Raw genomic sequence first — 106,922 nt, forward strand, 5'->3', positions numbered from 1 at the left:
TAGACACCATAATGCTTCATGGACGGGTAAGTCAATTTCTGGAAAATTTTAGATGATTTTTAAAACGCTTCAGGGCAATTTTTCCCCAAAAAGTAACTAAACTTATTGTTTGTGCTTAACGAGTTTCATTATCACTTAAAATTATTGTACCTATCTCTGATACACCTGCCATGTATTAATGACGTAAAAAGCAGAAAATATAATATGTATCAAGTTTCTTATTTAAAGTTCTACAAGCTAGTGTTATACCGAGCGATCATTTAAAAAATAAATCGAGTTTGCTTTGGAGTCTATGCTATAGCATGGGTTGCCATAGGTAACACGCCGACTCGATTTATTTTTTAATTGATCGCACCGTACATGTGTCATCGCACTCATTTAAATTTCAAATAACGCAATTTGTTATGATATATCTATTTACTATAATGAACAATCGTGGGTGTTTTTTTCTTGTCAATTAATGCTCCTCAGTACATTTTGAAACACTGAACTTCTCATTATTAAATTTAATATCAAAATTTAATTGTCTTCAGAAAATTTGTCCACACTTGTTATGGTACTATGGCGGACAATAAATTTAGGCCGGCAAATTTCTGACATTTCAAAAAAGTCAATGCAAGCGACCATTTATTGTCATTATGACTGATGTGTCAGTTTGTCAAACTGAAGGTTTTCAAGCTGTTTGGCGTTTCCTTCGCCTTTTTCGTAACTTACAGATCATGACGCACTAGCATAACTGATTTGTAGTAGCACTTCTCTCTGGTACACGCTTCTTTTCCCAATTTTAATTTTGATTATCGCTGTCACGATGACAAGAATGACAAAAATCGAAAATGGGGTTAGTTGAACATAATGCCAGCTTCACATTTTGATGTCAACTCAATGGCAGGCCGGCCTAAATTTATTGTCCGCCATAGTACATGATGTTTATCCAATGCATTAAGCAATAAGTAATATATTTTTTAATTTAAAAAGTTGTCTTTATATCATAAAAAAACGCTTAGTAAAAATATATTTTTCTTGGGTTTAAATTGACCCTGAACAGTGATGTAATTAATGTATGTATAGGCTTTGCCATTTCTATTGAAACACCACCTGTTGATTGACAGTTTGGCAACGCTGCAAATATGTTTAGTAATTTTTTGACTATTATTGCCAATCTTGATTTTTGTTGAATGTCATGTCATATTTGACTCAACGCGTCTTTCATTCAATTATAACCCAATAATTATCAAGAATTTATTGTTTTTTCGCGAAAATAGAGCAAAATAGAAAAAAAAAACGAGTCCTTATGGGTGCTGACATGAAGAGAACTCTTATTAAATTATATGATAAACTGCATTTCAGTCAGCCAATGTGGTCAGTCAGAAAAATTTGTGTTGAAATTTCAGAAATCTTTTCCGTAAGTTAAAAAAGGTGTTTTTCTATCATTCTAAAAAGCGTCAGCGTCTTCAGCTTAGAACGTATTTAACATATTTGCTAACAATGTTAACATTTAGGTAGGTATAACATCAAAATTAAATCCCGCACTTTTTATCACACGCCACTTGGCACATGCGCCTTGAGGGGACACCTTAAATTATTGTTCTAAATTGGTTAATTGTAACTTTGATGTATTTTCTAAAATTACGACGTAATCATCCGATAGACGCAAAGAGCAATGTTCTATAATTCAATCAATAAAGTATACTGTGCTCAAACAGAATTATTATTGAGATACTGAGATAACAATGGAAGTTTCCTGGCGTACATAGTTTGCACTCGGTTAACATTTAATTCAACACCAAAAAAACAACATTTTTTGATGTGTTTTTCTCACGAGGAAGTTTATCAATTCTTATGTTGTAACATTCCGCGTGCGTTGAAGACGCGGGGGCGAGTAATGAAATATTTCTCGAAACACTCCCACAAGTCTGTAACTCACCAGGTACAGACAGACATCTTTTGTTTCACTGGAAATTGCAGCACTTGCAACAAGATTTCTCTGCTGACTCTGACACTCTCGTATTTTATTAATATAAATATTGTTCCAATGAAATCAAACGTCACAGACAAGAATTCTATAGATTTTTGATTAGTTGTGAAACGTCGACAATTAATTTTGTTTTAAAATTTAAATTTGGAAATCTTCCCATCTGATGTTAATTTTGTCAATTCTTCAAGTACACCTGCAATTTTCAAAAAATGTTTTTCACAACAGAAAAATTTTCCAGTTATTACAAAGGTCGCGTACAAAAATGTATATCCGATGAACAGCTCAGAACAGTTTGCAAAATAGTCAGGAATTTGTGTTATCTACGTTGCCGATTTAAATAAGACTTTCCGCCTCTTAGACAGATTGCTGTTGTGATTATTTAATTTTTATTCACAAGTCGAAACTACAGTTAACATATTTTTAATACAATAATTCTTTTTGTAAAAAAATCATGAATTTTAATGTACACTCAAATTAACTTAACTATTATTGTGATAATTAAAAATCTGCTATGTAAAAAAGTTCCGTCTACATTAGGAAAATTGTGTAGATGCTGATATACGAATTTATTCAGCTATTTAGTTACACTGAAAAACGGAATTTTTTTCGCTAATCATTCGTCAAAAATTGGCACGTCATTATTATGTTTACGGTCGGCTGGTAATGACTGGCTGACTGGTCCACTGTGAAATCGTAACATTGCGATTTAACTTTCATCTCAAATGTAAAATTACATAAAAATGTCAATATGAACCCGATTTCTGTACCAACATTATCAAGAACGCGTTTTTGAAATTAAGAACCCAACGGAAAAGAAACAAAATACACGATGCAAATATTAAATCGGCCAAGAGCCAATTAAACTCGAACAGGAGAAAAACATAATTTTCCATTTATTTAATGATGCAAGAAACTTTTTGCACATTTCCTATTCCTGTATTTAATTGGCGGTTGAACCGTTAACGCTTAAAAATGGGGGACCTCATCTTCTGCTTTTCAGACATTCGTGCAATTTTCCATCAATGACGGCGCCTCAGCTTCAGTGCCGTGGCAATAAATTATGTGTTTTCAACTGCCTGTCAAACCGCCCGTTCCTCATCCTCTCATTGTTTCTAACGCTCTTAGTCAGGAAGATGCAGTTTCACCACACGCCAACAGTTGTAATGTTGTAAAGGCGAAGAACCAGCAACGGTCGGTAAAGAATGTGGTGGGACAGCCTTGAACATGCGTCTGTGTTGCACGTTGTTATTTGGAAGACCCTTTTGTGCAGAGACCCCAAAACAGCGGTACCCTTAACAGGCGGAATAAATTTACATAATATGTGGACCAATAATGTCTACACACGGGCACGATAAGTTGTAGAGAGTTGTTGCGATGTTAATTGTAACATTGTTGCAATATGTCTTGATTGAAGTGTGCAAAGACATTTTTAACGATAAATCGTCGAATTAATCCCGACCGATGACCAAATGTATCGTACCGAATCCACCTGTCGAATTTTAAACATTTTGGGGGTTCCTGTTTTTAAACATGACTTGTTCAGGTGGAACAAAATAGAACAGCATGAAGGGGGTTTCTGAATCACTGCTTGAAAACCGTTGATAATTAGATTTTATTTGTCAATCCGCTTCACCATTATTATTTGTGGCAACGTATTGGTAAAAAATTTGAGCTTACGAAATTTACAAAAATGTAATATGTAAATCTATTTTCTTTCAAGATTTTTTCTTTATAAAAATAATCTTTTATTTTTAATACCGTAAATAAGAAATTAAAAGGCTAAAGTGTATCTGCTATTCTGCTCTAAAAAACTAACATGGTTTTTATATTATAGTTATTTTATAACTATTGTAATTCACTTGATAATAAATGATAATACATAATAATCGTACAAGGTGGTTGCTGGTATTTTGGGTTGCATATGTTTAGATTATTTGTAGGTTGGTCCGATTTGTTTTGCTGTTTTCCTTGCCCAATAATTAGAATTATCTTGTAACCACCATTTTAACGACTATGAAAAGATCCGTTTCAATTAACAAAAGAAAATGTATGCTCCCTGCGCCTTTATTCATGTAAGTATTTCCTTATAGTAAAAATTAATTACAATTTCACACGGCATTTGTAAACTGTGTTGTCTTTTGTCATGCGGGTCTTCAATATGATATGATTAATAAAACAAGTCTTTTTTTCATTTATGTAAATCATAATTCATAATTCACAGTCAATACTGTGATATGAAAAAATTAATGTGTATCACATACATTTTAAACATTATTTGTGTATTGAAAAACAATATTAATTGTGCAGTAAATACTAATATTAATGTATAAAACTGCAATGATATCGCAACATCAAGGTAGATACACACAAAAAGGAACAATTTCATCAATGTAATTAACTTAATGTAAGTTTATTACTCCCAACCTTACATTTCACGTAGTTATGGCGAACAAATTTCAAATTATACTAAAATAATTAGTTTGAAATGTAGTTTCTTTACTCAAATGGGAAAAGAAATATAAGATTGAAAGTAGTTTGTGCACTGAACTAATCAATATTTGTACATTGTAAAACTAAAAGTGCAATTTATACTGATGATTACATTATAAAAAATATAATTATGAAGGGTTATTCAATGTCATTGTGCTTTATAGGTATACTTAAAAAAATATATGATACATTCAGTTGGTGAATTGGCTAACTGCTTTGACAAATCTTCATAAACATCATTTATTAGAAAATTGGAATTATGTCATGGAACACCGTTGCTACTTATTAACTACTTAATAGGCCTAGTTCTTATTAATAGTCTTATAAAATATAACTTAATAGTGACTAGATAATTTATTATTTATTTCGAAAACAAAGTTGCTAACTGCTGTCTGAATCTGGGTTATTATTTTCCCCCGTTTCAACCTGCAATTTTTCGTATTCTTTCTGGAGATCCATTAATTCCTTTCTCAGTTTAAGCACTTTGCTTTTTAAATTTTTATCATAATCAATAATGTTTTGTATCTTGATCAGGCTTTTCTTAGCATCATTTTGATTGATGACCCACCTTAGATACATCCCTGACCACAAAACTATACTTACGGGCGCAACACTCGGCCAAATAGCCGTTCTGTTTGGTTCATACATTGGATTTAACAAAGATGTCAAAATGTCGGGCCTATTCAGGTAAGACCACAAACTCGTCGTCTTCTTAGAAAGCTTCATTACTTCTCTTTCTGCTTCGTTGTTGCCGAGAAACGTACCGAACTGACTAAAATACGAGTGTTCATACAACAAAATTAACATTTGGGTGGTGAACTCAAAACTACACGGAAATTGGTAATACAATTGTTGAATACAGTCAATGAACAAAAGGAATGTAGGTTGTTGGCTTTTGGTTCTGAAATTTGCGTAACAACTTTTAGCGTGTCTCAGCTGAAATGGGTGACCAGCCTGCAACCATTCCCGCTCAACAAGAGCCTGCAATCCTGAAATATATTTGAAAAATGTATAGTTTTATGTGTTTGATGTGTCAACAAATCTTACCTCTGACCGTTCTACAGTCCGGATTGAGTATGACTTGTGCAACTGACGTTACTAAAAGAGTGGAATCGAGACCACTCGTACCATGCACTAAAACTGAAGCTCCATCTTGGTCCAAGCATTGGGCTACAAGACAGGCCGCGTTGAGGGCATTCTGTACATATGTTAGCCAATTGCTGTTTTCAAGGCGAGACAACCATTTATCAGACGAACAGTTTGAATCATTACATGCTAAAAACATATTACATTGTGACAAATCTACCTATAATGTCCACAAAAAGTTAACAAAAACACCGAGGATCCCTTTCAAAAGAAGAGATCAGCAACTACGGTAATTAAGTTTAAATTCCCATGATTTAAGTGTAAGAATTCTTAAAATGTCTTTTCTGATTTCAATAGCAAGTAATGATATTTATGGTCGCGATTATGTTGTTATGTACTACGGTTCTATTCAAGTACATAAATAAATACATCTGTTTTAGATACATTTTCTCAAGTTATCGTGTTTTTGTATAAACAGAAATTATTACGTGTACCTACATGTTAAAGAAAACATAGTTCGTGTCTTAGATAATGGCCACACTTGCACATGGTAGTTTTCTTTATCTGAATTAATATTATGTAAAAATTTTGTTTGAACAAATTAAGTGAACATTCTAAAAAAATTAAATACGTCTGAGTATGAGAATGTACATTATGAAATTGTGCAGGCAAACATGCAATGCTATTTATGGACTCTACCTGTTATTCTATTTTCAATGCCGCAGTGCTCCACACTAACAAAAATGAAAAATGTATTCAACACACAAAACAAAAAATCTTATCTAAGATTTCTTATACAGGCTTATGATAAAGTAACGCACAAAATTCAGAAAACGTACAGTATTAATTTTTGAAAAAAATGCAAAAGCACGTCAAATAGTTTTTAGAGTATGTATATTCTTGCTTTAGGGCCGATTTCACCAACGCCAGTTAACGTTAACTGTAGGTTAAAATGCTACTTTAGTTACTTATTGTTGTAACAATGTTTTCGTCTATTTTAATCTGTAGTTAAATTTAACTCACGTTTATGAAATCGACCCTTAAAGAATTGTTTTATTTATTTATTAGTTATTATTAAAATCAAGTTTAATTCGTTCCTTATTAATTTGCTTATTTATAGATTTTTATAATCCAGAAAAATAAGCTCTATCAAATAATCTAATCGGAATCGTAGCTTCCTTTGGAAAAAATATTATGCAATGACGTCATAACTTTGACAAATTTGACCAATTTTTTTTCTATATACGTTAAAAGACGCAGAATTTAAAAAACTGTTTGACGGTTTTTACTTTTTTTTCAAAAATTAATACTGTTTTATAAATTTTGTGCGTTACTTTATTATAAGCCCGTATTAATATTCAGTTTCCAAAATCGCTGAAAATATAGATTTTCTATGAAAAACTTGACAGGGTAAAAGGAAGAAAACCAGATAAAGTGTAAAACTTAATTTGTATTGCGTTGTTAATGCGAAATTAAATTAAAGTTTATAAACGAGATTAACATACCATCTATTAGCTTAGACAAACTTTCCAAGAGAGATCCGTCACACTTGGCAATTTTATCTAGAGGTTTATGTACCCTTTTCCATTGAGTATAGTGGGCGTCAGGCTCAGTGCCGCCTCCTTTACCTTTGCAGTGACTAGCATAATTAGTAGTCCTAGTATCAATAATATATCCTTTTTTCCCGCTTCCTAGAACCGCGTTTAAAATTTTTTCATCAGCTCTGCTTCTTCTGTTGTTATTATTCAGCAGTGGCTGACTACTGCGTAATAAAATTGCCCCATTGTCGTGGCGGTAACTTAGTACAGGAAAACGACCTCCATCTCGAAAACTTGCAGAGGCGACGATAACGTCATCATCTATTGATTTTGGTACAATTATGCTTGAACTATAACTGGGACAAACTGTATAATTTTTATTGATATGAGAAATTCTCCATTCTTCACTGGCCAACAATTTTGCATATTCGATTTCTAACTTAAATAAAGTGTATCCATCTTCAAGGATATTATACATAGGGCGATAAAAAAATGGATAGAGGGATTCAGGTCTTTCCAAATTAGATAACTTTTCGATAGAGGTGTAAATATTTAAAAGCTCTTCTGTGTTTAAAATGTCCAATTGAATTATTCTAAAGTCTTTACATTTAAGTATTATAGAGCCTCCATTTTGATTAGAATTACTGTTACTATATTTTTTCTCAACTGAATCAATACACTGGTGTAAAAGCTATAATTATACATATTGAACAATGTTTTTACATAAAAGTATAAAACTTACCCATAATTCTTGAACATCTTCTTTTCTCGAAGACAAGATCAAATGATGACCTGTCACACAGAGCGTTCCATCTATGGGATCATGAAAGGGGCTGTGAAGGACCACTCCATCTAATTTAGGGGTGGTTATATGTTCCGCAAACTCCATCTCTGTTAAATATTGAGTTTAAATTAATAATAATAACATTTTTAATGACAACAGACATGTTGGTGGACTCATGTAAACCACAAATTCAATTCGGTGAAAGTTTGAGGTTATGTTCTTTTTAAATTAGATATAAATCATAAATTATCGTCTTACCCTCATATGGAATTTTTTGTAGTTTTCCAATAGCATGTAATAACTTATTTCTAATTCGTCATCTTTTGTAAGTTTTAAAAATTTTAGATAATCCTAACAAAATCTTGAAACAGATGATTTGCACCGTGAATCGTGACGTATTCGTTTATACGCAGAGGCAGAATAATGCGCTTTTATTATGACATTCCATTTGCGTACACTTTAGATTCTTACCGTTTTTGATCGGTTTCCCGTCTGACCAAGTATTATAGCATCGTACATTTTTTACAAATAATCAATTTCATATTTATTTGAAATATTCGATAGAGGAAAATCATTTGCCGTACATAAAATTACTATTTAATTTAAATAATTCTAAAGTAATAAAATGTTTACTCGAATTGAACTTAAATATTCACCACACGAGTATTTTCTTTTTAATTAATTTAATTAGGTACTACAATCAAGTTACCTACATTAATAAATTAATTGTAACCAGTTTTATCAAATTCTTTTAATTCCAAATGAAAAAGTACAAATTGTTATCAAAACCTCTTTCAAAATCTCTATATTATCTTGAAGATATTGGTAAAACTGGTTTCTTATACGATAATTTAGATTAAATGACACATCAACCATTGATCCACTACAAAAATCTTGTGGCAGTTATTTAGGTACATACAGATTTGGTCTTTTTTTACTTTTATAATACATCTTGACTTTGGTAATATTACTGTATTTTGTTTTCACTGAGATTGTGCAAACGTTTTATTAAAAAAAAAAAAAATCAAAATCAAGAAGTATTAACAGTAAAATTATTTCCTTTGATTTCCTATTCCATTTAACAACCCGTTTCAACTAAATACTTTCAGTCAAATATTAAAAAAAACTATAAATTTACTTGAAAAAAGTCCTTAATACTATGATTGATCACAGTACGTCACTTCAGTTCCTATGTAGCAGTTTCATAATTAAAAATTACAGAAAATTGTTGTGCTCCTAAACTTTTTGCTAACCAGTCATTCTTTAAAACTGCTAATTTTATACTATCAACGTTAAATTTGGCATACAAATTCGTGTGAACCGCTCTTCCCATTCCTTCTAAGATAATTAAGTCTGCTTTAGTCATAAGTTTGCACAATTCTGAAACAAATGCTTTAATTAAATATTCAACAGTACACTAATAAAAATGTACCAGGTGACAAATTTGTCAGATCCAAACAAGGACCTTTCTGACCATTTTCCACTGTTAAAAGCTGACTTGTACTCAATGACTTTGCAAGAACTGGGCAATCTCCAGCTGCATGATCTGTATATGACTTAAGTTCCTGACAAGTAACATCATTTAATGCAGGAGAGGTATTTGCAGTTAAGATCACTTTTGTGTCTTGCTTTAAGAATTCTCTAACCAATGGCAAAATTCCAAGGATAAAATCTACACCAGCATTATCCACAAAAATCACCACCAGTTTATAAGGCTCATTCTGAAAAGAAATTTTTTGTTAAGTAATGTAAAGAATATCTGATGTAGAGTAAGATATAATTTATGCTTTTATTGCATAATTAATTTTGATAATGTCAGTTTTAATCACATGCTTAGTTCAATATTTATTCAGCAATACCTTGAGTCTCTGAATCCAACTGTCTAAATTGTCCTGAAACCAGGGTCTTTTTTCAATTGTACCCATCGCCTGAGACAATCCAAAATTGGTGGATGTTTCTAAAATGTCAGCCACCACAGTGGAACCCCAATCAAAAACATTTCCTGCCAACACCCCTGTCACAATTTCTAGCCACCTTGCTTCAAATTCAGGTATTGAATCAATAAAGTCTATTCTCTCCTTAAATTCTTTAAGGGCCACAGCACTTTCAGATTCTTTCTGTTTATACCAAGCATCTTTAAAATTATTATCTTGCAAATTATCTTCATTAAACTCTAATAAAGTTCGTACGCTTAGTGGTATTAAAACACTACAATATGAACATTATGAACTGCAACACTAACAGAAATAATAAACCTACTTGGGATCCTCAGTGGCTTTACCAACTAAGTCGTGGAATTTTTGAAAACAAACCTCAGCTTTTTCAGTAGCTTCCGGATAGTCTGGATTCAAAAAACCAGCTTTGGAAACAAACTTCTTCACCATGTTTTCAAGACAGGGTAACCAATAATTCCGCTCTTTCACATTATTGACCAAATCGATCGTGTCTGGATTGTAGGAGTCTGGGTTTTTCAGCAAAGGGCACACGTTCTCAGATTGATTCATTTTAACCTCACTTCATTTGTTCTTCTAAGCGGTTAATTTTATATTAAATACGATTATCAGCACTTATTGTTTAAATGATAACAAATGTTTTTTTTTTGTTAACTAAGTCCAAAGTTATTGTCTGAGTACTGTCACTTTTTTTGTCAATAAACAACTCATGCTCTTGTAACCTGAACCGTAAAATTCTCTGGTAACTGTTGTAAATTTTAGATTTTACGGTGATGCGTTGATCTACACGCAGTCACTCGCGAAAATTTACAGTCACTTTTCCATTTTGCAATATTTAAAATCGTTTTCGGTGCCAGAAAAATTGCAGTTTATGATAATTTCTTGTCGTTTGTTTGACGTTAATGACAGACGGACATCAATAAATCACAGATCCGTATTCACAATTTCACATTATTTGGATTACATTTGTCTTTTTACGTCACTTTAAGTTTTGTTTAATTTTTTTCAACAGATGACGTCAGGAATCTTGCGGTTATTGAGTTTTAATAATAAATAAGTTAGAAAAGTAAAAAAAGAAAAATTTATTATAAATTAAGTGATAGATACATCATAAGTCATAACGTTACAATATAATATAAAAACAATCAAATGAGATTGGATGGGAAACTATAAAGCACAGCGTAACACCTACATAATAAAAAATATCTACATAATTTGTACTAAAACGTACAGCCTTGATAAAATTGAATTTTTACGGCATTTTAATTTGGTAGAGTATCATACAGTATATCTCGAGCTGACGGTGAAAGTTTGTCGGGAAATTTAATGTCAAAGTTAACAATCAAATCTCCTCTTCTGGACGGTTCTTTAGGGAGGGGCAAACCATACCCCTGGAGCCGCCGCACTGTTGTCGGTTTCACAACTTCATTTGTGAAATGGATAGGTATACTAGGGCCATTCATCGTAGGAACTTCTATTGAACACCCACACAAAGCTTGCTTCAAGGAAATCTTGGCTGCATATTTAATATCGCTGCCTTCGCGTTTGAACAATGGATGAGGTTTATCTCTAATTATAAATACAATATCTGCAGGAATTTTGTTTATGCCTTGATCTCCCTCGCGCGGGAACGTGATCTTGGTGCCCGCTTTCCACCCTGGTTTGATGTTGATGGTCAAGACTTTGTCTTCACTCCTTGTGTAACCATCTGGTTGGAGAACTTTCCTGCTAATTTTCATTTTCTTAATGCAGCCTTTGTAGATGTCTTCTAGTGAGACATAAAGATCATGTTCGATGGGAGGGTCTTGCCTGTCTTTGCCTCCTCTGTTGGGACTGCCTCCTTGGAAGTTGAACGATTGACTTCGAAAGGCGCCCCCCGGGCCTCGACCGCTCGTCATGTTGATAAACGGATCTGCGTCCATGTCGTCGTCTTGGAAGGCAAACATGGTCTGGTTGCCCCTGAAGAACGCTTCGAATGGACTTGCGTTGCCAAAGAACTGTGCAAAAGTGGCTCTGGGGTCTCCATGGTAGGTGTAAGTGAAACCTCCAGGTGCTGACGTACCAGAATCTCCAGGTATTCCACCTTTCAGGCCTTCTTCGCCGTAAGCGTCGTAAATATCACGTTTCTTCTTGTCTGATAGAACTTCGTACGCTTCAGCTACTTCCTTGAACCGCGCTTCTGCTTCCTTAGCCTTGTTCTTGTCCGGATGGTATTTGAGGGCGAGCTTCCTGTACGCCTTTTTGATGTCGTCATCGCTGGCGCCCTTCGAAATTCCGAGAATCTTGTAGTAGTCCTTTCCCATTTTTGGTCACTTGCGTCACTAAATATGCACTATTTTACAACTCAACACGTAAAACTAGCACAACTTATGCTTAAATCTGACACAATCTGGGGATAAATGCTTTTAGATTATTATGTACGTGTTGCTTTTTGCAATTAACTGAACGCGCCCGCGCTGCGATCGCTGCTTTATATAAGGTTAGAATTTTCTAGAACATCCATGTGGATTCGAGAAAGGCGTCACGGCGCTTCTGGAATAAACTGGAAAATTTCGTAAAAGAAAAGAAAATTTGAGGCTGGAAAACAAATAGCGATCGCTACTAATTGTTAAATAACTTAATTAATCAGCTGATAGCATTTGTTTGTTATTTATTTGTTGGTAAATAATTGATACGTCAACAGCATCTTATACTTATTTTCTGTTTTCCCAATGTGATCATTGTTTTTTCATTGTTCATTCGCTTTATTTTTTTTTTTGTCTCCGAAAATTCGCGTAGGTGGAAACGTCGTCTTCATAAAATAGGTAGGTATGTAATTGTTGGGTCCTGGCGTTGAATTCTAGGTTTTTTGTTAACGATTAACTTATAAATATTAGATTATATACGATAAACATATGCGTAACATGTTTAGTGATCATGTTTGTTTTTTATCCTAAATGAAAATTTTCCTTGACATTGGAAGATTATTTCATATTACACATTGCTGGTAAATATGAGCATTGCTCATGCCTGTAATTTTATTAATTGGGCACGTACAAAGTACTACATATTTTGAACATATGAAATTTAATTTTCGTGGTAATTACCTATACCTACCATGTAATTAAAGAGTAATTTGATATAATTAATTTGTATTTATAGTCCTTCGAGAATCCTAACGTAAAGAGATGTTTATTACGCCTCCTATTTACTAACAAAGTGACAAAAGGACCGCTTGCTCCAACATAGACTATCTCATCTCAGTCCTGTTTTTAAATGCAAATTCTGTTTACAAAATTTTCAGTTTTTTCAAAACTATCGTTAGTATACCTACTTTATTTTTAAGCCTACACCCAATTAATTAGGTACTCCAAGCTAAGGAACAACCCTTAAAGATCTGCTTCTTTACGTCTATGATGATTGACTTTTTTGTTAAGCCATTATTCAACCTTTTAACAATAGAGCCTGTAATACTCATATTTTATAATATCAGAGTTTTTGGAGAATTATATGCAATACCACGTATATTGTTGGTTGCATAAACTTTGAATTACACTCTACGGAATTACCAGAAATTTTCAAGGAAGTTATAGGTCGCTTTACACGATGCCATTAACTCGTACGAGTTACTAAAACCGAGTACCTACTGGATTTTAGTACTCGCCTCATGTAAATAGGTGTTTTAGTGTTCCAGTACAGTATTTTTACACATAACACTGTCAGTTTAAAAGTTTCCGAAAATACAATTTTGTAAGTTCTAAATCTACGTCTAAAAATTCCATTATAATATGTAGAGCCAATTTCCGCCTCATATTTTTTTATCGTGTTTGGTAAAATCTTAAATTCTGACTTTAGTAAATCAATGTCACTTCCATAAAAATAAAAACCTGTTTTTTGGGTATAACACCATTGTTCCATTACTTACTACTTTATCTATTTCTTCTATAGTTATGTCCTCTACTTCATCAATAGAATCGTCCCGTTGTAACCTTTTTTTCTACACTCATCTCTTTGTTCGTTTCATATTTTTTAGAAATACTTTTTCCAGTCGTTACGGCGTATAAGGGATAGGTCAGTTTTCTTTTGTATGTTTTTTTCAGGCTTGAAATAATAACCTTACAATCTGATTTTATTTACACCTTATCCACGCTTTCACACGTAAATTTAACCACATGACGTCTTTTCCTTTACCCATTTCCTTTTTCAGTTGACTCTCAGTCTAGAATATGTTTTCTCAACAGAATTTGAATTTGTAACCATTATTTCTTGAGGTGGATGAACATGCGAATTTTTGAGGATGTGTAAACGTATTTCTTTCTAATTTAAAATATAAAGGAACAAAAGATTTAAAGTCAATAATTTATTTGTAGTTAGCAATAAATATTACAAATGTGCAAAGTGAAAATTTATCTTTGAAGGTGAAATAATTTTATCTAAAAATACAATTCTAAAAATGGTCTAAAAAATGTTTCACTTACCTGCCATAAATTGCGTGAAAAATGTTTGTTAGCTTTTATTCAACAAAATTTTATATAATTTGAATATACATACATAGTTCATAAACTATATCTTGAAACATCTTACACTACAGAACTACATATGTATGTACATATAAGGTATAATATTTATTTAGTCTTTTTCCGGAAGTAAAATTTTTCCAATAAATAAAATCCCATTTTTGTACTGCAACATAAATTGAAAAGCGTGGTCCACGAGTACATCTGCCGGTGGAATATCACAGATATCCAACATGATTTCCATTTCTAAAATAAACATTTATTAATGTTTTTTAAAACAGTTGATTTTAACGTGTTATGTATTTCTAATAATTTTGTGTTTTGTGTATCGTTTTCTTTTTGGCAGGACTTCTAATTGGGCGTCTAGCCTGTTAGCCGTCAACAATAAAAAAAAGATAAACATTCCAAATGTACGAGTAGGTATTTAGTAATTATAATGAGTGTTAAATTCATGTTTTTTATTTAATTTATTTTATTTATGAACCTTATAAGTTTACAACAGGAAATTAAAATGAATTACATAATGTACAATATTTTCGTATCTAGTTATAAAGAACAACATAGAGCTTACAGGAACAATAGAAACAAATCAATCGTAGAGGCTGCTGGATAATGTCTTATAACGATGCTATTCTTCCCATGAATACAGTTTCTTTCTTTGATTTTACCTAATAACATAACAAAAGGATAATATGCCTCAAAATAAATTTGCGTAAATTGCCATTTCGGGAAACAGAAAAATATGAATATAATTGTTTTGCTGAATTGGTATTTACTTATCATCGATTAACTTTGACTACAACCTTAACACACACTTTGTATTTGTTGTTTTTCTTTCCGTCACAGCAAATAATGTTAAAAACAGTTAGCGAGGCATTGCTGTAGGTAGGTACATGAAAGCTACCTATTTTTACTAATTTTTCGTTAAACATCGTCAACCCTTTTCATACTGAGAGTAGGCATTTCTATTATCACTGCAGGAGTGGATTACGAATCTCCAGTCAGGTTTGTTAACTTTGCCGTAAAATAACGTTGTAAAGTAGGTATTTCTCGATTCGCCGAGTAATATCATGAATGGATGATTTGCTATGACATTGATTGGCAGACGTCTGCATTTTTTCGTTATGCCAATAAATCCTAGAAAATCAAAATTTCTGGTATGTACCTAACTGATGAAGTGATGATAAACAAAACAACATTAATGTAAAATTTTCTCAACAGTAAAAATAATTGAAAACAATAAACCAAAGTTCTACTACCTACCATCTTAATAAAAGTATAATCTACCTTAAAACTGGTTGGTGGTATGTTTTGCTTCGCAGAGAGAAGTTAGTATTGTTTAATATAGAGAAGACAGAGTTTTATTTTTCCAAAGAATAGAATTGTTTTTGTTGTTGATTTCCGGTTAAAAAAAAAATAAACGGGATGATTGGCAATGACAAATTCCTCTATTTTTCCTGCATCGAAGAGCGTAAGACTACAGCTCACAGAGAACATATTTACAGTTATTTAGCTACCTCGTTTTTACAAAAAAAAAACAAGAAATTATTTAGTTCTTAGAAAATTCTCAACTTTTTGTTGTTAAAATGTGAAAACCTCAATAGTGAAAGAAATTGTTTAGTTATTTAAATAAAATTGAGATTGTTCTGATTGATTTAGACCTAGAAATTGACACATAAATTATACTTTTTTTAACTTAAACTTTTGGTTAAATACTTTAGATATAATTGATTTCAATATTACTACTGCCTTATAAATTATGGTAAGTTGCAGTAGCATTAAGATTAGCACTGAAAATCATGCTACGTTGTGTCTATTCGTTTATTTTAAATAAATTATATTGTTTGCATTTAATGAAAAATAATACTCAAGTTTTAAAAATACGACACACATACAATACCTACTAAAATTAGAATGACATGTTTTACGATACATTTTTATGCAGTATTAGGTTTTGAAAGACGACCGGTGAAAAGTTGAGTGTCCCTTTTGTCAGCCAGGATATAGATAAAGGGATGGTCGGCCTTAAAAACAGGTTGTGGGCGAAAACTACATTGCATCATCATCACCATGCCTATATTTAAAAATTAGCAATTAGGTAGTAAGCCACTAAGCCAGTAGAAAAAAAGTAATAATAAGTATACGCATTGAGTTTATAAATTATTAAATTGTACTTTAAAAACTTTTGAAAAAATACATCTACAGTAATTTGCCGTTTGGTTAGAAGGTGTGTATAAATAAGAATCTAATAAATTGTTAAGTTTCTATTGTTCCACAAGAGTCAAGTCTCCTGTTGTCGAACAATTTTTAAAAAAGTAATATTTACAGTTTACATGATACACTTAATAACATTCTGATTGAAGATAGAAATATAACGTTTCTATGTCGGTGATCTTCTATTTTACTCCTTTAATAACCACACTTAATACGATCCGATGCTCTATTTTGATTCTAATACAATAATAATTTTAAATACAATGCATATTCACAGACAGGATTAAAAAACATAAACATACAAATTTGGCTAAAATTAGTAGCAGCCGAGGGCGAACATAGCACAGCAGGTAAAATATGAGGATGGTCCTCTTTGACTGATCCAGGACCAATTACTAAATGTTCAAGTTAGGTACCTTTATGTTTATTGTCCAGACTATGATTTAGGCAATACCGAACAGGTGCCACTTTATTGCACATAATAGCGTATACATGAAGAAATTAGGACTGGATTTTGGTGTAGATATTTCTTTCTTTTCAATAATAATAATTTCTTCAGCACATATCACACCATCAAAAATACTGTTTTACATTAGGACTTAACGATAAAGTCATTGAAGTGAATTTATATTAGAAATTCGTCCAGCGAAGAGAATATGGTCTAATTTCTGTGCAAGAATGAAAATAAATGGATGATTTGCAATTACTTCAATTTCAGGACCCCATGATAATGAACACTCGACGGCTACAAGTAATGCTGCAAAAAAAAACCAATACTTCTAAATTAAGATTTAACAAGATATTGACTAAAAGTAATTTTCTTGGTTATTTGGCATTACATGTAAATTTAGTTAAGCTATATGTTGTGTATACAATGCTATCATAAAATAAACATTTCTGATTTTAGTTTTTAATGGCCTTATTTCTGTACACAACAAAGCAATAAATATAAATTTCGTATGTCACATTTTTAATTTCCAAAATTTGCTCAAAATGATATACTTCTCCCACTAAAAAAAAATTACCAAAAAAACAAACAAAAGCAAAAATAAAAACTCTCAAGAACCATCGCAGAGAAAAAATAAAATATAGTGCACAATTAATAATTAATCGTGACGCCATTTTAAGAATTATGTGGTTAGCAATTCATATAAATTTACTTTATTAAATTTACCACAAAAAAAATCACCTCACTTACAAACATACTTAACTACCTACTTATGTAAAATTCTGAATGCCAAAATAAAATGTTTATTAACAGTATATTCAGTTTTCCTAGTTTTGTTGGTTAATTTCAACGGATAGGACATTCGACCCATGAAAATCGAATTAGGTATATGAACGCACTATACAGGTTATTATGGATCACGGATCAGCTGTTTAAATCTAACGTTTTATACGAGTAACAAGTGGTGCGTTCACAATCGACTCTTCAACGCCTACTACGAGGTGAAATTAAAAAAAAACACCCAATATAAACTGATCGAAAAAAGTTAGGGATATTGATATTATTATATTATCCCAAGAAGAGTCAAAGTTTGACATAAGTCAAAACGCATTATATGTGTGAAAATGTTTATTAAAAAAACATTTCAATAATTCTTCTTAAAAAAACTTACTGATGCATTTTGATAAAGTTAACTTAAATATTTAGCAATATCCCTAACTTTTTCGATCAGTTTATTTGTCGCGTGATATATAAAAATAATATAAAAATTAATGGACCCATACCGCATCGTGTTAATTACATCTCTCACAGTTCATTGTGCTCATAATTCGCCACTGACGATGGAGAATTTACTTTTCCATAAAATAATATATCACCGATTTTGTGGTTTGATGTAAGTTTTGAATTTTTTAGAAAAAGGCAATGTACAAAAGGGTGATCAGCGTAAAATTCCAAGGGGATACTTAGTGATCTTGTCATCCGAACATGGAGACCTGTGGAAGTTGAACAAAATTCAAGATAAGCGCCCATTACGAGATATTTCTAAAGTTGGTCCAATTATTACAACATTAAGCATGTCCTTCACTGATGAGCATAAGGCCGAATAGTGAGAGAATAAAGTGCGTTTGTTAAAGTTTAAGTGGCGCAAAAAAGGTGTACAATAATAAATTGATTATGAATTTTAATTTACAAACTTAAAACCTGAAAATGAATTGAAAATAAACATCTTTAGACATTTCTATACGTATAATTTGCATTAAATTAAACTTTTGTTTAAAATTTATAACTCCTTGTATCCCGGTTTGTATATAAACAAACAGCATATTATGTAAAATGCTGTCTTAAGAGTAAAATATATTTTTTTCTAAGTAGACTCCAGTCGCCCGTGAAGGGACATTAAGTGGGGATGTGCAGCAACGCTATTTCGTTCGACCGTACTGTGGTTCGACCAGGTCCATTTATTAGTAAATAAGAGAGCTGGCTACTTGGATATTTGGACCGCCCAAGTTTCCCCCACCAAATGTCTCTTCAGCCGCGAACAGAACTCTACAATATTTATTTTAAGAAACTGACGGGTTAAAAGTAAAGAAAATCTCATGACTCTAGAGAACAGAGTTAGGCGTCTTCATTAAAAAATTTAAAAACAATAAATGTAAAAAGCTGAACTCCGAATATTCTGTTTTAAAATTTTTGCCTTCATTAAAATTCCTACCACATAACCATTCATTAACGAGAACACGTTCTTTTTAATTTATTTTCAAATATAGTGAGACATCATTGTAAAATAATTTAATCTACACCTTTTTTGAACTTACTTGTTATAGTGAAAGATTTCTAATTAAACGGTGGAAATATATCGAGCGATCAAATTAATTTGTAATCGAGTCATCCCTTGATTTGAATCCGTATGTCTTTGCGATTGATATGTCGAAATCTAACCTGTGTTTCGCGCTGTGATTATTGTAGAATGGAGTTCAAGTAACGACATACGGTTTCAGATTCATAGATAACTCGATTAAAAATTAATTTGATCGCTCTTTAGATAATCGATGACTGTTAAGGTACAGTTGTTAGGGCTAATTTAAAAATACTGTATTTGTAGAGGACTTAATATGTTTCTTTGACAACAGTAATAATTAAATGAGGGCTCCTAACTGAACCCTGATAGTCATTATTTATTTATGTATTACCGACTTATTTCTTTCGATCCCACGGTGCTATCATGATTAAGACATTATTTAAATAAATTATAATTAAAAAATAGACTATGTGGTCAACATGAACACCCGTAACAACAAGAGAAAAAGCACATAAAACCCAGCATGCAAGAGTAGGTACATAAATAATAAACTTACCAGTAGATGCAGCAGCTTCAGCACCTTCTTCGTTTACTTCGATGAAAGCTTTTTGTATAACTTTACTGACGTATAAATTTTCGTTAGAGCCTATTTGAATCATGCCTCTAAAATTAGCTTTACTTTCATCAAATATTTCACCAAGACCCAGCTACAACAATATGCAATTTAGGATATAGTTAATTTAATCTTTAACATATTAGTAATGAATGTTGATCAATTCTATTTTTGAAACGATTTCATAAAATTAAGATCAAATTCTATTTTTGAAAAAAATTACATACCTTAGTTAAAGCATCTTCTAAATCTATAGTTTCTTCAATTTTGAATTTAGGCAAAGCAAGGTTGACTTCAGTAGACCACATATTCTTAGAGATATCAGTAAGATTCATTGTAGCCAATTTCTTTTCCAAGTTACCAATTCCATTCTTTTCATTGGGCAAAATAATGAACATACTCAAATCTTCATTGATATAAGGTAGTTCAATGACTTGCGCCTGCAACTCGCTGTCCTTTTTATAATTAAACTTCTCATTATTAATATGCATCATTTGAACATCAATTGTATCTTTATCGTTCAAATAAAAGGGTTCTTTCTTAGTTGTTTCTTTATCAAATTTGTGCTTCCAATCGCCTTTGAAGTAGATGGCGTTTACAAGAACTATGCGGGTCAAACTGTCTAGAGCTTCTTTCTGGATCAAATTTTTTATTTTCTCGCGTGTTTGTACTTCAACCCAACCGTTGATCGTTTTAGCTGCTTCTTCATTTTTTTCAAAATTGACCAGCTGCACTTCAGACAAAAAGTATTTGGTGACTGCACTTTCAAAATCACTCAATAATTGGAAGCCTTCCATCAAAAAAACTTTATTAGCCATCAGTAAAGTTACATTTGTAACAGAATTAAGGCGCTTCATTATTTCATTGTAACCCTCTGCAGCTGCCTTTGCTTTGGGTATTTGCAGTGTGTTGGCAAATTTTTCAGCAGTTGTGTCCAGAGCTCCCTGATAGGCCATAGAAAGAACAGCATGGACGCTAATTGGAGAAAAGAACACATTTCCCTCTTTCTCGGCCAGAACCTTGTACAAGTTGTTGGTGAAGGCATTGTTTCCTTGTAGGACCTGCAGTTCTGCCGTGTTTTCTGCCATCGTTGATGCAGTCAGTGATGCAGCCAGGATTACACAAAATATAACTGTAAAAACAAATATAAAAAAGGGAACATTAAGAGAAATTCACAAAAAACAAAAAAATTCAAAAAAACTCATATTTTTGGCTCCCACACCAACAAATCGGGTCTATGACCGGAACTTTCCCTATGCCTGAATTCCACTCATCGTGAACAATAACTCACCGCAATTTCGTTCGAATCGGCGACAAAATTTTTTTTCCAAAAAACCACGTACCCCCCTCTTCTATCGAATTGCACCCCGAAAAAACATTTAAACGGCCATAGCTCCCTTATTAAACATACTATAACAATGAATTCTACACCGCTGGATTCCTTTTTTCAATGCGCTTCTTTTGGGCCGAAAAAATTTTACTTCGCTTTTTTCGTTTAAGAGAAATTCACAAAAAACAAAAAAACTCATATTTTTGGCTCCCACACCAACAAATCGGGTCTATGACCGGAACTTTCCCTATGCCTGAATTCCACTCATCGTAAACAATAACTCACCGCAATTTCGTTCGAATCGGCGAGAAATTTTTTTTTCCAAAAAACCACGTACCCCCCTCTTCTATCGAATTGCACCCCGAAAAAACATTTAAACGGCCATTGCTCCCTTATTAAACATACTATAACAATGAATTCTACACCGCTGGATTCCTTTTTTCAATGCGCTTCTTTTGGGCCGAAAAAATTTTACTTCGCTTTTTTCGTTTAAGAGAAATTCACAAAAAACAAAAAAACTCATATTTTTGGCTCCCACACCAACAAATCGGGTCTATGACCGGAACTTTCCCTATGCCTGAATTCCACTCATCGTAAACAATAACTCACCGCAATTTCGTTCGAATCGGCGACAAAATTCTTTTTCCAAAAAACCACGTACCCCCCTCTTCTATCGAATTTGCACCCCGAAAAAACATTTAAACGGCCATAGCTCCCTTATTAAACATACTATAACAATGAATTCTACACCGCTGGATTCCTTTTTTCAATGCGCTTCTTTTGGGCCGAAAAAATTTTACCTCGCTTTTTTCGTTTAAGAGAAATTCACAAAAAACAAAAAAACTCATATTTTTGGCTCCCACACCAACAAATCGGGTCTATGACCGGAACTTTCCCTATGCCTGAATTCCACTCATCGTAAACAATAACTCACCGCAATTTCGTTCGAATCGGCGAGAAAATTTTTTTTCCAAAAAACCACGTCTATCGAATTTGCACCCCAAAAAAACATTTAAACGGCCATAGCTCCCTTATTAAACATACTATGACAATGAATTCTACACGGCTGGATTCCTTTTTTCAATGCCCTTCATTTGAGCCGAAAAAATTTTACCTCGCTTTTTTCGTTTAAGAGAAATTCACAAAAAACAAAAAAACTCATATTTTTGGCTCCCACACCAACAAATCGGGTCTATGACCGAAACTTTCCCAATGCGTGAATTCCACTCATCGTAAACAATAACTCACCGCAATTTCGTTCGAATCGGCGACAAAAATTTTTTTCGAAAAAACCACGTACCCCCCCTTCTATCGAATTTGCACCCAGAAAAAACAATTTAAACGGCCATAGCTCCCTTATTAAACATACTATGACAATGAATTCTACACGGATGGATTCCTTTTTTCAATGCCCTTCATTTGAGCCGAAAAAATTTTACCTCGCTTTTTTCGTTTAAGAGAAATTCACAAAAAACAAAAAAACTCATATTTTTGGCTCCCACACCAACAAATCGGGTCTATGACCGGAACTTTCCCTATGCCTGAATTCCACTCATCCTAAACAATAACTCACCGCAATTTCGTTCGAATCGGCGACAAAAATTTTTCTCGAAAAAACCACGTACCCTACCTTCTATCGAAATTGCACCTCGAAAAAACATGTAAACGGCCATAGCTCCCTTATTAAACATACTATAACAATGAATTCTACACCGCTGGATTCCTTTTTTCAATGCGCTTCTTTTGGGCCGAAAAAATTTTACTTCGCTTTTTTCGTTTAAGAGAAACTCACAAAAAACAAAAAAACTCATATTTTTGGCTCCCACACCAACAAATCGGGTCTATGACCGAAACTTTCCCAATGCGTGAATTCCACTCATCGTAAACAATAACTCACCGCAATTTCGTTCGAATCGGCGACAAAATTTTTTTTCGAAAAAACCACGTACCCCCCCTTCTATCGAATTTGCACCCAGAAAAAACATTTAAACGGCCATAGCTCCCTTATTAAACATACTATAACAATGAATTCTACACCGCTGGATTCCTTTTTTCAATGCGCTTCTTTTGGGCCGAAAAAATTTTACCTCGCTTTTTTCGTTTAAGAGAAATTCACAAAAAACAAAAAAACTCATATTTTTGGCTCCCACACCAACAAATCGGGTCTATGACCGGAACTTTCCCTATGCCTGAATTCCACTCATCGTGAACAATAACTCACCGCAATTTCGTTCGAATCGGCGACAAAATTTTTTTTCCAAAAAACCACGTACCCCCCTCTTCTATCGAATTGCACCCCGAAAAAACATTTAAACGGCCATAGCTCCCTTATTAAACATACTATGACAATGAATTCTACACGGATGGATTCTTTTTTTCAATGCCCTTCATTTGAGCCGAAAAAATTTTACTTCGCTTTTTTCGTTTAAGAGAAATTCACAAAAAACAAAAAAAACTCATATTTTTGGCTCCCACACCAACAAATCGGGTCTATGACCGGAACTTTCCCTATGCCTGAATTCCACTCATCGTGAACAATAACTCACCGCAATTTCGTTCGAATCGGCGACAAAATTTTTTTTCCAAAAAACCACGTACCCCCCTCTTCTATCGAATTTGCACCCCAAAAAAACATTTAAACGGCCATAGCTCCCTTATTAAACATACTATGACAATGAATTCTACACGGCTGGATTCCTTTTTTCAATGCCCTTCATTTGAGCCGAAAAAATTTTACCTCGCTTTTTTCGTTTAAAAGAAATTCACAAAAAACAAAAAAACTCATATTTTTGGCTCCCACACCAACAAATCGGGTCTATGACCGAAACTTTCCCAATGCGTGAATTCCACTCATCGTAAGCAATAACTCACCGCAATTTCGTTCGAATCGGCGACAAAATTTTTTTTCGAAAAAACCACGTACCCCCCCCTTCTATCGAATTTGCACCCAGAAAAAACATTTAAACGGCCATAGCTCCCTTATTAAACATACTATGACAATGAATTCTACACGGATGGATTCCTTTTTTCAATGCCCTTCATTTGAGCCGAAAAAATTTTACCTCGCTTTTTTCGTTTAAGAGAAATTCACAAAAAACAAAAAAACTCATATTTTTGGCTCCCACACCAACAAATCGGGTCTATGACCGGAACTTTCCCTATGCCTGAATTCCACTCATCGTGAACAATAACTCACCGCAATTTCGTTCGAATCGGCGACAAAATTTTTTTTCCAAAAAACCACGTACCCCCCTCTTCTATCGAATTGCACCCCGAAAAAATATTTAAACGGCCATAGCTCCCTTATTAAACATACTATAACAATGAATTCTACACCGCTGGATTCCTTTTTTCAATGCGCTTCTTTTGGGCCGAAAAAATTTTACCTCGCTTTTTTCGTTTAAGAGAAATTCACAAAAAACAAAAAAACTCATATTTTTGGCTCCCACACCAACAAATCGGGTCTATGACCGGAACTTTCCCTATGCCTGAATTCCACTCATCGTGAACAATAACTCACCGCAATTTCGTTCGAATCGGCGACAAATTTTTTTTTCCAAAAAACCACGTACCCCCCTCTTCTATCGAATTGCACCCCGAAAAAATATTTAAACGGCCATAGCTCCCTTATTAAACATACTATAACAATGAATTCTACACCGCTGGATTCCTTTTTTCAATGCGCTTCTTTTGGGCCGAAAAAATTTTACCTCGCTTTTTTCGTTTAAGAGAAATTCACAAAAAACAAAAAAACTCATATTTTTGGCTCCCACACCAACAAATCGGGTCTATGACCGGAACTTTCCCTATGCCTGAATTCCACTCATCCTAAACAATAACTCACCGCAATTTCGTTCGAATCGGCGACAAAAAATTTTTTTCGAAAAAAACACGTACCCTACCTTCTATCGAAATTGCACCTCGAAAAAACATGTAAACGGCCATAGCTCCCTTATTAAACATACTATAACAATGAATTCTACACCGCTGGATTCCTTTTTTCAATGCGCTTCTTTTGGGCCGAAAAAATGTTACCTCGCTTTTTTCGTTTAAGAGAAATTCACAAAAAACAAAAGAACTCATATTTTTGGCTCCCACACCAACAAATCGGGTCTATGACCGGAACTTTCCCTATGCCTGAATTCCACTCATCGTAAACAATAACTCACCGCAATTTCGTTCGAATCGGCGAGAAAATTTTTTTTCAAATTTTTTTTTCCAAAAAACCACGTACCCCCCTCTTCTATCGAATTTGCACCCCAAAAAAACATTTAAACGGCCATAGCTCCCTTATTAAACATACTATGACAATGAATTCTACACGGATGGATTCTTTTTTTCAATGCCCTTCATTTGAGCCGAAAAAATTTTACTTCGCTTTTTTCGTTTAAGAGAAATTCACAAAAAACAAAAAAACTCATATTTTTGGCTCCCACACCAACAAATCGGGTCTATGACCGGAACTTTCCCTATGCCTGAATTCCACTCATCGTGAACAATAACTCACCGCAATTTCGTTCGAATCGGCGACAAAATTTTTTTTCCAAAAAACCACGTACCCCCCTCTTCTATCGAATTGCACCCCGAAAAAATATTTAAACGGCCATAGCTCCCTTATTAAACATACTATAACAATGAATTCTACACCGCTGGATTCCTTTTTTCAATGCGCTTCTTTTGGGCCGAAAAAATTTTACCTCGCTTTTTTCGTTTAAGAGAAATTCACAAAAAACAAAAAAACTCATATTTTTGGCTCCCACACCAACAAATCGGGTCTATGACCGGAACTTTCCCTATGCCTGAATTCCACTCATCCTAAACAATAACTCACCGCAATTTCGTTCGAATCGGCGACAAAAAATTTTTTTCGAAAAAAACACGTACCCTACCTTCTATCGAAATTGCACCTCGAAAAAACATGTAAACGGCCATAGCTCCCTTATTAAACATACTATAACAATGAATTCTACACCGCTGGATTCCTTTTTTCAATGCGCTTCTTTTGGGCCGAAAAAATGTTACCTCGCTTTTTTCGTTTAAGAGAAATTCACAAAAAACAAAAGAACTCATATTTTTGGCTCCCACACCAACAAATCGGGTCTATGACCGGAACTTTCCCTATGCCTGAATTCCACTCATCGTAAACAATAACTCACCGCAATTTCGTTCGAATCGGCGAGAAAATTTTTTTTCAAATTTTTTTTTCCAAAAAACCACGTACCCCCCCTTCTATCGAATTTGCACCCCAAAAAAACATTTAAACGGCCATAGCTCCCTTATTAAACATACTATGACAATGAATTCTACACGGATGGATTCTTTTTTTCAATGCCCTTCATTTGAGCCGAAAAAATTTTACTTCGCTTTTTTCGTTTAAGAGAAATTCACAAAAAACAAAAAAACTCATATTTTTGGCTCCCACACCAACAAATCGGGTCTATGACCGGAACTTTCCCTATGCCTGAATTCCACTCATCGTGAACAATAACTCACCGCAATTTCGTTCGAATCGGCGACAAAAATTTTTTTCCAAAAAACCACGTACCCCCCTCTTCTATCGAATTGCACCCCGAAAAAACATTTAAACGGCCATAGCTCCCTTATTAAACATACTATAACAATGAATTATACACCGCTGGATTCCTTTTTTCAATGCGCTTCTTTTGGGCCGAAAAAATTTTACCTCGCTTTTTTCGTTTAAGAGAAATTCACAAAAAACAAAAAAACTCATATTTTTGGCTCCCACACCAACAAATCGGGTCTATGACCGGAACTTTCCCTATGCCTGAATTCCACTCATCGTGAACAATAACTCACCGCAATTTCGTTCGAATCGGCGACAAAAATTTTTTTCCAAAAAACCACGTACCCTACCTTCTATCGAAATTGCACCTCGAAAAAACATGTAAACGGCCATAGCTCCCTTATTAAACATACTATAACAATGAATTCTACACCGCTGGATTCCTTTTTTCAATGCGCTTCTTTTGGGCCGAAAAAATGTTACCTCGCTTTTTTCGTTTAAGAGAAATTCACAAAAAACAAAAGAACTCATATTTTTGGCTCCCACACCAACAAATCGGGTCTATGACCGGAACTTTCCCTATGCCTGAATTCCACTCATCGTAAACAATAACTCACCGCAATTTCGTTCGAATCGGCGACAAAAAATTTTTTCGAAAAAACCACGTACCCTACCTTCTATCGAAATTGCACCTTGAAAAAACATTTAAACGGCCATAGCTCCCTTATTAAACATACTATGACAATGAATTCTACACCGCTGGATTCCTTTTTTCAATGCGCTTCTTTTGGGCCGAAAAATTTTTTATCTCGCTTTTTTCGTTTAAGAAACAATACAGGGTGTTAGTAAATTAAAATAAACGTATTCTGGCATATCCGTATTTTTTTTTGAAATACTACGATTTAATAATGGTTTAAGGAAAAAATGTACACGTGGAAAGTTGAATTTTTTTAAATTCAAAACTAAAGCGATTTTAGGCAGACAAATGAACTAATTAGAGAAATTCTCGGTCATTGTTCACTTTAACTACTTTTGGAATTTTCGCGTTTTTTCTGGCTAGACAGCCTCAGGGCGTCCTCCTAGATCGTTTCCCACCATTCCAACCTTGTGCAAATGAATTTTCTTTACCCTTTAGTTATATGTACTAAGACATTGGCGTGACCTTGAATCACAACAAGAGAGAAAAAAAAGGCATTTGCACAAGGTTTGAATGGTGGGAAACGATCTAGGAGGACGCCCTGAGGCTGTCTAGCCAGAAAAAACGCCAAAATTCCAGAAGTAGTTAGAGTGAACAATTACCAAATTCTCCAACAGTGGACTACATTTCATTTTTTGAGAAAACTACTCACTTTAACGAAAAACTTTATTTAAGTTTTAAGCCACATTTTTCGTAAGGAGTTCACCCTGAAATTTGTTCCAAACCATTTACTAACACCCTGTGTAAGTAATAATAACAATAGTGATTAGGATTTATTTTTATTATTGGAAGAAATACAGTGAAGATACCTCCTAATGCAACGGTCTAACGAATGAAATTAATTGAATAAGTTCCAATTGGACTGGATGGTGATTGGTGGATTCTCAGTTGATATAGTGTTAGGCCTATACCATTATTTTGGTGATTATTTTAGTATTGATTGATTGCTAAACTATAAATCTGTGTTATCTTTACAAGAAAAACAAGAAATTAAACAATTTGAGAAGTTAATGTTGATATTTAATTATCATTCATAACATCTTACCATAAACCCAAGTTGAGTGGTTACTGACATCCAACATACATGCACTTGCTTAAGTATCGCAGACCAACTTATTTTTAATCGAGATTTTATTTTTATGGAATACTGAAAATGTGCGATACGGAGGAACACCGGGTGCGGTATCACAGATTACCAACGAATGACGTGTTTTGTTTTGTTGGCAGCGGCAAACAGTGACGCCATTTTCGATGAATGAAGGTCATATCCTTACCCTAGTATCCTATTATTCCTATCTGCTGAATAGAATCTAAAAACCTTCTTAACGGCTAGGCAACCAAACATGCACATCGGTCGGCAAATTTCCATAATTACAACGATATTTATCACTAAAGCAGTCGTTTGTGAAAATCTACAATCACTTTTCCATTTTACGACATATAAAATCGTTTTTAGTGTGAAATATTACAGTTTACGAAAATTTCTTGCCATTTGTTTGACGTTGACGTAGGTATTAAAAATGACAGACGGACATCGATAAATCACAGGACCGTATTCACATTACATATTTGTGTATAACATGTCCTTTTACTTCAGTTCAAGTTGTTTGTTCAAAATTTTTAACGGGTGATGTCAGGCATCTTGCGAATTTTTTTTCTGGTTGCTTAAGATTCGACTGTATTTCTTCCAATAATAAAAATAAATCCTAATCACTAGTCAAATTATTATTAGTTGGTATGTAGTGGTTACCACTGGCTCTCTGGAGCGGTCGAACTGTCGAATCCATCTTCGGAGCCGGTGTCGATTTGTGGACCGATGTCGTCTCCACGCCGGCATGGAAAGGGCCGGAGATCGTCTCGAAGAAAAGCATCGTCTTTTTGTTCTGCTCGCTTTTACGGAGCCGCAGTCTATTTTGAGAGGGAGAGGAGAGAAGTGAACGAAACGAACAGGTTTGGAGCGTGAACGAAAGTGGGCCGACTGAATTTCGGCCGGCATCACCTATTTATCGGAAGGCACGAACGGGGCCCGTTCATTGGTCGACCAATGAGAGAGCAGAGTGCCCAGAACAAAAACAGCGCCCGCGAGACAGTAGGTAGCATTATGAATATAATAACATTATATAGGTAGGTATGATGTTGTAGCCCCACTTTATTGACTTAATATAATAAGATAAACATTTCAAATATACGAGTAATTATAATAAGTGTTAAATTCATGTTTTTTATTTACATAATTTATTTTATTTACTTAATTAACCTTATTATAAGTTTACAACAAGAAATTAAAGTGTATTACAATATTATCGTATCTATTTATAAAGAACAACATACAGCTTACAGGAACAATAGAGACAAATCAAATTTTCGTAGAGGCCCCTGGATAATGTTTTATAATGATGCTATTCTTCCCATGAATACAGTTTCTTTCTTTGATTTTAATAACATAACAAAAGGATAATATGCTTGGAAATATATTGGAAAACTAAAGGAATTTTGGTAAAATGCCATATCTGGAAACAGAGAAAAACATTTATAAGAATAATTATTGTTTTGCTGAATTATTGATCAACATTCAATACAACTTTGACACACACTTTGGGTTTGTTGTTTTTTTTTCTGTCACAATTAAAAGTACTTAGTAGTTAAAAACAGTTACTGGTCCGTTGTTATAGGTACCTACATGAAAGCTATTTTTACTGATTTTTCGTTAAACATCGTCAACCCTTTTCATACTGAGAGTGGGAACTTCTATTGGGAGTGCAGGAGGAGCAATTCACGAACTTCCAGATTCTGGTTTGTTAACTTTGCCGTAAAATAAAGTTGTAAAGTAGGTAGCTCTCGATTCGCCGACTAATATCATGAATGGATGATCTGCTACGAGTATGACATTGGTTCCCAGACGTTTACATTTTTTCTTTATGATAATTCCTAGAAAATCAAAATTTTCTAGTAGGTAACTGATAAAGAACGGAATATTGGTGTAAAATTTTCAACAGTTAAAATATGTAATTGAAAACAATAAACCAAACTTCTAATACCTAATCTTCATATTTCGTTCCAACTGTTTCAAATTAACTTCTTTTGGATTTGCTTTGTTTATTGTTAATTTAACAAAAATCAAAATAACAAAACAACAGTACCTAAAAATACAGATCTTTGGTACAATATAAATGACTGTCAAAAATGAAGTAGAAAAAAATAATTTTGATTCACATTTTCATATTATCTTGTACTAGTGGATGGGTAAGTCAATTTGTGTGTGTACAATGGATAATTTTATTACTTATATGTAAAATTTATACACATAGATAGAAGGCAATGCAGGTCCAATAAATAGTTTTTAAGGTGATGCTTTTCTGCCCATGAATAAAATTTCCTTCCTTGTCTTTAGTAAAATAACAAAAGGATGATCTGCCTTAAAATTGGTGGGTGGCATGTAAGAATACGCCATCATTACCATTCCTACAAAGAAAAACTTAAGAGTCACATATATTTGCTATTGCATATTTCAGTGCTCCTAAAATCAATCGTTTCATGATTGTTATTGTAGAATATCAACAAAGCAGATTAAAAAACAATTACGTAAAAAGGGGTGAAATCGTTTCGTAGAGAGATAAATTGGAAAGAAAAATAAACATTCCCCACTATTCACAATTTATGGAATACGAAATTTTAGAGTTTTATGTTTCTCAAGTGGTTTTTAAATTAGGTATATGTAACAGAATTAAATTTTCTTTGACAGAAAATAGGTAATATCTTACATTTTTTTATCGTTTATAGTCTGCTCGCAACAATAATTTCTTCTTTTGTTTTTAAAATAAATACAAAAGAATGGTCTGTGACTTTTTTAGGAACTTGCAAGTTTTGAATATGACTCTTGACAGTTGTACCATTTCAATGTTCTTGAACCTGCTTTTAAATATTTTTACAATAATAAAAAAACAGTGTCCCCACCACCTGTACCACCTGACACTACTAATTATTATTCGATTAAAGTAGTTAAGCAACACACAAACAACATAAGGTTTATTAAATAAACGGATAATGGATCGACAGAAATTTTCAAGTTTCATGTTCTGATTTTCTACGGTTCTATCTGTTATTATTTCTATATTTACTTACAAACTTGACAGTTAGAATAGAAAGTACTTATCTAAATAAGGATAATGATTAACTAATCATGGCAGTAGGTGTTGTTTAATTTTTCTAGTAAAATGTAAAAAAGTAGTATCATGAATTCAATTTGTGTAAAACTTTCCATTCGAATAACATTTCAAGACAAGAATCAACTTTGTATTGTAATGAGTGTTCCTATTTATTTAATTTATATTGTTTTCAGGGCTTATTGTTAGCGGTTGGGTAGGTTTACGTTTGGCAAAAAACAACATCAATTTTGCATTACATTTTATTTAAGCAATTACACAATTATGGGTCAGTCTAAAAAAATTACAGTACAAATGTAAATGTAAGACACAAAATTATTCCAAGGGTTTACAGTTACGGCCTTTGAATAAAACTGTTTTTTAATCGTTGCTGTTATGCACAATTTGAACTACGGAAGGGATGGTCTACTTTTATTACGTAAAAGTGAAACCGCTAAAGACAAAAATATGGATAATTTCTATAACGATTTGGTGAAAAAGTAACATCAACGAAGTTAGATAGAGGTAATTTTTTAACAAAAGCCTATTTTGTCTGTCTGAATTTTCATGCTACTACTAAGTACATATATATTTTAAAATTATTAACAAAATGGCAAAAGCGAGGTTTGTTTTCTTGATTACATAATTGCTTAATGTAAGTATTTATCCTAATTCAATACCGAAGGTCAGAAACTCAATCGTTAACTTCTCTTTAGTTAAAACGCATTAGTTTACCTACATATAAAAAACAAATCAAATGTTTTTCTATGTAAATAAAAAATCTACGAATTTGATTTTAGTTGTACAGATTTTTTCTAAAATGTTGTATTCATTGGTATTACCTTAAATATTTTACTAAACAATTAAACATTAGTTCAGTAAAAGTTAAAAAATATAACTTTTATAATATATTCTTTACATCTGTTTATTGTCCATAGTAAATATCCATAGTACCAAAAACAGTGCGAGTATTTTAGTCAATGTAAGTATTAAAAAGAAATGTTTGTTGGAAACGTATAGATTATTTTTTTAACTCAATGACTTACCTGATTTAAAACTAGATATAGTCTAGTCACAATATTTAAGAAAGCACTGAAGTTTGGATTTTCTCCGAACTAGGTGAATTTTGGAATGTATTCTCATTTAGAACTTTACGTACTTAAAACTACCTACCGAAAAAAATGTCATTGCATAATGTATAACTTTCTTTAGAAGAAGAATTTTCACACTACAATTTTCAAATTATGTACCTATACCTATTATTTTATTGTCTACAGAGAAGCATAATCGAAAAATCATTTTAATCAATTAAGACGATGTGTTGGAAAAGGTGTAGACCAGTTTTACTCAATGACTTGAAGGTTTGTTTATTTTTCCAACAAAGAGAAAATTTCTCGTCCCTGGTGATTTTGTCACTAATAAGAAAATAAATGGATGATCCGCAATGAAGAAATTAGGGTTAAAATCAATTCTTGCGCAGCAAGCTACTCTCACATCACCTGTAGAAAAAGAGTTCATTAATTTTAAGTTCCTGTTTTCGTGTCGAAGGTAAATTTTTATGAAACTATTTAGTAGTCAATATTATTTCCCCTTTAAATTTTTAAAAATTAAGAGAACATTTTTTGTTGCTGTCGATTTTTCAGTTAATAAGAAGATAAATGGATGATTGGCAATGACAAACTGAAATATTTTTCTGGCACAAGAACCATAGCTATACAGAGAATATTCAGTGGTTCTTACAACCATTTTGCTATTTAATTTTTACAAAATAAGAACAAATCTAGTAATTTTAAAAATCTGAACCTTTTTGTTGCTAAATTTTGAAGATCTCAGTGGTAAATAAAACTGTTTAGTTCTTCAAATGCTAATATTTGGAACGTTCTGATTGATTTTAGACGTAGAAATTGACACATAAATTATACTTTTTTTAACTTAAAATTTTCGTTAAATACTTTAGATATACAGTCGCGGACAAAAAAAAGTAGGACAAGTCTTATTAAGAAATTTAGCCAAAATTGAGTTGAGTAAAGCGGGGTTACTACAATAAATAAATAAATAAATATTTTCATAGTAACCATTGAAAGGGCAAGCAAATTTACATTAGCGAAAAAACATTGTCCTACTTTTTTTTTGTCAGCGACTGTAGGTATGTAGGTAATTTATTTGAAGATTATTGCCTTACAAATTATGATAAGTTGGCATTAGCATTAAGATTAGAACTGAAAATCATTTTACCTCCGTTGCTTTTATTTTTTTTATTTTAAATAAATCAAATTGTACATTGTTTGAATTTAATGAAAAATAATACTCTAGTTTTAAAAATACAATATTAAAAAATTAGAATGACATGTTTTACGATACATTTTTATGCAGTATTAGGTTTTGAAAGACGACCGGTGAAAAGTTGAGTGTCCTTTTTCTCGGCCAAGATATAGATAAAGGGATGGTCGGCCTTAAAAACAGTTGGAGGAGGGCCTACTAAACTACAGCGCATCATCATCACCATGCCTATATTTAAAAATGAGCAACTTATAATAACCCAGTAAAAAGAAAAGTAATAATAAGTATATGCATTGAGTTTTAAAATTATTATTACACGTTGAAAACTTGGAGAAAATACATCCACAGTAATTTTCCGTTTGGATTGAAGATGTAGGTACGTATAAATAGGAATCTAATAAATTGTCAAGTTTCCATGGTTCCACAGAAGACAAGTCTCCTGTTGTCGAACAATTTTTTAAGAATGTAGTTACAGTTTACATGTTACACTTAATCACCTTCTGATTGAAGATAAAAATATGTAGGTGATCTTCTACTTGACCCGTTTAATAATAAATGTAATACGGTCAGATGCTATATTTTGATTCTATTGCAATAATAATTTTAAATGCTTACAATGCATATTAACAGATAGGAATAAAAAACATAGACATGCAAATTTCGCCAAAATTAGTATCAGCTGAGGACGAACATAGTGCAGCAGAACATAGCAGATAAAATACCAGGATGGTCCCCTTTGATTGATCTAGAACGAATTACTAAATGTTCAAGTAGATATCCAGCGTGATCAAGAATGACTGAATCTATTGGTATAACAATGAAAATTTGAATGATTTTGGTACCACTGTAATCACGCATTTCCGATTGTCAGCTTTGACGCGTGATCAACAATGACTGAGTCTGTCGGCAATGAAACAATTGAAAATATTGGTGTTTTTTTTTTGTCTCGTAATTGGCACTGATTGGATGTTTTAACTTGACATGACATTAAATTTTTTTTGGTTATGTCGGTTATGTTTATGCTAAGTATATTATCTAAAATGTCTAAAGAGGATTGGATTTTGGTGTAGGCATTAATTTCTTTTCAATAATAATAAATATTTCTTCAGCACATTTCAAACTTTTATTAAGTAGGTACATATCAAAAGACAAAAAACATAATTAAAATAAAGACACCACATAATCAGAAATACTGTTTTACATTAGGATTGAATGATAAAGTCATTGAAGTGAATTTACATTAGAAATTCGTCCAGTGAAGAGAATATGGTCTAATTTCTGTGCAAGAATGAAAATAAATGGATGATTTGCAATTATTTCAATTTCAGGATCCCATGATATTGCACACTCGAAGGCTACATGTAAGGCTGTCAAAAAAATTTCAATCAATACTTCCAGATAGATTTAAGAATATGTTGGCTAAATGTTAGTAAATTAAGAAAAAGTAATTCTTTTGGTAATTTGAGATTACATTATACGTAAATTTAGTTAAACTTGATGTTGTGTACACAATGTTATCGTAAAATAAACACTTCTGATTTTAGTTTTTAACATTTAAAGTTTTAACATTAACATTTTTAAATTGTAGCCAGCCAGATACAGAGAAACAAAGAAAATATAGTGCACAATTAATAATTAATTTTTACTTTGAACGTCTTTAAGTCATTATTGGTTAATATAATCGTAATAGAAAAGAAATTGACATTGACAATGCTTATAAATGTGCAAATCAATAAAAACTAATAAAATAAACTAAAAAAATAAATAAATCCACCACAAAAGAAAATAAACCACCTCACTTACAAAAATACTTTACTATGTAAAATTCTGAATGCCAAAATAAAATATTCTTAACAGTTCGTTAGTTTTGTTGGTTTAACATTTAATTTCAACGAGCAACAGTCGGATTCGGATACGACATTCGACCCATGAAAATTGGATTATAACTGGTTTTGGCAGAAATTATGTAAATAAACGGATGATCCGCTGTGATTTCCGGTAGTATTACTAAGCTGAATCCAAACGATGTTATGGTAGCTGGACATACAGAAGAAAATTATTTATCATTATCTGCCCGCAAAAATGGTGACTCATTAAAATAAATTCGGCCTCAAATTAGAATTATCGAATTAGATTATTTCAAGTTCAAGGACTATTTATAAACAATCGAGATTCATCATAATAAGAATAAGGTAACTGGGCCAGCCGGAATATATGACCACACCCCTTTCTTTAAAAAAAAATACTAGTGGGATGACAACATTTAATTAAGTGTACCTGTTACGATGTGTTTGTGATAGAGTGGCCCGCCCCGCGCTCACGCCAGTTCGCTAATATCAGTCCAAAGGAAGTGTCATTTGTAGATTTTACGTATGCGTTTAATTCATATCGTTAAGGTGGCCACTTTCCCAGTTTTTAAAAATGAATTATTTAAGTTCAATTCTATTTACACATTGTTTTTTTTTGTACCCATAATGTGTTACCTACACTACTAAATAAAAAGGAATTGGTAACCTCAAATTTTAAACAGTGCAAAAAAATTGATGTTAAAACTCAAGGTAGCCAGGCCCAGGCCCAGGCCAGGTACCTTCCTTACATACGTATATGGCGACATAATTCGCTACTGACAATGGAGAATTTATTTTTCCATAAAATAATTTATGTACCCGCGATTTTGTGGTCAGGTGTAAGTTTTGAATTTTTGAGAAAAAAAAAATGTACAAAAGAGTGATCAGCGTAAAATTCCCCGGCGATACTTAGTGAACTTGTCATCCTAACATGAACACCCGTAACAACAAGATAAAAAGCACATAAAAACCCAGCATGCAAGAGTACCTACATAAATAATGAACTTACCAGTAGCTGCAGCGGCTTCAGCACCTTCTTCGTTTACTTCGATGAAAGCTTTTTGAACAACTTTACTGACGTATAAATTTCCAGAGCCCACTTGAATCATGCCTCCAAAATTAGCTTTTCTTTCATCAAATATTTCACCAAGACCCAGCTACAACAATATGCAATTTAGGATATGGTTAATTTAATCTTTAACATATTAATAATGAATGTTGATCAATTTTATTAAAAAAAAAAATTCATAAGTACCTTAGTTAAAGCATCTTTTAAATCAATTGTTTGTTCAATTTTGAATTTAGGCAAAGCAAGGTTGACTTCAGTAGACCACATATTCTTAGAGATATCAGTAAGATTCATTGTAGCCAATTTCTTTTCCAAGTTACCAATTCCATTCTTTTCATTGGGCAAAATAATGAACATACTCAAATCTTCATTGGTGTAAGGTAGTTCAATGACTTGCGCCTGCAACTCGCTGTCGTTTTTATAATTAAACTTCTTTTTAATATGCATCATTTGAACATCAATTGTATCTTTATCGTTCAAATAAAAGGGCTCTGTCTTAGTTCTCTCTTTATCAAACTTGTGCTTCCAATCGCCTTTGAAATAGATGGCGTTTACAAGAACCAAACGGGTCGAACCATCCAGATCGTCTTTCTGGATCAAATCTTTGATTTTCTCGCGAGTTTGTACTTCAACCCAACTGTTGATTGTTTTAGCTGCTTCTTCATTTTTTTTAAAATCAACCAGCTGCACTTCAGACAAGAAGTGTTTGGTGACTGCATTTTCAAAATCACTCAATAATTGGAAGCCTTCCATCAAGAAAACTTTATTAGCCATCAGTAAAGTTACATTTGTAACGGAATTAAGGCGTTTCATTATTTCGTTGTAACCCTCTGCAGCTGCTTTTGCTTTGGGTACGTGCAATGTGTTGGCGAATTTTTCAGCAGTTGTGTCCAGAGCTCCTTGATAGGCCATAGAAAGAACAACATGGACGCTAATTGGAGAAAAGAACACATTTCCCTCTTTCTCGGCCAGAACCTTGTACAAGTTGTTGGTGAAGGCACTGTTCCCTTGTAGGACCTGCAGTTCTGCCGTGTTTTCTGCCATTGTTGATGGGGACAGTAATGCAGCCAAGATTACACAAAATATAGCTGTAAAGAGAAAAAAAAACATTAAAAAACAACATAAGTAACAGTAAAAATAGTTTTACAGTAACTGAACTGCTTTTGTTAAGTAATGTACCATAGAAATGAACCTCCTTTTTATGCAAGTATTTCACAATCGAATGAGAATCCTTATTCTTATTCAACGGTTTAACGAATAAAGCTGAGCTAACTGAGTAAGATCCAGTTCGACTGGATCGTGATTGGTGGATTCTGTCGATATAGCGTTTAGACCTTACCATAAAACCAAGTTGAGTGGTTACTGACATCCAACACACATGCACTGGCTTAAGTATCGCAGACAAGTTATTTTTAATCGAGATTTTATTTTTACGAAATATTGGAAGTGTGTTAGGAGAGAAACCGGGTGCGGTATTACGGATTAGTAAGGAATGACGTGTTTTGTTTTGTTGACAGCGGGGAGTCGTGACGTAATTTTCGAAGGTTATCTTCCAATAACTACTGCAAGAGTTTAAAACCTTATTGGTTAGGCAACCAAACCTACACCTCTCAGTCTCATTTACATAATATGTATGAGGCACATAGTTTATAAATGTTTTAAACGTTAATTTTATTAATTTTTTGAATTAAATTAACTTTAATAAGTACTACTTTTATTTAGGTTCATCACAAATGTGTTTTACAAAAACAGACATAATATAATTTCAATATTATACATGACCAAGAGTACCTAATGTGAGAATAAAGCTCAAAAAAAGATTATAAATTATACACTTAAGAAACGCAAATGAAATTTTATACAAGAATTTACGTACATTAACACTACAATAATTCAAGAAACAAATCATCATTTACTTTATACCTACTGTTATCACGATTATATCCTTTGGTAAACATATCGCATAGTTTTCAATAGAATAAGTGTAGTATTTGCCCAAATAGTATAAAAGCACCAAATTGACATTTGCTCAGATTTTTTAACAAACAAAATGTGCTAAATATAATGAAATAGAGTGTTGTACCCCCCTCCAGAATTGCGGGAATCCGGACAAAAAATAACACTCAATCTTTTACCTGCAAAAGCAAATTAGGTAGGTACGATAACGGTACAATACCAAAAAAAAGTACAGAGATTTTCGCGACTGGTGCAATAGTAAACGCCCCCAGAGGTTGGAAATGATTTCTTTCTGACCAATTACGTCTCGTTACTGACTCTTTTTTTACTATTTCTGGCCGGTCGAAGTGCAGGCGTGGAATCGCTCACTTTCCAACCTTTAAAAGGGGTTCGAAAAGCTGTACGTTACTAACCGATTGTGAATATATTTTTTTTTATTTAGATGTTACAATAACAAAAATATTTATTTAGTTAATAAAAAGTCTGTTTCTACAATACCTACGTAAAACACCAGATTTAACGTGATCAAGTCTTCGACTAGACAGAACTATAAGTTATCTCTGTCTTAAACTAGACTAGAGAATAGTATTGATCTGTTTTCTTCAAACTACAACATATTCTTCACGCATGTCTAAAAAATAAAAATAACCTTTTATATATTCCGAAAAAAAAGATTCTTTTTTAATAATTTACTATTTAGAGATGTTTCCAGCAACACAAAGTTTTTATTACTTAGTTGGAAAAAGTTTTTTAGCTTGTTTTTGAGTAAACATGTCTGTTCAAAAATGGAGATAACCTTTAATGCAACCAATAACATGAAATAGTCCAGAAATGACATTATGTAGCATCTTTGAAATAATTTAATTTATTACAATTATAAAAATTCTTACCCATCGCTCTGGTTGATGGTAAGTACACGCGATCCAAACAAAAATTTTAAAAACTACTACTCAATCGACGATAACAGCTACAATTTATATTAGTAAAATAAAAATTTTATGACGTAAATTACGTAGAAATTAAACGACAATCGCAAACAGATATTCGAACAATTTTCTTTAACATAACATCCGTACACAAGACAAACACTAACTGAAATCTAATTTAATCACAAGTGATTAATTTTTAAAACATGGGTAAAAAGTTATCAGTATTTTATAGCATTCTTATTTTATCAGTCGAATGACATTTAGCCTCAATGGCAGTGGCATAGTTTTTGTTTAAAAAACAAACTTTATAAAAAATAATAATTTTAAACCCCAAGCTCTTAATCTTGCTTTTCGCAATGTAAATTATTGTCTCACTGAAATAAAGGAAAATAAAAAATGTAACAATCTTTCAAACAAAAAGTAAAAATACAAAAATCAAGTAGCCCAGAAGATAAAAATACTTATTTGTGTTTATCTTCATTATCTACCACATGACAAAACTTGTTACGGTATAATATTTACATATTTAATTTTAATGTAAGAAAATTCAGATTAATCCCTAAAGATTATCAGATGTTTAATCAAAATCCTACCTGACCCACATTTTCCTAAATTGATTATTTTCATTTTGTAAAAGCCCATTAGCATATAAATGATAATTGTCTTTGATTAGATTAAGGAAGACACGTAATTCTTCCCCACTCATGGGTCAAGAGTCGTCCAATTTTTACATTAAAATCAGTCAACTAAGAATTGTCCGTTTAAATGTGTGTATGTGCACAAGTTAATTTTTGTTCGTCTCAAATATGTGGTCTTTCTGGTGTCTTTTCTCTTTCTTAACCAGTGCTTGTTTAGCAGATGTTTCATCTTTTTATTTCTGCTCGGACATGAACCCTCAACAACACGTAAATATAGAACAGGTATTTTAAATTTTAAATTATTCATGTTTTTGGATGAAGTTATGAGTGAAAAACGTATTACTGGTTGCATTTAAATTTCGTTAGGAAAGTTATGTGAATCAGTCTGTATTTTGATATATTCTTTGGTTCTAACATACTTTGGGCACTTTTTGGCGTAGCTTATGGGCATGTGGTACGGAATAGAAATTTTGACTCATGACGTTGAAGAGCACTACGTCCGTATAGGCACGTCTTGTCCGATTCTTCACTTATCTGAAGACAAGGATTATCCCATCACCACTTACAGTCCCCTTTACAAAAATTACGACTATCGTTACAACTACGGAGAGAGGCGTCCTCCAAACACTAGACCCAACGAGAGGAACAACTACGAGTACGACCAGTACGGACGACCAACGCAATACCCGCACAATAAAAATTATAACACCAGGCGGTACGGCACTCGCAATTTCAACGGAAAAGATTATCAATTTTCTGAAAAGCGACTTCGGATTTGGTGGGACGAAAATGGAAGCGGTACTGAGTACCATTTAAGGTACAACACGAGCAGACCGGGTTTTTGGATAAGTTCCGGTCCTCAAAATGGTAAATCACGTTCGTATTATTTATTTAATTTAAAAAATAAAAGAAATGTTCGCAGGATCTGAGTTGGAACCGGCATTCAGCCATTTTGCTGGAACTATACAAATTATTAAGGCCGTCGGCAACCATTTGGTACTGACGTTCTGTCATCAGTTGCCTCAAAGACAGTTGTACACTGTTCTTTTAAGCCGACAAAACAAACTCGACAAGGCTGATATACACAGTGTACACAGCTTGTTAAACAGGAAAGGTTTGAATACTAACGCAATTAAAAAAGTGTGTTGGAACGGAAGTGAGAGTGTCAGAATGTCACTGGGTACTTTGTTTTTGCTGGTTGTAAGTTTATTGTTATGCTATACATAACATTTGAAAAAAATGTATTCTAGATAAGTATTTTTTTTTATTGCAAACTAAAATACCAAAGGTTAAATTTTAAGATTATGTTAAAAGCTTAAAATATATTTTATAAAAGATTTAAAGCTTTAGGTAAATTTACCTAAATATAAGTTACTTGTTGAATTATTGCCCGTATGAAGTTGTTTTCGTGAAGTACCTTATTTACATCAACGAGTATGACTAATAATTACTCTCAGTTGTTGATCATTTTAAATTGCCTCCTCCTACATAGTTGTTATTTATTCTTTCATATATTCACATTGTACAAATGTAAACTAATTATAAATAATTGTACCTTCCTGTTGACGCATTTAGTGTAACCGATTATTTATTTTGTTGGTGTAATTTTTATTAATACATTGTGTTTTCTTTAACAGTAACTTTTATTATTTCCAGCTGTTCAATTTATTATATATTCTATAGAATTAACATGCGTAATTCTACTTAATTAAACAAATTTAAACAAATAATAATAATAATACAAAAAAATTAAATGTTATAATAAATAGGGCAGACACCAAACAGTCAACTTTTTAAACCTTCTTATCATATTAATCCAACTTTAAGAGATTATGTCAATATGTTACATAAAACTGTCAACAATGCGATAAATATGTACCTACATATTTATAAAAAAATATTATGTTATGTTGGTACTTTAATAATATTCTAGAACATTTTTTCTTTGATAATAATACATAGGTACATATTACAATGTATTTATATACACAAGGCAACAAAGATCGTTTTCATTTCGAATAATGAAATTATATTACAGACTTATACAAAATACAAAAAAGTACCTTAGTTTTATAACAATAACAAAAAAAATTATTAAAACGTCTCACTTACCCAACAAAAAATATAAATTAAACCTTTCCCGGGGGTCTAAATAGTGAAATGTTGTAACACGAGTTTTAATATTTGTGACCATTATTTCAGTTAAACATTATTTATAGGGGAGAGAGGGGTAAAATGATCCTATCAGGTGAAATGATCCCTCTCAATGACGACAGAATGGTTAGCGCAATCTAGCGGAAATTGATTACAACATCACTTACAGATGCAGTTGCAGTCAGGGCACCCAGTATTGTTCCAAAGCTAGCACGCATAGCGTCAGCAGAGTGAAGTATTTATTTTTTGTGACATTGATATTGTTACCACCGGCCCTCTGGAGCGGTCGAACTGTCGAGTCCATCTTCGGGGCCGGTGTCGAGATTTGTTGACCGATGCCGTTTTAACGCCGGGGTAGCAAATGCACCCCGTCGAAGAAGATAGCCGTTTCGCAATCCAGCCGGTTTACCCGGACCGTCAGGCCCTTTGTGCAGAAGGAGAGGAGCACGGAAAAAAAAACAACCTTCTCCTCTTGGAGCAGGTAGAGAAGTCGCCAGTGGCCGTGCCGTTTCCGGCCGGCGTCGACTATTTTTAGAAAGTTGGGACCAAACGCGACAAAAGAACGAGCGGGGGTGGTTTTGGACCACCCAAACAGCCCACGGGTAACACACTCTCCCCCTCCGGAGGCCCAACTTTCATAATCGTTGACGCCGGCTTCAGCCCTCACCTTTTTTCTTTATTCAAATAACACAAAAAAGGACACATAAAACGACACGAAAAAAAAAGACAGAAAAATGAAAAAAAAAGATTTAAAAATACAACTAAAATTAAAAAATGGCACAAGATGGTGGTGCCGAGCGCGTCTCGGTGTCGCCGAACACTATGACCTGTAGGTCCGGGACATTGTGGGCTTCGCGGTGCGCCGTCTTCGATGGTGGTGGAGCCTGTCACGAGCTGCAGGGGTCCGACTTCTCAGCGGGTCCCTCTGAATCCCGGGAAGCCGGAACTGGCCTGGTGGACGACCTCCTCGATGGCGTTTGGGCGAGGATGCGGGAAGCGCAGCGACAGAGTTGCTCATTATCGGGCCCCCGGTCGTCGCCTCGGTGCACTAGTTGAGGGGCTGTCGCACGGCCCGGACGGCATCGCCACTCGGAAAATGACACGTTCCGCGAAACACGCACAAAACCGTTGTTGGGGACGCGCACAAAAGGGGGCACACACACCTGTCTCTGGCACGCCGGAGTCGATGTCCATGGGCGCTGTGGTCTCCAACCGTTAGCTCCTTGGGGCGGACGTGGGACCCTCGGTGGCGGCTGTGGTGGCTCGGGGACTCAGCGGCCCCGGGGTGACGTCCTAGCGGGGACGACCGACGGCTGGGAACGGCGGCGTCCTCACGGATCCTCTTCCGACGTGCAGGCTGGTGGTGGAGGAACCAGGTGTCTCGACGGTCGACCTTTGACACGCCAGCACCGAGAACTGTCTGGGCTGGCCGTCGGACTTGAAGGCCTGACCGGAGACGGAGTCGAACGGGCCCTGGGGTTCAACTCACCATCCTCTGGCTCCTTGGTGGTGTAGGTGTGACTCCTCTCCCTCCGGGCGACTCGCTTGACGATCCGGCCGAGTCCTGGACACGATGGGCAGCTGACTGGGTCGACGATGAACAGGGGCTGACCCACGACTTCTTCTTCACGTCTGGCTCTTGTTGACGGACGGGACGGCTTCCTGCTGCCATCCGGGACGTTGGCATCGGTCGGGGATTTGGGCTCTCCGACGCCTTGTCGGAGGAGAGCCCCACGTTGGGCGCCATTATGTTACCACCGGCCCTCTGGAGCGGTCGAACTGTCGAGTCCATCTTCGGGGCCGGTGTCGAGATTTGTTGACCGATGCCGTTTTAACGCCGGGGTAGCAAATGCACCCCGTCGAAGAAGATAGCCGTTTCGCAATCCAGCCGGTTTACCCGGACCGTCAGGCCCTTTGTGCAGAAGGAGAGGAGCACGGAAAAAAAAACAACCTTCTCCTCTTGGAGCAGGTAGAGAAGTCGCCAGTGGCCGTGCCGTTTCCGGCCGGCGTCGACTATTTTTAGAAAGTTGGGACCAAACGCGACAAAAGAACGAGCGGGGGTGGTTTTGGACCACCCAAACAGCCCACGGGTAACAATATAAGGCCAACCGGCTTTTGTTACCATTGTAAGTACACTTACTGCGACGTAGTTGTAAAATTGCATTCATTTGTGATTAGAGCATTTTGTAAACTTTCGATATACTGCAATATCATCACATTTTTTCGCAAATTTAACCTAAAAAAAAATAAGTAAATGTGAGACATGCGGTGTGGGGTAAAATGATCCTGCATAGTAGGGTGTAAAATGATCCCGGGGATCATTTTACCCTCCTCAACGATTTCTAAGTAAATAAGTTTTGTTTCAGTCTACACAATGCCTCGTACGTATATACGAAAGACCACAAGGCAAAATTGGTCAGAGCGGAGCATGGAAAGTGCAATTAACGCAGTCAAGAACCAAGGAATGCCAATAAAAACCGCTAGCAGAAATTTTGGAGTTCCTGTAATGTCCTTAAAACGTCGAGTGAGGAGTAGGAATGTTATTACTAACACTCACAAAAAAATATTGGGCAGCAGAAAGACAGTCTTCTCTGCTGAACAGGAAGAAGAATTGGTAAATTACATTTTGGACATGGAAGTGAGAATGTATGGTTTAACTACCCATGATGTTCGAAGTTTAGCATATCAACTTGCTGAACGAAATGGTATTGCTAATCACCCATTTTCACTTGAAAATAAAATTGCTGGTCGAGACTGGTTATTTGGTTTCCAAAAGAGACATCCTGGATTATCACTGCGTGTCCCAGAAGCAACATCGGTTGCTCGAGCAAAAGCTTTTAATAAACCGGTTGTTTCAAAATTCTTTGATTTATTAAAAGCTGAATACCAAAAGCACAACTATCCAGCTCATAGAATATACAATGTGGACGAAACTTCATTGTCCACCGTTCCCGGACGCAATTCGAAAACTTTTGCAAAAAAAGGTCGCAAGCAAGTTGGCCGTGTTACTTCCGCAGAACGTGGACAATCATCAACTGCAGTGATATGTATGTCAGCTGGTGGCATGTTTCTTCCACCAATGATTATTTTTAGTAGAAAGAGAATGAAACCTGAATTAAAAGATGGAGCTCCTCCAGGTACCATCTTTGCATGCAATGAATCTGGCTGGATGAAAGAAGAAGTGTTTTCCTTATGGTTTGAACATTTTTTGTCTTTTGCAAAACCTTCGCCAGAAGATCCAGTTCTTCTAATTTTAGATGGGCATCTGTCCCATACAAAAAATTTAAATGTCATCGTTAAAGCAAAGGACAATTTTGTTTCTATCTTATGTTTACCTCCACACTGTACGCACAAGCTCCAGCCACTAGATGTAGGAATTATGTTTCCACTTAGTACAGCTGTAGATCATGCACTTGAAAGATGGCTAAACAACAACCCTGGCAGGACTATAACAACCTTTCAAATAAGTAAAATTTTTTGTGAGGGATATCTAAAGGCTTGCACTCCAGCCAATGCGATTAATGCATTTAAAAAAACAGGGATTGTGCCTTACAACAGTGGTATTTTTAATGATTTAGATTTTATAGCGGCTGAAACCACGGATGAAAAAGAAACAACTGAGATTGAGTTATCTGAAAATGTTGAAGCAAATGCCACTGATTTAGGTGAAGCCAGTACAAGTAACACTAGTCCAAATAAGACTGAGGATGTTGAAATTGATAAGACTCACGATACGTCGTTTACCAAAGCCGGTCCTATCACACTTAGGCCCTTACCTAAAATAAGTGGACCCCGAGCACAGAGGAAAAGGAAATCTGTAGGTACCGTATTGTTAACCAGTACGCCTTACAAAGATAATTTAACAGAAGAAAAAAAACAAAAAGCTGCTAAGGAAGAAACAAGAAAAAACAAGAAAGGAAAATGCAACCCAAAAAAATCAAAAAAAGGGCCTCCCAAAAAGCTTGCAGAAAGTAGCAGCGAAGAATCAGAACAGGAAAATGGTGCACTCTGTATTTATTGTTCTGAACCCTATGGAAATTCTATCGAAGGCGAAGGGTGGATACAATGCTCACGGTGTCGTCAATGGGCTCATGACGCTTGTGCAGGAATAGATGAAAACGCCTGGGATGACTTCATCTGCGACCTTTGTCTAACAAATTCATCTCATAATGCTAATTCATCCAAACGCCTATTAAAATTTTGAAGATTTGGTATTTTTTTAACTTTTGTTCATCCAATATAACTTTTTTGTGCATTTATTAGTGTGGGATCATTTTACCCAAACCTGTGTACAAAATGATCCTTTTGCAACTACCCAATTATTTATACATATATATAAATTCAGAAGCTTGAAGGCGCCAATAAAAATATTTTTGAGTAGCTAAATGATGGATAAAAGCGATGTATATAGTTACGCACAAATTCACTCAACACGTTAAGAAAAATCAATTTTTCTTTCTTAGAGGGATTATTTTACCCCTCTCTCCCCTAACTTTGTCTTTATCAATTTTTTTTATCTACAATGGTATTATCGGAATTATTGCCTTTACTCAAAACAATATTCTATTTGAATCTGCATTTGAATCTGAATCATCAAAATCTCTGGAAAATGATAAATAAGTTAAAACTACTTAAAAAAAAATAGAAACGAAAAAGTCTCGTGACAACATCTTCAAGAATTCAAAATGTTTGTTATTGCAGTATTGCAGATATGTAGTTATTTATTTCCTTAGTACATACAGGAAGTATCAAAACGACCGCACCAACTACTTATAATCGTATAAAGTAGAGTGAGAGGAACGGGAAAAAAATAATACAAATGTTCTTTTGATGCATTTTTGTTTTAATTATTTCTTAATTATTCCGCTACTGCTAAAATAAAAGCTGCAATACCTACATTTAAATCTCCACTATAAAAAAGAATTCTTACAATTGGATATAGAATTAGATCCTACTTATTTCATGCGTTATTTTTTACGACACTCTGATTGTTTTCTAATCACAACGTCAATGGAGGAACGAAGCTAAATTTTGACTTTTACTAAATAATTTAAGTAGGTACTTACATATATCATTTTTGAAAATTTCCGTGTGTTAATGATTTTAATACGATAATGGGGAAGAAAATGAAATTTTTGCCGTGGTGAATTTGATCTCTGAAATGCAATTTGATAAAAAGCACAGAAGCAAGGAATGTGAATCCCAATAATCAACATTTTTCAAAAGTTGTTAATCACTAGAATGAATATTTTGTCTCCAACCAAAAGAAGAAAACTGACCGAAAAATATTTAGGCCACAAGACAAGAGGAATTTTATAAAACGGTAGTTTCTAAAAGTAAAGTCAATGATCAAATGTCAAAGGTGGATACGTAAATTCATGGAGTAGCTACGCATCTTGTTTCAGTGTTCAATCGTTCCAATTTCTTGTCTTTATTAATTGTGCTGACGAGACGAACAGTTTAGGAAAATAACTGATACCACTGTCTCAAGACCTAGACAATTTCTGATAAGGTAAAGGTTCAAATCTTCAAGTGTGTGATTAGTTGATTACAGAATAAGCAAACGTGTATGGTTTTGAGTCATTTGTATTAGGTATTTGAGTGACTGTATTATTTATATCGATATGAAAATAGCTCTTTATTTCGAGTCATCTTCCAGGAGAAGAAATTCAGAAAATCTGATCTGATGAGTAACAATTTCACCATGGTTAAATGTGACGTCACGACCTCGTGAAAGAGTATTACAATAACATGACGTCATTACTTCAGCCACGCACCTATTAATACCTACTTATTTTGTAAATTGGTGTATTTACGTGAGGACAACAGTTAGTAGACGATGTTTATTTGAATCTGGTGAAACATGCGCGTTTGAAACACTTTCATGACGAAATGAGAACAATACAAATATCAAAGCTGCCGCCTTCAGGCGTAGCGCCTGCAAACTAGCACCGCGACGCTACAGTCCACCAAGCAAACAGTCAAAGCGACTTCCGTCTGGGAGGTTCAAGAGATATCTGGCCATAAATCCGTCGTATTTATAGGGCTGCCAGTTCCACAATTCCGACCGTTCGGGAAATATGACGACGGCAAAGTGTGGTGGATGTGTATCACGTTAGATTTCATCAATCAAAACACTTAATTGCTGCCCACATTTGCACCCAACAAAATATGGAAAAATTACTGCGGTCCTAGCGAAAAAATCAAATCCGGATATGTGGAGGTGCTGTGTGATGTTACTAAAAATACGTGATTATTATTAGTTGGTGTAACACGAAAAGGATAAAAGATAAGGTGAGGCTCATTGAAAATTATCATACTTCACAAGAGGGGGGTTTGTTGAATAGAGCATTTTTTTATTGCGGGAGCGGGACAGATGTGAGGTTAGAGCGCCGAAATTTTGAACTTTGCAAAGCGACTCTGACACATCTTCGAGAGTTAGCTTAAATCGAACCTAAATTTTCTGTGGCTGGTCAAACTAAACCACAGACAGAATAAAATATAAGACGTTGCTGAAGCGACTAAATGTGTGCAGAGTTTCTAACACACGTGTTTTGAAGCGGATTTCATATTTATAAAATTAAGGACGAACAACTACAAAAATATTTGAGACAGTTCATGTTAGGAACATTATCGATTATATTTAGAAAAAATGTGGCAAACACTTTAATAGCTTCTGAAAGTAAATTACCGATTTATATTTTCGTTTCAATTTTTCTCGCACTTTTTAATAACTTTAATATCAAATGCAATAAAATTCCAGATCATACGAATTCCAGATTATAATAATAAAATTTCAGATTTTCCAGAAATACAGACAAGTGTTTACGTGACCAAATACCTACTTGTTGATCATTGTTTAAAGTGGTGTTTCGTTATTATTTAATTAATCTAAATTATTTAATGTTGTCTATGAAGAAAATTAGTTACAATAAAAAACTAAAATGCTGACTAAATATTTCAAATCTTAGGTACCATTTTTAAGAAGTAACATAGAAATAGAGTCTGCAACAAAATTAGTTTTGAACTGAGAGACTTATTTTAAATTTTGTAAGTTATGTTGTGGGTTTAGATAATTTTAAACGTGATGTAATTCCATTTGCACAACATTTCATCAAAAATCAATAAGTGGTTCTAATCAAGGTTAGCGGTTGCAATTTGTGTCAACCGACTAGATGACAAATACTCGTATGTGAGCTTTTAAAATGCAATGAAGAACAACTGCATTAATCTATTTTATTTAAATAACAGAGTAATCTAGTCGTTTTTGTTTACTATTGTATTATCGATGATTCTTCGAATGTATAAACCAGTATCTGTCCATATGTCATTGATGTTATGTTGTCGGATCATCAAAGTGGTGTGAGGTCATTTATTTTCAGAATATGTATTCTAGATTGTCTTAATCTTTTGGGCATCAAGCTGTTATGATTGAAGCAAAGTGTTGGACTAGCTTATTTGAGTCCATTATGCTCGCCAAGTTAAAATAAAAGCAGATAACAACAGCGGATAGTGCAATGGAATATAATGGAATGAGGGAGATTTGGCAAGAAACATATTTATTTTGCACAAATGTTTTAACATAAAACTGTAAGAAGAAGACCTCATGAGATTCTAAAATAAAGTGCAAAAAATTCTTTTTCAAACGAAGAAACGGGAAGATATTTAAATATTTTTTATAAGTATACATTTTGTTGAACAGTAAATTAGTATTCTGACAAAATTTTATTAATATTGAAGAAGTGGTATTTTTTAAGCAATATAAACGATATAATAGAAACTTTATGCAGTGGGAGTATAAAGTAAAGAATGTATGTCGTTAATTTTTTGCAAGAATCCTGGGACAGGTTAATTGGTATTTATAAGTGGTTATCTTTTTCCTACAGATTATACTTTTATATTCCACACAGTGACGGCGCAAGAGAAAACAACTCAGAGCAACAGAGCATTTAATGTACCGATTTAAAAAACATTTTCACCACTGGAAAGAGAATAAAAATAGCTTTAAGAAATATAGAATTTAACCCTGTTTTAACCATTTAACATACTCGTAAAACATAAACGTTTTTCATTTTGCACTATTAATAATCATCATTTATTGTTTACTGCTATCTATTCGACAAATAAATAAATAATAACATATCATTTTAGAGCACAAAGTGGAAAGACGGAAAGGAAAAAATTAAAAGTAATTATCTTCTAGCGTGTCAGTAATTAGTTATTTAATTACTTCTGTTAACTGTAAAGAGCAATATCATGAGTTATCTTGATCGCAAAAATAAAGTTTATACCTTCACTACTTCCAAGCAGACGCAAAGTCCGTTTTTCACTAAATTGTAATGAAATGTAATTTCTTTTAATAACACTTGTAACGATGCATTGTGATTAGATTATTTTTATCGTGATCAAACAGCTAGCAAGACAAATGCAAATATACCACGGGGGTTTCTCGCTGTCACGAACGAGAGCATCAATGAAGCAAGAACTTAATACTTAGTAAAATTCCAAGTTGGTAACTAAAAAGGTAAAAAATGTTGTACGTTATAAAAAAATAGAACAAACAGAACAGTAATGGAAAAATCACGTATGTGATGATGAAATCTAAGTAAAAAAATATGTAATAAAAATAACGCAACAGTAAAGCCAGACTTGAAAAAAATTGGCAGAGTTCTTATATTCAAGCTAAACTTGAACAGTAAAAATTATGCTAAATGCTGATTATGTGTTATTTCTTTTTGAGAAATAATTTATTTACATTTATTTTTCTATTATTGATTCAAAAAATTGAAATTCACGCATAAAGTCCATTCAAAAATCAAAAAACCACCAACGTCGCATTTTCCTCGATAATTACTATCGGCAACGCTGGCTAGTGTTAAATTTGGTGACACTTGTAATTTTGAGGTTAAATGTTTATTAAGTGTCTTGTTTTTCTGGGCATGTTTAAGTAAAAATAATAAGAATCAATAAATAAATTAAACGTGGTGCTAATAAAACAATATGAACGAAATTCAAAGCTATTGAATTTTATTTTTAATCGACTAAATGTTATAATTTATAGTTACCAACATAATATGAAAAATATCTACCTAGGGTTTTTTTAAATTTTACCAACCTAAAGCAACAGGTGGTGGTTTTTTGATTTTTGAATGGACTTTAGTTATCCGTGCATGAAGTGGGTCATTTTTTTACGTGTATTTTTTTTTTGCATTGTTAGTAAGATCGAAACCATAGAAACCATACAAAACAGTGTGTGAAATGCGATTTCACGCACACGACTATTTCTGTCTTTCACTTCACGCACTGTTTTTTATTAGTTACCTAGCAACATGGTCACTGCATTGAAACTTCAGAGTTCCTTCAAAAATTTGAATTTTTAATTTCAATTTTTTGAATCAATTATAGAAAAAATATTGTTTATATTTCGTGCGTGAAGATGTTTTTGTGCATTCAAAGGCTTATACTGCCTCGACCTTCGTCTCGGCGTAAAAGACCTTTTCATGCACAAAAAACACTCTCTTCACGCACTTAATATAAAAATAACTATTTTTCAAGGAGATATTCCATAAAGAACAAAGAATATAATTAGCGTTAATTAAAATTATTATTCTGCAAAGTCTTACAAGGAAATATTCCCATTTGAGAGGTCGGGTTCCCAAGAAACTGAAGATACGAGTATAGAAAGAATCCTTAGATATCCTTATATTATTGTCTACCATGCAAAATCTTAGCTGCTAATGTATAGTACGAGAAATAAATGTTTAAGTTACTTGGGAAATAACCATTTAGCAGGATAAAATAATTCCATTTAACAAATTGGTCATCAGATAATTGATAAAGTACTCAAATTAAAATTTATTTGTGCACGATGCACATCGAATGAAAAATGGCCGGTTACAAATTTCACAAAGATTAATTTTACTTAAATTAAAGACAAAATTTTTGATTTTTTCCTCATTATAAGCTTCCCTCTATGCTCGCTGAACCCCAAGTAGGAATGTTTCCTTGTCAGTTTTAGCATTAAACCATTTTTTAACTTGGTGCTAACGCTAACAAACAAAGTATACGGTGTAGAAACTCCAACTAAATTTTTTTAGATAGATATTTTTCGATATAGGGCTAAAATTCTAAATATTCTAATATAAAAAAGTACAGAAAAATAATGTGAATTTATAATAATTATTATTTCTATTTAAAATAAGTGAGACTGTAACCTGTTTTAAGGCAATTTATGTATCACCGCGTCACACTGCACTAAGCTAAAACTAGTAAAAACGTCATGTAAACCAACAAAGTGTAAATGCTTAACGGTTTTTTTAGATAATTTCCTCTATAAAATATCCGGTGGTTACAATATTATGACAAATTTCTTATCAAAACAGTTTTATGTAAATTTAGCTTACCTATATAAGTTGAAATTTGCAGTAGAATGGCTTTAGTGATGCTACCCTGTGATTTGCCTTGGTGGGACTCTGTGAAAAAACACTTAAAACGTATATCAAACACCAAGAACACGTTGGAACTGATAGAAGGAATGCAAAAAATACACGATATCTGCAAGTACGTTTTAGCAATAAAAACGATAAAGAAAAACCGTAATTATCATATTTTTAGTGTCAGTTTGGACCCTGAAGAAGATACCACAGATCCCGATACATTCGTAGGCTTTTTGAATTTTTTAGATAACGATCTTACCAGTGAGGAACGAAGCAATTTTTTAAATAAAACTTTACCAAGCATCGTAAAACGCGCCTTAAAATTAAAAGAAAACAAACCAAAAGATGGTCTACATTTCAGTTTACAGCAGCAACGTGAGGGTTTCCCTGCGTAAATTTGAAAATTTTTAATTTTTTATTTATAGCTGATTGTACGGAACTACAATACTCATTTGTATCGTCATTAGTAGCTAACGCCTTCTTTTCAACATTTCCCAAGCGATCCGACAAGAGTCATCCGACGTTACAAAATTTCAACTTCTCTCATTTTTTTAAACATCTACACAACAATGTTCAAAAGTCAAAACTGAAAAGCATTTTTTATTATTTCGATTGGATAGAGAATAACGATAATGCTAAAGGGTGCCTTAAAATTTCGCGGCAGGTTTGTAATAATGTCAAAATATATATTTCTTTCCACAATTTGTACCAGAATGTGTATTTTAGGTGATGACGAGTAAAGAATGGTTGACAATTGAAGACTGGTTAGAATGTAGTTTACCTCTATGTCCTTTACAAATAAAACATGAAGGCAAACTTGAAAGAAGCGAGGCGGAATCAGTACAAATTTGTTTTGCTAGTTCAAAAATTGGTGGCCACGTTTTGAGTGATGGAAATACTCAGGTTGGTTTGCTTGTAGTTAAAATGTAAACCCCATTAACATCACTTTCTTTCAGGAATGTATAAATTTAGTTACTTATCCAGAATTATTAACAGTGTTACTAAACGTAGAAGCTTTAGAAGATAACGAAGTGCTAACAGTAGAAAGAATTAGGCACATTTCGCGAATAGTCGACCCTAAAAACCGGGCTTGCTTAGAAAAACTGGAAGTTCCTCAAGAGGTACTTCTCAAAACCTTAATTAAAATTTTCTCAATAAATTATGTTAATGTAGATGACAATCTGCTGTGTAGATGCTGACGATTATAAAAAACTGCCTATAGGGCAGTACGAAGAAGACAATATCTTGAGGGAACTCAATAAGTGTCTTCTAGCCTTCCAACAAAAGCAATTTCAAAACAACGAAACATCGCAAAATTTACATCAAAATAGACAAAGGCGACTGTCGCCGATAGGAGAATCGATAGGATCAACGCAATCGGATCCTCCTGTAGTTCCACTAATAACTCAACAATCTTGCAGCACAAATAGGAGTGGATCTCCAACCTCATTATGTGATAATAATAATATTTCTAACAACAAACTTCGTGTTCAATTAGAAATTGAAAAGAATCTCCAGAAGAAGGGTCAAATCAATAACGAAACGCTGATCAACAACCGGCGGGGAAGGTTCATAGTGCTGGGCTCTTCTGGAGAATGTCTTCCTGTTACTCGACAGCCTTTAGAGTCTTCGAAAAGTATTTACTCCAGCTGTGAATCTAGTGAAGAAGAGTTTGTCAGTGCCAAGACTAGCTTAGATGACGGTATATTTCCTGATTTGCAGATACAAGCGTCACTTTGACTGTCCTTTCTTCAGGTAGTGAAGATGAAAACTTTCACAAACGCTACAGTATAGATTTAGAAACTCCAGAAAGACGACATACGTTTGCTCAAAGACTTAGAGACGCTTTAAGGAGAGAGGTTTCAGACAATTTTACCAGTTCAGAAGAATCAAGCTACGCAGTAGGTATTTCTGTTGCGGGCTCCGACGTTCAAGATCGCCAAATTAAGTGAGTCATCAAAGTGAATTTTGTAACAATTTTTTCTGATTGTAAATTTAGAGTGAAACGTGGCGGATCAACCGGTTTCGCTCTTAGAGAAGACTCGTTAGACGAAAATTTCCTCCAAGACTCTTTACAACAAGAAAGACAATGGATAGACAAATTTAAAAGCAAACAGTCCGGACTCAGCCGGAAAGAGTCGAATAAATCATCTGAATACAGTTTCAGCACCGAATACAGTTCAGAACTGGAAGAGGTTTACGAGCAATTTTCTAGATGGTTGCAAAATCCTATTTTGGAAACGGAAAAGGGAACAAAGAAAGAGCTGGAAGGGAGGGAACTGGCAGTGGTGCAATTTGCTGGATCGCTGTTGAAACGCACTTTAAGTGAATCATTTGCCGGAGTTCCTGTGCCATTAGCCGAAAGTGCCGATTCATCACAAAACGCAGAAGATTACAGTACAAATAAGAAAAATAAACTGATTTTAAGCGCCAAGTCTTTAAGTCTCGAACTCGCAAGGCAGAAGCACAAACTGGCGGCTCAGTTAGTAAGTATGTTTAATGCTTACGAGCTGTCAATTTAAGAATAGGAAAGGCATGTAGTAGAGAATTTTATCTGAGGTATTTTTTATTAACAGATTGAAAGTAAAGAGCCCCTAGACGAGGAGAAACCTAATTTCTCTTCGTTAACGAGTGAAGTAGAGCCTAGCAATATTTTAAATTTAACAAGTAAAAAATATAGGGCTTGGTTTATATCTTGTGTTAACGAAGCCATCGTCCAAACCCTAGAAGATGTTTCTTTTAATGTTAATTTACCTCAAGAAAAACAGGTAACTGGTAGAAAAATTGCTTAACACGGACTAACAACTATATACGCCCATTTTTTTCTTTTTAAACTAAACATCTTAACATGCCTTTCTTTTTCTATGTTATCTACCTCTAGTTAACGGAGTTGTTTAGCGCTTCCTCCAAAAATTGTCAACTGATTGTTCTTAATCGTACAAACTGCAACACAAACAATGTCAAGAAGCAACACATTTTTGGTGGAAAAATTCGAATCCCTTAAGGGTGGGGGTTTATCTGATTTGAAATGGTCGAAAAACGGTGGTTTTTAAACATCCATATCCTTAAAACCACAACAGATGAAGGCAAGATGAAGAGCCCCATACTTTTCTTTTTTCGATTTCGTTATAAATAACAATAAAATAAATTGCAATTTGAGGACTATGCAGGAAACTGTAATGCTAAAACCTAATTCGAAATTAACAAAAAAAAAAGTATGGGGCCCTCGAATTTTAAAGCGTTTGGTGCCATCAACGTGCTTCCAAAAAAATCATAAATCTTATACATAATTACATAAACATACGTACGTAGATACGATTTTACCACTAAATTCCCATTTCAGGTAAAAGTAGCCCAACTGAAAAGCCGTTTATTTCATTTCAAATATTTCAAGTAATGTAACCTGAACTACAGGAACTCTGAAATTTTCTTCCGGTAAACCCTACCCTTAAGCACCCAAATAAATCACAGTTTTTAAATGCACTCAGCCCAATAATAAGTCCCATTCATCTTTGTGAATACTTATTCACAACATACCTATATATCATGTTTTTTGTATGCGTCTAAAGATGTAAATTATACAGGTGTGTCAGAGTTGCACGGACATATGGGGTTAAAAACGCTTAGTTTGCGATATAATCAACAAAAAACGTAAAAATAATTAATTACTATATGAATCCCTTGGATTTTATGGGATCATCTGTGTATTGAATAGGGGGGGGGCGAAATTTTGACAATTTTTGTAAATTGTACATAGCTCCTTTTCATGTCTGTACGTTTCATCAAAAAATTCCACCCAATTACTTTTGTTGCTAGTAAAACTTTTCAGTCGATTATCTCGCAAAGTAAGCGTTTTTGACCCCATATGTGTTAAGAGTTTTATGCTTATTTTTGATCATACATAGAATCAGCCCTGAAAGTTTGTCGGTGGAATTTTGACACACCCTGTATAATTTTTGGAACTCGATTTCTCATTAAAAAACATCCAAACTGGTATTTTCACTGTTGTTGAAGGTTGAAATTTACGTTGTAGATATCTCAAATAATCCAGAAATCCGAAAATGGCCTAAAACCTGTCAGCACTGGTAATTGGGGTTGCGGTTCCTCTAAGTGCGGAGATGTACAATTAAAAGTGATAATTCAGTGGTTAGCGGCGAGCGTGGCCGGCGTTCCAACTCTCAAATATTACACGTGTGGTCATCAGCAGTTGGTTAAATTGGATACGGTTTGCAGAATACTCGTTGACAGAAAATGGAGTGTTAAAGATCTTGCTCAAGCCACGTTGAGGTATTCGAATCAGGTGCTGCAGGGACGAGAAGTCAACGGAACTTTATTCGAGGAATTGATTGGTATAGAAAGGACTGTTTAATTTAAGAATCGTTACACTCAAAGAACGCGCCTATCTAGTCACTATTGAATTGTTATAGGTATAGAGAAAAATTGTAAGTAAGTTAATGGGAAGTTGACAAAACCGCAAGGATGAAAGGGAAAACACATTCTTGTCTTTTTTAAAGTTTATTTTTGAAAAAGTGCTTCTATCAATTTCTACTTGTCGTTTTTATAATGCTAAGTCGTATTTTGTTATTTTATTCATTATGAAATGTACAAAAAAAGATAGTTGTAAGAAATAATTATTATGTAATATCAGTTACTGGTATGTAAAAGTGCCGTTGTTTGCAAAAATTATAATGAAATATATTTTATATTTTACTTGAAAATAATGCAAACAGGATGGCTTTTTCGTGAAAACTTAATGTTTTATTTAAACATTCAATAAACTAAGTAGTTTTGTTATCGAATTTTATTTCGCTTATGATTTCACGATCGTCAAGACAAAAAATAAACGTCACGTTTTTGAAACATGATTATTTGCGTGTTAATTGGTTCAGAGTTATGCTGCTGTGATATAATCACTTAAAAGCTATCCCGTCACGCTAACATCTAACATATGAAATGACGAAAATACAAATTGTGGTCTTCCCAACTTTTGATACAGTATCAACGCCTTTTGTAAGCTACTTTTTGATAAAAATTGCCGCAAATATGTAAAATAAAAGACAGTTTGTAATATTGAAGGATTGTTTAATAGAAACTTTAATACACAACAGAGAATGATAATGCTGCTTGTTTTATTTACTTTAGAAAAAAATTCCTCTCATTCGCCTTCCTAATCCTTGTCTGTCATACAAAATATTGAATTTATTTACAAATTGATTGAGATCATTACATCCCTTTGTTAAAGTTCCTAAATAAGTCATAAGACCTACATCATTACATTGCTGGCAAAAAAAAAACGTGAAATTAGTATAAATGTAAAAGAAAAAAAAATGTAATGACTTACATTATAGAAATCCTGTCTAAATCTGGAGCTTTGAATAACTGGCAATCGGTGACACAAAGAGTAAGCATCTCTCAAAATTTCATGATTGGTAGGTAACTGACCACTTTGAACAGCCTTCATATATTCTAAAACAAGTCTTACTCGTGAATGAAGCATTTTAATAGCACTATGCTGAGCTGTTAGATGTTCTGCAACTAATGAACTTTCTCCTGAATCTGTGGATGACATCCTTGCTACATGATCTACACCTATTCTTTCAGCTTCTTCAGTTGCTAAAGTGTATGTTAAATTTACAAACAGCATTGTTGCTTCACCCCCAACCAAATCAATTACTGATTCATAAAGAGCAACAGGTAAATGCTAAAATTATATAACTTTGCAATTAAAAAAAAAAGGAAAAAAAAGTACATTCATTTTACATCAATGTTTTTGTCATAAGGGTTTAGTTTCAGCAAAATTGGAGATTCATTGATGTCACAGATCTGTTTGTGGATTTTAATATCAGTACTGCTTGGAACATCACCAGTTGTATACCAGCCAATAAAATCCATATCACTAAATACTTGTTTAACTAAAAATCAAATGATAGGTAGTTAAAAATATTAAATATTGTAATCATTTATAGTACACTGCTCTTCTTTCATGTTGTAGTAATCTCTATCAATTATAACATCTCCACCTATCATAGTAAAAACAAGCTCAAAAGAATTCATGATTTCTATATTTCTTCCCTTTTGTTTACCAATCAAGGCGCCTATAACTACAAATATTAACATGTAAAAAAATGAAAATCATTACATAATGAATAAAGTACACCTTGTTGAACAGAACCTTCTTGAGCTTTTTCTCTTGTCCAATGCTCAGAGACGTTCATTATTACAAGGGGATGTAAGGAACAGGTTACTGAACCAACAGCTCCTCCTGCCATTACATTTTTTTCCGTAACTTCCACAGGATTATTTACACCGTCCGTAGGGGCTGAATTATCAACCTCCATTTCCATGGATTCTTTAGAACTCATTTTGATAATTCAATAATTTCATCGGCAAATTACAACTCTTTTGGTTTGACAAATAAGTGACAGTTGACGGATTCGGCTGTCCGCGAGTGGCGACATCTACTTCGTTAACCTAAACGGCGCTAAACTTAAATTAAAAGCAAATAAAAACGACTTCATTTTAAACAACGATTTTATAACAAATTATTGCCATTATAATTATCAATCTGACAAATCAAAATCATCAAAATCACTATCGGAATTCAGCTCGTCGTTATTACTAATTTTAAGTTCTTCAAGTTTGCTTTTCAAATCTTCTTTCTGTTCTTCTTTACTTTTCTCTTGAGTCCCCTCCTCACCGTTTTGTTTACTCATATATCGAAGAAACGTTCTTCTTTTTCTTTCTGGCAATGACTGCAGTAAATTCTTCATTTCATTATCCAACTTTAATTGTTCTTGATCGTTCGGTTTTGTTGTGATAATCTCTTTGGACTCGCAACATTTAGTACAAACACCCAGTTTCATCCCACAGTCAACGCACATCACGTGATACGCTTGTTTGACCTTTCTTTGATCACATTTAACGCATTTTTTGGGTTGCGTGAGGGGTTTGTACTTTTTGTATTTTATTTTCCACTCAATTATTTCTTTACACCTTACACAAACATTACTAACTTGAATAGTGTTGATCAATTTTGTACGGTGACTTGTATCGTGAAGATTATTTTTGAAAGCAGTTTTATTCTTGTGTTTCTGAGGGCGACAGCGTTGGGTATTTCCTCTTTGTGTACTCATATTGTTTTCTGAAATTAAAATTACAATGTAGAATCTACCAATATTTTTTGACGTTTTACCAGTTACGTTCATTTATGATATGAAAATGAAATAATGTTATTTCACGTATGGATGTTATAGTGACAGTAATGAAATAACTTAAGTGTTCCAAATGTTTATTTACATTTTTCGCTTTTATTACACCCGTAATAATTAAGTTAAAATTAACCTAATGTTACTTTGTTTTCAAAATATCATCACGATTTAGAGATAACACCTTAGATTCAAGTTTCTGTATTTCTTCTATTTGTTTCTTGATAAGTTTTTCCAACTCTTTGTGTTTGTTAGCAATTAACTTAAAAAGCTGCTTTTGCTGAGTGATATATTGTAACGTTTCATTGTGAGCTAATTGTCCAACAGTATTTATTGTGACCACAAAACTGTCCAATTCTTGCCTTAAACCAGAACCCAGTGTCCTATATTCAGGCAAACTATCCCATTTTTCTGACAGAGCACCGGCTTTCGAAGCTTCCTTAATAATGGTCATTTGTTTGTTTAAGCAATCTTTATAAGCTTTGCTGACTTCTATAATTTTGACTTTCAAGGAATCCAACACTTGTGCAACTGCAGATTCACCCACCTCGCAAGCTTCTTTAAGAACTAAATCGAAGTCAGCCATATCACTTTTTGTGTTACGATCTTTCAGCAAACCAGCGGATGCGAGAAAAAAGAACTTTGGACGATTTATGAGTTTAGGAAACGTGCAGAAATGGAGTGGAGTATTTGCTGTGAGAATTCTTCTCAAGAAATTGCTTCTAATTAATCTGCGAATCATTTTCATCGGCGTTTATAAAAATGATTTTATAAGTTTATCTTAATAAAAAATTTAGAACATTTCGTAATGAAGTTTACCTGAAATCCACGAAAAGCTCTTTAAAGTGATGAATTTTGGTATGGGGAAAATTAATCTACTTAATGATGTTGAGTAAAATGCCACTATGAATTTTTTGACATGTACGGATCAGGATGATTAAACTGCAGTTTTTTTGTGACATACACACCTACTTCTAAATCACAAAAGTAAAGCTTAAATCATTAGATTTAGTCATCCAGTTATTATTAATATATATTAATGTAACTGGATGACTTTGAAATTGATGTAGCATATAAAACTGACATTGTATATTGTATAATCTTCAAAATGCAGATACGTATTTTAATTTTCATATTAAGAAGTTTAACTCACAAAAAAGTAGAAGAAAACTAGACCATATAAATACATTTTCTCCTTTTTTAAATTTCCCGCGATGTCAAATTTATAAAGTAAATGGTAGGGAGCCTATTTTTTCATATTAAATACTCAAAAAAAAAACTACGCGCCACGTTTTATTTTAACATATATCACAATACTTGTAGGGCAGTTAACGTAACTGCTTTTTATAATTAAAAAAATGCTGTTTTTTAAAGGTGGCAGCATCGTAAACTTAGTAGGTCATGTGTTGACATTTTTATCATCGAAATGTCACAAATTTGACTGTTTAACCTAAAAATCTCAAGAATGATAAACATTTTTTTTTAAGTTTCAAGGGCATTTCATAGTACAGACAAATTCCAATTTAAATACGTTCAAGTTAATTACATCATGCGTTGGTTATGGAATGCATACCGAAAATCTTTACATCGGTATCCAAACACAATCCAAGCGCTACAAACAGGTGTACTGGTCGGAAGCGGAGATATAATTTCACAAGTTTTTGTTGAAAAACGCGAAATAAAAAACGTGCACTGGAGGAGAACACTGCAGTTTTTTTGTGTGGGTACGTTTTATGTGGTGAGTCTTTTACGTTCCAATTTCTAAAATTTCAGCTTACCTCGTGCAATCCTGAATAACAACAATTTTACAGGGACCACTTTTATCGGTGTGGTACAGGCTGCTGCACAATTATGTAGGAAGTGGCGGGAAATCTGTTGCGCTTAAAAAAGTTGCCCTGGATCAAATCTGTTTCGCTCCAGTTTGTCTTGCTGGGTTTTTAGTTTGCGTGGATACGCTACAAAGAAAATCTTTCGACGACACGAAAAAGTCATTTAGAGACAAATATCCTGACATATTAATAGCGAATTATAAATTGTGGCCTGCAGTTCAGTTAATTAATTTTTATTTTGTGCCTTTGCATTTTCAGGTGTTATATGCGCAAATGGTAGCTTTATTTTGGAATACCTATATTTGTTTTAAGACTAGACCAGATGACTAATTAAAGGCTCTACTTTGCCAAATTTAATTTCAGAATTCCAAGTTTTACAATGTACAAGTCATACACGTGTATTATAGTTCTTCTGGAAAATTTGTTTGCTTTGAGTAGGACCAAACTGTAGCTCTAGATTGCCTTTCTATTTTATATTATTTTTTTAAGATATAATTCTCTACGACATTTTTTATACACATGGGGAAACTTTCTTTCTCGCAATAATTCCATTACACAGTATTAATAATTCAAAGCTGTTTTTAGCAAAGAACTTTGTACCGGTTTATTTTATGTTCTATTTCTATAGCTGTATCAATAAAAAAATATAGAATGTTATTTTGGGTAATACTTTGTTTCTAAACCTTTGCTTACAATATTAACGGTCTTTCAAATTTGTTTTCATAACTCAAATTCCTATCCATAAGATTCGGTAATGACATGGTGAATTATATAACGAATTAAATGCGACACTTTTTTTTATTTGTTTTTAATTCCATTTATTTTGTACATTATATGATACACATCGGTAACAGAAAACATCTACATTTTAAAAATTTAATTATTAAACACATTATAAAATATACTATATATCTGTGTCTTTTAACGTAACATTTAATATTTTATTTAACTACTAAGAAAGTACAGATGTGAACGAATAGTCGTTGTATGTCCACAAAATATACGCCTTTCAGATCAAACCCTCTCCTCACAAACATTGTGGACACTTATATTAAGTTACTTAATAAAAAAATATCAACATTCAATCATATCATATACGTTTTAAGAAGGTAGACAAATTTAGGTACATTTATGCATTTTAATACTGTATAGGCCGATAAGCGTCAACTTAACCATACATGAGCAAATAAAAATTTAAAATACAGGTGCCTTTTTCTTCTGTAAACGCGGAAACTTCTGGGTTCTGTAACGCGGGGCTGTTCTTGGACATTATCCCAGTTCATGTTGTCAGTTGGCATAATAAAAATAAATATAAAATGATTTCATATTATAGACAAGGATACATCGCGGGACACCTGTATCACTACTTTACACCATCAGATCGGAGTTTTTCTACCTATTTTGATTTATGCAATAATTGCAAATAAAACAAATTAGTCAGTTATCACTGATGAGAAGTGAAGAGAGAAAGCTATAGGTACTGAAGACATCATCGACATTTACTTAATTCGATGAATTCTTCTCTTTTCTTAAGTTGCTTGATTTATACATTATTGTCGTATGTGCCGGAAGCTCGTGACTGAAGAAAAGCCCTTTTGCCCAGTGATAACAGAATTTGCCGGTTCCGGTTAGCCCCCTCTTTGGCCTTCTTTCTTGCAATTTCCAATAACAGTCTGTTGCGAAGAACGTCCAAAGAATTTACAATTGACAGAGAAGCTCCAGATTCACCCAGCGCTCCCGCTCTTTTGCTTCGTAATTCTGGACCCAGCTTGTTCTGAAAAATACAACGCAAATATTATTCCAACAAAGAACTCTTTGTAGTTTTACGAGTTTAACCTTATTATTTTTAAATGTTGAAACGCTAGTACTAAGTACCTGCATAATTGCGAGCCAGGCACGTTAAATATTAGGTATAATGCAAAAATATTGCCAGCAATTAAGTAACTTGTGTAGTAAAGTTTTGTGCAATTAAGAAAACCCGACGTTTTAAATTTATTCATCTTGAAAATTACATTTTATGTGTACTTACCCTCACTACGCTTTATTTAAACTCCGGAAAATTTAAATTCTCAGTGAGTAAAGGTTTCAAGTAATCGAATTCCTTTTTTTAGATTTTATCGGGCGTATACCTCATACGGTTAAACAAGTTATACAAACCGACTTCGGCTCAGTTGACAAGAAAAGGATAAGCTGATTTATTTTAGGGTTTTGTTTACAGGAGTTGTACCTACGTCCACTTTAAACCCTTAGCAGAGAAAGTTAACGATCTAGAAATTTCGAGGGTCACATTGAGAAGTAGTTTGTGACGATTAAGATTTTTTTCTATTTTGCGTTAATAATGAAGATTTTATCAAACTAAACATACCCCAAAAATGTGTGGTAATGAGTTTTCTTATCACACTTTTTTTATTACCAAACTTTTTTCATCTGCCGTTCTACAAGTATTTTGTGGATGTATTTGATAAATCATTAAGAACGTACAACAAAATTCCAGAAAATTTTAATTAAAAAATAATTTTATCCTCAAGCGGTCGAAAATCTCGTCTTTGTGTATCTTTATAGAAACGGTTGAAGTGGCTTTTTTTTTGTAACCGGACTTGAAACACTTCAAATCCAAGGAGCTGAAATGTCCAAAGGCGGCTCCGTCCGAGTTAAATGTAAGATGTACTAAATTAATGTTTTTTAATTTAGTTATGTAAAACAGTTATTGTCTTTGTCTTGTCTTGTAATAATTTATAATTTAGAACGCATCATTTACCGGTTTAAACGATTTTCCCAATAGTAGGTAATTTTATTCAAGTTGTTTTCCACCTAATTTTTGACGGCGAATTGTTCTTCACGATACAGTAAGAAAATAATGACTTTAAATCTTGCATGAAACGACATTAATTATGCAAGATATATTTCGTTTTAATTTTTGATGAAATAAATTAGCACTTATCTAATCAAGTTTTTTATTTTTATATTGGTCAGTTATAACAAAATTAATATAACATAATAAATAGTATATAAATACAGTCATGGCTAAATAAAAAAAATAAAAACAAGTCGAGTATAATGCGAACAAAAAAAAATTATCATTGCCTTAACCTTATAAAATCCATTTTTGTACGATATGACTAGAGTTTTTCTTTAATTCGCATTATATCAACCATATAAAAAAAATACTGTACTGACAATCGATACTGGAATGGAAAAAATGGAAAAAATACACTCATTATACTACTAAATTTACAAATGACTAGCATATAGCTTAGTTCAGCGCATACTCTTGTAGGCAGACATATTTTCACAGTGATCAAATTTGTCTAAAATGCATGAACAAAAACATTGTAGTATTTATTGAAGGGCTTTTGCAATAAAAACTACACTGTTTGTACACATTGATTTTTTCTTTAATTTAGTTCAAACTGTTGAGGAATTCTCGATTTTTCACCATTTGCTTTCTGGCCCTTTCTTGCTCCCAAGTTTTTCTCAACACGTCTATCGGCGCTGTTATCGAAATCGTCGGACTTCTTCTCTGAATGCTCCTTTCAGAAGGCATCTAAAATTTAAACACAACCTAAAGTTCGATCATTTTATTAATTCACTGCAAACATTAAATTATCAGAAAACTGCCTACTCAAACAAATGCATTGCAAAATAATAAACATTTAAAAAAATAATTAAAACTACTCTTTTCATAATATTTTGTGTTTATTGTGGCTGTGTAGTTTTTCATGAGATTATAACTAGTCGTGACAGGTTTTGAGCGTTCTTTCTGAATAAATTGACTTCAGATTACTCGTTGTGTATGTATTGCAAGTTTTGGACACAAGTCAGTTCTATAAAATGAGTGTAATGTTTCTGTGGCGTTATTTTAGTCGGTATGTGCTCAAGAATACTTAGCATGAGTGTTTGTAAATGTATAATGGTCAAAAGAAAATCACATGCTTATAAAACGTTTCTAATTCTACCATTTCAAGTGCCAATTATTGGACATTCAGAGTACAAAAAGATACTTACAGGGTACAGTTTTTTGAAAAAAATGTCTTCTTAGCACACTGATATGTATTGCAAAAATTAAGTTAATGTTCGTTTATTATTTCATCACTAATCTTGACACAACGAAATATTCTGTAGCAGGTACGAAAATACCAAGATTCGCCCAAAGGACTATATATATTGGTTCAATCGGGCGCGTTAAATTACGACAACATAAAAGGACATGTTTTATAACACATTTGATGTAGTACCTGATTATCGATGTCATTTGATTCCATCTCGGTAAGTACATAAAATCGGGGATCTGTAACGCTGCTCCATTCATTGTTAGGTCTGTATTTTGCTGTCAGTTTTGGTAAAAGATAGCTGACGGTTTCTTGATCTGCGGCCACGTCGATGGGTTCCAGAAGTCTTCCATAGTTATGATCTTCGCTTTTTACAGCAACAACCAGTGCCGCGCATACTAAGTAAACGGGCACACGCATGTTAGAGAGCTGGAAAAATAAAGAAATAAAAGTTATACTTCAAGAAAAAATTATGTAAGGAGGGTACGCCTTTAGAAAAGAGCTGCGAAAAGTAGATCTCGAAGTCAATTTAATATTAGCACCATGTTCTTACATATATTAGGCATACCTTCCTTACGAATTGCAATTTAGTTGTCTTGCACTGGATCTGATCAATAAATTTTTCATTAAAATATTTGCACGTACCAAGCTTCGCCACAAGAGAGACTAAGAAGTAACCACCCAGCATAAAAATTTCAAATGTTTTTTAAAATTATAAATTCATTTCTTCTTAGTTCTTAGAGGATATGAACAGCTCATTTAAACTTTTATAAAATCTATAATTGTAGAATCCATTTACCATTTATATCCCGTTGATTGGGCTCTACACTATTGCCCTTACGGTAAATAGAGTGCATTACAGAGATGCGTTTTATTTTTCTTTGCTTAGAACGGAATTGGGAAAATGTTGGAAGGAATGTAATAATAGACGTTAGAGATTTCCAATATCTTCGTCACGTAGGTACTTATCGAAAAAACATCTATCTAATTCTTACACATAATGAAAATTATTCTTTCCTTGTGGCTATAAATAAATCGCCCTATCAAAACTGACCATCAGCTAATTTTATGTGAGCGAAATAAAACAGAATCATCAAAATACACATCTGGCTGTTGATTTATCATAATGATTTGCTCAGATTATTATAAAAAAGTTTTGCACACATTTTCATTAGCGTTTGAATTTTAAAAAGGAATTTATTTAACTCAGATTCGTTGTTTGTTTGAAGCACACATCTATCCTTAGACAAACATATCTCTACAATCTCAACATCGAGTTTTATGTACGATTGTAAAATTGAAATCAACAAAGTGAAGTGAATAAATACAAAGTTTTATGCGAAAAGCGATAATAGAAGTGCGGTTCTATCCCAATAAAATTAAATGTTGTGTACTAAAACGGAAGATAATATCTCATTTCTCAAAAACGATTAGAAAGAGTCGTCCACTTTTTTCGATAGGAAGTTTATTTTTGCTTGATGATATTTTTCGACGTACACTGATAATAAGCAAGTCGGAAAACAAAAATAACGTGCCCGGAAGTTGTGTGTGAAACCCGCACTGCTAAAAAAAGAACCCTTGTCTTGGTTAATTTAGAGGGACGGTGATATTTGTCCGGAGTTGTTGAACCCGGTTGTGTTTTCCACCCCAACTCTTATAAATACGAACAAAATTACCGAGGATTTTGTTGTAAATCTGATCAAGCTAGTCCAAATTATTTTATTTCCTTCCGTTAGGATGTTATCAGCAGATTTATAAAGCACGAAAAAATTCCACTTTCGTCGTAAAACGAAATAGCGCACATCTAGAACTTATCGAGTTATGCAAATCCCTCGGATATGCAACAATACAAAATTTCTTTTTCACATACAGTTACCTTAAGATGAGGTCTGTACGAGGTGAAAACACATACAATGTCCTCAGCCTCTGCGGAACAACTTTTATAGCAAATTTTTTGTAACTTAATTTTCTTTATGACCTAGGTGATTTAAAGGCGTCATTAAAATCTTAACTCATTGACATAAGCTCTTTATGTAGCACTAACACACCACTCGATATTCATAAAGACTGTGAAACATTATCCTGGTGAAGGGATAATAAAGAGTAAGAGGGTGAAATGAGTTTCTGACGTCACAAAATTGAGATTTAAGTTTCGCCGAACACCACATGCTAGTGCTTAAAAGTATAAATCGCCAAAAGCACCACTTGTATAAGTTAAGTACTATTTTGTGGTAAATTTTCAGAATTTGTTAAAATTATTTGGATATTAAGTGAAACAAAAATTATTCTACTCCTCCTTACGTTTCTTTAAATACTTAGATTATTCCCTTTGAATTTTTTGCATATCGTAATGAAAATGGCACTTTTTTACACGCAAAATCGTAGTGAAAGTAGCACTTTTTTACACGAAAAATCGTGGAGATGATTGTCAAAGCATACCTATTTTTTTTGTAATTTTTCGTAAATCCTTTTGGACCAAATTTCTCAACTTACATCGATATGCAAAAAAATAGTGTGTACAACAACACGTTCTTTGCTTGATTAACTCGGGTTACGCCCTCGTTAATCAATTTGCAAATTCGTGAATAAAAGTATGACTTTCATAACTAGTTGTACAAATAACTATTTTCTTCCAAATTCTTTTAGTCAGGTATTCGGCGACAAACTGGTTCCGGACTCGAGCAATTTTTTTTACAAAAGGAAAACTTTTTAACATGGAAAATTTCGAGATTTATCGACGTAGACCGACAAGTCGAAAGGTTAGTTACTGTACTGTTAAGATATTTTAATTGCGAGAGATGTTTCCTAATAGTGATTTAGCAATTCCTTATTTATTTTTTATTACACTGATATGTAAAGAACTGCACGTTAATAACGTGTTCAGAAATGAAAATAATAATCCCATGTTTCTAAATATAAACTTTGTATTTATTCACGTTTTATCGTCATCTGAAACAAAATATAATTTTATTTTCATTACTATGGTATTTGCCTAAGTCATTCATCACCATCGAGAAGTTACACAATAAAATGTCCGAATAAGAGTGGACAGTTGAACGTTTTCATCCTACGATGTTTCATTTATCTATCTTTGACACTGTGAAGTCTAAATTTAGGACAAATTGGGGTTAAATTTAACTACATAATTTGTTACTTTCACGGTCGTATTTATATTTAGCTTCTCTTGTATTTATTAAACGAATAAAAAGTGGAATGATGCAATGTTGCACATTTAAATTGGTCGGAATATTTATTGAATGATCGTTTAAATTTAAAAGGATAGGTGCAATGATAATAAAAAATGAAGTAATTTTTATTTAATACTCACATTTGATGCCTCATAAATGATCCAAGAATAAACAAATCACTTAACTTTATAGTCAGTTTCAGTAAAATGATGGCACATGTAATGTTAACAGCATGATAAAATCATGAATTTATGAAGTCTTCTCAGTGTTTTACAATTATATATAACTGTGGTCACATGATGTAAACCAAACAAAATCATTTTGTTGGCGAATTTAAGCGGTGTTAATTTTTTATATTTACCTTATCAAAATTGAATTGTTACCATTGCAAAATTTTCCAGATTTGCTGTAGTTGTTGAATATTAAATTATGTAAAGTGATTTCTAATTGTAAACACAAATCATAAATATGTCAAAATATTGTAAATAAATATTAGCTAAAACAATAAAAAAAAATTGAAGGGTATTTGCTCTCAAATCCGTTTAAAATATTCAGCCAGTATCATTTTACTATGAGTGAGAAAGTTTGTTTTTAAACTGAAATAGTTGACAATTTTATTAAAAAGGAATATATTTTTTTTTACAAATAATACTTAAGAATCTTTAAACTGTTCTGCATTTTTACTTTATTAAAATTTGTGGTAAAGAAAAGTGTATATTCTTTCCAAAATTGAAAACCTTCCGCAATGAATACATATTTCATGGATAAGCAGTTTTATTTTCCATAACATAATTTTGGCAACAAAGTTTTAAATTAAAATAACGCTCAGCATTTATTGCTATATTACAAAAAAAAAAAATTACGCATTAAAGGTTTGCATCAAGTGGGTATTTCAATATCGTTAACCTTTAATGATTTGGAAATTAAAATTATGACACACTATAATGGCTATAACACACGTTATTTATTGGTATTTCTACCAATTCCATAGGTTGTTAGCTTGGTCACAAAAGTGTGAATGAGAAAATTTTTTGCACCGTGAACGGGATTTTAAAAATGTTTTATAAAATGAATTAGTTTTACAGCTAAGGCTAAATTTAAATTTACATGAAAAAGACTTCTATTTGCTCGTAAAAAAAAGTATTACTTTACTTTAAATATAATAGTTATTTATGGTATAAGTGGGTTATTTAAGATATTACCCACAAGAGGTATTTGTAACCTACGAGGGCTTGCCTGAGTAGGTTATTACCTTGAGTGGGTAGTACGTATGCCATACAACGTTTTATCCAATATTCCAAAATTTTTAGATATGTAATAACATTATTAATGAAAATCTGCTCCCGATGGGTTATGGATGTTAATAACCCACGGTGCTAACGACAACGTGGATTATGTATGTTATAACCGACGGTGCTAATTGGCAACATGGGTTATAACAACAGGCTGGTTATAGCCCAGTTTACTTAATTAAAACTAACTAGTAAAACACGATGTTAATTACTATTGAATATTGAATAAATAACTACGAGTACATATTTCTTTATCTATTTTAATGTTTTGCATCATTTTAAATATTAAGGACCAGTCGCTGTTTTTATGTTTTGTTGAGTAGTATATTACACAACAAGAATGGAAAGTGAGTGATATCGTGCGAATGAGAATCTTGATGTTGAAATTTTTTTTTGGGTAGATTAGAAATAAGTTACATCCCCAAAGATCGTCTCCTTTGTACATATTATAATTTTATGTAACAAATTTACAAGTAATAATTGTTTATTGAATTTATAAATTTGGTTCATTTACTTTTCATTAAAGAATCTTTAACACGCTTAAAATGTTTACAACAATTATATAAGAAAAACTAAATAAAACATTCTTGTTGACTAAAGTAATATATAGGTCACAAACACATATTTGCCAAGAATTTATTTCTTAAAATTATTAGAATATTCAACTAACCTTCCTTAATATGTGTTTGGACATTACTGTTTATCATTGTGTTTTTAAAAATCAATATTTACTCTAAAACTCTTTCAATAACTATTGCCCGTCATCGCGAGCACGTGATATAAATCCAGAATAAATAATATGACACATAAATTTACATGACAAACAAATTAACAAATTTAAATTCATCTTAATAATAAAACTAATAAAAATTCGACGGAGATATACCTTTCGCTTTTTTATCTTTTGCTTTTATTTCTTTGCACACATGTGTCATCGGCTAAAACAGATGTGTTAGATTGGAAAAGATAAAGACGTCACCAGCCTGTGTTAATTAACTTACGTTTTAAGCCTCAAAGGCACGTGTGAATGTACATACTAAATGAAATCACATTTGCAAATAGACTTATAATCAAATTTACGGATACATCGTCAGTTTAATAAGTTCTTTGATATCTTGTTGAGTAATGTTTAATAAAGTCCATTATAAAGTATGTACAATCATAAAAATAAATACCTACTGTGGGTATATTAAAATATTTTTTATGAAATTAGTTTTAAAAGAAAAACTCAAAATTCCCAAGTAAACACATTCAAATATTTATCTTCCTCTGGAGGTATCGTTTTGTTTGAAATCTTAAAAGTTAGTCCCTTTCAGTTCGTTCTGTGTAAACTGATTTCCGCAAGATTAACCCTCATTTAGTCATTTTGCACAAAAAAGTCCTTCCATTTTTTTTTATGAGAGTGCAGATGTTTGTAAGAAGTCATTTGAAAGTGAAGTATTTAAGAATATAAAATCGTTGTTTATTTTATTTTATTTTTTGTTAAGTTAATAAATACCTATCAATCTCATTGAACGATGTATTTCCTAAAAACGATTTTTCGAGATTACTGACACTTGCGAACTAAATACAAACTGACACTGAAAATTTTTTCGTGTTACAAATTTAGTTTAAATTAAAAAGGAATTATTGATTATTAATTATCTTTATTAAAAAAAAAACTTGTAACGGACGTGGGCGTATAATTTAATAAACCAACTCATAATGATTGATAACCATTTTCTCATCAAGATCGGCATGGGCCATATAAATTCCCACATTTAATCATCCAACTTTAGCGACCTCTTTTTACAAAATGGAGGAAGCAGAACTAATGCAGCACGTGTGTTACATCACAATTTATCGGAACAGGAAATTTCGCTGGGGTAACAGGTGTTAGCCGACTGATTCGTTAACAAACAAATACATCATTTCTCTGATTGTTTAAATGATAAAATCTGCGACAAAGTTGATTGGTGAAAATGGTATCATTTCGGACGTAATTCCATTTCCGAGCCTAATTTACTTGAATGGAAACAAATTTTATCGCAAACTTCGCAGGAATTGTATTGACGGGAACCCCTTAAAAAGTTCTTTAGTTTTCAAAGCTTCACCGATTGAATTAGTTACAGTAGAACCTCCGTGTACAAATGAAATTCTAGCATGTTCACTGTCGAAGCTTTCGACACTTTAAAGCTTCCCACGTGTTTATTCAGCTAGATTTGTTAATAAAAGTGGACACGTATCAAAGGAATATTCCCCCTGCTTCGTTTTATTTTCACCCAGATTCCCGCCGTTATAATTATGACGTTGGTATCTTTTCTATTTATTTTTCTGCCTTTCGTGTGCGGATTTTTGGATAACGTGTTGATTTGATCGTATATATCTCTAATCTGATCTTTTTGAAGTTTGCAACTTGTAAATTTGAGCCTTTGGCCAAAAGGTTCTGTGCTGCACTGCTGCTACATTGTAAAACCGATTTATTGCATTTGTAAATTAATGCATATGGATTCGGTTATAATCAAACGGTGGCATTTATTAACATGTGCTAGAACACAAACGTTTGCTTTTAGCATATAATCCAAGCGAGCTTCAGTGGTCAAAGCTCCCATGTGATGATGATGCTTTGACCTATTTAACGGGTCAAACTTTTTGCGTTCTATTTACCGGAATAAATGCGAGTATTCTGTTTGCTATTCGGACCGGCTAGATTTGATTAAAAGCCTGTTCAAATAGTACAAGTCGTGTAGACACCTCTCAAAAGTGGTCATTAAGCGCCTTTTTTAGAAACGAATTTCCTTTGACATCACAACTCACGGAAAGTTGAAACGATACTTGTTCTCTTTTAAAAACAATGTACAATAATTCTTGGGTAAAATATTCACGGTCTTCTCGTCTCAACATTTACTTTTATGGCTTGTCTAGTCTAATGTATCTTCTGTGGGTTTGCATATAGAGAGAATATTAAAGTTTGCCGACAAAGTGTCAAAATCTCAACATATCGTTTCTCTGTATTCGAATTTTTCATATACTTATGTATCTTTTCATTTTTTGCAACGACATGACAGCTGGTGAATGGGACTAAAAATAATCCAATACATAAAAAACTGACTTGTCAATTATATTATGCAGACTTACTTTGTATCCCCTATTATGTATTACGAAAATGTGAATGCTTGTCTTTATTCTACGATTCATAATCATTCTTATTAATCTTGCTTTAAATTAATTGTCAACTTTAATGAATAATGTGGTATATTATGCATTATTTAATTAGTCTTAACTGCCTTTACAATCATAGGTGAACGTGAAATAAGAAAATATGAGACAAAAATTTAGTAAATAAATGAGTTAAAATTATTTAACAAATACAATGTTTGAAGAAAACATAATATTGTTACACAAACGTTTGGATTAAATTATTAAGAGAGAACAACCTTAACTTTAGGGGGCGAAGGGATAATACAAAATTAAAAGGTATCATCCTACGTTCAAGGGATTAGCTTATTCATCTCTGAAATTAATTTATTTGTTAGCGCTGGAATTTTAAGAATGAAATTTAAAGGACGAAAGGCAGGTTGTCTACGTTAAATATTCTCCTGGAAATGTGAAGCATTTACCCTCTATTGCTTGACGAAGCTTTGATGTGAAATTGTTGGTAAACTTTCTTGTTACCGACAGACAACGCTTTTTCATCTGATTGCATTGCCCCGGTTTTCTGTACTTACATAAAGAAATCTTAATCAGAGAAATGCTCCACAAAAAAATCTGCACTTTCCCAAGCAAAATTGTTAGTTTATTTGGTAAAGACCAATTTAAATTCAGGATCAACTGAACTAATTATTGTAATCGAGGGTTGTGCAGGACTATGCATGCAATTACGGTTATAGCATGTGCAGTTATGTAAATGCACGTTGAGAGTCAATTCAGCTTTTAATTATGAGAAGCCTGAAACATATCTTCCGGCTTTCGGTCAGTTGGAAGGAGTTAAATTTTTTGAATTTGAAAGAATGCGCCAGCGCGCTAAACGCAATCGATAAAGCAGATCCTCTGTTTTAAAACAGACAGCTATGTTGTTATTGAAATAACCTCAAAATCGGGGATTTTCAAATAAAATGCCATAAAAAATATAAAAAATGACAGATACCACTAAAACGTGTTTTACGTGTCGCAAGAGTGATTGTAGCAAGTTCTATAGCGCTCAAAGTTACGACACCGACAAAATTTCCTACTTGGAAAAACTGAAAACTTGTGTAACAGCAGATTTGGTAAGTTCTCCGGTCTATTCTCGCAACGTTTGCGTTAACCAGATGCAATTTCAGATCGAAAATGACGATATGGAGATGTGCTGGTTGTGTATAAAGCATCTGCGAATAAGTTATAAGTTTCGAGTAACAGTGTTGATGTCACAAGAGTTTTTAAGGAAAAGTGAAGCCATGGGTTTGATTAAGAAAGAAACAGAATGTGAGGATATTAAAGTTTTTATAGATGATGATGACCATGATTGTGTGAAATCTGAAAGTGATAGTGATGGTGACTGTTTTGTGAAAAGTGAAAATTATTCAAGTGATTCATCATGCAAAGACATTATAGATTCAGTGAGCTCTTTAAAAAAAAGACGGGGAAAGCGAAAATATGACATAAAAACTAAAAGTGTAGATAATCTTAGCTGTGAATATTGTGGGGCTCAGTTTGGTAAAAACTGGCAATTAAAAAAACATTTAGCTCGAGTGCATAATGAAATTCGGAAGTTCGTGTGTACTTACTGCAATAAGGAGTTCAAACAATCATACCATTTAAAAGAACATATAACTTCACATACTGGTGAAAAAAATTATAGTTGTACAATTTGTGATAAAAAATTTCAGAGATTGTCTTCACAAAGAAGACACATAAAATCGCATGATGCACCCCCAGGCCATAAAACGAAACGGACGCCGTTTTTGTGCACGATTTGCGGTAAAAGTTTTCCGTTTTCAAATGGAGTACAAAGACATATGCGTATACATCTTGGCATTAAGAACTTTGAGTGTAATTTGTGCAATAGGAAATTCACACAGTCAACTCACTTACAGGTGCATATGAGGACGCATACTGGTGAAAAACCGTACATTTGTGATACGTGTGGAGAAAAGTTTTCTTTGAAGTCTTGCATGCTTAAACACATCAACAACAGGCATTATAGATCAAAGACATTAGTTGAGGAGCTTCCAATATTTTATTTGCAAAAAGATTTCGACCAAAGCTAATTGCAATAGCAGTGGTGCATTGTCGTCAAAAAAGTCTGATGTTTTATGCGTGGAAAAACCGTCATGCGTTGGGATATTTTAATTTAAATTGTGAATGTGCTCAACCAGAAAATATATTGACTAATAATTTTAGTGCGTTTAATTTTACCTACACCAATTTCACAGTTGAAGCCACAGCAGTGTTTGTCATTTTTTATTCACTTAATATTACTTAATATTAAAAATTCTTTTTAATAAGAGAATTAATTTTAGATTTTTTCCTTTTGTTTTGCGACAATTGCTCAACGCAATAGAAATAATTTTCTACATTTTACAAGTATGCGGCTTTCCCATATTAAAAACGTGTGCGGGAATAAGAAATTACTGCACTATTGCGGTAATAATTATTCCCAGTTTATAATTCACAATGATTGTATAATGAATGGTCAAAATTTTGTCTTTTAGTTCTTGCATGCTTGCAGGAAAACCGTTAGGTATTCATAACACTTGTTAAGAAAGTAACTATTATTGTATACAGGGTATTATGGAAATCCACGTAATAAATTTTACCACCAATAGGACTCGTTTCCGCAAATTCTTCAAAACAATGTTAAAATTAAATGTAATTTGAACCCTAAAATTCATACCCGCTCGTGTTTACATATCCATTGATAACAAAACACGAACAAAAAAATTACTCGATTAAAATACTCGAATGAAAAACAGTAAAAACAGCGGTCGTTCTTTCTTCAAAAAAACTAAGGTTTTTATCGCACAAAAACATTTTCACTCACTCTTTCGTTTCAATTGATGATTACCCCATGAGCGAAGTTTGTAAAAAAAATTATTTGAAAGGGTTCAATTGGTGATTAAATTTATTACGTGGACTTCCATAACACCCGGTACTTAAATTTAACTACATTTTTATCAGTCGACGCTGAAGAGTCCGCAAAATTCAACAGAAAACCAGTAAATTATTTAATTGTTTATTTATTATTTATCATTCCCGTCTTGGTGTCATTTGTAAACTTAATCGACATTTTGTTAAACGCATTAAAACAAAATCTTCCTGTTGTAAATGAACTTTTTCTGGTTTGACCTGACGTCACAAAGCAGTCCAGTGCGGTGTAGAGATGGAGTTTTTAATGAATATAGGGCGCCGCAACCTCAAAGCTTGGGGAACGATTTTTTAAAGCAAGGCTAATAAATACCTATATTTCGTTGTCTTAATTAATTACGTATAGAGGATGTCCAAAAATAATCGGAATAGCTCATAATGGCGAATTCTCTACAATAATTTGAGACAAGAATCATAATATGTACAATAATTATATCGCGGCTCCACTCTTTTTCAACTGAGATGCTATTAAGATTTTGCAAAAAAAATCCGTATGTGAGGGTAGTTCCGTTTTATTTTATTAATAGATAGGCGCTAGAAACAAAAGATACCACGATAACTGTACTGAATTTATTAGTATCAACAACCCACTGATCTCACAAGTAAATTTTTTTGCGAAAGTTTGATAACTATTGAAGTCTCGACAATTGTATTAAACATTTTGTCTTAGATTGTTGTAACGAATCCTTCATTAGGAGTCCCTCCGGTGATTTTGTGACACTCTGTATACCTAACGCATTGTCTGACTTCATTTACAGTTACACAAAAGCGCAGTAGAACTTGTTTGCAAGTCCGCTGAAGTGGTAAATTAATATAAATGCCAACAATAATCTAGACAGAGCATTTTGCGCCAAACTTAGCATATCGTAGAAGTCGTTTTGTGGTTTTAGTTGTAAACTAAGGCTAGAAAGGGATTTACACACCTCATGAATCTGTTGAATTCTAATCCAAACACATCCATCGGCAGTTAATGAGGACAGGCATGTCCTCGATTTAAGAAAATTTAACAAAATTATCTATGAGTAAATAATTTCCAGCAGGTAATTTCACATGTCGATATAAATCTTTTGAGAAACCAGCAAGTAACAATTTCTTATTTTCATTGAGAAAAAGCGTTAGGTCATTATTATTACTGATTATATTTGTTTTAATAAATACAAAATTTTTTTACGAAACTGAGAGGTTCACTTTTCCCCTGATATTAATTAGAACTGTAAAATTGAATAATTTTGATGCATTGTGTTTTTACGATCTTCTACCTACTGGGAGTAGAAATGAATATCAATTGTGATTATTAGGACTAAGTTTTATTCGATAATACAAAAAAAGCGTTGATTTGTTATCGAACACAGAGTTGAAAATGGTCGTAAATTTTTGTTTAGTCTATTAGCAAGTATCACTACGGAGTCAATTTAGTTTTAATCTTTCGGGACTTCGTAAATAGAAAGGAGATTCGTCAAGGGATAAAATTATTTTTCATTAAATACAATTGGATTAATAAATGGATTGATACTGATTGTGGTCTTCTGTGGATTTTTATTTTTTATCGATGAATTTTTTACAAATTTGATGTTAAAAAGTTGTTCAACAATTGCTTTCCATTTCTTTCAGATCATATCTACGTTTAAAGAGAGAAATTTTTTTACTTGATGTTTACTTTGACCGAGGGGGATTAAAATCAGAGATCGTTTGTCGAAATTGCTCTCGTTATCCCGATAAATATTTCACAGTCTCAATCTACGTAACATTCTTTTGTTCTCGTGTTACTTTCCAATAATGGTTTCAACTCAGACTTTCCTACAACTAATTATATAAAACGCTTTGATCATGTCAAGTGACGCTTATAAAATGTATTAAATTCACACCTGAAGTGTTAACACCCTTGATCGAGTTGAAATAACCCAATTCTAATAGTGCTGAAAGCTTGTGTGTTACAGTTTTATAATGCAATGTTTTTGATGCATCGCACAAATTGATCTAAAGTATACTTGTGAATATAAATAAAAAAAAAAAACAGTGGGGAATTAATCATATTTATGTATTAGTATATTAATGAGTTTAACATGATAATAAATAATATAAAGATGTTTCCTTGAGATGGAACCGATCATAATTACTATGGTCAATGTACCTATTACAACAGAGTATTTCCATACCAAATCAATCGCTGGTTTGGTTAATTTTTGAAACGTTTGTATGTGTAGTTTTATTTGGATAGTTTTTTCTTTTGATTTTTTTTTTCACGTTGCGCTGACTCACCTCCGAGTCTCGCAATTGTAACGTTAAAGACAGAAAAATAAACACATTCGAACTGTTCCCGCGGAGACTCGGTAGATATGTTTTGTTTCGTGATAAGCTACCGTGCGATCTATAAAAAATAATCTAGTAATCCTATCACTATCGTGGTTCAGTTTTCCAACTGTTGCCGCACTGGTCTAAATATTACTGCTATCAAAGAAACCTCTTTAAGTTCTCTAACCTTTAATCGAGAAACTCGACGGTTGTCAAATACAGCAATATTTAAACTAGAACTGCCAACTGAACCGTCATAGTCATGGCTTACTCGATTTATTTTCTTTTTCGATTGCACCATACAAAGCTACAAATATTCCAAATCCACAATATTGAATTTGATTTTTTTTTTATAAATTGATTTTATATGAACTGACCGAATATTCCACACAACTGCATCTTGTCACATTATTGATTTCATAAAAGTCTGAAATGGAAGTTTAGTCTTGGACCACGAATATTTCTATGATAAATGCTAGATGTGGTAACAGCTACAATCCAATTCGATTTAGGAGCAACTCTAAAGGAAAGTTATCACTGTTTATGATTTCTTGACAAGAGTTGGTTCATGATCCGTAAATCCTTTAAGCTATTAAGACGTTTCATCAATCGAAATAACATTGCCTTGGTCCAACAGGACCTGAATGCCCAGTACCAATATATGTTTCAAATTGACTTTTCTTATCTAACAAATATTTTTTAAATACTCATTAAATTTAAAATTGTCAGTTTGTTTTAGCCTCTTTATATTGCCAGTGAATATTTGGACATGTGCAATTATAATGAACAGGCTGCAACAAAGTAAAGATCAAGTAAGAAAACGAATGTTAAAATTCCATAGTATTAACTTGTTCTAGTAAAATAGTATTTTTTGCATATCGTAATGAAAGTGACACTTTTTTACACGCAAAATCGTAGTTAAAGTAGCACTTTTTTAGACGAAAAATCGTAGTGAAAGTAGGTAGTACTTTTTTGCATCATTTTATTCCATCAACTTGGAGATGATTGTCAAAGCATACCTATTTTTTTATAATTTTCCATAAATCCTTTTAGACCAAATTTCTCAACCTTTTTCGATATGCAAAAAAATAGTGTGTACAACACGTTATGAAAGTCTCTTTTTTTCACTTATTATCTTGATTAACTCGGGCTACGCCCTCGTTAATCAATTTGCAAATTCGTGAAAAAAAGTATGACTTTCATTATTAGTTGTACAAATAACTATTAAAAAAACATTAATTCAGTTGTTTAACTTTTAACCACCCAGAGCATCTAGCTAGATGAAAATTACTTTTATGGTAATGATGCTGGTAGCAAGCTCGTATAGTATGTCGGTTAAATACAAGAATTGCGGTTGTTTGCGCTAATTAACACTAAATCATAGCATTGTGTTCTTTGAAACAAACATGTTCAAACCTAGACTAAATGAAGCGGTAAAATAATTCAACAAAAATTTAATTTACATTTTCAAGAAATGTCTAAAACTTTTTTAAAAATATTTTGATGCATTGTTTTTATGTGCTTTATAAGAGTTTATTAAGATTTTAGTATGATATTGTTATAATTATGCATTTTATCATTAGTATTGAAATTGAACCCAGCGCATCCGCCAATTTTCGCACTGCCTCTTTAAAGTTACACATTTGTCTTACATTGTCTTCGACTATAAGCTAGATGCTTTAATTAAGCCAACGGAAGTGATAGTATGTTTGGTGTACATATTTGTGTAGGTGGTCAGTGATTAGTCTCATATAAATATTAGGTACAACAATGATAGTTATTTGTCGTGGTATATTGCAAAAGTAAAATAAAGTGTGTAAAAGTGTCGAATGCTGTTGATATAACATTCTATAGTAGGTAATGATGAAATGTCTTTATTCAAAAGATGTCATTGTGAGCAAATAATTTTCTAGTGAGCGTGGTTGGTGTGTCACTTAAGCATATAAAGTAGAAATGGAAGAAATCGCCCACGGAACCTATTAATGAAAGTAGTAATTTATCACATAAATAAACGACCCGTAAAATCCTCAAAAGAAACCTTTTAATTTAGCATCCATCACCTGACATCCTTTTAAGACGTACCTTAACCATTTGTTGGACAAACACTCCTCAAGAAGATGCCGGCTTTGCGGTTTACAGGGCCGGACGTTGAAAGTAAGGCGACCGCTCGCTCGGAAAAGGAGTCTGATTTAATGGTTGTCGCCTCATGCTCCGTCTAAACGCGGGAAGTGCTCTCTAGAAGCTTTCTCTCAGAGGATTCTCAAAGCTCCGACTTTGCTCTGACGTCACATCATGTACAAATTCTATAAAGCTACAGGTGGCATTTCATTCAAAAAACCCTAATGTAAACCTTTGATTAGACCTGATAATGCAATCTGATTTTGTAAGTTAACTACTTCAATTCCCACATTACAACTTTTGGTAATTTCAAGTTTCGTGATTTCAGCTGCTCGACTCTATTCAAATACGTTTCTCATTATCTCCATTCAAATGAATTGGAACATCGGACTGAAGTGACATAATTAAAACTTATAGTAATGAAGCTAGTGTCTCTTTTTTAACGTGGCCGAGAATTTCTCATTTAAACTGAAAACGGGATGTACAATAAAAGTCGGAATTCACCGGAGAATGCAAGAAACTAACCGTCATATTGCACAAAAGGACCGAAACAATCAACAAGCGAGGTGCGATGATAACTAACGTAGTCGCAAATGTTTCACCAAGTGTAAAGATTTTCCCACTTGGTTGGCGATCATTTTTTATGGCGATTGGTTAAGTTAGAGTTTCCTGCCAACAATCAATAATCCACAATTGAGATTAAAGAGCTTTAGGAACAGCTTTCGGTCCAATATCTGCACCTAATATCGCGAACATAATAGAGCATATCAAGTCAGGTGCCCCTTGACGCCATGATGACATCTCTTGACTACAATGGTCGTGTCAAAATACCACCAAAACTACTAAACCTCTTGTCTGAAGCCCACAATCGAGTCCTTCAGTGGTCATCAATTAATCTTCTATTTATATTTTAAAAATCAATACAAATTCAGAGAAACTCAGGCGAGCCAGTAATGGCCTGATTAAATTACATCACACTTAACGAAATACGCTATTTCGTGCTTTTAAGCTCCATTTTGATGTAAACTGTCAGGCTGCCTCGGTGTGTGTGAAAGCGGTCGTATATTTTTAAAGTTTCTTGTTAATCTCCCTAATGTAGCAGCTCTCCCTATTACAGGTGCAGGTATTTAAGCAAATTGTTACACAATGACGTCTAAAAAGAGACGAGGAGCTTACGATTATTTCTCGCCAATAACGCCTTCCGGGGAGGCTTTATTTATGAAGAAGTAAACTATAGTGGATCATGTCAAGTGAAATTTTGAACGCATCAACATCACTCGGTGTAATATAATAATACAATATTTTTTCCTTTCAACGTCAACGATGATTTAGCGTTTTTTAACGTTATTAAGAACAGGATACTTTTATTTGTATTAAAAATTATCCACTCTAGCATAATTGCTTTATGTTGCTAATAATTCCATATTAACGAGTTCTAAAAGCGTCTAACCAAAAATTAGTTTAACCGCCACAAAGTCGAACTTTTCCCAACAAGCTCGACAAGCGTGAAGTTCAATTTGTTTAACTTGTCTGCAACATTAATTGAAATTGGTTGGAATAATAATGTGAATACCATTTTATGATATAAAACGTTATTGTGCCTGCAAATGAAATTTATTTCGTTTTATACACATGTGCAATTTAACCACAGTTATTATGAATGCAATAATATTTTATAGTTCATGATTGACAACAATGAATTGTGTTCGTTAGAATGAAACTCTTCTAAAATAGACAAATATTTGATTTATTTGATTTTGATGGATTTGTCAAAGAAAGACGAAAAATAATTGTGAAATCGGTTAAACGTTATTATTGACTTCCTAGTAAAAAATTCATTATTGCCCTCGACTGTTTAAAATAGAGACAATCAATACAAAGGGTAGGAAAAGGTGCTCGTATTGTAAATAATTAAAAAGAGGTAAAAATATGCAAAAGTTTTGTGCACGAAACACAAGCGAAAGAATTTTTTTTATCAATTTATATGTATACACTATACAGAGTATTGGAAAACTAGGTGACTCTTAAATAATAAATATCTGACGTGATAAATATGTTGATGCTTTACGATTAAATTTGTTAGTAATTCGTATTTGCCTGGCGCATCCACCATATTTGAATAATTGCTACAATTTCTTTACAATTATTTGTTATTGTTATCTATTCGGGAAAGCGTCGTATCTATAACTAATAACAATAGACCTCTTTCCGTGAAGCAATTTTTTTTACTTTCTCCAATACAAACATATCAAACGTGAGTTGACACCCATAAATTCAATTAAACCAAATGTTGGGGTAAACGATTTTGTATCCATTAACAATGTGCATCATTAATGGTAATTGATTTGTCTTTAATTGGAAATAATGATCTGAATGGGAGAGATGTCGTGTTATCGCAACAAAGTGCAAATGAAAATATGCGTTTCAAAACGCGAACCTTGTAAAAAATCCTATAGAAAGATTTTTTTTAATAAAGTTTAAATTTACATGTCTCACATATTGGACTGTTCAAAGACATCGAGTCTGATGTTCGTGTGTCATATCAATCAAATAGAATAATTTTATGCGTCACTTCACAAATGCGAAATAAATTTCATACTCACCCCAATTCGGCGTCCTTGAATAAGTGCGCTTAATGGGCCAAATATCAACGCTACTCACCTGAAAAGAAAAAAATAAAATAAGGCGTGTGTTGTTTTTAAGACATCAAATGGAATGAACGAGGGAGATGATGAATAAATACACCCATTATCGCAATTAAAATTCATATTTTGAAACTTCCCGTTTATTTTCAGTTAATACTGTCTCTTGAGGGAAACTTATTTGCTGGGTAAATATTCAACAGGAGTACGAGTACAAAGTTTATTTTACACCAAATCTGTCATGGTTTTCAATTTGCAACAAAATTAACAAAAGCGAATTTCCTCAAGCATCAAGGGATTTCTTCTTACCAGCCGTCCTACCGTGGTAATCCTAAATACTGCGCGTTTGATGATGCTTTGAGTTATACTCGCATATCAGTTTGTCTGTGCCAACAACCATAACACCCTTCGTAAACTCCCAGAATGTAGCATTATTCGAAATACCAAGCTGACATGAAATTCATCGTGTTAAATTAATTGTGTTTTGTAAGTCCAAATTGTGCACCTCTCGATATAATTTGCGGATAAAGCGGTTCAGCGCTCTTTGAAACACTTTAATACTTGGATGGAAGCTCATACTCTGTTTATTTGAAGTTTTAATGAATCGCTTTTTTCTCGATTTCATGGGAATTCTAAAAGCGTTGATATGAAAGAAATGTATTTTATCATACCGCAAAGGTTGACGTTTCAAAACAGAAATCGTATAACGTGCACGTCTGAAATACTAAAACAAAAGGTTCCACGAATGAAAAATTTGTTTTTCGTATACATATTTCTTGCATATCGCCGCGTCATCAAATCAAACGAAATTGATGGAATCGCGGATGTCAAGTTATTCACTCGACTGTATACGTAGATTTTTAAATCGTATTTCCGTTAATCCGGTTTATCATTTTACATTGAAACTCTGACATTTCATGCCGTTTTACGTTTAAAGATTAATAAGAAAAACTCCATTTGGTCATTAACACAATCCAAATGCTTTACATGTTTAAATTTTTATGTGGTGGGACTTATCGACAATTTTTAGTGCTTTTAAAATGAAAAAGTGAGTCTATATTTAGACAGATAAAACAAATTGCAACTTATTCAAAAACCTAATTTATGTAAAATTCACGAACTAAATAATTAATATCCGTAGGTTATTTACACAAATGATATACTTATAAAAAAAATTATTTCATTTGTACGGTTGGCTTCAAAAAAAACGGGAACTGTCAGAAAAAGTTCTGTCAGGTTTTATTAAATTTTTATAGTTTGAAAATTGACATAAATTGACAAATTAAATTTCCAATTCACATTAGGTCAAATTTCAGTTCCCGTTTTTTTTGAAGCCAAGTGTAAATCTCTTTATTAATTACGAATATTTCATAAACCTTGTAAAGATCCACCAATACAGCGATTTACGTTAAAAATACACGAGACAGCGCTGTTGCATTTTGTAATTCTTCCACATAGCGCATTAAGGCAATTATATTAAATTTAATTTTTTGCAAAGAACGCGTGTCAATTTGGCAAAATTAAACTGTACCATTTCAGTTGTGCCAACTTGTACCATCTTCAGTTACTATATGGGATAACCAACATCAGTCAAAAGACTTGTGGATCTTTGATATGTGAATGTGCTTGGAGTCATCACTATCCATCCACTCCCTAGTATAAATTTTACAAAATTGAGTGGTATAAGTTGTGTTTTGAGAACAAAGCTGTCAAAATGTCGTATCTCGCAAACGACAGTTTCTATATAAAACGCAACAATACTTAAGTAAGGAATGTGGGTATGATTTTAGAAACGCTCAATATAAAAAAATCGCTTGAAGTTCCCCACGAGCAAAGATCAAAGTTGCCTACCAATCATATAAAGCAAAAAGTACTAGAAGGTAGCTCTGTCAACGGTATTTTTTATCTAGTTGACGGATAGGAATGAACTGGACTTTAGGCTATACATTGAGTTCAAAGTATTTAAGAGAATAGAAAGGATTTTAATATCGCTGGATAAATGTCAAATACGAGTATATCGTTGTCCTTTAAAATTTTGCTGTTGACTAATTAACGAAAACTCATTAAGAATAAAGTTAGTCAAACGAAACACCTAAATTACAAAGTTAATATTTATGCGAGTTATGGTATCAACAAAATAAATTAATTTATAAGTGTAAAATTATATTAAATTACATGTCAACATAATATTTTGGATTAAAACCAAAATGCTTTTGTATTTAATTTTCAAGGGAACTCTTCTGTTTAAGGAAACAGAAAATCCCTCGGAAAATTTCGTACACGATTAAGACCATCCTGCAAGAGGTGTAAGCTTTCAGTTAAATTTATTACATATTTTTACGAAAATACACGTGTCTTGCGATTCAGTAAACTGCACTCGCAAAAGTATTTGTGGCATATGTGTATCAAGTGTCACAAAAAGCTTTTATACCGCTAAAAATAAAAAGCTTTACACTGGAGAATAGATCAAGTGGTTTTATCACACCATGTCTCCTGAAACTAGGTAGTTGCTGACCAAGAATAATAAACAACCTACAGAATATTTTGAATTTATCCTTAACAGATGGAGTAAAATTGAACTACCTACTCAATGTAGTCACTAATAATATTAATAAATCGTAGACGTAGGTATAATAATTATCATTCAGTGAAAATAGTTTATACAGGGTAGCTCAAAATTTGCGGAACAATCTAACGCCACGCGGTTAATTGATATTAGAAAATCAGGAGAACAATGTTAAAAAAAAATAATTTTTGAAGAACTAGACACGCGGCTAGTGTCAATTCTTTGTCAGTATTTATTCTTTAGTACAGGCGCAAGCGGCACTTGATTATTGTTACCGGCTGGGATATTTCTCTTTTTTCCATCTAAACAGCACGCAAATGGAATCGATTATTTGCAGTTTACCTGAAGAAACTTGTCTTCTTGTTTTGCAATCACTCGGGATTGATCAAACGACGAAGAATGTCTCCGACATGGAACTTCAGAATTACGTACATATCTTAAACCACCCAACAATAGTTTCAAAATTTACAACAATTAAATTTGTTTTAAAAGCCATATTACTTTACTTTCAAATTATTTACTTATTTAACACTGAAATTTTTCACATTGATTCATTAAATTATTCAGTTTGATCACATTCAATCTTGTCATCAATCTCTCTCAAGTGAAGTTGTGGATTGTGCTTCTCAATTTCGTTGTGGTACTTCAGAACAAATACTTTGCGCAAAGTGGGAATTTGGTCTCTCTATTCGATAACTGTGCAAAGTGATAGGTTTCGCTAATTAGCAATCCCGTGACAAAAAAATTAAATCGCTTTGAATAAGTTCGGAAAGATAAAAGACCGACACGGTTCGTATATGCGAACTGGAGGTCTAATTGTGGTGATGTAACGGGGTTCATTATTTCTGAACAGGATATTTTTCCCAGCGAAAAAACATATTGCAAGAGCAAATAATAATTATTAAACAGTTAAATCAAGTTGAAAATAATAAATAATGAGAATAATGTAAGGAGCAAATGATTTAGAATTATTACTGGACTTATTTCTGGTCTGTAAAACATTTCAGGTTTGAAAGAAGTCAGAGGCTCAGATCTGTAAAACACGCTACTGCTTTTATATCGTATTTAACTGCTTCTTAATTGTGCGGAAAATTTTTCTGCAGCGATCAATAGAACAAAAAGGTAAGCGACAATACGCGTCAAAATGTAAAACCGTCCTAAGCAATAAAGATAATGAGCCTCGAAAATCGATTGTCAAATGAATGTCGTCGGAGGCATCAATAACAATTTTTCTTCAGCAAAACGTTAAACTTAACGAGGCTAGGGTATAAAAGAATTAACTGCACAGTTAGTAAATATAACATGAAGCAAATTGCTTTCATTAATAATTAATGGCTTCAAAGTGAAATTTCAGCTCAACAAGTGGAAACACGACTGTTCTGTCGGAACGGACTAACGTGACAGTTGTTATGACTGGTATTTTATTGCCATTTCAATTAATTTCGAATAAATAATAAAAAAAAGGTTCGAAATAAAATTTTACATCTCTTTCAAAATAATTACTTGTCCTCTGATAGCACAACAGATAATTCTTTGTGGGTTCTTTATTTTATGAGTACACAGATAAAAGTGTTCGGTTCAGGAGTTATTCGCTATAAAGGGGATTATTAAAAAATATATTCGCTTTTTATGTAGACCAGATTGTTAATCCTGGTTGTATGGTGGTGACATGCGGTAATAAAATTAAATGTGGAGGTATATTTGTAAATTGTATAACGAAACACTCCCGTCTAATATTTTGCTGTATGTGTTAAGAAGAATTAAAAAAGAATTAAAAAACCGTGGAAGTATTTTTAAGTGATTCACCCACTTTTACATGTTTATGTTGTACTCTCATAACGAGAAAACATTTTTATCTCTCTTAGAAGTTTTATCTGCAGACTTGGAAAAGATGCAGGAGAGCAAAAAGATTAACAAACGAATGTTTGCTTTCATGATTTTCTGGCAAATAATGAGCACCACAAAAGCTTCACTAACACTATATTGTTTGACGTATAAATATGATATTCTTCATTCTTGAGGCATGACTAAATGTGTTACAAACAGAACTAAATAAAAATATTTAGCTTCACATAAAATGAAGAGAAATTAAATTATAACAATTTTGTTTGACTAAATTGTTTGATGTAAACAGTGCATATGAAAAGAATTAAATTTTGCTCTCTACAAGAAAAGGAGATTTATTTCTATCAAATTTTCCTTTCAAAGTCTGCCTATATCTGAGTTTCGGCGTCGTAAAATGTTGAAATTACAGGAAAGTGGGCAATTTTGTGAAGAACTGCAATATTAAATTTTAAATTACCTTCTTATCTATTATTTTATGTCTTCCATCGCGAGGTGATTATTTAGTTTCTAGATAAGCTGTATTCTCATATTCGACCAGAGGGAACACCTTAGATGGCATCTGCAGCTTAACCTTTTAAATAATGTTTCGCTAAAATTTTAAGTTCCAACGTTGACCATATTTTATCGTGTACGATAATAAATCTACATCATTACCTTGTAATAGATCGATGCAAATCGAAATGTTAATATATTGTAAATAATCTCAAAAAGAGCCACAATATTTCAATTAAATTACTAATTTAAATACATATTGTGATTTATAAATTAGCTACGCAGCTAATAAACAACACTATGACAGAGTATGTCAAAAATATTATTAGCTTTTCTTGGTCGGTTTGTTTTTCAGGTTTATTTTATTAGGATCATAATTGGAAAGTGTTCCACGGAACTTAACAATAATTGTGAAATTAAAATTTCACCAATAATCAATATCTTATCTTTTGGTGCAACGTGTGCAAATAATAATGATCATTAAAATCAGCAGATCAGCATTTTTGGAGAATTATTGGAGGGTAAATTTAATTTATGTACTTTTGAAGAGTATAGTACAGCAAAATATAAAGCAATTTATAGACTTAGCTTCACCTTAATGTTATTCAAAATATTTTTGAGTGATAATAATCTAACGTTGTTAAAGGTATTTGATAACAAAAAATTGGTCTAGGATATAAATTAACCATATGTATATTTCAGTTATGGTCCATACCGGTATTTATAAAAATATTATTATTCTGAAAATATGTAATAATTAAATATCCATCCGCAAAGGGAAAGATCGGAATTCTGCTAGACGGAGAGACACTTTGAAAAAGGAAGAGGTTATGTTCGAACATAGTAAATAAGGATAACAGAACTGACGCAAGTACAAAGAAATCTTGAATTCATTTTCCAATTTTTAATTAACTTTCAACTTGACTTAAGCACACTTCTGGTGAAATAAAATCATCAACAGAAACTTCAGCCTTTCGTTTGATAGTCTGCTATGTATTATATTCGTTTCAAAGAATGCCTGACGGCACGGTCAAAGAAATTAGAAACTTTGAAGGTATTGTCAAAATAAAAATAAATCACATTTGTCAATAGTATCATATACTTAACTCAGCAACTAAATATATTGTTTGTTTGTGATTACGAAAATTTCCAATACGTTGCTTTATGCGACTTTTTAATAAAATACAATAATAATAAAATTTCACGAGTGATAATAATGAACCCGGCGGAATTGAAAATGCAACCCACAATACATTTCCGAAGTTAACGTGGCGATTTAAAATATCGTATTGTTTTAAAATGAAATTATGAATCCACGATGGCTTTGTTTCCAATAATTTTATTTGTCACAATTGACATTTACGAAAAAGTTGAAATACGACGATTAAATTGTATTCGGACGATGAGAAAACAGACATGATCTTGATTTATGGCGAATAAAAATCCCATTACGCGTTTATGCAGATAATAAACATTTTCCTAAAAACTCTTCGTTTTTTCACAATTACATTTAACCAAGCGAGTGACGTTTATGTCAAAATTTACGAAACTGCACAGCTAATATTTTATGTTTTTTAAATCAAAAAACAAATATTCAGTTATAATACCACGAGTAGTCAAAGATTGTCGAATATTTTTGTGGTGGTATCACGAATGGTCATTCGCTTTATGAACACCATGAGTGCGTAGCACGAATGGTGTTCAAAAGCGTAATGACCATAAGTGATACCATCGGAAAAATATTCTACTATCTTTGACTACGAGTTGTATTCAACAGACTATTCAATGAACCAAATCAATGATTAAAATAAAAATTTTCAAAGCTAGTTCGCAAATCTGCGTTACACATGATTTCATTGTTCAGTTAACTTCGTAAGAAAGTAATAATTTCTTTGAATAAAAATAATAATCAAGGTTTGTTTAAAATATTCACCTCGACCACTAGTGGAATAGTCAGTTATATTTTCACGAGTGGAATATTCGCTGGAATTTTCTGTTGCTAGGCTACGAAAGTACATGTCTGCTCTTTTATTGGTTAATATTTGAAAAATAACAGGTGAATTGAATAGTCAGGTTAACTTTGCACATGTATTGTGAGTTGCATTTTTAATTCCGTCGAGCCCATTATCACTTGTGAAATATCCTGTATACGATATGATTTTTTTTTTGGGCAAATTGGTGTGAAAATCAAGGCTTGGACGTTAAATTTGCTTTGTTCCGAAAATTTTATAATTCATAAATTTCATTTTATTGAATTCAGTTACCAATTTTATACGATTAATTTAGCTCAATTCAACCCCACAATGCCTTCAACGCAGTATTGCCTTACTCATTTTACAAAGGTTTTTTCAATAATTTATCATCGCCCGAATGTATTCACTACTGAAGTTGCGACGAATTACCTACATTACACTATTATGACCGTTTTTAATATTAAAACACAACAAAAATACCAAATAAATTGCTGTAAACAAGAATAAATTAAATACAACTTTCAAACCACCAGCGCTACGTCTTGAAAGTTTGAAAAAGAAGAAAACTTCAGCAGAAAATTATTCTGATTAGTTAAACAACATAATTGTTATCTCACTGGCAGATAATTTCACAAATGCGGTTGTCAGAATCAACACACGAACTGACTATTTTCTTTATAAAATATTTCCGGTGTAAAATAATTGAAATTTTAAACATCATTTCGTGATATTATCAAATGTTGTTAGAAGCCAACTTCGACACAACCATTAAAAAAGAATTATGCATGATTTACTGGTATACGGTATCGGATCCCAATTTTAGTAAACTGGAATAAAAAATATTTGGGGAAAACCACAGCCTTATAAATGCACACTTCACAAGAGCGTTATTCCATTCAAACATCAGAGTGTGAAAAACTCAGGGAGATAGAAACCATCCACACGTGGCTCAATATAGCGGCAAATATCATTATGCACACAATAGCACACCCTTAGCAGCCACGCGAATAAATGATAACAATTCGAATCTTTTTAATGAAGGCCGCCATAAAATACGTCACCATTCCCAAACACCATATCTACGAGAACAATACGGTTCACATCCACTTCGCCAATATGACAAAACCAGAACTTATCGGAGAAACATTCAATATAATCGGAGGTGCTCCTAAACGTTTACAATGAACATATCCCATAATGCCGCACATAGGTATGAACCTCAGACAAGCTAACTCAATTTAGCGTTTTCAAGAGAAAAGGGTCCCCCCAGAGCCCCTATGTAATTAACTAGTCAAGAGTGAAGTGGCGCGGGTCCCAATTATTACCAAATGAAGGGGCTATAGGTGTGTGTGTACGTCAATATGAACACAATTTACACGTAAAATAATGTAAGTAGTAATTTGCAAAATTTTACTCTGTCACCGGCAAGAGTGGCTCATTGTTGGCTCTAATTAAATTTTAAACTGACTTCCAGTTTCTAGATACTTATTATTACTAGGTGCTCCCCTCGCCTTGCGGTTTACATTGCTTCTCTAATTAAAAACAATAATTAATATATTAAACAATGTGAAATAATTATGGAACAAATTTCTGTGGTGGCCGTGGAAAATTTAATTTTCATTCAGATACTTAGTGAAATTAAAAGGTGAAAGCTGCTGTGGTTAATTATTATTTAATAACTTATTTTTCAATTTGTACTCGCATAAAAGAATGTGATAAAAACAAATTGTAATACCTAAAACTAAATTGGCAATGTGTTCTTTATGAGGAACACAAAAATTTTTCAAAGGCGGATCCAGCTGTTAGAATTAAGCAATATTAGTAATATTACACGTGCCGCTTCCTTAAATGTAATAAAGTACAATTTTAATAATAAGACTTCTTTAATAACTTTGTATATGAATTTTTCCAGACATTTACAGAATACTTGCAGGAAACTCTTAGAGATCTTTTTTCTTTCATTGTTATAAAACTTGGAGTGATATTACCTAAGATACAATAAAATTTAAATCTGCCTTTTTTTCATTCACAATTTCTTCTCTCCATTAATCAATTTATTCTTTGACTCCTTGCAAGACTGTGTATTTTACACCACACTGATAGTGATAAGTACTAAGATTTCGATAAAATCTAACTACATTATTTTAAAATAGAACTGTGAAAAGTGTGTTTTCTTCTTTGATTAAACTCTTTAGTTCTTAAGTAAATTAAAATAACACAACCACTTAGAGAAAACTGAAAGCGACAAGGTTAAGTAGATATAATGCTTCTAAAGAAAATCGCATTTTCCCGTCAACTTTAATTTAATCCATGCCTAATTTATTATCGATTTATAAGGTACTCCACTGCGGCTTTCTTTTTCCCGTTCCGATCTAATCTGACAAGATGATTCGCTTTAAGTTTACACTGGAATTATTTGAACGAAATACGTCTTACACAAAATTCACTTAAAAGCTACCCCAAGCTTTAATACATCTTCTGAATGGCAAGATCCAGGTGTCTTGTATTTGAAAGAAAGCTTTATACATTATTAATTAAAAGCATTAAACACGCCTCTTCATTATTCTAAATGTTTTCAGATAATCCATGCAAATTAATCGAGTTAAATGTAAATGTTTGGTTACGAAAGGAAATCATTGTTACAAATTTTCTCCGAAATTTTTAAATAGGTAAATAAAACAATTTTTAGGCACTCTTAATCAAAACGATAATTTTACGACGAAAAGTAACTCTTTTCCGGACGCACTTTTTCGGACGCTGACGGTGGCGCCATCTGTTAGTCTGTTTAGTAAGTTAGCAACAAAACCGACAAAACCGATAATTGTCCTGTCACCATAAATTATGTAAATAGTACTTAATTGTATTGCAAATAGCAAATTTCTAGTTTTGTTGGCAAGCTGATAAGAAATACTATGTAATGCTTTGTAGTTCGTGCGGTCTCCTAAAAAATTAATGTGCACCTCTGCCAAAAAGTGCCTTTGTCCCCGCCTGTTTTCGAGCCTCGGCCAGACGAGAAAGATGCACTTTTTCGCCTTAATACACAAATAACTATTTTACGCAATAGTCAATAATCACCGTTCGTTATGTTATTTATTATTATACAAATGTGGAATAATTGCAATGCGGTTTATAGATGTTCTAGAGTTTAAATTGCATTAACCTATTTAACTAAATCGGTTTGTCAATTTGAACGCGACCAACATGCAATTAATATTATATAAATGATGTAGATACGCCATAACTGTATGAGTATGATGCTAATAATTCGACGGTAATGTTAACAATTTGATATCAAAATGTCGAGTTACGCAAATGTAACATCTGAAAATTTCAAATAATTGCACCCGGAGATTATTTGTAAAACAGGATGTTTTACCCTAGTTTCAAGTACGTAGTTTCTTATCGCTCCCTCTGCAGAATGAGGATGTAATTAGAAAGACAGCTCACTTACCAACGGTAAGAGATTAGTTCAAATGGTGCTAATTCAAAAATTATTTGCAAAAGAGAATACAGCATTTTATTAAAAATAGTTTTTTACTTTTTGAATTATGTGTTTGAGATAAAACTATTTAATCAGCTCTCTCTAGCGTTGCTGTAAAATTTGTAATGATCTCAAAAAATATTATAGTCTGCATAAATTTTATCCATGTCTGTACAAATAAAACTTACAAGTAAAATATTGGAAAGACTGTGCAAAATTTGCGAATATAAATTTTTATTAAATTTCTCTTGCAACGGAAAGGTTCATTAAGAAGATTTATTCTCTGAGGCAAGCGTCGTTATAATCTTTTTCCCAAACTTCCTTTTCCTTCGATAATTCAATAACTTTTATACCATTTAGAAGCGATAGTTGTATTGTTTGAAACAAAAATACTTTAGTGCAACTCAAACAAAGTGTTCCATTAATTATTTTGCATCGTTATTCTGAACAACTGAAACTGTCTTCTTTTGGGGAAATCTCATACAATTTACCGCATAATGCGTCAGTCTCCTAAACTGCAGCCGAATAATTTTAATAGCGTCCTCCATTTCGATTTGCTTCATTAAATTGTTTTATAAGATAATACAAATATTATCAAGAATCGTACACGATTAAATTTGTTTTTGCAGTCTAATCGACCACTCAAATCGTTTTCGCCCGAATAAATTTCAGAATTAAAAAAGTAATGAAAAACCCGCAGCGAATTATTTCGACAAAGTGCTCCCTGCTTTGAAAAATAAAATGAACGAGTTAATTTACGATAACGTTTCTATTTCACACAAATGAAATAAAAAATATTTTTTTTACCATTCTTGTAAAGTCACCTTTTTATTGCTACGAACGGAATGAGATCATGACAAAATTCAATTTTTTATTCAACTGTGCACTAGATATCAAAACTAGATTAAGACAACTTAAAGTACGTGATCTTAGAAAACACCGTTTCTGGTTTTACTGTATTCAATTCGTAAGTTATTTGCCACATACCAAAGGTTTGTCTTAACAAACCGCTGATTCCACCAGATGACACGATACCACCCAACTATTACCACCAGCAACTAGTATAGTTCAGTTCCTTGAATTGTTTGCAAGGAGTTTTGGGGGTGAGAGGAACCCAGGAGGTGGCGCACCTGTGGCTTCGCTCGTTAATGAAACCACTGGCCCTCCTCCACAAAACTTTTATTTAGAAAACTTTTTACTCACATAACCCGTATACACATTCTAATCCTGTAATGATTTATGTCTCCTCTCGTTAGAATAACAATGGAAAATTTTAAATGTGGTCTTGGTTTTCATAATATAGGAGGGAAATTAGGAAATCCCTAAAGTTAAATTACTTTTTTGGCACATTGTTCGGAGTCTGTGTTTCTCGTATACATTTTTAATATCCCCAGGAATGAATGTGAGAGGAGTGTGAAAACTATACACCCTATTATCCTTCAGGCGTCAGTTTTGAATTTTTCTCGCGGAACGAACCTAAACACTAATGCAAACTGTCGTTCAAATTTTCTCACCTCACCACATGAGGCGCTCGTGAACTTCAGGCATGCCAATTCATTTTTTAGTTCGATGCATTAGTATTTTTGTTAGAAGTCAATCGATGCAGTGATGGTAGCAGTAATGATGTCGATGTTAAATTAATTGATGAAATGATGAGTATCAGAATATTCTGACTTCGCATCGTATAATAAAGCCATAAATAAACACGAATATATTGCAATGATTGAAATTCCAAAATGTATCGTAAATATTTATGTCATCATCAATCATCCGTTCACTTTTCTTTCAAATTTGTTGTTGGAATTCTATTTACGAAGCTGCATCGTGATTAATTGTCCGGAATAAACTAACATATTTGAAATCTTCTATCAAAGGCTAGAGAATTATAAAGTAAACATCGAAAACAGATACACAAAGGTACATAAAATTCAGTGACTCCCAATTTTTTTTTGACAAACTTTAGGCTTCATTGGCTCAATCATTACCTTTTGTGGGGTTCTACCACAGGTTGAAATATGTGCACAACCTTCAAAATCACCCTGTATAGTGAAGGTACTCTATTAAATAACGATAAGAAAATAAATTTAATAGTATGCTTCACAATAGTTTTCAATAATTTATATTAAATATTTTGCTGAATCATGCTGAAATTTATAGGAGAAAATTGTAGCTTTCTGATATGTAGTAAGAAAATTTTTTTCCGTGGTTCGAGAAATGTTATCCGATGGATGCCTAAAATGTTAACATCATATCAAAAGAGCCTTCAACAAATAGAAATACAAATTGACGTATCCAAAAAATAAACAACAAACTTTTAAGGAATTTTATTTCTTACTTTACCCGCACCCTCAAGTAAATAATAAAAAATGGGAAAATCGAAATGAAGTTGTTCTGTTTCATCACATCAAGGCTTCATTCGACTCACACGAACTCCATTTCTATGGTTGCTATCCATAACACCTTCGTATATGTTACATTTAATAAAAAAAATACTGTATTCATTTAGTCAACAACTTCCACTTTTATTTTAAAATTATGCCTTCCTAAACACATTTGAATGATTACATAAATTATATTGAATTAATATTTAATTTTTGTTAATCGAAATTTGTACATATTCTACACAAGAATAATGATAAACTTACAACTAATTGGGAACATGATAATTCTTGTCAATCTATGCGAACTTGTAAAATAAACATAAGAAATAAAGTAAATGCAATAATGTTATTTATGTTAACTTAATGTTCACAATGTACACCCATTGCTGGGATAATAATGTGTAGCTGCACTTGCTCAAACTTAGAAACATCAATTTTATCCTCACACGAAAGCTGTCACGTCCTCACTCTGTTCAGGTGTTTCTTTTGATGACAGTTCTCATTAAGCATAAATGTTCATTAATCAAGTTTGTTATAGATTCTCCCTAACTTCTGACATCTGTTGCTTCAAGCGAGTTTTGTTGTTTCACAACTGTTGGTTCAGACATTTTATTTCACTCACATTAAGCTAAAATTATTTGTTAATTTCAGAAACCATAATAAATCAGCAAACGTAATATTGTTATGTGATTATTAAAGTGGTTATGTTAATTAATCAAAGCGATGTAAGTCAAGCGAACCAATTGAATTTAGAATGAACAAAGATAAATACTCGGGTAAATATGTGCAGGAATTTAAAAAAACAACAAATGTTCTCCTTTTCATTTAGATTCTGCGAGCACTTCATTGTTTGATTGAAATTTTAGCAATAACATCCTCGCGCCAACCTGTGTTGACACAACTGATTGGGCGATTTAATGCAGTTGCAGTTAACTTGCCGGGGTTTTTGGTAAAACGAAGGGTGTTGGGTCAAGGGGCGTTAGAAAGCGGGCGATGTTAATGCTTCAATGATAAAGTTCAGAACGATGTGTTTTTGATTTAATTAGCAAACTCAATTTGAACCTTGCTCGTTCGTTCGCACTGCAATCTTGCAAGCTCTTACAGATCACTTATCAAAAGGCCGAAGTTTGATGAATACTATTATTTGTGATTGACCTTTACGGTGTTTTACGACAACCGATATTTTTGGGACATAAAATACAAACACGGGGGCGACTGCTTATATTTATATTTTATTAAGGAATATTATTACAACCCCGGATAAAATTACGATCAACCGAATTTTCACTGGATTAGTAATTGTTTGTCAACATTAAACCACCTGAAAAGCGGAAGCGTTGAATGTTTGTTTTACATTTGGTAAAGGTGATAATCTTAAAACTTACGCATCACCAAAGCAAGATGGCGTCTTTTACAATGTTATTTATATCGATCACAAAATCAATATTCCTCGAAAATTGAACGCGCGACAATGACACACAAAAAACGATCCAAGAAGTGAAAAATTGTAATTACGGGTTTTTCGCTTGTTAACTTTGTTGGTTTACTTTAGACAAAACAATATCGCGTTTCTGGTGCAGCTTTGTGTCGAAATTTGTAGGTCTGCATCGTATTCGGAAAACAATAATGAATTTCGTTGAAGAAAAGCGACAGGAAATCTGATACTGTAGGATATTATGGTGGAAATGCGGTGGCGGCCATTTGTGCAATTAAAACTGCGGGTGTTGACCCATTTCCAAGGTGATGCAGTGATTCTGTAGTAGTGTAATGACATGCTACCGTTCCCATTTGATGTTTACGTTTCTGTTTGAGACGCGGAAAATCCTCTAATACGAGAAACTAACTGGAAAATTGAAGCATTTATAACGACATTTGCCAAGCACACATTCCATTTTTTCTCCAGAGGATGTTCATCAAACTGCAATTTACAACTTTTAATTGCCTTCTAATTTAAGACTAATTAACCAACAGCAACGCTAATTAAAAATGGCTTATTTATGTTTTAATTAGTCCGCGATTTTAAAAACGAATGTCGTACAAAAATGCATTCAACGATTAACAAAGAATAACAAAATATATCTGTTGGCACAGCCCATCAATTTTAACATCTGAAGACAAAAAAACAAGCTGAAGGATTATTATCTGGTGATGTTTTCCATTTTCCTGGATTGTAATTACCGCCAAACTTTATTTTTAAACGGATTCTTACATTTTGTGGATTTCGTTTACTTCGAGTTCTGGTTTTATAAAGTTAAAGCCATTTCAAGAGACTAAATACCTTTAATAACTTACTATCTAACAAATTTATTATTGAATTTTCTAGCTCAACAAGTGATAAAAAATTGGACTATTCTTTGTAGTCCACCACCTAAATGTGTTTGAACAGTTTTATCAAAGTAACGGTTCAATGATTTTCGGTAATCATTACGCCAAATTATAATTATCGTATAGCATGAAGGACAACTATATAGGTACTTTAATATGTTCAAATTTGTAGCCACCTCCACAAAATAGTACAAAGTTGGGGGAAATTGTAATTGCTTCATGTGTTTTGACGGCCTAATGATCCTAAGTGCTAAAATAATTAAGTAGCTTAGGTATATCTAGTAGGTGGTTCTAATAATGTTGCTGTGAAATTATCTGATCTATTATGCTAATAAATTAAATTTGTTTTCTATCGTTCCTGTTAATGCGGGTAAAAACTAGCAGAAGGTGAATAGATGATAAAGTTGTAAAAAGTAAGCATACGGTTCTCCATATTGTAAAACATAGAGAGCTGAATTTGTGAATAAGTACATTGTACACTGCCACCAAAATTTGAATTTGGTGCTATAAAGTTTTAGTAGGTGTAATTATAAAGCTTCAAAGCGTAATTTGAGATTCGTTTTTTATTTCATTTGTATGGACTGCTCAGTTAAGCGTAAAATTAGCTTAATTAAGTTTTTTGTCATAGGAATTTTAGTGTTATTCTATAACGATGTCAATACATGGAATCGCTACAGGAAAGTTTTCTAATTATAACTTTAAGGGTGATTAAACTGCAAAAAGCAGCGTGAGCTTGGAACAAGTAAAAGGAATTATCTGGAAATAAGTGAGAGAAATATTGGTAGGCGTTTAATATAAAAAATAAAATAGCGAAAAGCACAAATATTTACAGAAGATTTCCGCCCTCGATCGAAGTACTTGCAAGTGAAAGATCGGGGCAGATTTCCAGGAAGGATAAAGATTATTTCACACAATTGATTCGACATACATGTATCCTTTTCAACGCCACCCACGACGAATCGATCATAAATACTTTTTACTGGAAAAATATTGTACCCAATATTCACACAGTGTAATATCATAAATAAATAAATTGGGATATAAGCATAAAATGTAATAAATTTCACTTATAAATTGTAACAAAACTCGATTGTTTTTACTGAGTTTACTAACAAGTCCATAATGGCCTTCAGTTAACAAGATTAATCACATTATAGTAGCCCGTAAATTAAGAAGAGCGTCCCTTTTTTTCTACTAAAAAAATTATTCCTAGCTTCTTATTAGTTTTGGTCTGCGGAATAAATAGTTCCTATGTAGTGATGTAAATCAAAAGTATAGCACTTACTAAAGTTGAAAAAATTTTTTTTTTTAATTATGGATCTAAAAGTAGGTTTAGTTTATCTCTCCCCAAACTTGTTTAAACAATTAATATCACTTTTTTACTTGAAATTAGTTCCGTATTGTAAACACAAATAGATTAAAACGAACCTTCACATTAATGTTACTTTCACCTATTTGTTGACAAATATATGGTAGTTAATGCCTGGAGGGATATCCTCTCCAGAATAGCCCTAATAACTAATTCATTGATACCGTTACTCTGTAGGTACTTGATACCGTACATTAAACCTAAACTCCCTAATTAAACATATAGAATTTCAAATATAAGTAAATATTTCCCCCTGGATGAAAAGAAAGAGAAAATTAATTAAACCTATTTAAGGCGGATAGAGTTGCCGTGAATATTTCAGAGCGGTTCTACTTCTGAATTAATCCGTGGGAAAGACCACACAATTTAGATTTGGTTCTAAATGCAGCATACATAAATGCAATAGCTGAGCATTCGCCTCTATTGTGGGTTTGTCAATTTTACGAGTATGTCGGATTTCTGCAATTACAGATAAATTAACGATTCAACACACAATACATGTGTCTAGCATCTACAAATCGATGGAAGTTAATACTGCCAAGTGGTAACAAATTAAATATTCTTATAATGAACGGAATTAATGGATGCGACAAATCAATCGTCGATGGTCCCTCGAGGCCTGCCATTTACCTGCAGATACTCTCACAAATTGGACGAAAGAAGATTGATTGTAGGTTCTTCCAACATGTAAATCTGGGATACTGTCGAAAAATCTTCCAACACGAAAACAACAAGATTAATAATAATTGTGCTCGAGATCAAAGTAAACGGCGGTAAGCGAGTTTTACGAAATTAAATTAATTTAAACTGGAAAAGCCTACGTACCTATTAGGGAGACCGAAATTTATTACAAAAATAATTTTTCCCTCAAAAGTTTTTAATGTTTTATTTCCCGGTTTAATATAATCGCTGATAGTTTCTTTTGGGGTAAATAATTTTTTTAAATGAGCTTGCGTTTCTTCCCGCCCTCGACGGAAAATTCATTTTTGTGAACAACCCGTTTTGCTTCTAGGCGAGGTTTACCAAACAGATTGTTATTTTAAGAAATGGTTTGCTTATAAATCATAATACAAATTTATGCTGATTCTAAATAGATCGAGAAAAAACTCATCAAGTAACCGAAACTACACACAAATATAACTATTTCAGGAAATTTTCAATGGAATTTCCAGGACATAGTCAATGCCGAATAGTTCTCCATTGAGCATTCAGCCTAAATGGGTACTTTTGTATTAGGAAGAAAGGCAACGTGACATGCAATTTATCTTTTATCGACATTGTTGCAATTGGCGTAAATGGGCCAACTAACTTTACAGTAAAAAAATTGGTAACACTTATTACAATTTTGCAGTCTGTAAGTTTACACGGAGAGCGCAAAAAATTTGAAATAATGGAAATATTTTTTTTTCATTGAGTTTTTCGAAAGTAACTCGGACATTTATTAAAATCGTTGTTAGAACTGAAAACGAATATTTTGGAGAGTTTAGGTTGGATTCATTCCGAATCATTTCCTTCAGTTATTCAGTTGTATAGCTGACGGATTGAAGTAAACCTTGCTTAAGTTAAGGCATGATCCCAAAAAATCTAACGGAGTGTGATCAGGATTTGAGTCTTTGTACATACACTGGTTTAGAAGTTTTTTGTTTTTAAAAATGTGCAGTTGCCAACAATTAGTTCTAATTACAGCATTTTACCATTGCTGTTTAGTGATTTTGGTAATAGTACGAATTAGTTAATTACTCGAGGCTGGTCTTCTTTAATTAATATATGTATATTATAGAACGTTTCAATTTATTCCTGAGAAAGTAAATCTTCAAGCCTCTTACAGTTGTTAATGTTGTAAATCAAACTTGCAACAACAATGCTATGGTAATTTATTCATAAAAATATAAATCAGAAATTTTATGCAAGCCCACAGTGGTCTTTCAACTGAAAAATCTGTTTAAAATAAATACAACGAAATTAAAATGCAGATTGATTGGGAGTATTCGAAAAACGTAACGTTTTCTCGTCTTCCTGATCTCAGCAATTTTTTGACAACCCAACACTTGAAATATTATATGTACATAAATAAATTAAGTATTGATTTAAAACATTTTCAATATTTTTTTTAAAATTACTAATTATTTACTCATCTTGAATCATTTATTAAAGACTCATTCTATTTTTCCTGTTTAGTGGATCTTTTTTGTTGCTGCTATTAATCTTTGTTATTCCAGTTTTCATTTACAGCAGTTATTTAATCATCTTTTAATTTATATTAAGTTAGATGAAAATATTAAATTTTTAAGCCAAATCTAATAAATAGTTCTTTATTTGAAATAAATTACTTGTTTAATAAAATGATGCTGGGATAAATTTGTAAAGAGTAATTTATTATTTTTATTTACAATTTTAGTTGTAAAATACATTTCGAAAATGAAATATGTAGTATGTGTTAGCAATATTGTATTGTATTGTATTGTATTCAATTATTATTTTAAAATAATAAAGTGAAATAAATCTATATGTGTATATCAACTTTTCACAAAATGTAATAATTGAAATCAATATATTTAACCTAAATATTAGTTTCTCCATATTATCTTTACTTAATGGTAATTTTACAAGAGGGACTACTTAAAAGATTATAATAACAGTTGACAGTGGGTATCTCCACTAAACTTTACTCCTTTAATGTAATAAGTTAAGTTAACAATACATAAGCCGCTAACAAATTAAATATTTGTTGAGAAGTGCCTTAGGTTAAGACTTTAACTCGAAAATCGGGCACGATCAACTTGATGAAAACAGCGACCGGAAGTAATCAAGATCTCGATTTTTAAATCCCTGTGGTAGAAAAAGGTATTATTACGTGTACCTTTTCGGTTCAGCGACAATTACATCTCACAATATCACATCGAGAACATAACATACTCGTAAAATGCGTGGAACAACCGAAAAAAAAATACATTTCATTGTTTCCTGTAACTACTTTTTTCAATTTCTTAAATGAAAACGTTTCACAAAGTTAACCGACTCGAAACTACTTCTAAAGCTCAAAACAACTCCGTAAGTAGAAGTGAGTAAAATGCATGCTTGTAAAACGCAAGAATCCATTAAAGTTGCAAAAGACTTCTTACCTTATGATTTGTAGATGATGGCGTTAAATTCAACAGGTTGGTGAACAAGTTTCGGATTTAGTTTCCTTCACAAAAGGCCGGAAGAATTTTAACAGGAGTCGTGAATCAACTCCGTTAAATCGAAAGCACCGAGTCGCGAGCGACGAAACTCCGGACAGTTCCTGAAGTAGCACGAGCCGATGGTGATGTTGTCGACTGCAAGTGGTAAAGATCACGCAGGTTATGGACGTCGCGACGGTGATAGAGCGTCTTTATAGGCAGTGACATGCGCGTCATTTACTTGATGCTGATGGCTCATGACTTCATTGCAAGAATCAAAACGGCTCAACAGCCATCAACATACGTTAAATTGATATGTGGATGTTATCCTTTGATGTTTTTTTTACTTTGGGGGCGTCCTTTTAACGTCGAAGCATAATTCTGCATTCCTAAAAGAAATATATTCCGATCAGATTCATTAGTTTTCATCATTTCAACGAACCAGTTCCAATCCGAGGGATAACTTTATAGAAACCAATTTAAACTAAATCAGTGCGATTAAGCAAACCAACTAAACAGAACTAACCGCTGTCTAAATCCAAAAGGTTAATTCATTTAAAATCGTAAATAAATCAACAAGAGGGTTAATTGCTAACTTATGTGAGCAGATGTTTGCCTCATTTTGACAGATCATGAAAATTTTCTAATTTTCAAATATTATATTGTACTTTTTATAAAGGTTCTTGTCTTGGAGACCTAATATCTAAAAACATTTATACTGTCGTCGAGGTCTTTTACAAATCCATTGCCAACATTCCCAACACAGTATTGTACTGCATACATAGGTCTTTATGTACAAAAAGAAATCGATTTGCTTACAATGATTTAATTAATTGAATGAAACGCCAGTTTTCTTTAAACAGAAACCTACAAGGTTCGTATTTAAAAAATATTTATGCGGCTATACAATGCATGTTGTATCGGGTGTTCATTTAAATTTCTCCTCAAGTTGGCGTTAAAGAGTCGATTGTAAACGCACCACTCATCAGTCTGCACAAACAACGTAAAAAGTGAGGTTAGATTTAAACAGCTAATCCGTGATCTGTAATCCGTGGTGCATTAACAAACTCTTCAAAGTCAACTCTGAGGAGAAATTTAAATGAACACCCGATATAAACGAAAGAAGATAAATATTTCAGAAAGAAATCGTTCAGGAAATGCGTACTATAATTACATAAATGTAAAATGAGATATAAAACAATGTCATGTTTTGCTCAGCTTAAGTGTGTTTTACACCTTTATGTAAGATTTAATTTTTAAGAGTAGTTTATATTTATTTTAGATATCTCTAATTCCCTTTGTTTTTGTATTACTGTGCATGACATGAGTGCATAGTCAAAAGAAAGCAAAAATAAGTAAATAAATAAAATCAAATTGGTGAGATATGTAAGAGGTTAAACGTCTTTATAATATCAGGTTAAATGTTCAAACCATTTAATCTCATCCGTGTTTGTAAATTACGTAAACTTCTACTACAAAGTTCTTTGTATTCTGCCAAAAAAATGGCCAAAAGATGTGATGATCAAATTTAGCAATTAATATCCTAATTGCTTTATGCTAAAATTAACCTATCGCTAGGTATTATTAACAATCATGTATTTTTCTTATCGTTGTTATATTACAATGAAGAGAATGATTACGCAAGTACTTAATTGGTAATTTTTGTCAACTAGTACATCGATTACATGATAATAAATAAATGCTGTGTAATTGTCTACCTACCTAGGATTCAAAGGTCAGTTATTCCATTAGATGAGTAAAAGATAATACCAAAGTCTTAGAAAGGTTTTCGCTGTTGTTGCTACAAGGTGCTACTTCTTTCATTTTTAAATATGCACTTGTATTTATATGTAATTTTTAAAACTTTCATTAAACTTTTATATCTTAATTTCTTGTAATGGACAAACGTATCAATTGTCAAAAATTGTCAAAATTTAGATTCCATGGTCTGTTGGAAAGGGTTGGAAGCAATTAGTTCTTATCATGGTTGATCTACATGACTACATTTAATATGTATTTGAAAATTGATCTCGGCAGTCGGTAACAAACAAGTTGCTGGACTAAAAAACATTAAAAGCATCAAGAGAATACTATTATCTTTAGATTACCAACCCTTCTTGTTTAAATATAATTTATGTTCTTATTAAATGTAATTATTATTTATGAAAACGGTACTTCATTACATCGTAAAATTCAGATTTTTGCTTTTTGAAAGCCCCTTGATGAACCCATTCATTCTAAAACCAACATCTTATTTTTTTTAAGTAATGTGGATGAATATAAAAGAATTTGTTCCAATATAATACGCCTCCAGTTAACTTTTTTTATTATGTTTTAATCAATCGAAATGTTAATTTCAACTCAACGAATCGTAATAAACTGAACGAATTATCTGATTTTAATTAAGTAAATTTGACATTGTTTAACAAGGTTGAAATTAGGTTCATTAAGATAATTATCTCTTCATTTATTAAAAAATATATATAGACAACGAGTTGTTCCCATTATAGGACATTAGTAAAATAAGATTCTTACTCTTGTGCAGGGAATATTACAGAAACGAACCAAAATTAATTTTATCTGTACAAAATCTTCAGTTAGTTAATGAATGAAAGGTGTGATTCTTTAAATATAAACTTAAAATATGTTTAGCAAAAATACACCCTTAGGGTCCGATTTCAAGTGATGGTCGCAAATAGGTGGTGCACGCAAATGTGTAGCTATCTTTGTCCTACGCATTAATTACGAATATGCGTCATCTTTCTCAAACTTGCAATTTGGTCCCTTACCATGCACGCAATACAAGTTGCGACGGTTGATGGTCCCTTACTGAAAAAAATTCTACCAGTTAAGTTTAGAAGAAGATTATAAAAAGATATCAAAATATGTGGAATATTTTCTTAACACTAGAAGACATTTTGATGGATCTTCAAGGAACAGTAATAATTAAAATATGGAAATAAAAAAATAAAATAACTTTATTTATTTGTGACAACTTCCCTCAAGTTCCGCGTCCATTTTAATGAAATTAAAGTGCTAGATAAGAGTTCAGCATTTATAAAATTAGTTTGTACGTGTGGGATATGTAAAAATTGCTTTGAAGTTTTCATATGATTAGGGTTTACTGCAAAAGTTTATTCACGATTACAGAGGCGCGATCAAAGACTTCGTATTCAAACACCGTGTACAAAACAGCCTCAGAAATGTAACACCAGAAAACTAAAAGCTTCAGAATGCTTTACGATCCGCCCTTGTTATTAGGATAAGATGGTATTATATTAACAAAAACATCACACATATAATTTTATCACCAGTATTATTACGACGCCAGACGTTTCACCCTTGCTTATTATAGCATTATATTTGCTCCCTTTGCGAAAATGGTCCTCATCTTGTCATAATTGCAACAATTATAACTGTAATAACTATAATAACGTTTTCACGATCGTTAAAGTTGTGCGTTTTTAAAAGACAATCTACAAAAATCGTGGCCTCCAAAGTAAACACCTTGTTGAATACGTAAATTCGCAGCTTCGTATCAAGATCAAAATATAAAAAGGATAACGCACGCCATTTCACGAAAGCAACAGACGCCGTACTGATTTTATGCCTGTTTTACGTCTATGAACATGCAGAAAAGAGTAAATAGCAAAGAGAGGTGAAATTTAATAACGAATTCAGAGGCGGATAGCGAATCCACAGATATGTTTAA

The 106,922-nt window shown here is 32.9% G+C and overlaps 12 protein-coding genes across 32 annotated transcripts; 5 read left to right on the forward strand and 7 right to left on the reverse strand.

The window, feature by feature from the left end:
- Window positions 1-4,023: 4,023 nt before the first annotated feature.
- Window positions 4,024-8,370, reverse strand: LOC138131673 (myotubularin-related protein 9). Its single transcript, XM_069048833.1, has 5 exons — window positions 8,132-8,370; window positions 7,832-7,980; window positions 7,057-7,780; window positions 5,513-5,740; window positions 4,024-5,454 (listed from the first exon to the last, which is right to left on the reverse strand). The coding sequence occupies exons 2-5, from the start codon at window positions 7,976-7,978 to the stop codon at window positions 4,847-4,849; spliced, it is 1,707 nt and encodes a 568-aa protein (XP_068904934.1). The 5' UTR covers window positions 7,979-7,980; window positions 8,132-8,370; the 3' UTR covers window positions 4,024-4,846.
- Window positions 8,371-8,524: 154 nt separating this feature from the next.
- Window positions 8,525-10,755, reverse strand: LOC138131680 (4'-phosphopantetheine phosphatase). The gene is made up of 4 exons (XM_069048847.1): window positions 10,133-10,755; window positions 9,733-10,081; window positions 9,306-9,594; window positions 8,525-9,253 (listed from the first exon to the last, which is right to left on the reverse strand). The coding sequence occupies exons 1-4, from the start codon at window positions 10,375-10,377 to the stop codon at window positions 9,063-9,065; spliced, it is 1,074 nt and encodes a 357-aa protein (XP_068904948.1). The 5' UTR covers window positions 10,378-10,755; the 3' UTR covers window positions 8,525-9,062.
- A 137-nt stretch (window positions 10,756-10,892) lies between these two features.
- LOC138131682 (dnaJ protein homolog 1-like) lies at window positions 10,893-12,368 on the reverse strand. Its single transcript, XM_069048849.1, has one exon. The coding sequence runs from the start codon at window positions 12,126-12,128 to the stop codon at window positions 11,088-11,090; it is 1,041 nt and encodes a 346-aa protein (XP_068904950.1). The 5' UTR covers window positions 12,129-12,368; the 3' UTR covers window positions 10,893-11,087.
- Window positions 12,369-14,149: 1,781 nt separating this feature from the next.
- On the reverse strand, window positions 14,150-52,996 carry LOC138131667 (uncharacterized). 11 transcript variants are annotated; one of them, XM_069048816.1, is made up of 7 exons: window positions 42,420-42,685; window positions 36,971-37,872; window positions 36,725-36,872; window positions 20,123-21,027; window positions 19,839-19,989; window positions 18,267-18,476; window positions 14,444-14,567 (listed from the first exon to the last, which is right to left on the reverse strand). In XM_069048816.1, exons 1-6 carry the CDS (start codon window positions 42,499-42,501, stop codon window positions 18,289-18,291), a joined length of 2,376 nt encoding a protein of 791 aa, XP_068904917.1. In that variant the 5' UTR covers window positions 42,502-42,685; the 3' UTR covers window positions 14,444-14,567; window positions 18,267-18,288. The 11 variants fall into 11 exon arrangements, with proteins under 11 accessions (XP_068904920.1, XP_068904917.1, XP_068904922.1 ...); XM_069048825.1 differs by lacking the exons at window positions 14,444-14,567; window positions 42,420-42,685 and adding exons at window positions 17,154-17,292; window positions 52,865-52,996; XM_069048815.1 differs by lacking the exon at window positions 14,444-14,567 and adding an exon at window positions 17,154-17,292.
- On the forward strand, window positions 40,393-41,941 carry LOC138131689 (uncharacterized). The gene is made up of 3 exons (XM_069048857.1): window positions 40,393-40,589; window positions 40,748-41,174; window positions 41,230-41,941. The coding sequence occupies exons 1-3, from the start codon at window positions 40,476-40,478 to the stop codon at window positions 41,532-41,534; spliced, it is 846 nt and encodes a 281-aa protein (XP_068904958.1). The 5' UTR covers window positions 40,393-40,475; the 3' UTR covers window positions 41,535-41,941.
- On the forward strand, window positions 44,564-46,720 carry LOC138131670 (uncharacterized). Its single transcript, XM_069048827.1, has 2 exons — window positions 44,564-44,587; window positions 44,828-46,720. The coding sequence occupies exon 2, from the start codon at window positions 44,836-44,838 to the stop codon at window positions 46,663-46,665; it is 1,830 nt and encodes a 609-aa protein (XP_068904928.1). The 5' UTR covers window positions 44,564-44,587; window positions 44,828-44,835; the 3' UTR covers window positions 46,666-46,720.
- Window positions 47,907-58,015, forward strand: LOC138131666 (uncharacterized). Of its 4 annotated transcripts, XM_069048812.1 has the most exons (11): window positions 47,922-48,755; window positions 52,887-53,021; window positions 53,076-53,272; window positions 53,323-53,561; window positions 53,624-53,800; window positions 53,854-54,018; window positions 54,071-54,599; window positions 54,653-54,845; window positions 54,897-55,383; window positions 55,474-55,665; window positions 56,931-58,015. In XM_069048812.1, the coding sequence occupies exons 2-11, from the start codon at window positions 52,891-52,893 to the stop codon at window positions 57,264-57,266; spliced, it is 2,646 nt and encodes an 881-aa protein (XP_068904913.1). In that variant the 5' UTR covers window positions 47,922-48,755; window positions 52,887-52,890; the 3' UTR covers window positions 57,267-58,015. The 4 variants fall into 4 exon arrangements, with proteins under 4 accessions (XP_068904912.1, XP_068904911.1, XP_068904913.1 ...); XM_069048811.1 differs by having other exon boundaries at window positions 47,907-48,755; window positions 52,890-53,272; XM_069048810.1 differs by having other exon boundaries at window positions 47,910-48,755; window positions 52,887-53,272.
- On the reverse strand, window positions 57,959-59,343 carry CSN6 (COP9 signalosome subunit 6). Its single transcript, XM_069048852.1, has 5 exons — window positions 59,055-59,343; window positions 58,867-58,998; window positions 58,658-58,809; window positions 58,239-58,598; window positions 57,959-58,176 (listed from the first exon to the last, which is right to left on the reverse strand). Exons 1-5 carry the CDS (start codon window positions 59,257-59,259, stop codon window positions 58,036-58,038), a joined length of 990 nt encoding a protein of 329 aa, XP_068904953.1. The 5' UTR covers window positions 59,260-59,343; the 3' UTR covers window positions 57,959-58,035.
- A 67-nt stretch (window positions 59,344-59,410) lies between these two features.
- LOC138131692 (uncharacterized protein C9orf85 homolog) lies at window positions 59,411-62,015 on the reverse strand. Of its 6 annotated transcripts, none has more exons than XM_069048864.1 (2): window positions 61,881-62,015; window positions 59,411-60,038 (listed from the first exon to the last, which is right to left on the reverse strand). In XM_069048864.1, the coding sequence occupies exon 2, from the start codon at window positions 60,028-60,030 to the stop codon at window positions 59,458-59,460; it is 573 nt and encodes a 190-aa protein (XP_068904965.1). In that variant the 5' UTR covers window positions 60,031-60,038; window positions 61,881-62,015; the 3' UTR covers window positions 59,411-59,457. The 6 variants fall into 6 exon arrangements, 4 of the variants coding, with proteins under 4 accessions (XP_068904965.1, XP_068904967.1, XP_068904966.1 ...); XM_069048866.1 differs by lacking the exon at window positions 61,881-62,015 and adding an exon at window positions 61,676-61,810; XM_069048865.1 differs by lacking the exon at window positions 61,881-62,015 and adding an exon at window positions 60,922-61,124.
- Mpv17 (Mitochondrial inner membrane protein MPV17) lies at window positions 61,398-62,598 on the forward strand. The gene is made up of 2 exons (XM_069048871.1): window positions 61,398-61,840; window positions 61,914-62,598. The coding sequence occupies exons 1-2, from the start codon at window positions 61,652-61,654 to the stop codon at window positions 62,259-62,261; spliced, it is 537 nt and encodes a 178-aa protein (XP_068904972.1). The 5' UTR covers window positions 61,398-61,651; the 3' UTR covers window positions 62,262-62,598.
- A 302-nt stretch (window positions 62,599-62,900) lies between these two features.
- Window positions 62,901-103,401, reverse strand: Dh44 (diuretic hormone 44). 3 transcript variants are annotated; one of them, XM_069048874.1, is made up of 3 exons: window positions 103,172-103,401; window positions 66,167-66,409; window positions 62,901-63,705 (listed from the first exon to the last, which is right to left on the reverse strand). In XM_069048874.1, the coding sequence occupies exons 2-3, from the start codon at window positions 66,398-66,400 to the stop codon at window positions 63,475-63,477; spliced, it is 465 nt and encodes a 154-aa protein (XP_068904975.1). In that variant the 5' UTR covers window positions 66,401-66,409; window positions 103,172-103,401; the 3' UTR covers window positions 62,901-63,474. The 3 variants fall into 3 exon arrangements, with proteins under 3 accessions (XP_068904975.1, XP_068904977.1, XP_068904976.1); XM_069048876.1 differs by lacking the exon at window positions 103,172-103,401 and adding an exon at window positions 83,579-83,599; XM_069048875.1 differs by lacking the exon at window positions 103,172-103,401 and adding an exon at window positions 69,309-69,439.
- LOC138131681 (zinc finger protein 782-like) lies at window positions 74,482-75,817 on the forward strand. The gene is made up of 2 exons (XM_069048848.1): window positions 74,482-74,707; window positions 74,762-75,817. Exons 1-2 carry the CDS (start codon window positions 74,576-74,578, stop codon window positions 75,686-75,688), a joined length of 1,059 nt encoding a protein of 352 aa, XP_068904949.1. The 5' UTR covers window positions 74,482-74,575; the 3' UTR covers window positions 75,689-75,817.
- Window positions 103,402-106,922: the final 3,521 nt, after the last annotated feature.

The sequence above is a fragment of the Tenebrio molitor genome, chromosome 5 (assembly GCF_963966145.1).
Source record: "Tenebrio molitor chromosome 5, icTenMoli1.1, whole genome shotgun sequence".
NCBI lineage: Eukaryota > Metazoa > Arthropoda > Insecta > Coleoptera > Tenebrionidae > Tenebrio > Tenebrio molitor.

What these genes read in the sequence shown, in the direction of transcription:
- LOC138131666 (XM_069048811.1), top strand. Translation starts at nt 52,891, where the DNA reads ATGGCTTTAGTGATGCTACCCTGTGATTTGCCTTGGTGGGACTCTGTG. An exon ending in TTTCAGTTTACAGCAGCAAC is followed by an intron (nt 53,273 to 53,322) that starts GTGAGGGTTTCC and finishes TTTTATTTATAG; the next exon opens with CTGATTGTACGGAACTACAA. An exon ending in GTTCAAGATCGCCAAATTAA is followed by an intron (nt 54,846 to 54,896) that starts GTGAGTCATCAA and finishes TTGTAAATTTAG; the next exon opens with AGTGAAACGTGGCGGATCAA.
- Dh44 (XM_069048874.1), bottom strand. Translation starts at nt 66,400, where the DNA reads ATGCGTGTGCCCGTTTACTTAGTATGCGCGGCACTGGTTGTTGCTGTA. An exon ending in CAAATGACATCGATAATCAG is followed by an intron (nt 63,706 to 66,166) that starts GTACTACATCAA and finishes TGTATTTTTCAG; the next exon opens with AACAAGCTGGGTCCAGAATT.
- LOC138131673 (XM_069048833.1), bottom strand. Translation starts at nt 7,978, where the DNA reads ATGGAGTTTGCGGAACATATAACCACCCCTAAATTAGATGGAGTGGTC. An exon ending in AAGATGTTCAAGAATTATGG is followed by an intron (nt 7,781 to 7,831) that starts GTAAGTTTTATA and finishes GTATAATTATAG; the next exon opens with CTTTTACACCAGTGTATTGA. An exon ending in GGACTGTAGAACGGTCAGAG is followed by an intron (nt 5,455 to 5,512) that starts GTAAGATTTGTT and finishes AATATATTTCAG; the next exon opens with GATTGCAGGCTCTTGTTGAG.
- LOC138131680 (XM_069048847.1), bottom strand. Translation starts at nt 10,377, where the DNA reads ATGAATCAATCTGAGAACGTGTGCCCTTTGCTGAAAAACCCAGACTCC. An exon ending in GTTGGATTCAGAGACTCAAG is followed by an intron (nt 9,595 to 9,732) that starts GTATTGCTGAAT and finishes ATTTCTTTTCAG; the next exon opens with AATGAGCCTTATAAACTGGT. An exon ending in TCTGACAAATTTGTCACCTG is followed by an intron (nt 9,254 to 9,305) that starts GTACATTTTTAT and finishes CATTTGTTTCAG; the next exon opens with AATTGTGCAAACTTATGACT.
- Mpv17 (XM_069048871.1), top strand. Translation starts at nt 61,652, where the DNA reads ATGCGTTGGTTATGGAATGCATACCGAAAATCTTTACATCGGTATCCA. An exon ending in GTGTGGGTACGTTTTATGTG is followed by an intron (nt 61,841 to 61,913) that starts GTGAGTCTTTTA and finishes ACAATTTTACAG; the next exon opens with GGACCACTTTTATCGGTGTG.
- LOC138131681 (XM_069048848.1), top strand. Translation starts at nt 74,576, where the DNA reads ATGACAGATACCACTAAAACGTGTTTTACGTGTCGCAAGAGTGATTGT. An exon ending in CTTGTGTAACAGCAGATTTG is followed by an intron (nt 74,708 to 74,761) that starts GTAAGTTCTCCG and finishes ATGCAATTTCAG; the next exon opens with ATCGAAAATGACGATATGGA.
- LOC138131667 (XM_069048816.1), bottom strand. Translation starts at nt 42,501, where the DNA reads ATGGTCACAAATATTAAAACTCGTGTTACAACATTTCACTATTTAGAC. An exon ending in TAAAAGATGCTTTAACTAAG is followed by an intron (nt 36,873 to 36,970) that starts GTACTTATGAAT and finishes ATATTGTTGTAG; the next exon opens with CTGGGTCTTGGTGAAATATT. An exon ending in TGAAGCTGCTGCATCTACTG is followed by an intron (nt 18,477 to 19,838) that starts GTAAGTTTATTA and finishes CAACTTCCACAG; the next exon opens with GTCTCCATGTTCGGATGACA.
- LOC138131689 (XM_069048857.1), top strand. Translation starts at nt 40,476, where the DNA reads ATGTGGTCTTTCTGGTGTCTTTTCTCTTTCTTAACCAGTGCTTGTTTA. An exon ending in AACACGTAAATATAGAACAG is followed by an intron (nt 40,590 to 40,747) that starts GTATTTTAAATT and finishes TTTTTGGCGTAG; the next exon opens with CTTATGGGCATGTGGTACGG. An exon ending in AAGTTCCGGTCCTCAAAATG is followed by an intron (nt 41,175 to 41,229) that starts GTAAATCACGTT and finishes AAATGTTCGCAG; the next exon opens with GATCTGAGTTGGAACCGGCA.
- LOC138131682 (XM_069048849.1), bottom strand. Translation starts at nt 12,128, where the DNA reads ATGGGAAAGGACTACTACAAGATTCTCGGAATTTCGAAGGGCGCCAGC.
- LOC138131670 (XM_069048827.1), top strand. Translation starts at nt 44,836, where the DNA reads ATGCCTCGTACGTATATACGAAAGACCACAAGGCAAAATTGGTCAGAG.
- CSN6 (XM_069048852.1), bottom strand. Translation starts at nt 59,259, where the DNA reads ATGAGTTCTAAAGAATCCATGGAAATGGAGGTTGATAATTCAGCCCCT. An exon ending in AGAAGGTTCTGTTCAACAAG is followed by an intron (nt 58,999 to 59,054) that starts GTGTACTTTATT and finishes TAATATTTGTAG; the next exon opens with TTATAGGCGCCTTGATTGGT. An exon ending in CTTATGACAAAAACATTGAT is followed by an intron (nt 58,599 to 58,657) that starts GTAAAATGAATG and finishes ATATAATTTTAG; the next exon opens with CATTTACCTGTTGCTCTTTA.